The sequence below is a fragment of the Paramisgurnus dabryanus genome, chromosome 20 (assembly GCF_030506205.2).
Source record: "Paramisgurnus dabryanus chromosome 20, PD_genome_1.1, whole genome shotgun sequence".
NCBI classification, from domain to species: Eukaryota; Metazoa; Chordata; class Actinopteri; order Cypriniformes; family Cobitidae; genus Paramisgurnus; species Paramisgurnus dabryanus.
The window spans coordinates 10,277,489-10,421,667 of record NC_133356.1 but is presented as its reverse complement, the minus strand read 5'-3'; the positions used below and the strand labels follow the sequence as shown (position 1 = coordinate 10,421,667).

At 38.1% G+C, this 144,179-nt stretch overlaps 7 protein-coding genes and 1 long non-coding RNA gene across 15 annotated transcripts; all 8 read right to left on the bottom strand.

Moving 5' to 3' along the window:
* Window positions 1-4,403: 4,403 nt before the first annotated feature.
* Window positions 4,404-7,221, bottom strand: cox16 (cytochrome c oxidase assembly factor COX16). The gene is made up of 4 exons (XM_065296363.2): window positions 7,062-7,221; window positions 6,450-6,527; window positions 6,233-6,301; window positions 4,404-5,350 (listed from the first exon to the last, which is right to left on the bottom strand). Exons 1-4 carry the CDS (start codon window positions 7,122-7,124, stop codon window positions 5,237-5,239), a joined length of 324 nt encoding a protein of 107 aa, XP_065152435.1. The 5' UTR covers window positions 7,125-7,221; the 3' UTR covers window positions 4,404-5,236.
* A 1,898-nt stretch (window positions 7,222-9,119) lies between these two features.
* actn1 (actinin, alpha 1) lies at window positions 9,120-49,873 on the bottom strand. 4 transcript variants are annotated; one of them, XM_065296356.1, is made up of 22 exons: window positions 49,442-49,873; window positions 31,019-31,133; window positions 30,392-30,511; window positions 28,388-28,474; window positions 23,999-24,086; window positions 23,820-23,898; window positions 23,487-23,568; window positions 21,899-21,984; window positions 17,935-18,027; window positions 17,363-17,593; window positions 17,086-17,233; window positions 16,824-16,974; window positions 16,608-16,716; window positions 16,346-16,486; window positions 14,939-15,121; window positions 14,653-14,787; window positions 14,392-14,571; window positions 14,150-14,296; window positions 12,446-12,526; window positions 12,149-12,214; window positions 10,065-10,223; window positions 9,120-9,970 (listed from the first exon to the last, which is right to left on the bottom strand). In XM_065296356.1, the coding sequence occupies exons 1-22, from the start codon at window positions 49,574-49,576 to the stop codon at window positions 9,812-9,814; spliced, it is 2,775 nt and encodes a 924-aa protein (XP_065152428.1). In that variant the 5' UTR covers window positions 49,577-49,873; the 3' UTR covers window positions 9,120-9,811. The 4 variants fall into 4 exon arrangements, with proteins under 4 accessions (XP_065152428.1, XP_065152429.1, XP_065152430.1 ...); XM_065296357.1 differs by lacking the exon at window positions 12,149-12,214; XM_065296358.1 differs by lacking the exon at window positions 12,446-12,526.
* Window positions 49,874-54,272: 4,399 nt separating this feature from the next.
* LOC135787551 (uncharacterized) lies at window positions 54,273-55,700 on the bottom strand. The gene is made up of 3 exons (XR_010547097.2): window positions 55,135-55,700; window positions 54,681-54,796; window positions 54,273-54,412 (listed from the first exon to the last, which is right to left on the bottom strand). It is a non-coding gene; the product is annotated as an uncharacterized lncRNA (long non-coding RNA).
* A 2,580-nt stretch (window positions 55,701-58,280) lies between these two features.
* Window positions 58,281-71,839, bottom strand: dcaf5 (ddb1 and cul4 associated factor 5). The gene is made up of 8 exons (XM_065296360.1): window positions 71,410-71,839; window positions 70,747-70,890; window positions 70,478-70,654; window positions 69,473-69,602; window positions 67,565-67,778; window positions 63,481-63,547; window positions 63,228-63,355; window positions 58,281-59,993 (listed from the first exon to the last, which is right to left on the bottom strand). Exons 1-8 carry the CDS (start codon window positions 71,618-71,620, stop codon window positions 58,689-58,691), a joined length of 2,376 nt encoding a protein of 791 aa, XP_065152432.1. The 5' UTR covers window positions 71,621-71,839; the 3' UTR covers window positions 58,281-58,688.
* Window positions 71,840-72,832: 993 nt separating this feature from the next.
* On the bottom strand, window positions 72,833-119,515 carry pacs2 (phosphofurin acidic cluster sorting protein 2). Of its 3 annotated transcripts, none has more exons than XM_065296354.2 (25): window positions 119,085-119,515; window positions 99,432-99,519; window positions 99,273-99,362; window positions 98,759-98,884; window positions 98,513-98,672; window positions 95,337-95,410; window positions 95,146-95,226; window positions 94,971-95,030; window positions 86,395-86,546; window positions 86,200-86,290; window positions 84,635-84,706; window positions 84,336-84,463; window positions 84,101-84,233; window positions 83,893-83,997; window positions 83,427-83,533; window positions 83,163-83,317; window positions 82,964-83,074; window positions 82,528-82,636; window positions 82,066-82,098; window positions 78,388-78,430; window positions 78,235-78,277; window positions 77,861-77,987; window positions 77,526-77,752; window positions 76,548-76,661; window positions 72,833-74,933 (listed from the first exon to the last, which is right to left on the bottom strand). In XM_065296354.2, exons 1-25 carry the CDS (start codon window positions 119,201-119,203, stop codon window positions 74,815-74,817), a joined length of 2,667 nt encoding a protein of 888 aa, XP_065152426.1. In that variant the 5' UTR covers window positions 119,204-119,515; the 3' UTR covers window positions 72,833-74,814. The 3 variants fall into 3 exon arrangements, with proteins under 3 accessions (XP_065152426.1, XP_073668923.1, XP_065152427.1); XM_073812822.1 differs by having other exon boundaries at window positions 94,971-95,027; XM_065296355.2 differs by lacking the exon at window positions 82,066-82,098 and having other exon boundaries at window positions 119,085-119,514.
* Window positions 119,516-124,658: 5,143 nt separating this feature from the next.
* Window positions 124,659-128,808, bottom strand: srsf5a (serine and arginine rich splicing factor 5a). 2 transcript variants are annotated; one of them, XM_065296348.1, is made up of 8 exons: window positions 128,718-128,808; window positions 127,937-128,082; window positions 127,776-127,846; window positions 127,554-127,670; window positions 127,396-127,465; window positions 125,531-125,604; window positions 125,339-125,449; window positions 124,659-125,268 (listed from the first exon to the last, which is right to left on the bottom strand). In XM_065296348.1, the coding sequence occupies exons 2-8, from the start codon at window positions 128,060-128,062 to the stop codon at window positions 125,037-125,039; spliced, it is 801 nt and encodes a 266-aa protein (XP_065152420.1). In that variant the 5' UTR covers window positions 128,063-128,082; window positions 128,718-128,808; the 3' UTR covers window positions 124,659-125,036. The 2 variants fall into 2 exon arrangements, with proteins under 2 accessions (XP_065152420.1, XP_065152421.1); XM_065296349.1 differs by having other exon boundaries at window positions 124,659-125,265.
* A 386-nt stretch (window positions 128,809-129,194) lies between these two features.
* LOC135786780 (deubiquitinase DESI2) lies at window positions 129,195-135,633 on the bottom strand. Its single transcript, XM_065296350.1, has 5 exons — window positions 134,589-135,633; window positions 132,510-132,582; window positions 131,530-131,623; window positions 131,314-131,455; window positions 129,195-131,206 (listed from the first exon to the last, which is right to left on the bottom strand). The coding sequence occupies exons 1-5, from the start codon at window positions 134,625-134,627 to the stop codon at window positions 130,964-130,966; spliced, it is 591 nt and encodes a 196-aa protein (XP_065152422.1). The 5' UTR covers window positions 134,628-135,633; the 3' UTR covers window positions 129,195-130,963.
* A 2,339-nt stretch (window positions 135,634-137,972) lies between these two features.
* synj2bp (synaptojanin 2 binding protein) lies at window positions 137,973-143,527 on the bottom strand. 2 transcript variants are annotated; one of them, XM_065296361.1, is made up of 5 exons: window positions 143,370-143,504; window positions 142,802-142,825; window positions 142,318-142,454; window positions 141,248-141,343; window positions 137,973-139,162 (listed from the first exon to the last, which is right to left on the bottom strand). In XM_065296361.1, the coding sequence occupies exons 1-5, from the start codon at window positions 143,431-143,433 to the stop codon at window positions 139,001-139,003; spliced, it is 483 nt and encodes a 160-aa protein (XP_065152433.1). In that variant the 5' UTR covers window positions 143,434-143,504; the 3' UTR covers window positions 137,973-139,000. The 2 variants fall into 2 exon arrangements, with proteins under 2 accessions (XP_065152433.1, XP_065152434.1); XM_065296362.2 differs by lacking the exon at window positions 142,802-142,825 and having other exon boundaries at window positions 143,370-143,527.
* Between the last annotated feature and the right edge of the window lie 652 nt (window positions 143,528-144,179).

The window sequence follows — 144,179 nt, the reverse complement described above, 5'->3', positions numbered from 1 at the left end:
AAAAAATGACTTCAGATGGGTTTGATATATTTGGTCAAAAGCTTTGTATATTTTAAAACAATGGAAGTCAATGAAACGTCCTCATAATGATAATGTAGTAAGTGAAGTATCCTTGTGTGTAACAGCAGGCAGATACTGATGTCATCCTACTGTGAGTGGCAAAGTGGTTTAGAGTTTGGAGGTGTGTACGTCACGTTAATTGCATACTACAATCTTTTAAAGATAATTACAATACTACGCACTCATGTGGGTGGTGTGTGATTTTGGAACGGGGGAGGCATTTTTCCCTTTGTGTAATGTACATGCACACCTTACTTTTCTGTCTGCCATGTGATTTGCTGGCTCAGGAAATGTGTGGTAAATATTGAATTTGATTTCTTCTTTTCTTAGTGCTGCATTTAATTATTGATGCAGCTTTCTTGCAGTTTGATGAAAAATTGAGGCACACGTGAGGGAGTTTGATACCCTTAGGTTCTGAAGGCATACCCGTGCACATGTACTAAATGCTTAAATATACACTCCACATGCATACAGTATGTGCCACAAATAGGCAAGCTGACTTGCTGGAGGCAATCAATTAGTAGTTACAGTTCTGGTAAGGCAGAATTGTTTTAATTGTCCTAAACTTCAAACCTTAATTTTAAAACTTAACGAACAGCTTATACAAACACTATTAATTATATTTCTTTTTTTTTTTGCATATATTTCTGGCTTTTATGACCTTTTATGACCAAGCATTGATATATTATTATTATTATTATTATATATAATATAATAATATAATATGATATAATATAATAATATTATTAAATATTATTTAATAATGACTAAGGCCATGTCAAAGACTGAAATTGATGGTTAAAATCAAACTTCGATGCTTCTAATCTCATGTTAAGATGATGCTGGCTGTCACAGACAGGGTCACATTTGTAGGTGCAATGTTTAACTTTAAAGGGACATTTTATCAGCTCCTCTAGAGTTAAACATTTGGATTTTTGCGGTTTTGAAATCCATTTAGCCGATCTCTTGGTCTGGCAGTACCACTTTTAGCATAGCTTAGCACAATCCATTGAATCTGATTAGTTCATTAGCATCGCATCGCGCTCAAAAATAACCAAAGAGTTTTGATATTTTTCCTATTTAAAACTTGACTCTTCTGTAGTTACATTGTGTACTAAGGCCGACGGAAAATTAAAAGTTGCAATTTCAAGGACTTTACTGCCGTAACATGGCTGCAGGAGGCGCAATGATATTATGCAGCAGCCGAAAATAGTCCTCTTAGTAACTTTCAATAGCAGGGGACTATTTTTGGGCACTTGCCACTTTTAGTTTGCTGTCGATCTTAGACCCGGAAATCGGCTGAATGCATTCCAAAACGGTAAAAATCAAATATTTAACTTTAGGAGAGCTGGAAAATTAAAATATTTTCTAAAAAAGTGGAGTGTTCTTTTAAGTAGGATTTCTTGACAGAAATGCAATATAAAAAACTAACTATATTATTAGTGGTGTATAAAGACCTATGATGAACTATATTGTTTTTATTACCTCAGAATGAGCAGTTTTAACTACATACACCGCGGTTTCCCTTACGTCATGTTTTTACAGTAGCCCTAAACCAGGGATGGGCAACTTCGGTCCTGGAGGGCCGGTGTCCTGCAGAGTTTAAAACTCTGCAGGACACCGGCCCTCCAGGACCTAAGTTGCCCATCCCTGCCCTAAATGGACAAACTGCTCTATAGAGCGCGTTTTGACTCAGACGATGACATTTTTGTCCAGTGGCAAATATCACAGCTTCACTATGCATTTCGAAAAAGGAGGGATGAGATGTGGATTGATCCATTGGTTGCAATTTAGTCTCTCACTGCTAGATGCCGCTAAAAGTCCCACATGGCACCTTTAAGATTAATATTTTAAATTTTCCATTGACTTGATTGAGAATTTACAGGTATCTGTACACAGTAGCACAGTGACGGTGTTCATTACACACAATCGACAAATCAAGATGTGTGCATTGTCTCATGGCAACAGCAAAGCAGTCCTGATGCAGCCTTTACCCTGAACTAAAAACCTGGGCCCGTATTCATGAAAATTCTTAATGCAAAGAGCAGCTCCTAGTGCCAAAATTCCAAGAGAATTCTTACAAATGTAGGTGTTTCCTCTTGGTATTAACTCTTTCCCCACCATTTATGAGTTATCTTATCAATTAAGAAAAAATCTTTCCCTGCCAATGACGCTTCCATGACGAGTTTTTACGGTAATCTATAATTCCGCTATTATCCACTAGGTGGCCCTCTTACACAATTTATAAAAAATTGCAGCATCAACTAATTCAACAACATTGTAAACTCTGTGTATGTTTTGATCATTGTTCTGAATCTGATCTCTAACGGTACGTTCACACAGGGCGTACGCGTTAATGCTTCCCTTTCACTTTAATAGGTGACGTCATGTGTTGCCGAACTGAATTGTGGATCCATCGGCGCCCCATCACTGCCGTTGCTCGCGGCAGAAGTTTGACATTTCTCAGCCAATCAGATCGCCTTATGCAAATAACCTAGCCAAGGTCAGCCAATTATGTTTATAAAAGACTGTGGCTGTTGGTCACGCTTCAGACAAGCCTTCCATCAAGCGTTAAAGCTTGGGTCCCGTGTGAAAGTACCGTAACAAAAGTCCCTTACAAAAATATTATATTATTTCAGCTTTTTGCTCAAAATGTGGTATTTTTTAAGAAACCTATTTCAGAAGTTATAAAACGAGAACAAATGAAGGGTGAAACTTTTTTCCCCGTTTTGTTTGTTTAAAAGCAGGGGGTCTATTCTTTCATTTGATATGTTTATATATTTAAAAAAGAATTTTTTTCTGGAAGGTATTTTGTAAAAATCACAAAAATGGTGGCGGGCAACTTAAAAAAAAAAAGGCTGGCGGGGAATGAGTTAAAGAGAAAATTCTAGTAAAGATAAAATGATTCACAAAGAATCCTCAAAAAGTGTTCGGTGTAGGGAGGAAGATTTAAGAGATTTAAGAGAGTTAGCAAATCTTAGCAAAATGGTGATTTGATTAGAGACACTAACATCTCCGAAAATGAAAGTGCCAGAAATTAAAGTAATAATTTCATTATAATATCCAAAATATCAGTAGCACAGTCATTATATATATATATATATATATATATATATATATATATATATATATATATATATATATATATATATATATATCTTTACATTTTCTTTTTTTACATTTGGGACGGACATTTGCAATGGAGGTGAAGATGGCAACTTTAATCATTCAATCCTCTTCACATCATACAGCCTTTAGCTGTATTCAATTTCACATGGTGCTGCAAGAACCACAGGCTAATGACATCAAAGTACCATGAAAGTGATTCGAGGTACTTTCATGTCATCTGCCTGTCGGTTTCTCGTGGCACTGCATGAAGTTGAACATGACTTATGTCTTTGTGACTTCTAGACTAGCAGCGAAAACTACATATTGTGCCTTTATGTTTAAGTTGCAAGCACAAGATCATAAAATTGCTAGACAAAGTAGCAGTGAACAAAATAATTTTTTTAAATCACAATCTATTTTTATTTTCAATTTATAAACACATAACATCAAATTATTGTTAAATTAAAAATAAATACTTTCTGCCAGGCAACTAGGGACAAGTCACAACACTTGATAAGTATTTTACTTCAATATTTTTCACAGACCAGCCACTTCAACTATTCACGGCTTTCCCGTCACATATGTTTTGATTTAAACTGGACACGCGAGTGGCTTTTACGCCCCGGAGGATTTCTGAACTCCTGAAGACCAATTTGTTCACGTGTCCCCTTTCCCCCTGGGGGTCATTCCCATATGAGCAATTAAAGTAAAGGTATACATGATATGACAATGTTGGAATTTCCAGCAGGATAGTGATGAAGGAAAGGAGGGTCAACAGGGGCTTGTTAAAATGCGCCTCAGAACAAGGCATCACATCACACATGAGTTAATGTTGGCGTTAACATTTGCCTGAGAGCAGCAGTGTGTATCCGGATCCTGACAGGAATACACATGCTCTCCAGGATTGAAAAAAGCCCATCTGCAGTTGCACAGTTGGAGGCAAAGTATCCCAGAGACATCAAACCCTCGAAATCACCCTACTACAGGTGTTATATTGATTAAAAGAGCAGTAGGGGATGAGTTGGTGACTCAGTGGTTTTGCATCATGCCTTTTACACTGCATCCATAAGCAGCACGTAACTGGCATTGCAGCATAACTGCAATAGGAGCGTGCTTTCACATGAATGAACTGTGGTTATTATAACCTGAAAATAGTATTATGGGTCACACCGCTCAAGTAAGTGCACAACAGAGCAAGATTTTTTACTTTATAAAAGACAACATACTGTGTTAACTTGAAGTTAAGAGAAAGTATTTAATATGAAAAAATATTACACACGTTCAAATTACATTTCGATTATACGGCATTTAAAGCATATTCATACAGTACTTTAGGGCATTCATAATTGGTGGAAGATTACCAATTTTTTACCCTAAACTATATAACTAGGTTTATGTTTGCCAATGAGATCTACACAAAATCACTTAAATCAATGAACAATATCTGCTCAAAACACACACCTGTATGAAGATTAAATGTGCATTATCCACTAACAAAGATGTCAGTAGATTTTTGAAGTGTTACATGAGCAAAACCCCATTTCTTTGAGCCGGCCAAGTGCGCAAACTAAAAATAGCCTAATATTGACTGATTCATCAGCCTGGCCCACATATTGGCTCATAACTGTTCGTAATGATCTATGATATGCACACATCATACTGTCTGTCTGCTATACAGTTTCTGTAATAAAACCTCAAATAGCCAAGTATAACAAAAGCCAAAACGTTGTTTTTTTGTGGCATTTTCAGGGCCAATTTGAAGTGTCGTCCTTTACTGTAAATGTAAACTAACTAAAATGTTGCAGCTGCACAGGAGTCACCAAAATAAAAAAGATGCCACACATACAAAATCTGTATTATGAAGTTCATTTTCAAACTTAGAAAACAACATAATATGGTTAATTGTGGCAGCCAATAACAGAGAGAATCTAACAGAGTTTCTGGTCAGATATAATATTTTATAGTGCTAATTTATCATAAAGCGCACAGATGCACGACACAGGCATACTCCACAGGTTTCATGAACGTATTACACTTCCACGCCAGTAGTTGGAGACATTTTGTGGTTTTATGTGCCTTTACCGAGTTGTGCTCGCTGCTGTTCCTGGTACTCTTTAGAATCTTCCCAGGGTCGTGGGCCACGGATGTTCTTCCATCCCTCCAAATCCAATTCCTTCAGTTTCTGAAGAAGCAAAGGAAATGACATAACATTGTGATTTCTTACAATAACATGCACAAATCATGCTTAATCAATGCAAATCAAAAATCTTCATAAAGCTGTTTCAAGATGTAAAAAAACCCAGCAGTGTATCTTGTGGAAATTATTTTGTATCGCTTCAGTAAAGCTGAAATAGACTGAACTAATTATAAGTATTATTTTTATGATGCTTTTTGCATTTATGCAATGACAACGACTAACTATTACTAGATAAAGCAGCCTTCACTTTTTATTAAGCTACATCTCAAAAGCTAAATCTATAAATCTACAGAAATTGCAAATCTCATTGTTAATTCTTATCGTAAATATCATAATGAACAAGGTGAAAAAATGGCTATGGATTGAATTGTCCTGGTTCCACTAGAAGGTGCTCTTGTACTACTTGTCTGAAAGTACAAGGTAAAATTGAATACACTGTTTACTAAAAAAGTTAAAGAAGTGCTCCTGAATAGCTCAGCCTCAGTTGTAGACCATGCGATAGGCACGCAAAACATCATGGGTTTAAACCCAAAAAACACATACTGATAAGAAATTTTTATCTTGAAATGCAATATAAGTCGCTTTGAATAAAAGCATCTGCCAGATGCCTACATGTATATGTAAAGCACTGTACAACAACGCCCCTGATAATGGCTCTGAAACTAAAAACAAGGTTTTTAAAGGCACCACCGTAGTATATGACAGTATGATGCTGCCTGGTTTAAAAAAAAGAGCGACTAAAAAGTTAGTTGGTACTTGGAAACTTCTCATCTAAAATTGACTTGTATCACTAATTGCTGGGTTGAAAGTCTCCCTGGTTTTAAGATAAATATGAAATCTTCTTTCCATCTATTTCTCTTTTATTACCTCATACTCTTCCTGAAGTATGACGCTCTGCTTTTGAGGGTTTATTCGTGCTTCCAGTGCAGGGTCCAGCTAGAACACACACACACACACACACACACACACACACACACACACACACACACACACACACACAATATAAAAACAAAATGTAAACAACTAGAAAGCATAATACAAAAATCACTGTTGTCTAACTTAAGAAAATTATTGTTTTGTGTACCTTCTTTCGCATCTTCTGTGCATCATAACGAATCTGTGTGAATTCTCTTAATCCAAACGACCCTCCTACGACCAGCAGCTTTAGACAAACATTATACATACAGAAATACGCATATGGACCTTTAAAACTTCGATTTATTTCAAAAACATTTTTACCAAATCATAAATGTTTTACATATCAATTATTTGTTTTCCGCTAGCATTCATGTCAGAGATGTAGCTCAAATTGTGGCGCATTAAGTTAGCAGCGCAAAGGTCAAGGGATCGATTTCCAGGGAATACACATAACAATAAAAATATATTTCTGAATGTCTGAATGCAGTCGCTTTGGACAAAAAAGTAAAAGTCTGCTACTTTAAATGGATTTAATGTGAATTTACTTCGTAACAAAGCGGTCTTTTGTGGAGGTCACAGCATATTTTAACACATATTTTTTTTTTAATTTTTAAAGAAATATAAATGAACACACATTTCAAAAATCTGTAGAGAAAAGGCGTGTTTTTTTACATTAACTTACATTATAGAAAACGCAACACGCCGAATATTCTTATTTAACAGTTGACAGTCAATGAATAAACACATATAAACGTTACTGTAACGTTAATGCACTTACCAGCATTGGGATACCATATTTCGCCGTTCTGTTCTTTTGCAGTTTACGTATTTGATTCCACATGTTTAGTTAAGTTACACCAAAGGCTGTTGTATGTAATTCAACATGACTCCACAGGGCGCTGCCATGTAAACTACCCACAATTCTCTGCGACGGCTTCTTCTTCTTCTTCTTCTTTGAGCTTATTGGCGGCTCGCATTCTTAAAAGAGCATTACCGCCATCTACTGTGGGTATTGGATCAGAGACACTATAATCCTTCCCCCAGACCACTCAGGACTCAAGCTTTCGATGTTGCTGCGTGTTCCAGCTCCTCCATCTACAGCTCAAGTCCGTCACAGTCCAGAGAGGATTAATAATAATAATAATAATAATAATAATAATAATACCTATATTCTATTTATTAAATTAGTACTATTTAAGAATTTAATTAATAAACTATCCCCTACCTCTAGATCCAGAAGCTTCTTTAATGTTAGTTGTTGTACACCTTTCTTCCTAAATTCTTCTATTAGTTTAGTCCTTTCCTCTATGTATCTATTGCAATTAATAAGCACATAATCCACTGTTTCTCTAACTCCACACCACTCACACAATCCTGTAGGATGTTTCCCTATTACATGCATTGTCGAGTTAAGACCTGAATGTCCAAGTCTTAATCTTGATATAATAGTGTCTTCCTTTCTTCTCCCCCTCGAACTCCTTCCTCTTCCTACAATTGGTTGTATTGAATATAAATGTCTTCCTTTTTGTTCATTATCCCAATAAGATTGCCAGTTTATATTTATCTCTCTTTTTATTATTGACTTGAGTTCTGCTTTACTATACATTACTTCCATATCAATTCTTTCATTTGTCCTAACTTGTTTTGCTAATTTGTCTGCTGCTTCATTACCTAATATTCCAGCATGGGCCGGGACCCACAAGAATTGAACTATATTATTTGTCCGTTGCATCATATACATTGTCTGCAATATCTTACTTTTTCCGTGTAAAACAAACACACATGTAGTTCCGTTATCACCACTTTGACCCATAATGTCTATGACTTTGACGTATAAACCAAAAATTTTTTTGTTTAATTAACATTACTTTATTATTTTTAACATATAACAATACTTTTTAACTTACTATTTCATACCTTGGGTCTTTTGTGACCCTAAACTATTTTTACCTAAAATTACTATTTTTTGTTTTTTTTTCTGTTGTTAAATGTTGATAAGACATAAGAGAAATACTGAAGCTGGAGATCTAACTTTAAAAAATGAACGAGGAGGTTAGTGAATGACGCCCTGGTCACCTACCCTACTGATAAATCCAGCTATGACAGCATAAGCTGGTGAGCTTGGTTTAAACTGGATTTGCTGGTGTAGCAAGCTGGTCTAACTGTGTTTTGGTCACTTTTTAAGCTGGACTTAGCTGGTCAGGCTGGAAGACCAGCTTGACCAACTGACCCACCAGCTAGGCTGGGAGGACCACCTTAAACCAGATACTGCCACCCTAAACCAGCTAAAACCAGCTATCATCTTATGATGGTCTTAGCTGGATTTTTCAGCAGGGTAAATAGCTATTAGTCATACAGAGATAAAAATGTATATATACACATACATAGGACAAAACTACGAAGGAGGATTGGGCCAAGCTAAAATAAATTATACAAAAAAAAAAACATCTCGAGATTAAAGTCATAATGCAAGATTGAACTAGTTTTTCGAGAAAAGTCAAACATATGTACAATTAGAGGAATAAAGTGGTAATATTTCAAAAATAATGTCAATATAACGAGAATAAAGTGGTAATATTTTGAGAATAAAGTCAACACTATGAGAATAAAGCCATGAGGTTTCAGGAATAAAGGTATTAAATTTGGGAATAATGTCATATATTTACGTGTTTTGAGTGATTTAAACAAGCAGATACCACATACCTGTCTTATTAATAAAAAAAACCTGGTGTTGTTTTCATTTTTTTTGTATGTTAAAAAATATTTGACACCAATTTACTGTAAAGGTATTACTGTTAGTAAAAAAGACAAGCCATTAAAACACAAACACACACAATTGTGATTGTTTCTTTATTTTAAAATTTCTTACTTTTTTAAAGTTTTTTCATCAGGTGAAGAAAAATACTTTTTCTGTTCAGTATAATAAAATATGTTAACTTTATTCCTTTATGAAGAGGAAAAACAAACAAAATGAAATAAAAAGTAAAAATACAGAAAACATTCCTCCCAGGGAAAGTTTTCAATGTTGTGCCTGGAAGCAGAAAAGGAAAGGTCTGTTCATGAAATCTGAATTGCCTTCATGAACTACAAGCATTTCTAAGAAAAAAAGCTTATCAATCAGAACCATATGGTCATGCTGTTTCACAGGGGTCAGAGGTCAAAGCTCTTTAAATGAATCTTTGTGACTCAAGCACTGACAGTGAGACTTAACCTTTCTGGATTAACAATCCTCAATATAGACAAAACACACTTTATAAACGTGGCTGAAGAAAGCAGGAAGTTGTATATGACAAATAGGAAAGGGCTGGGCTGAATATAAAATGACAAAGTTGAGCATTACTGATGGAAGATGCTCTGATTGGCTGATCTGGGACCTGTTCTGCTTCTCTTCTTGGTGCTAGATCAGCACTAAAGAACCATTTCTATTCTCATTGTGTGCGAGCAATGTTTGTGTATGAATATGCATGTTTTTTATTTTTCTGTGTTTGTATCAGAAGGCAGCTTGATCCCACATTCAAAGGTCATAATTCAGAGGTCACTCTCCCCATACAGGGCGGTGGAGAAGGACATATAGTCGAGAGCTCCCGGGACGGCGTCGGGGCCGGTGTAAGGCGACATGCGGGCGATGCAGTATTCAGCCTGGTCAGGGGGGAGTTCACGCCTCAGCTCGTCTGCCAGAATATAGTTCTATAAAGAGAGGGTTGAGATTCGGTCATATTAATGTAACAATGTAACAAATTTTAACCTAGCAAAAAATATAAATGTCTTTTAGATGTTGTACCTTGTCTCCAGCAAGGACTTTAAATGATGCCATGACCTGATCAGCAGTGTCTGTGTCGGCAGTTTCACGAGACATAAAGTCTATGAAAGCCTGGAATGTGACCACTCCCAGTCTGTTAGGATCCACGATGCTCATAATGCGAGCAAACTCCGCCTCTCCCTATAATCAAATTTAATTAAATAAAAATTAAACAAAATTAATAATAATTCATAGAATATTAAAAAAGTAGTTATATTATATTTAAAAACATTTTAACAAATGAAAAGCTCAGATGCAAAACCCTCTAAGTGCATCTGACAAGGTTTCTTGTAAATGAGCATTTTTTATAAGGCTCTTATGTTTAGGATTTAGTAATTAAACTTTAATGTATGTAATTAGTATTAATGTAATGTAATTAGTATTTATCAGATTTGACACTGTTTCATGGCAAAACCCTCTTAAGTACATGAGAAATCTCTCCTAAAAATGTTCACTGCCCTTTGTAAATAAATGTAAAAGGATCATATTAGGATATATTCGGGAACCTTCTTAACTGGTTAAAAAAAATCTCCTCCACCTTGACGTATACATGCTGCTATTCATCCAACTTTTTATCAGTGCACTTAAGAGGCATTTGCTAAAAAAAATTGCTAAACAAACCATTATTTCTAAATGGCCTGGACGAAAATAAGCAGATTTGAAGTGAAAGTATTTGATTAACATAAAATACATTATGAGACATCATTATCATTATATCTTATTTTGCATATGAGCTCTTCAAATTTAAACAGCATTCAAACATGAATATTTTACAGACGTTCTTACCTAAGTTGTCATAATTTACAAATAGCTAATTTAGAGTATATAACAAAAAATAACTAAAAGAGTTAAGGAAATCCTAGACAATTATTTTTAACTAAATAAAAATCCAAAATCATTTTGTTAGATTATAATCCACAAATATTATAATTCCAATACCAGGGCCAGTGGTTCAAAAGTAATACATCTGGATTTCTGCTATCAGATTAGATCAAAATTTCAAAATTAGTTGTTAAAAAAAAAATGGATCACAAAATTCAATCTAGTTTTTGATCTGGATCAAATCGTCACTTTGTGTTGTTCAGAACTTTTTAGTAAGTAGTACGATTGGGATTTGTTTGATACCAAAATTTAGGATTATTCTGATCCCAGCAGAAGAGTGAATTTTAGGAACAAAAATGTAAAAAAATCTTTACTAAAACTTATAAACCTACAGTTACTCTACAACATTTTTATCATGTAATATTAATAAATTAATTTTTTGTTGAAATGTAGTTCAATTCTAATGATAAAGTATTCAAAGTATAACATTGGGCTACCATTTAAACATTCCAGTCAATTAAGAAAGAAAAAAGTCAATATAAATCCCTCATACAGCAGTCAATAGCAATAAAAAAAACATTTAATTTTAACAAAAGTCATCTTAACGTTTACTGTCATTTGGCACTGTACAGTATATTCATTACAATCACAATCTTCAGAGACCAAACAGTCAAAAATAGTTTTAACAACTGGCATCTCTACAAATGATAATAACTAGATATTTAGCCCTTTATGATGATATTTAGCCCATAAAATGCATGTTCCAATGTGTTTGTGCATAATCTACATTTGTTTGGTTTTTTGGTGGGCCAGAGGAACAGACTGCATGTTGAATTGAAATAGTAACCCATACTGACTAAACTACCTGCTGTTTTTTACATAGCCAATAGTCAACATTGACATGTGATCCCATTTAGAACACTAGTAATCCGGATTTGCTAATCTGAAAAGATGTGTATCTGGATCAGGTTGATCCAATCCAATTTTGCCTTGAAAAACCAGGACAAAAGTGAAATGGTTTACCTGATCCTAAATAGCAAAACATGGGTTTTGAACAACTGGCCCCAGATTACACATATAGATTAAAACGCTCATTCTTACCAGATTACAACTCATAGAATCTAAAACACTCTAGTTACCCAGATTATAACCCATGGAGTAAATAACTCTGTTTATATGGATTACGACACATGAAGATGATCTCATTTTAACCTGATTACAAGATTTTTAACTCTCTGCTTTACCATATTATAACCCATGGAGATGAGGCAGGCTCGGAAGTCTTCTGCATCCATCATGCCTGTTCTCTTCTACGGGAACCCACAAGCGACAAACAGAACCAAGTAGTACGAGAAAGACAAAGAGGAAAAGGATAGGAAAAGCACAGAGGAGTTGTAAGAAGTAAAAGAGTAAGATTTTACAAACAACGTTTGGAAAGAGGGAAAAAGTGAGAGAGAAGGAATAAAGAAAAAGAGAATAGGAAAAAACAAAAGACTGTGGTTAATTCCAGGACTCCCTGACTGGTGTTGGTGTGTGTGTACCTGTGCGTCGTTCCCGATATCGAAGCCCAGACTGATAAGGCAGGCTTTGAATTCCTCAGCGCCCAGCGTGCCAGAGTGATCCTGGGCGTCGGGGTCAGAGGTCAGCAGCGTGGACATGCAGCACACACGTGTGGGGAGGGAGTGGGGAATGTCATGCAGACATGTGGAGGGGTGGAATAGGGTTTTCATCCATGCAGTGACAAAGTGACAAACGAGAAGACAAAAAAGTGCACAACCGTTAGAACAAACTGTGCTGTATTGAGCTGTGAGTGAGGATGAGGGGACGAGTAACTGTCTGTGAGAGCAGATCTGAGCTGCACTGTCTTATTGTGCACTGTTAACTTTGTTGTGTCATTGTGTAACAATGTTAAGACGTCACAATGTTGTCTGTGTGGGTTTAGTGCAACGTTAGGGTTCAGAATGGCAGCCTTTAATAGGAGACATATGCCACAAATGCCACAATTCCAATCTGTTCATAAGTCAATTATACAAAACCACCACTGTGTAAACTCAGGAGACTTGCAAAACTGTTCAAAAGTTTTAGAACAAAAGTAAACTCATCATAACTATGCCATAACACCCTTATATCTACAGGAATTATGTAAGTACTAAATCGTCCAAAATAAATCTGTTAGGGTTCTGTGTGTGTGTGTGTTTGACATGCTCATGACTTTTATTTTGAAGTCGTTTTGTCATTTGTAGTTCCATGTTCATGGTCTTTGTAGTCCCGCCCTAAATGTCTCCAGCTACGTCTTGTTTAATGTTAATATGTTAATATGTTGACACAAATATATTTTTCTCTACAAAAGTTTAAGCATTCCCCTTCACGCATAAAAAATTAAGATTGTGAGAAACATTTCAGCGAAGTGTCTAAAACTTTTGAACAGTACTGTACATTGAAGTTAATGCATTTGGTTGACACTTTTATCCAAAGAGACTTACAGTAAATTCAATATTAGTGGCGGCCGGTGACTTCTCTTCCGCAAATTCAAAATATGTGTTCAGAAAGAGTGTCATGTGTGTTGCTCCTCATGTCAAAATATGTGTTCGATGCGTCATGTGAACCATGTGTGCATCATGCGTCTTGTCAAAATACATGCCTGCTGCACGCCCGTCGAAAGGGTTTATGATAAAAGAGACACAAAATACTCACAAGACACTCACTTAACACTAAACTCTGATTACACATGAGATTAAGCAAGTATTGAGTTTCTTGTTTATCATAAACCCCTTCGAAGCGTCTGCAGCAGGCACGTACTTTGAAATCACACGTGATGCATACAAGTTTACATGACATGCCGAACTCATATTTTGAAATGAAGAGCCACACACATGATGGCGACATACATGTTGTGATGAGCTTCGCATTGTGCGCCCTCGAAAAAAAGTCACCGGCCGCCACTGTTCAATATATACATTTATTTAGCAATATGTGTGTTCCCTAGGATCAAAGCCATGACTTTTGTATTAGCAATGCTAATGCAAGGCGACATAAATTGATCTACAGACTCAAAATGTCATAATCATAACTATATCACATACATGATTAAAACCTTTTAAGGTAAATAATAATGTCATGCAATTATTATTTCCATGATCTATCATCTCAGCTGTACCATCTGTCCTGCGTTTTTCTTTCATTCTTCTGTGTGAAATTTTAACTACACTGCTGTGTTGTATTGGACTGTGTAGTGTGATACTGACTCTGTCGAAGTGGTTGAATGAGGCTCTGAACTCATTCATTTGATCCTGGCTGATGCCTTTGGCATCACGGGTCAGAATCTGGTTCTCGATCTCATTAATGGTCCGAGCAATGGTGGTGAGAAGCTGCTCCCAACCAACGCGGATGTGCTACAGAGACATCAGAAACATACAGATTGTATAGTGTTAGTACTATGCAAGTTATCACATTCTTTGTAGAAGTATTTGAGTTTGTGTCCCAATACCTCCATGGTATAGTTTGTGTGTTTGTTGTCGAAAATAAGTGCTTCCTGTATTTGTTGGTGGTCTCCCTCCAGCTGGTCGATCTTTGGTTTGTAGTTTACGATGCTCTTCTCGTACTGCCGCAGGTGAGTCAGCTGATCCTCCAGGGTGCCGTGCATTTCGATCGAGATCCGGCCGATTTCCTAAACGTGGTGAATACAAACACATTTCTTCCTCGATCTCTGAATGTGTTATAATTTAAGTCAGTAAAGATCATGTCACACCTCCATTTTGGTCTGAATCCAGGGCCCGATGATGTTGGCCTGATTAGCAAACTGTCTACGCAGTCTCTCATTATTCTGCTGACGGGCATGTTCCTCTATCAGGGCCTGATCCCTCTGGGGTACTAACTGCCTCACCTGAAAAAGAAAAAGCAGTGGAGAAGTGAATTAAGCATCTTTATGAAACATCTTACATGTATATAAAACATTTTGTCTGAAAACTCACTGTTGCTTTCTTACATGAAAAAAGTCTTACATGAGGACTTTTAAACTGAAATTGAGTTCAAACCTTTTCCCATTTGGTGTTGATCTCCTGGGGGTCAATAGTGGTGTAAGGGTTGGTGCCAGCCATGTTGACGTGGTATGTCTGTACAATTTTAGCAATTTCATTTTGGATGCCGAGGATGGACAGTCTTTCCTTATCCGCCTCAGGCAGCGTGGCTTTAAACTGCTCGTGGGCCGTGCTGAGACCCTTTATTCACACAAACGAAAAAAAAGTTTGCACATTTCCATCTTTCACTTCTAAACTTTCAAAAGAACACCTTGTCACACTTTGCATGAGCTTTAAAGATGGCAGGTGGATGAACTAGTTTCAATTCAAATCAAATTTAATGTTATGGTGCTTTTCACCATTTTTGCATTGTTGCACAGCAGCTATACCGTTTATATTAGTACAGGTAAATAAGAGATAAATGCATAACCCCTTTCACACAGCGGGTTGATCCGAAAAATTGGCATTTAATAGCCAGCGTGAGTGCTTTCTGTGTGAATACAAACAGTGTGTAGTGAGGATGCACATATCATCGCAATGACACAGTTATCGGCTAACTTATTGACCAGGGGTATTCTTACTTTCTTTATTCATTCTTTACGCAATTCCATTATCTATGGCTATATTCATGGTGGGATGCTGATCAAAAAAAAAATACACACAAGAATTTTCCAAGAGAGAGAAATTACAGATCATAAGTCAATTTAAACCCATACAGCAAAAAATTATTTTCTTTGGCCAAAAATATATTTTACATTTAAATAAATACATTTTGTGGAAAGTAAAGCTTAATTTTACCCTTCACATATCAATATAGATTTCAAAATGTATTTTAGGGGCAACAAATACAATTCTAATTTTACAACCCATATGGCAAAAAATATATATTTCCTGGCCAAAATATGAAAATGTATAGGCTAAAATATGTATAAAAATTACAATTTTATAAAGTATATTTTTGATGTTGAAAATATATTTATTTTTAACCTTTTCAAACCTGTTATGCCACGTAAATATAAATGCTTTAAAATATTAGAAAAAATAAAAAATATATAGGTGAACAATAAATTTTTGTAAACATATTTCAAAATATATTGAAAAATATTGTGTTGCCGTATGCGGAAAAATTGCACAATTAATGCACAATTAGAATAACATTACATGTACGTGTCTATACACTATACAGATGAATAGGTGTATGAACCAAAATCAAATGTGCGAATGAACCAAAATCAAAGAGTCCTGGAACAAGTCCTAGGACACCACATCATTGTATTTTACAGAAATCTCTGTCTGAAAAGGGAATGGAATGATAAACGATTCGATGGATTGAGAAAATAAGTAATGTATGCATAGACAAATGATTCACCGTATGAATAATTAAGTGAATAAATGAATGAATGAGGATTGATGAATGTGCAATACCTGTATCTCCTCAATTGTGTGAACAATAAAAGTGTCCTGCAGGTCTTCCATGGCTCCCTCCATCCAGTTGTTAAAGGGCGCCGCCCTTTTGGCAAACTCCAGGTACAGCTGATCAATTGTTTCCAGCAGTTTCTCAGTCCTCTGAAAAAAGAGACAGATAGCTAATGGGCAGTTGGGCACCAGCAACCAAATCACAACACTTCCTGCAGCTGAGCAGCCATGTTTTTGTTTGTCGACGAGGTGTGGTTTAAAAACGTTTTACCTGCAAGGACTCGCTGCGTTTCTGAGTCAAAACTCCCAATAAATCCCACTGATCACAGATCCGTTGACAGCGCGCATTTACACTGGGAGAGTCATAGTACTCCAACTCACTACACACACACACAGAGAGGGAGAGAGAAAGTAAAAAAAGAGAAAAGTGCCTCATGATGCATTTGTATATAACATATATACATATATATTTGCTGTGTTTACTGACTTGAGCTCCTGTGCGATGGCAGCGATCTGCTCCACTCTGTCCTGATGAGCCGCGAGATCGCTCTCAAATGCTTCATGCTTTTTCAGCAGAGCTTTGATCTCAGACAAGGTTGCCGTCTCAAAATCTTTCTGCTGCAACATCTCCTCCTTGCCTACAGGGGGCAGCAACGATTAGGCACATTAGGGTCTAGTGCCAAAGATAATAATGTGTTTATGTTTGTGCTGGTTGGTTGATGTATTCTGTGGCTTGTGTGTAAAGATACCATCAGTCCAGGCCTCATGGATGGCAGCTTTCTGGCGAAATTTCTCTGCGAGATGGTCAAGTCTCTCAAGTCTGCGTATCTCATTTAGTAGCCATTCTTCATAACCTTTTTCTGCTCCCTCCAAACCCCCCCAAGCATTGGAGATGTCCTATAAACATAGATGATTACAGACCAAAGTTACAAATCCAATTAAAACTTCAAAACAGTCTGATGTACTGTATCAGGCCTTGTGTGCAGGCAAACCACAGTGGATACCGGGTGGGTGTTGGTTGCTCACCGAAACCATCTTTCCCTCTGAGGGCATGAATGCAGGCCGATTGCTGAGGCGTAGTTTGGTTTGAAGTGTGTTAAAGTTGATCTCCAGCTGACATTTCTCTTGAACTTTTGGGGGTTTGTGAAGACGGCGATAGTCCCGGAAATCTTCCAATTTCTGCTGCATGGCCTGCATGGTGTTCTCAGGAGCCCGGTTCTCCAGCCACGGGATGGTTCTGCGAATCCACTCCAAGAGCTGAAGAGAGCAGGTGAGACAGACGGAAACAATGGAAGGATTGGGAAAAATTGGGAAAATACAAAATGAGAAACATACATTTAAGGTAAACAGGTAAAAAAAAAAAAGAGAGCGATAATTAGATTGCGTTGCAAACTGATGTTTTCATAATTATGAATTAGTTCCTAAACCTTTTATATATTTTTTTCGTGACTCCTTTAGTCATTCCTGAATATTTTAAGGTTTTCTGCAGTGTTTATTAAATAATCAAACTGAGCACAAAGTCAGACAAAGGGAGAGGAGAAATGAACAGAAATAATGAACAGGAGTGATCAGGAGAGGACATGAATAAATGTGCTCACATCACTGGCTAGTTTCTCATAGTCCTCCATCAGCTGCTCGTTTTCTTGATTGACAGCCAACACTTTGCAGATCCGATTGGCTGCTGTCTCGGCCTGAGGGGGAAAGGACAGAGTGAATCTGCATCTGTTTCTGGGGAAACCGCATCAGAGATGAGATGTTGATGTCTCTTAAGCTACCAAACAGACGCTACTGTGCATATCATATAACCCTGCATTTATTATATTTATATGTATTTTTGGATAAGAATAAATGGATAGGAAGTGATTTGCAAGTCTAAAAGCCAGAAAGGAAGAGGGTAAAGCAATGATAAGCTCAATGGAGCAATGCCAGTGACAGACAGTTCCGATGGAACTTTATGTACTGTATTTCGTCTATGTAAAGTAAAGAAAAAACTTTGGGCCATCCCTAACTGTTGCTTATGTAATACCGATCAAAACGGTTTTCATGTATGTAATCTAATTATGAGATGTGGAGTATCAAAGTTTTACTATAATTTCAATCTTTCACATGACCTTATTAATTCAATATTTAACATATCAAGCTTATATTTCCACAGAATGTTCTTAACATTGTGTAGGATGATTTAAAAATGAGTAAATTAAATGTAAAAAAATTACTTTAGCTGGGTTTTCAGCCAGGGTCCCATAATTTATATGAAAATATCTACGGTTATGTTTTTTGTTTACATAGAATTGCTGTATTTGCTTTACTGTTGTAAAATCTATGTAAATATGAACTTTACACATTCCTTATGTATTCAGTATGTTAAATAATAAAAAAGATAATTTACAGGCTTAAAATTTTTATTAACTTTTAAAACGCCTATATTGGTATACGTTCTGTGTTGCACTATACTTATGGCTATTAAGAATTTCAAAAAATAAATGAAATTAAACTTCGAAAAAATACTAAAGAAATAAATACGAATATGTCATCTGCATTCACCTACTTAAACACCAAAGGAATGTAAAGCTGCATGCACACAACCACTAACTAGCAACAGCAGAGCGACGCAATCTTGTTTATTTCAATGGAGGCTTGGCGACTTACAGCAACACGAGCGACAGTGACCATTGGCGACAAAAATTGGACATCCAGCTCCGCGACAAAACTGAGTAAAGTTCAAATTTATGGAAATGATGAGTGACTTTCGGGAGGAACTACCAATGAGCAGCTTCATCTTTCATCAGCTACAGAGAGGACGTTAGGGGCCGATCACACCAAACGCATTTATGGCAGTTGCAGGCGCCTTTTTTAAATGATTCTCTATGGGCAGTGAGCGTTATGCGTGCTGTTTATGCACACCGAACGGCTTGAGTTTTTTGCCGCCGGCCGCAGCAGCGCTTTTGAAGGAGCGCTGGGAGCGGAAAAGCTAAGGTAATCTACTAGTTATTTATTTTGCTTGTTATCACAGTGGTTTTCAAACTGGGGGCCGCGAGATGGCTCCCCAGTTTTATGACATTTTATAAAATACATTCATTTATCATGAATTCTGTGTAATTAAACCTAAAAAATAATAAGCCAACTAATCAACAGCACTACTAGGTATAATTTTATATGTTTTGTTTAACTAAAATATTACATTTTAAAACTGTTTTTGTCCTAAATTTTCTTTCGGGGGGCCGCGAAAAAATGCACTGTACACAAGGGGGGCCGCACGCTGAAAAAGTTTGGGAACCACTGTGTTATCAGAAACAAACTACTCTAAAAGGACTTGTTATTGATTCTTTGTGGAAGTTTACCAGAAGTTACGTTTGTTCCTAGAAAGTCGTTTGTTTATGCTGTTACTGCTGAAACTGTCTATAGTTGTTACTAGGACACCAGAATTAGGAATTTCGTCCAAACGACCTTATTGAATAAGACGGGTGACACCAAAGTCATTTTAAAGCTGCAGTGTGTAGATTTTAGCGGCATCTAGCAGTGAGATTGTGAACTGCAACCAACGGCTCAGGACAAACATGTTGTTGTCCAAGACAAAATAACGTAGTGATAAAACGCGCTCTGTACAGCAGTTTGTCCATTTACGTTGTTACTGCTGACACTGTCTATATTTGTTACTAGGACACCAGCATTAGGAATTGCCTCCAAACGACTTTATTGAAAAAGACGGGTGACACCAAAGTCATTTTAAAGCTGCAGTGTGTAGATTTTAGCGTCATCTAACAGTGAGATTGTGAACTGCAACCAACAGCTCAGGACAAACATGTTGTTGTCTAAGACAAAATAATGTAGTGATAAAACGCGGTCTGTACAGCAGTTTGTCCATTTACGTTGTTACTGCTGACACTGTCTATATTTGTTACTAGGACACCAGCATTAGGAATTGCCTCCAAACGACTTTATTGAAAAAGACGGGTGACACCAAAGTCATTTTAAAGCTGCAGTGTGTAGATTTTAGCAGCATCTAGCAGTGAGATTGTGAACTGCAGCCAACGGCTCAGAACACACATGTTGTTGTCTAAGACAAAATACAGTAGTGATAAAACGCGCTCTGTACAGCAGTTTGTTCATTTAGGGCTACTGTAGAAACATGGCGGCCTAAAATGGCGACTTCCATGTAAGGGGACCCGCGGTGTTTGTAGATAAAAATGGCTCATTCCAAAGTATTAAACATATAACAGTTCATTATGTAAGGTCTTTATACACCACTGATAACACAGTTATGTATATTTGATAGTTTTATAGTTTTGTATATTATAGTTACACACTGCACCTTTAAGGAAGTTGCGTTACTGCGCACAGATCCAGGTCTAGTTACAGCAAGATCTGTTATATACTGCATGCTCAAAGTCTCTCCGCCAGAGGATATCATTCTATAACGGCTGACAATTGGCTCTCTTTACTGTAAGGCGAGACTAGAGAGGTCATATTGACCGTTTTTTTGGTGTGCCCGCAGCTTTACTGTTGCAACACAAAAGTAGTTAATTTGACTTAGTTTAATTTATTGTGTGCAATAAATAAAATTAAGCAACCCTGAAGTGTTTCTTCTAATGTATTTCAGATGCGAAACATAGTATTGTGCTTCAAAGATGCCAAAACCTTACACAGACTCTATTATCTTTGCGAATGTGTGTGTGACAGAATGCAGTGACGGCTGAGTTTATAGTAATACCACACACTCAAGTTAATGCACCCATATAAGAGCAGCAAGATCTGAGTGTGCAGAGATTTATATTAAAACATAAACAGAACACCCTGTAGAAAAGTTTACAGGGAGATGTTAGTCATTGGCTCAGAAACACTCACACAGAGCTGAGGAAACCCAGCTGGATGTGATGATTCAGCACTGTCAGTGAGAAGCACGCACACACACTGAATTCAAATCCATTCATCTGTCTGAACTTACAGTACTCACACAAACACTGATTTCAAAATTATAAGCCTTTCAAACAGGTAATTTTGTTATGAGATATGAATGAAAACATTTGATTGGCTGACCAAGTTGGGAAATGGAAGTTCAGCCTGCGCTCACCTTCTGTTTGCCTGAGAAAGCGTGGTAGTAACATGACACGTATGTCATGACGGCCTTTTCGTCGGGACGTAACGTACTAACAATATCTGTCCAGGGAAAGAGGGAGCAGGAAAAGGGAGAAGGTGGAAAGGAAGGGAGAGAAGAAAGCACAGAGTAAAAGACTGCATAGACACCAAGGTAAATGGGTTCCAAAGAAATGATAAAAGGCACGAAATGTTCTCCAGGCATTTGAGAGCTCTAAAAGTGTTTATTTTTTTGGAGACTGGAGACACGCTCGTGCCTTTATCATAAGACTTATTTTCCTTCATGCACAGGTGGAAAGACTCATGCGACCGTGAGAGGGGCGGAGCTTAGCACTGCAAAGAGTCTGTAAAGAGAGTATACAACATCCAGTAATCACTAAAACTGGTTAAGTTAAAAACCAGTGGGCGGAAACAGAAAGGAGGGTGTAAAAGATCAGGACACTGGGAGGGGGCGGTGCCCTGTGATACCTTCTGCGCCCCAGAGAAGGCATGGTAGAAGCTAGAAACGTAGGTCATGATGGCCTTCTCATCGGGACGAGCCGTACCAACAATATCTGCAGAGAAAAAGGGGTGATATTAAAGTAACAAGAGAAATAATAAACAATCATCAGAGCACTTGACACATCTGAGATGACCTCCTGTGTAAGGAAAGATTGAGTTATAATGTTAAAGGGGGCATTTCACAAGACTTTTTATGATGTAAAATAAATCTTTGGTGTCCCCAGAGTACATAAAGTGTAAAGTTTTAGCTCAAAATATGACATAGATAATTCATTATAGCATGTTAAAATTGTCACTTTGTAGGTGTGAGCAAAAATGTGCTGTTTTAGGTGTGTTCTTTAACATGCAAATTAGCTGATGTGTGCACTAAATGGCAGTGCTGTGGTTAAATAGTGCAGATTAAGTGGTGGCATTATCCCCTTCTGACATCACAAGGGGAGCCAAATTTAAATAACCAATTTTTTCACATGAATGGTTTTACCAAAACTAAGCTACTGGGTTGATCTTTGTCACATTTTCTAGGTTGACAGAAGCACTGGGGACCCATTTGTAACACTTAAACATGGAAAAAGTCTGATTTTCATGATATGTCCCCTTTAACTCTTTCACCGCCATTGACGAGATATCTCGTCAATTAAGAGAAAACGCTTCCCCGCCAATGGCGAGATTTTCCGTCTTTCCGCAATACCGCTATTATCCACTAGGTGGCCCTTCCGCAACTTTTTAAACCCGGAAGTATTGCCCGATGGCAAGCGGCTGCATGTCCGTCTCTGTCGGATCTGAATGGGATTTTTATGAAAGTCCGTCACAAAAATGGAATTATCTCTGCTTTTTGCTCAAAATGTGGTGTTTTTGCAGAAACCTACCCATATTCAAAAGCTGATTACAAAAGAACCACTGAAGGAAGGATGAAACGGGTTTTTTTTTGTTTGAAAGCAGATGGTCTGTTCTTTCATTTGGTATATTGTATGTTTATATATTTAAAGAAGAACATTTTCTGGAAGGCATTAAACTTTTGGGAAAATCATGAAAAACGCTGGCGCTGGCTGGCAACTTTTTAAAAAAACGCTGGCGGTGAAAGAGTTAAAAGAGACAAAAAACCATCATGATCATATAGGTTGCCAACAATACAGACCTGAAATGAAATATAGTAAAAAACTTTATTATACATTTGCATTTGGACATCGATGCTTATAAGGCAGCAAAAGTATATTTTTAGATAAAATTGCATTGGAGCCACTTCACACTTTTAACAAAATGTCTTTGCAGTGTTAAAGCTACATTACGCTTAAAAAGAAGGTCAAAACCAGAAATATCCATATGGTGCTGCCCTCCAAGGACTGTAACAAACACATCATAAAAAATTACAACCTATAATTTAGCAACAAAAAAAAAATCCTCCAAACAGGCCACGTTAAGGAAACATCCACAGTCATGGCTGCTATAATTCAATCTCCACAAACATACTGTACCTGCACGACTCCTACAGCTCTATATTTAGAGGTCTAACCTAGTTTCACAAGGATGCAGAATATATTGTCTCTCCATGTCTTACCTTCTGCATCCAACATCTTAGGGATGTCCAGGTATTTCTCAGCGACATCAAAGGCAGTGTTCAAGTTAGTCATTGGATCGTCCTGAGGAGGGAGAACAGAACAAAGCATTCGTCATTCTCTTTTAAATTTCTGATAGACGGATAGACGAATAGACAGGCAGACGGACAGACGGATAGACAGATAGACGGATAGACAGATAGACAGATAGACGGATAGACGGATAGACGGATAGATAGATAGATAGATAGATAGATAGATAGATAGATAGATAGATAGATAGATAGATAGATAGATAGATAGATAGATAGATAGATAGATAGATAAGATCTCACCTTGCGCAGTTTACCATAATCAATGAGCTCTGGGCGATGTCTGTGAATGAGTGCACAAAATCCCAATCCATCCTTCCAGCTGATAGAAAGAGAGAGAGATGATGCATGACAATTGTTAATTTTGCACGATCCCATCAATCACTCTGTTTGTTCCTGGTGCTCGTTTCCTGTCTGCTCACCTTATGTGGAAATTCTGAATGTTGACATTTTTGTATGGAGCTGTTTTCCTCTGGCACCACAGCAAAAGACCTTCTTTAGCTGACGTCTCTGTGCACACACAATCAAATTAAATGAAATCCCATCTTAGCAGTTGAAAGATAAATTGTAGTTGTCATTTAAATGACATTGGGCTCTATCTTACACCCGGCGCAATGCAGCGCAATGCGCGACGCAAGTGTCTTTCGCTAGTTTCCACCCTAATTTTCACGTTTAAAGCTCCACTGTGTAAGATCTACTCCCATCTAGCGGTGAAAGTCTATATGACAAGCAACTGAATAATACTTTCTAGCCCCCCCCCCATTCGGAACGCGTTTTAACTCGTACGGTGGCCCGGCCGTGTCATGCCAAGGTTAACATGGCTTCCAGTAGCTACAAAGCAAAAGCAATGAGAAAAAAAATGAACAATTTGCAATGTCCTTTGCCTGTGATCCATCAAAGCACACAGATTTATGTTTAACTAGGCCTGTCACGATAACAAATTTTGCTAGGCGATAAATTGCCTCGGAATTTATCGCGATAGGCGATAACATTGATGCTCCGGGACCATTATAATAATGCAGATACACCTTTTCAAAGATCTATAAACTTTTATTTCTAAACAATAAGTAATACTGGAACTGGAAGACATTTTAAATATCCACAAGAAATGAACAAAATAACAGGATGATTGCGTTTTAGGTGCATATGCATGTTTGTCGTGTTGCCACTTTTAAGTGCTACGTTATTACCACAAATGCGACATAACGGCTCGTTCAGGTTTAGTGGTTCACCTCGGTCATTAGGTTTAAATCCAAAGTATCCCACACTGCAGCTGTAGCGTTTGGTTTTGAAACTTGGCTGTTTACACTTGGTATCAAGATGTGTTTTTGATCAGATCACAAGTGGACGAGAGAGACATATCACATTTACACCTGGTATTTAAATCCGTCTCTTTTGTCCACTTTCGACCGCTTCTGTGCTGAATACTGTGAGGGGACCGTCCGTGAGACGGTGGGCGAGTCTCTCCGCTGTCATTTGAACGCCAGCGGGAGTAATTATGAGTTTATATGGACGCAAACTAATATTATGTCGGAGTCCGCTGCTTGTTTAGCAAGTATACATGCTGCACAGTATTTTGTACGTTTATATGTTAGAGCTTTCTCTGAATTTTCAGCGCAATTGATGAAATAAGATCGCGCAACTTTCACACGCTTGCAAAATGAAACTGCGGAGATCACCCGCTTTAGTTTATCAATGAAAGGCTAAAATATCACTGTTCACCTTGTGTCAGAAAAGTCAGAAAAGACGTAAAACATTGTGATCCGATCGATAAAAACGCATTTTAATGACAAGTGTAAACAGCCTCTAGTAAATCCATCTTTATCTCCAACTCTCGTCTTAACTAGTGTTTTCTCCTGCTACACTTCTCACGCGGCGCTCATCCTCCTCAGTACTCCTACTGTGATAGGCTACGCCAGGAGTCCCCCCTCCCCACACAGATCATGCGACTGACAAATGACTGACGAGGGTTCACTCCTTGTCACTCGTTGCACGGAGCGGTCATCCAGTCTCTTTGGTAGAGAGAGAGAGAGAGACAAGGAAAACAAACAAGCATGCAAATGTGAATTATCGCGGCCTAAAAAAATGATCGAGCTCATTTTATTTACCGTGCGATTAATCGATTTATCGTTTATCGCGACAGGCCTATGTTTAACATGAAAAAAGTCTGATTGTCATGATATGTCCGCTTAAAATCACATACAAAAAGCAACCATGACGGGTTTAAATGGACGCGAATTAATATTATGTCAAAGTACAATGCTTATGTTTTAAGTAAACGTTACATGTCCGTGTATATGTAAGAGCTTTCTCTCATATTGGTGAAAAAAGATCGCGCAACTTTCACACGCTTGTAAAATGAAACGAAATACGCGCAGATCAGACGCTTTTATCAGAGTATTATGTCAGACATTATGTCAGAGTACAATGCTTATGTTTTAAGTAAACGTTACATGTCCGTGTATATGTAAGAGCTTTCTCTCATATTGGTGAAAAAAGATCGCGCAACTTTCACACGCTTGTAAAATGAAACGAAAGACGCGCAGAGCAGACGCTTTTATCAATGAAAGGCTAAAAATAGCGCTGTCACAGTGTGTTTGTGCTAGAGGTCAGAAAAGATGAAAAACATTTATCTCAGTACCTCAGATTACATAAATGGGCGGAGAGACGGCGTGTGTCTGTTTGAACACATTAAACCACATGCATGTTTACACTAACAAGTGTTATGCATAATCATGCTAAAGTTAGCCAAGGAACTATAAAACTTCAAGTTTACAACATGGACTGTATAGATGTAAACGAATATGCTGAATTACCTGTGGAGAATATAGAAAGTGCAACTTCAGTGTCCCTTGAGCCCCCTCTTGGAAAACTAACTCCAATAGTGACTTTGGTCTTGATGTTTTTCCTGTCACGTTGTCGTTTAAAATCCCCGTTTCGCATCCTTGGCGATTTGTTTTAATGTCCTCGAGAATATGTCTTCAACAGATTTTCAAATCAAAGCATTAGATCGCAGGTTCATCACGGTGTGCGGTTGTTGTAAAATCCGAAGGATTCAGCTACGCAACGCAGGTCACAGGCTGGATACGTCATCAAGCCTGGTTTATTTAAATCAACTGAGTATTACATTCGCAAGTCATACGCATATTACATCAATTTACAATTAACTAAGAATAATTGTCAGCTTTATAATTGTTAATATTCTGAAATAAGACTGTCTTGATGACGTATACCGCCTACACATGCAACCTCCGAAGGCTTCAGCTATCGGACAGCATGAGTGTAGAGTGAAAGCGCGAAAGGCGGAGCTTGAATTTCAGGAATGTCCCTCGTCGGCGAATGTATTTCAAAGATGGAGGCACAACATGGATTCAGCCAGAGAGCGCTTCGACGGTATGCATTTTAAATAGCAGATTCTACACTTACGAGAATACTTTCATTAGTGGGTGGGAAGTAATTACACATGAATGAGCACATACTTTTGAAAGAAAACATGGGTTTTTGTTAAGAATTAACTCAATAAAGTACACAGTAGAGCTTTAACGCCGCGTTGTTTAAATAGCAAATGCATTTGCGCCCCCTTTTGCGCCCATGGGCGTTCTGGTCTGAAAACGAGGTGTGTTCAGGCGCATTGTTGGCGCGTTGCTATTTTGAGGCAACTAAAATAGACTACGCCATTGACCAACAAAAACCACAATGTGCAAAAAAAGCGCAATGTGTTTTATGTTATTTAAAGAGCGCATAAGTAAAATGCGCCTATACACGGGAGGACAACGCGGGTTTGCTTATCACAAGGTACATGAATGCGCAGCAGCACAAAAATGCTTTTAAATATGAAAGATTAAAGGATTGAATGTAAAAGATTATTACTGAGTCTCTTGGACATAAATGAGGACAGATTATGAGACGTTAGAAGGCACAAAGAGCTGCTTCACCTGCAGCCTGGTAAGTAAATAAATGCTTTGCTTTGAACAAATGCGTCTGTTTTTAAATGTTTTTTTATGCTACCTCACGGATTTATTGTATATGATTACTCTGTACCTGTGGATATGGTGAGATGAGAAACATTTTTAAGTAACGCTTAAAAAAACTCTTTGCTAAAAAACCGCTGTCCAAAGTGCTGAAATGTGAGGAGAGCCGTTTGTAAATTCTTTATCTCCTGTTTGTTACAAATAAAGTATTTTTAGAGTACAAACCTTATCTTACATACTTGTAAATTATTTTTGGATAGCCATACATTTAAAGCAATTACAAGCCTGCTTTTTACTTCCATGACTAAAAGAAAACGGGTTTTAAAGGTTTTAATAAAAAAATAACAATTTCAATACAAGTGGAAAAACAACACAATTATTTAACATTAATCTTAAACTGGGGATCTTCTTCCTCTGCTTAGTTTTTCAGTTTACAAAGTCCGTCATCTAAATAGGGATTAGACATAGCGCCAGAGCAACTGGCTTTTAAAGGGGATGAGAGCTGTGACTCTCATTGGTTTACTGCACGTTACGCCCAAAATACTCCCATTACAATAGGACCTACCCTTTTCGACCATGCGCTCGGCGCAAAAACCATTTTTCCCGTCGTTAAATTAGCAAAAGTGGATTCGGACACGCCCATTTAGACGTTGCGCTGTGCGCTTTAGACAATGCGCTTAGATCGCGTTAAAATAGGGCCCATTGTGTTCTTATTTTACAGTGAATACGTTAAAATCCAAGTGAGGCAAAAAAATGTATGATGTTTTATATACACTAGTGATTTATTCTCAAGATCTTATGCACTACTTACAAACTAAAAAGCATATGTGTGTTGTATACCTTCCACTGAGATGTCCTGGATGGCGAAGCGGAGGATGATGGTCCAGATCATTCCCAGAGTCATCTTAGCATTTCCATCAACAATCTCTGAGGAGAAAAATACACACCAGCAGCACAATTAACAGATGTCATCTAATAGACATAGATAGAACTAATTCTATTAAATCCGAATCAGAAAGCAGTTTAAATAGCCGTTTGTGTTCCTGTGGCTCAATGGGTAAAGTATTATGGTGCATGCAATCTATAATTTTTTTGCATCTCTAAGTCACTCTTGATAAAAGTGAATGCCAAATGCATTAATGTAATCAAGAGGATAATTCATAATCGGTTTTGACACGTGTGCAGCAGGCACTTATTTTGACAAAACACGTGAATGCACACGGTTCACATGATGAAACAAACACATATTTTGAAAACACTAGCAACACACATGACACTCCGAACACTTATTTTGAATTTTGTGCCCCTCGGATGAGCAGTCACGAGCCACCACTGCACAGTACACACACACATAATGTTAACAAAATCTTTTACTCTGCAAACGATTAGTTGTTATGCAGCCCTACTAACAAGCTTGTGCCATTAACGAAATGCTATTATTTATTCTAAAAGGAGGAGGGTCTTCTCGATAGTTCCACACTGACTTCCTGTTTCAGGTAAAATTATGTATACACATCAAATATGTTGCACGTTTCAAAGCATTTTAATGGGAAGTCCCCATTTAGATATCCAAGTAAACGCGTGTTTGCCTCCTCTTAACACTAATCCCTTAACACACTCCACACACATTTCAGTATGTCTCTGTGTGTACAGTATGTCTATCTAATCTAATCTAGACAAATGCATACACACGCAGAAACAGCTCAATCCTTATATACACACAAACTGAAAACAGTACGAGGCCAAGTGTTTTGTAGAAGGCTAATCTGTCTGGAATGCCGCTCTGGATTAGAGAGAGACGGGGGGGGGGAGACAGAGAGAGAGAGAGGGAGCAGGTAACAGGAATAATACACATATATGGTCTAATATACACTGCAAAAAAAAAAAAAAACTTTCTTACTTAGTATTTTTGTCTTGTTTTCAGTACAAATATCCAAAAATTCTTAAAGGGATAGTTCACCCAAAAAAAAATAATAATGTCAGTAATGACCCTCATGTCGTTCCAAACTCGTAAGACCTCAACGTTCATCTTCGGAACACAGTTTAAGATGTTTTATATTTAGTCCGAGAGCTTGTTGACCCTTCATTGAAAATCTATGTATGGTATACTGTTCATGTCCAGAAAGGTAATAGAAACATCATAAAAGTAGTTCATGTGACATCAGTGGGTCAGTTAGAATGTGTTGAAGCATTGAAAATACATTTCGGTCAAAAAATAACAAAAATTATGACTTTATTCAGCATTGTCTTCTCTTCCGGGTCTGTTGTGAAGCGCATGCGCAAGACTAAAGTCACGTGACTGGAGTGATGTATTTAAACTGACCCACTGATGTCACATGGACTACTTTGATGATGTTTTTATTACCTTTCTGGACAGTATACCGTACATAGATTTTTAATTATGGGTCAACAAGCTCTCAGACTAAATATAAAACATCTTAAACTGTGTTCTTAAACTTTTAAAGTCTTAAAAGTTTGGAACGACATGAGGTTGAGTCATTAATGACATTATTTATGAAAATAAATCTAGTTTTTAGACAAAAGAAGATACAATTTAAGTGAATTTGTACTTAAAACAAGCAAAAAATCTGCCAATGGGGTAAGAATTTTTTTCTGGATTTAAGTGTTTAAGATTTTTTTCCTTACCCCATTATTTGACTGTAATTCTAATGAAAGAAGAGGGGCTAAACATGACATGAGCCAGAAGCATATATTACACACAGACAGACCGTCTGATAATCATTATTTCCAAATGAGCCATTGATCCCATATGCTGGAACACTGAACTCATGACCCTGGAAGCCTACAGGATATAGGTCACTGCTGAGTGGTGGGGTGACCTACCCTCTGCTCCAATAGAAACCAGTTTCACTCCTTTGCTGGTAATGAAGCTCAGAGCTTTGTTCACATTGGAGATCTTATGGACTCTCATTTTCCCTCTCTCTGGTTTCGCCAAGCGCTCTCCTGTAGTGAGAAGAAACTGTCAGGCTTCATAATATAATTTTTCTTAAAAAAATGTGGTATGCAAATTTTATTTAATTACAGTTGTATCCCACAATGCAACACTCTCAACTTAATCAGCCATTTTTATGTAATGAATAAAGCAGATGTCAATCCACAATCCATCTTTTCTTGGATTCTTAATACAAATCTGCACATTATTGAGATGATTATGGACATCATGTGACAGTAACTATCCTATATTCAGTGTATTCTGTCCAGTATACAGTGGGCTAGTAAAGCATCTGCACTAACTGCAAGACTACAGCTCAATTTTTTTCCATTTGATAACTACAAAAGCTGTAGCCTCCGAAATTTCCATTGCTTCACAAATAACAACTCTACCAAACAAACATGGACATCTCTATTGACCATATGTGATGAATATTGTCAGTGATAGCTTTAAGTTAACAAAAGTGATAGTAACAGGAACTTGGGTTCAAGGTGGGACTGGGTTGTGAGGTCACTGACCTGAGATGACCTCTAGGAGCAGCATGAGTTTTAAGCCGTCTCTAAAGTCTTCCTCAATGTTTTCGATCTGCGTTCCTGCCTTTCGTAAGTGAGAATTACACCATGCGGTAAAGGTCTGAAAGAGAGATTTATAACATGAGAATAAATGGATAAAATGCATAACATTTTGAAAATAGAAATGGTGAAATGGAGAAATACTTATTAATATACATGGAAATACAAAATAATTACTTTAAAAACCCACATTTATCTTAAAATGCATTTTTAACCTCAGTAAAATAGATGAATTAAAATTATGTTTGGAAAAGGTCGCACTTTGCATATATCAACTAATTAAGTGCCTTGAAAGATTTGTTTGATATGTTAATATAATTTCCACTGAAACAGGAAGTTAGGGGCGGGGCATATATAGTGCTCCCTCTTCTTAAATAGCCAATAGCGTTTAGTTTACCACACAGCCTCAATTCTGATAAAGCTGAAGTGCAGAATGATGTCACAAATATAACTGATCTATATTGGCAAAAGTGAGAGACACATTTTGAATGCTTACATCTTCTAAATTGTAAACATTTTAAAGCACACTAGTTTATAGATATCCTTAGGGCAAACATATTTAAACTAAAATCCCAAAAACTTCCATTTTGATTTAACGTATACATGTCATGCATACCATAGCCCAAAAGACATAACATGCATTCATAACAATCTTAAAGGGACAATCCACTTTTTTGAAAATATGCAAATTTTTCAGCTGCCCTAGAGTTAAACATTTGATTCTTACCATTTTGGAATCCATTAAGTTGATCTCCAGGTCTGGCGCTAGCACTTTTAGCATAGCTTAGCACAATCCATTGAATCTGATTAGACCATTAGCATCGCGCTAAAAAATAACCAAAGAGTTTCGATATTTTTCCTGCTTAAAACTTGACTCTTCTGGCTGCAGAAGGCGTAGTGATATTACGCAGCACCTGAAAATAGTCCACTTGGTTACTTTCAATAGCAGGGGACTACTTTCGTGCACTGCGTCATATCACTACGCCTGCTGCCCCCATGTTACAGCAGCAAAGTCCTTGATTATTACGCCAGTTTGAGAGTATAGTTCCTAGCCGTACATGCCTAGAAAATTGCAACTTTTAATTTTCCGTCAGTCTTAGTACACGATGTAACTACAGAAGAGTCAAGTTTTAAATAGTTTTAAAATATCGAGACTATGGTCTAATTAGATTCAATGGATTGTGCTAAGCTATACTAAAAGTGCTAACGCCAGACCCGGAGATCAGCTGAATAGATTCCAAAACGGTAAGAAGTTTTATAAGTAAGAGCTCCACCTGGTGGATAGCAGCGAGAATACGGATTGCCGGAAAAACTCATGGAAGCGTTTTCTCTTAATTGACAAGTTAACGTGTCAATGGTGGGGAAAGAGTTAAGGATTCCCGCATAAGTGCACTTACAATATTAGTACGCCGTTGTTTGTTCCAAAAAGCATCCGATTTTGTTACTTTTGTTTGCTATTTCCATATAACCATGTCTTAACCAGGCATAATGCGGTTAAACATATGGTAAAAGCTCTTCTATTATAATCTGAGAGTTCACAGCATGTCACATTTTGTTGCGTGGATAGACAAATTGCTTGTCAGTGTAATCACATTGTGTCTCGTTAGGACATAGTGTTACAATTAAAGTTGCCTTTAGGACTTTTACAGTATGTAAATGCCTCCTCTCGTGTGTAATGAGCATGACAGGAAGGGAACAAGGTTTGGTAGACTTTCCCACATTTACTTTTATAATTAGTTCCTCTGGAGTTTAAAATTAATAGAACCCACACCACTTCCTCCTTATTATCTCACTGTGCTGTCCAGACCAGGTTTCTGAACGCTAAAAAAAAGAGTTCATGTGTAAATGTAGATGGTTGTGTGGCTCTGTGTTCATCTTTTTAACGTCAAATTATGGATGAAGCCTTTATGGCAAATAATTTTCAGTATGTTTTAAGTTCTGACAATTATAGTGTCCACAGTACAATGACTTATTCAGATATTAAAAAATGATATTATCCCTGACTTTATTTTACACACCTGTGATATGCATATATTTCATGCTTTGGTAATACTGTAATTATTTACAATCATGCCATGACTCTGACAGAGAGAGAGAGAGAGAGAGAGAGCGAGGGGTTCTCTATGGGTCGTCATGGCAGTGCTAAGTATCTGTGGCTTCAGGATTCTTCGGTATGTTAGCAAGCTGATGAGAAACAGATGTGGAGCAGAACAGGAGCTAAACACACAGACCAATACGATTGATATGCCATTTAATGGAATCAAAGACGAATCTGTTTATGTACGTACAAGGACAACGTGGATTGTGTTTAGACATTTGTTCCAACTTTAAGAGGAAAGAGAGAGCATTCTAGATTCGAACAGAAAACGATAGATGGCTGCTACATGACAGGATACAGCCGACCCCGTTTGGGTGGTCTGGGGTGAGCAGTTTAATGATAAATTACGAGCAACAAGGGGCAGGCTAGGTGAGAAACAGCATGGAATCTGGCTGCTATACTAACAGGAAATGCTGTAACATGGAAATGTCTGGATGTAAATGCGAGTCAAGCGGCGTTGTAGATTCATTTAAGAGGCAGTTAACAGATGCTGTTAAAAACTGTGCACACATACATACAGAAGCCATGATGACTTGTGCTACAGTAATACAGCTATATACAATATACACAGAAGATATACACAATATGTTGATCAAAGAAATTGAATATATAACAAGATGTGGCACTACTAATATGAACAGAGGACAATGCAATGCTCAACTAGATAGTAAAGTTTGAAGACAAACTTTATGTTGGCTTGAGAAAGCGTAGCCTGAACGTTTAAAACGGTTTGACATAAGTTTAGTTTAGTAGGCTATCTGGCTGTTAGTATGTTTAAGTATGAAGGTAGCATGATTTACCATGAAGCTAGCATGATGTTAGCATGATTAGCATGATGTTAGCATGATTAGCATGATGTTAGCATGATTAGCATGAAGCTAGCTTGATGCTAGCATGATTCGCATGAAGCTAGCATGATTAGCATGAAGCTAGCATGATGTTAGCATGATTAGCATGAAGCTAGCATGATGCTAGCATGATTAACATGAAGTTAGCATGATTAGCATGAAGCTAGCATGATGCTAGCATGATTAGCATGAAGCTAGCATGATGCTAGCATGATTTGCATGAAGCTAGCATGATGCTAGCATGATTTGCATGAAGCTAGCATGATACTAACATGATTAGCATGAAGCTAACATGATGTTAGCATGATTAACATGAAGCTAGCATGATGCTAACATGATTAGCATGAAGCTAGCAAGATGCTAGCATGATTAGCATGAAGCTAGCATGATGCTAACATGATTAGCATGAAGCTAGCATGATGCTAGCATGATTAGCATGAAGCTAGCATTATGTTAGCATGATTAGCATGAAGCTAGCATGATGTTAGCATGATTAGCATGAAGCTAGCATGATGTTAGCATGATTAGCATGAAGCTAGCATGATGCTAGCATGATTAGCATTAAGCTAGCATGATGTTAGCATGATTAGAATGAAGCTAGCATGAAGCTAGCATGATTAGCATGAAGTTAGCATGAAGCTAGCATGATGCTAGCATGATTAGCATGAAGCTAGCATGATGCTAGCATGATTAGCATGAAGCTAGCATGATGCTAGCATGATTTGCATGAAGCTAGCATGATGCTAGCATGATTAGCATGAAGCTAGCATGATGTTCGCATGATTAGCATGAAGCTAGCATGATGCTAACATGATTAGCATGAAGCTAGCATGATGCTAACATGATTAGCATGAAGCTAGCAATATGCTAGCATGATTAGCATGAAGCTAGCATGATGGTAGCATGATTAGCATGAAGCTAGCATGATGCTAGCATGATTAGCATGGAGCTAGCATGATGTTAGCATGATTAACATGAAGCTAGCATGATGCTAGCATGATTAGCATGAAGCTAGCATGATTTTAGCATGATTAGCATAAAGCTAGCATGATGCTAGCATGATTAGCATGAAGCTAGCATGATGCTAGCATGATTAGCATGAAGCTAGCATGATGCTAGCATGATTAGCATGAAGCTAGCATGATGCTAGCATGATTAGCATGAAGCTAGCATGATGCTAACATGATTAGCATGAAGCTAGCATGAAGCTAGCATGATTAGCATGAAGTTAGCATGAAGCTAGCATGATGCTAGCATGATTAGCATGAAGTTAGCATGATTAGCATGAAGCTAGCATGAAGTTAGCATGATTAGCATGAAGCTAGCATGAAGTTAGCATGATTATATAAGGCTTTGTTTATTCCGTTGCTAGGGTACTAAGTTTGGTTGCTAGGGAGAACATTGGCATCCCATAATGATTACACTTCAAGCCACAAGTAAAACGGTCCAACCCCTGTGTCTCTACGATGTTCAGATCCAGAGATATAAGGCTTTGTTTATTATGTTGCTAGGGTCTTCATATTTTGTTGCTAGGGGCGTGGCTTAATACCTCAATAAGAATCCTAAGAGACTGATTGGATGCCTGAGTAAAATGAGCCCACCCCTATGTCTCTATGACACTCTGGTGCAAAGATATCCATCTGGGCTTTTTATAATGGTAGTCTATGGGAGATGTTGCTAGGGTACCCAAAATTGTTGCTAGGGGCGTGGCTTAATAGCTCTGGGGTGATCCTAAGAGACTGATTGGATGCTTGAGTAAAATGAGCCCACCCCCATGTCTCTAAGACACTCTAAAGTGAAGATATTCCATCTGGGACGCTTTTATTCCCTTTTATGGGCATGTTTCCTGCCCCATTATAAGTCAATGGGAAATTTTGGGGGCCTCTTACACCCCAGGGGTACAGCTTACACCCCATTGTGAAGTATGTTCTTACACAGCCTGTCAGCCTCCTTAAATGTGGTAAGCCACAAGTTTCTACAAGTTTCTCACTCGCAGCTATGACCCGTCAAAGTTTGTCTCAATGTTAAGTCAATGGAAATTTTGGGGTGTTTCAGCGCCCCGTTTAGGAATTCGGAAGGTCCCATCAGTTAGAAAAGATATAGCACACCTCGTCAGATCAGACCGAAAGTCTGTCCAAAGTTTGATGGCTGTAGCTTGAAAGCTCTAGGACGAGTTAGAGTTAGAAATTTTAGTCTCAGAAGAAAAAGAATAATAATAATAACTAGATAGAAAAGTTTGAAGACAAACTTTATGTTGGCTTGACAAAGCCTAGCCTGAACGTTTAAAACAGATTGAGAGAAATTTAAAACAAGTTTAGTTTAGTAATATAACTTTCCGTAAACATGATACCAAAAGTTACCATGTTAGCATGTTTAGCACTAAGTTAGCATGATGTTAACATAAATTTGCATGAAGCTAGCATGATGTTAACATGAATTAGCATGAAGCTAGTATGATGCTAACATGAATTAGCATGAAGCTAACATGATGCTAACATGAATTAGCATGAAGCTAACATGAATTAGCATGAAGCTAGCATGATGCTAACATGAATTAGCATGAAGCTAACATGAATTAGCATGAAGCTAACATGATGCTAACATGAATTAGCATGAAGCTAGCATGATGCTAACATGAATTAACATGAAGCTAGCATGATGCTAACATTAATTAGCATGAAGCTAGCATGATGCTAACTTGAATTAGCATGAAGCTAACATGAATTAGCATGAAGCTAGCATGATGCTAACATGAATTAGCATGAAGCTAGCATGATGCTAACATGAATTAGCATGAAGCTAGCATGATGCTAACATGAATTAGCATGAAGCTAACATGATGCTAACATGAATTAGCATGAAGCTAGCATGATGCTAACATGAATTAACATGAAGCTAGCATGATGCTAACATGAATTAGCATGAAGCTAGCATGATGCTAACATGAATTAGCATGAAGCTAGTATGATGTTAACATGAATTAGCATGAAGCTAGCATGATGCTAACATGAATAAGCATGAAGCTAGCATGATGCTAACATGAATTAGCATGAAGCTAGCATGATGCTAACATGAATTAGCATGAAGTTAGCATGATGCTAACATGAATTAACATGAAGCTAGCATGATGCTAACATGAATTAGCATGAAGCTAGCATGATGCTAACATGAATTGGCATGAAGCTAGCATGATGCTAGCATGATTAGCAGGAAGCTAGCATGATGTTAGCATGATTAGCATTAAGCTAACATGAATTAGCATGAAGCTAGCACGATGCTAACATGAATTAGCATGAAGCTAGCACGAAGTTAACATGAATTAGCATGAAGCTAGCACGATGCTAACATGAATTAGCATGAAGCTAGCACGATGCTAACATGAATTAGCATGAAGCTAGCACGATGCTAACATGAATTAGCATGAAGCTAGCACGATGCTAACATGAATTAGCATGAAGCTAGCACGATGCTAACATGAATTAGCATGAAGCTAGCACGATGCTAACATGAATTAGCATGAAGCTAGCACGATGCTAACATGAATTAGCATGAAGCTAGCACGATGCTAACATGAATTAGCATGAAGTTAGCATGATGCTAACATGAATTAGTATGAAGCTAGCATGATGCTAACATGATTAGCATGAAGTTAGCAAGATTTATTATGAAATTAGCATAAAGCTAGCACGAAACTAGCATGAAGCTAGTATGACTTAGCATGGAGCTAGCATAAGGCTAACATGACCAAAAGACCCAACCCCCATGTCTCTATGATGTTCGGATCCAGAGATATAAGGCTTTGTTTATTATGTTGCTAGGGTGCTCATATTTGGTTGCTAGGGGCGTGGCTTAATACCTCAATAAGAATCCTCCGAGACTGATTGGATGCCTGAGCAAAATGAGCCCACCCCCATGTCTCTGTGACACTGTGCTGCAAAGATATCCATCTGGGCATTTTATAATGGCAGTCTATGGGATATGTTGCTAGGGTGCCCAAAAATGGTTGCTAGGGGCGTGGCTTAATAGTAATGGGGCGATCCTGAGAGACTGATTGGATGCCTGACTAAATTGAGCCCACCCCCATGTCTCTACGACACTCTAAAGTGAAGATATTCCATCTGGGACGCTTTTATTCCCTTATATGGGCATGTTCCCTGCCCCATTATAAGTCAATGGGGAAATTTGGGTGCCCCTTACACCCCAAGGGTGAAACTTACACCCCAATGTGATGTATGTTCTTACAGAGCCTGCCAGCCTCTTCAAATGTGGTAACCCACAAGTTTCTAAAAATTTCTCGCTTGCAGCTATGACCCGTCAAAGTTTGTCGCAATGTTAAGTCAATGGAAAATTTGGGGTGTTTGAGCGCCCCGTTTAGGAATTCGGTAGGTCCCATCAGTTAGAAAAGTCATAGCACCAATCTACGTACCAGTCTTAAAAGTTTTGTAAAGTTTTGTGGGTGTAGCTTGAAAGCTCTAGGAGGAGTTACTGTGAGAAAAAGTGTGGACCAGAAGAATAATAATAATAATAACTAGATAGAAAAGTTTGAAGACAAACTTTATGTTGGCTTGACAAAGCCTAGCCTGAACGTTTAAAACAGATTGAGAGAAATTTAAAACAAGTTTAGTTTAGTATTATAACTTTCCGTAAACATGATACCAAAAGTTACCATGTTAGCATGTTTAGCACTAAGTTAGCATGATGCTAACATGAATTTGCATAAAGCTAGCATGATGTTAACATGAATTAGCATGAAGCTAACATGAATTAGCATGAAGCTAACATGATGCTAACATGAATTAGCATGATGCTAACATGAATTAGCATGAAGCTAACATGAATTAGCATGAAGCTAACATGAATTAGCATGAAGCTAACATGAATTAGCATGAAGCTAGCATGATGCTAACTTGAATTAGCATGAAGCTAACATGAATTAGCATGAAGCTAGCATGATGCTAACATGAATTAGCATGAAGTTAGCATGATGCTAACATGAATTAGCATGAAGCTAGCATGATGCTAACATGAATTAGCATGAAGTTAGCATGATGCTAACATGAATTAGCATGAAGCTAGCATGATGCTAACATGAATTAGCATGAAGCTAACATGATGCTAACATGAATTAGCATGAAGCTAGCATGATGCTAACATGAATTAGCATGAAGCTAGCATGATGCTAACATGAATAAGCATGAAGCTAGCATGATGTTAACATGAATAAGCATGAAGCTAGCATGATGCTAACATGAATTAGCATGAAGCTAGCATGATGCTAACATGAATTAGCATGAAGCTAGCATGATGCTAACATGAATTAGCATGAAGCTAGCATGATGCTAACATGAATTAGCATGAAGCTAGCATGATGCTAACATGAATTAGCATGAAGCTAGCATGATGCTAGCATGATTAGCAGGAAGCTAGCATGATGCTAGCATGATTAGCACGAAGCTAACATGAATTAGCATGAAGCTAGCACGACGCTAACATGAATTAGCATGAAGCTAGCACGACGCTAACATGAATTAGCATGAAGCTAGCACGATGCTAACATGAATTAGCATGAAGCTAGCACGAAGCTAACATGAATTAGCATGAAGCTAGCACGATGCTAACATGAATTAGCATGAAGTTAGCATGATGCTAACCTGAATTAGTATGAAGCTAGCATGATGCTAACATGATTAGCATGAAGATAGCAAGATTTATTATGAAATTAGCATAAAGCTAGCACGAAACTAGCATGAAGCTAGTATGACTTAGCATGGAACTAGCATAAGGCTAACATGACCAAAAGACCCAACCCCCATGTCTCTATGATGTTCGGATCCAGAGATATAAGGCTTTGTTTATTATGTTGCTAGGGTGCTCATATTTGGTTGCTAGGGGCGTGGCTTAATACCTCAATAAGAATCCTCCGAGACTGATTGGATGCCTGAGTAAAATGAGCCCACCCCCATGTCTCTGTGACACTGTGCTGCAAAGATATCCATCTGGGCATTTTATAATGGCAGTCTATGGGATATGTTGCTAGGGTGCCCAAAAATGGTTGCTAGGGGCGTGGCTTAATAGCTATGGGGCGATCCCGAGAGACTGATTGGATGCCTGACTAAATTGAGCCCACCCCCATGTCTCTACGACACTCTAAAGTGAAGATATTCCATCTGGGACGCTTTTATTCCCTTATATGGGCATGTTCCCTGCCCCATTATAAGTCAATGGGGAAATTTGGGTGCCCCTTACACCCCAGGGGTGAAACTTACACCCCAATGTGATGTATGTTCTTACAGAGCCTGCCAGCCTCTTCAAATGTGGTAACCCACAAGTTTCTACAAATTTCTCGCTTGTAGCTATGACCCGTCAAAGTTTGTCGCAATGTTAAGTCAATGGAAAATTTGGGGTGTTTGAGCGCCCCGTTTAGGAATTCGGTAGGTCCCATCAGTTAGAAAAGTCATAGCAACAATCTACGTACCAGTCTTAAAAGTTTTGTAAAGTTTTGTGGGTGTAGCTTGAAAGCTCTAGGAGGAGTTACTGTGAGAAAAAGTTTGTACCAGAAGAATAATAATAATAATAATAATAAGCTTAGATCGAAGAACAGTATGTTGGCTTTGTCAAGCCAACATAATAATAAGCTTAGATCGAAGAACAGTATGTTGGCTTTGTCAAGCCAACATAATAATAATAATAATAAGTTTAAGTGCAACAACAGTATGTTGGCTTTCTCAAGCCAACATAATAAGTCCTGCCTTACATTTTAAAGAACCAATCATTAAACAATAAAGATTGATGCTGCTCTGGGGTGCGTTTCCCGAAAGCATCGTTAGCCAACTACGGTCGCAAGTTCCATCGTTTCAGCATAGTTCACCGATGCAGGTGTTTCCCGAAACCATCCTTCCAGCGGACATTCGCAAATGTCACATTGCAAAGTTGTGTCGTTGAAACGAAACTCTTCACCTGTTGTTAGAAGCATCGTTCCTTGTTATTATAATATGTAGACTTACATGAACAAAATAACCAAAAAACATGAAGTACATTCTATATCCATCATTCTAAATATATAAAAAAATATATTTTACGTCTTTAAGTTTGTAAACAGAATTAAAGCGCTGCATCTGAAAACTGCGCATGTGCGCAGCCCTACGATCTTTAAGACCCTGGGGAATCCCTGGGAGGAGTCACATAAGAGAAAACTTGCACATAAATTAAATATCTTGAAAATAAACAACAGATACCTTAATTCTAATAACAAAATCTTCCAATGCAAAATAGGTTCTTTACAGCAGTAATCTGACATTAAACCTGAAAACATAGTAACTTTGTCGCACATTCGTCGTTCTTACGTCACTCCACCCAGGGATTCCCCAAGGTCTTAAAGCTCGTATATTCGCGCACATGCGCAGTTTTCAAATGCAGCACTTTAATTCTGTTCACAAGCTTAAATGCATAAAATAATTTTTTTATATATTTAGAATGATGGATATAGGATGTACTATGTTTTTTGCTTATTTTATTCAAAAGCATGATCAACGTCTACAGTCTACATATTACAATAACTAGGAACTATGCTTCTAACTAGGGGTGTAATGATTAACCGTGCAAATGCGCGTTTTCTCAATGAATGAATTTGAATGAATTACGGTGAAATCCAGGCACATCCGAACACCAGGGGGCGCTCCCGTGCAGAAACTCCCTTTGTGCCACAGGAGAAGTAGCATTACAAATGCTATTCCAGGAAATGTCTACAGGAATATTTATATCACTGTTCTTCAAATTGTTTCAGGTATTTTCATGATAATAAAGAATATTTTAAATGATTTTGTTTAACGAGTGTTGCTTTTTTAAATGCACGTTATAAACGACTCCGACTCGTAATGATTTTAGATTGAAAAGGACCTACTGACCAAATGCCGTAGTACACGCACAAGCTGTGCATGAAACAAAGAATCGCAGCCTTACGATTCAGAATCGATTTCAGACAGGCATTTTTAATGGGACACACAGTTGAATCGTTACATCCCTACTTCTAACCACAGGTTAAGAGCTGTCATTCAAACCACACAAGTTTGCGATGCAGCTTGCGAATGTTCGTTGTAACTATAGTTTCGGGAAACACCAAATTTGTTGACCTTGGTCAGTAATGACAAAACGTACAACACTAGTTGTCTAACGATGGTTTTGGGAAACGCACCCCTGTATAGAGTAGTGTGAGGGGCTTGCCAACCTGTGCACATGCGCAGTAGCTGAAACAACATCAAAATGTGTTTTTTAGCACAATTTGAGCTAAAGAAACAAAAGTTTTGGTACAGTTGATGCCATGTTTAATAGTCGGTAGGAAATACTGTATGTTGTTTAATTGTAGAGATATCTGTCTTTCCCCATTCAAGTGCATAGGACTTGCATGACTGTCATAGCTGCCAGGAGGCATCACAAACACCCTTAGGGACTTGGGTATATATTAATTGTGTATATCTAGCTTATAATGTCTATTGTACTGTCTGGAGCAGGCAACGAAGATTCACTCATTATCCCACAAGTGCTACTGGTGATGTAAAAACAAGTGCTTTGATTTGACTACAGTAATGTCAATCACAATGTAAAAGACAAAAAAAAACTATATATACTAATAAACTAGGCTAACAGTTTATAAGAAGCCCAATAAGGCACACCACCTAACACAAGACCATAAATGTGTGTTTTGCACAATAAGTACATGTTAGCACACACAGACAAAACAAAATTCCACAAAAAAGACACTTTCGAAAAGGCACGAAAAAGATGCGCCAAGGCATGCAAATACATCCATACATGCAAATACAAATGCATGTAAATATGGTCAGAAAAAGTGCAGATCTCCGCTCTCAGCAGGAATGCTGCTAGATTTCCTCACACCTACACAACACAACTCTTCATTACCACTGAAGGGGGAGTCACTCTGTTTTTCTTTTAACCCTCAATTTCCATCTATAACTCTCCTTCTTTTCTTTATCTGCTCTCTTTCTTGCCTCGGTGTGAAATACAGCACAACTCGGCTCCTCTAGGTGGTGTTGCTATAGCAACTACAAATGCCCGAACAGTCAGTAGGTCCAAAAACACACACATGCACACAAACTTCTCTCATATGCCAAGAAATAGTCGTGTGAATTGACAGCTGTAGTGAAAACATTGCTGCTAACATCCACCCACAACATCCCTCATGCACAAAGTGGTCCTAAAACGTATATTGGTGTTTTAAAATATGCATTATGTAATTGCATTAGCAGCTTTTTTTAATTAAAGGGTCGACCGATATGGGATTTTTTTTTTATTGCCGATATTAAGAAAGCTGTATGGCTTATTAGCCGATATAACACAAATGTTATTACAGTAAATATGGACAAACAAAAAATTTAACCAAAAACATTAGTTACGCATAACATTTATAAATACCCTTTTAAAGTTTTTACATATTTACAAGACATAATTAATGTGGATCTCACATCTTATGGTACTGTTTGAATAAGTGTGTTAAACTAGTTTGGTGCTGTGTGTTTGTTACACATCATAACGTCATGTTAGACAGTAAAATGACCAATCATTATTCACTTTTTATCAGACTTTGGCTTTACATTGAACGACACTGAGTGTCTTTTCATTACAAACATCAAATTTAAGTAATAGAGAAATTAACTGGCCAATTGAATAGATTTATCGATGCCGATAATAAAAATAATCCAAACATCGGCCGATATATCAGCCTCTGTCCTATCACAAATTTTTACTCAATGTATGATAGATGTATGAAGTCAAAGTGGTCCCCTGGTATAAAGTAGAGTAACCACAAACAAAGTTAATCTTAATTAATGTTATATTTAAAGTTTAAAATTTGACTCTTATGTATTTACATCGTGTACTAAGACTGACAGAAAATTAAAGTTGGGATTTTCTAGGCAGATATGAGTAGGAACTATACTCTCATTCTGTCGTAATAATCAAGGATTTTGCAGCCGTAACATGGCTGCAGAAGGCATAACGATATTACGCAATGCCCGAAAATAGTCCCCCTGGTTACTTTCAATAGCAAGGGACTATTTTCGGGCAGTGCGTGATATCACTACACCTGCTGTAGCCATGTTACAGCAGCAAAGTCCTTGATTATTACACCAGTTTGAAAGTATAGTTCCTAACCATATCTGGCAAAAAAAAAAATCGCAACTTTTAATTTTCCGTCGGTCTTAGTACACGATATAACTACAGAAGAGTCAAGTTTTAAATAGGAACAATATCGAAACACTTTGGTTATTTTTTTGCGCGATGCTAATGGTCTAATCAGATTCAATGGATTATGCTAAGCTATGCTAAAAGTGCTAGTGCCAGACCTGGAGATCAGCTGAATGGATTCCAAAACAGTAAAAATGAAATGTTTAACTCTCGGAGAGCAGGAACATGAGCATATTTTCAAAAAAGTGAAATGTCCCTTTTAACAAATTACCATTTACAAAATATCCAGTATCATTTGTGCAATAAAATGTACAGTCTGAGGAGAAACCTGCTTTTTTTCTTAGTGTTCTAACGTGATAATATGTGAAAAATAATGAATAATGTAAAAATCTAGTTTTGTTTCTGTCTATCTTTTTCCGTTTCTTTCTGTTTGTGGGCTGTTTGTTGATGTCTGTTGGCTGTCTCCTCCAGACAGGAAGTGCTGATCAGCCCATGAGACAGGCGCCCCTACGGCTGTTTCAGTTTCACACACATTACACATTATCCAGCACACACCAGGCCCTCCTAAGGTAAGCCTGTCTATTACATTAACATTTACAGATGGATGGTTCAATGGCACATTAATAATCTTAGCAACGTTCAGGATCCAGGAGCTTTCGATTAAAGCCAAATGCTGACTCGTTCTGATCGCTGCTTTTACATTAATTAAACTTTCTGGGTAAAGGTAAAGGTTTTTATGAGATAAAATATGAAGCCTGGCACAAGTCTAAGTTAAGATGATCATCCGTTTAGAAACAGCACATGGGAAACTATTTGCATGAAGAGCTTTCACTAAAAGAGAAAGGCTGAATTGACATATTTGGCTGTTCAAAATGCAAAGCCTCAGGTGAAAGCTTTTAGACACGGATTGTACGCTAGACACAGACACACATCTGACACAAACTGCTTCCCACAGCATCTTCATCTGGCACGGGTACACAGGCACACACATTCTCAGTTAAATGAGGTGGCAGCATTTCCTACACTATTGTAAATGTACTCAGACTGTTCTTTCATTGGATGAAAGAGCACAGTGAGGGAGTACTTCATCACATCCTAAACTCAAACTCAAGGGCAGGACACGTTAAACCTCTTTATAAAATATGCTTGTATTGCATATGTGTCATACCCACATCACCCACCATATTTGCTTAATAGATATTTTGACTAATGCTTATACCAATAACAGTGTAGTATTCACGGTTTCATTTTACACTAAAAGAAAGAAGTCCCAATTAAGTAGAAATGTAAAAACGTCTGTAGATTCTGTCTGTCTGAGCCAAGCTGACAAGTAGAAACACATTGTTGCATGTCAATGTCTCCACAGAGAGTTGTAAACCCATCTCGACTGTTATCAGAAAACTTACCGCAGGCCAACTAAAACACAGCCACTGTATCTCCTGAGACACTCAACTTACTCTCTCTTAAACAGATTGTGAACAAGTGAGAGAGACAAAGAGAGAAATATAATTAATTTTGGGAAAGCAGAATATATTTAAATTGAAAAAACACAGCGGTTTAGCACTCCTGGCATAAACCCTTAGTATCCTAATAAAACAATGTAGAGAGCTGACTGTCTGACAAAGAGTAAGATCTGACAGATTCAATATAGCTGACCTATTTTTTTTTTTTTTTTTTTTGAACGCCAACATCTTTTCCACCAAACCAGTTGGGAACTGCAAGCAAAGCCAATTTTAAATCAGCCCGAGACTGAACTACTGCAGGACTGAAACAATAGCTCACTAGTACTGCAAGGTACCTCAAGATGGATTTTCCCATTTCAGAATATAACCAAATTTCAGACAAAAAATGTAAGTGCTTGCTCATGCATGACCGTGAGTGGACATTGCTATATGGTTGCTAGGATGTTGTAGAGTTCGAGGTTGATGCTAGGGCATAGGGTGCATTTCCATGGCACAAAGAGTGCAGAATGAGTTATGCTTTAAAGGGGACATTTCACAAGGCTTTTTCAGGTGTGAAATAATCTGGTGTCCCCAGAGTAAATATGTGAAGTTCTAGCTCAAAATAAACCATATAGATAATTTATTATAACATATTAAAATTGCCACTTTGTAGGTGTGAGCAAAAATGTGCCGTTTAGGGTGTGTCCTTTAAAATGCAAATGAGCTGATCTCTGCACTAAATTGAAGTGCTGTGGTTAGATAGTGAAGATTAAGGGGTGGTATAATCCCCTTTTGACATCACAGGGGGAGGCAAATTTCAGTGACCTATTTTTTCACATGCTTGCAGAGAATGGTTTACCAAAACTAAGTTACTGGGTTTTTCTTCTTCACATTTTCTAGGGGACCCAATTATAGCACTTAAACATGGAAAAATTCTGATTTTCATGATATGTCCCCTTTAAGGTTTAAAACTTACGGGTTGAAGGTTACATTAAAGGGTTGACGGTAACGTTAAGACATTAAGCAAGCATTAGAAATTTAAAGCACCTTATATAAGTCCTTAAAAGTCCTCACTAAAATATAGTTTTCTGGCAAACGTTTGGAGAAAGCGACAACGTATTTTCCGTAAGCTCATATTATCACAAGAAAATGTGTTTCATTAAAACTTGGGGAAAGTGGTTCATTTTTGTGCCAAGCAAAATTGCAATGTGATTAAATTAGCGGACCGACCAGGCAGGCTATAACAACACCAGATCAGCACATGGCATAAATTTGGGGCAGGAATGTCTGTTTAATGAACAACGAAGATTAGGGATTCAAAAAGTACTCGTTCGTTTGTCATGCGTGGATATTTTTTCATTTCTCTCTCACGCTCACGGTGCATCCCAATTCGAAAGCTTAAAGGTTCTTGATTTTACTTTTATAAGTTATTTTTTCATTATGTGAATTAATATTATTGCTGTAATATTGTGCATGTTTTGTTTTAATTTTGTATATTTATGAGGTTGTTAAATTTTATATGTTGTTCCAGATCGATTCGATTTCGATTCACAAGCTATTACATCGATTCGATTCCGATTCTCGATTAAATTTTCGATTCCGGTTCTCGGGTAGGTTTTTATACTCGATTCTCGATTCAACTCAATGAATTTAGATTTAATACACATACTATATTAATAAAAAAGAACAGTGAACAGCAGTTTACAAGTGGGTAATTAATAAAAAGAAATTAAAAGCCACAACACGTCTTCCTTGCGAAATCTAAAATGCTTACATTCCTCCATTCAATGTTTGCGAAAATAAATATGAAAAAATTATATTCTGCTCTTTGAGAATCGATTTTTAATCGACCACGTTTAAAAAAAAACGATTAATCGAAAAAAAAAAAAAAAACGGTATATACCGCTATACCTCCCAGCCCTATCTGGTGCCATTTATCTGTTGGAGAAGTAAACAGCAAAATTAAGGTAACCATTCCTCACTGACTGTCTATAAAATCAAGGTGGAGCACTTGACCTCATATGAGGACAGAGAAAAATACTTTAAAAAAGACAGAAGTGGTCTCACTTCTGTTTCATTATGAATAACGTCACACCTGTGTTGCCTGAAGGGATTTTCCTCATTATGCACATGAACTTTCAGGCCTACAAAGATGGTAATACACGAAAAAATGTGTTTTACTGATTCTTCTGGTCCAGTTTGAACTTGCTGAAATACTTTCATGCATAAACAGAAACTGCAGCCAGTCAGATGCTTTCACACACACACACTTTCTCCACTGAAATTCACTACAGATTCAGCCCATATGTTTCTAACTCTGACATTTTTGTGAGATGGAGATCAGGTCTGACCTGTAATGTGTGTGTTTTTGTGTTTGCAAAATAGACTTCTGCTTCACTACTGACCTTTCAGTCTTGTCAGAATGCAGAACAATAACCAATTTGTCTGACACACACATACACATACCCACGCACCATTAAAGTCACAGAGGGTGTTTAATGGGCAGCACATTGCCTGTGTTTAAAGTTGTATAGGGCTGACATGTGTATGCGTGCGTGTGTGTGTGGTTGTCGTTAATGAACAGTGTTAAAAATTATGGTAATGTGCAACACAATGTAGTGCTTGTATCACACGATGGGGAAACACTGCAGGGCCTAGTTGTGTGTTAATGTGTTTGTATGTCATTAACATTGACCCACAACACAGACACACATAAACACATATTGACATGTCACACTTATGAACTAACGTTACTGGTGTTTCTTATAGGGTTTAATTTTCGCTCTTAACACTCAGTGAGTATGAACAGGTGTGGCGAGATGATGATTTTGCCATTTGTTTATAGCAGCGTGAGCTGCCCAAAAGAACTCGTGCCCGTGCATACCTGAGCATGAGTCTTTCCCGCCGGTAGCTGATGACATCATTCAGGAGTCTACAAGCTGTCGAGGAAGGAAAAAAAGGGAACGGGGGAAAGTTTTCCAGCAGCAGTGTACGGGGTCTGTTATTACCATTTTTGGGCACACTCGCTCCCTGACAAGCCCAGCCCAAACCGCAGCAGATTCCAGTACTCTTTTTCCTCCCCCTGTTTTCCAAAGGGGAGGAAAAAGAGTGTGGGAGCAACAAATGTTTCACTCATATTTCAAATACTTTTTAGACGTGCATGTAAAAACTGACATCCGGTATTAGGGAGATGTTATACACCCTCCATCCCAACCAACGATCTAACGGTCTACCGGAATGCGTAAACGGAACTGCCAGTTAAAAAGTCAGACAGCGTCTGCGCGCCGTGACCGTAAATACAGCAAGCTCGTGCATTCAACGTGCGCGCGCAGCGGAACATATGAGACGCGGCTAGAAAGCGAGGCTGCCGTTGACATCTGTTGCGCGCGGTGAGAGGAATAGGTGGGCGCACGGTGTCCGGTGATCGGGATCTGGATCGTCTGACTGGGGCCGGGCCCGTTCAAATGAATGGACAGACGGATGGGAAGAATAGAACATGCGCAAATTCTGCAACAGATGTTCCTTAAGTTTCCTATGATAAAAGCCGATGCTTTATAAATAGCGTGCCATACAGCCTATAACCCTTTGGGTGCTGTACTTCTAAACACACTTGACGTACATGGATGACCAAATTAAATAAACAAAAAGCACAGAAATGCAACCATAAATATTTCACCAGCAACCACACGTCTCTGCCGCACCGGTCAGTGAAATCCCTGTGGTATGCACATTTCCACACGTTTTACCGCACCTCCGTTAAGTGAACAGATTGGTACCGTACCTTTCGCTGCTGTTTCTCCCAAGCGGGGTCGAGCAGCAGATCCCGGTCCCAGTCATCTTCCTGCTGCCTGTAGTCGTTCTCTCCCCCATCGTAGTGCTGCTGTTGATGATGCTGCTGTTGATGATGGTAATCCATGCTGAACTGCCGTTCACCCGGTCCTCCGGTGTCTCTCTCTCTCTCTCTCTCCTACAGAGCGCTGCCGCGGCGCAGTAAACACTCCCGTGCGCACTTAAGACGATGTGCGCGAAACTAACGGCCCGGTAAGCTCGCTGCCTTTTGATGCCTCGTTCTCCCGGCCCCGTTCACTCGCTCAAAAGTCCGTGCCTCCTTGTCTTCCCGTTTTATCCGTTTTACACGGCGGCTATCCAGAGAGGCGAGTAGGCAGAACCTCCAGCACGAGCATCGGCAGCAAAACTTCACGGTAACAGAAAAAAATAAAAAGAAACACGATGGAGGGCGTCTGATTGGCTACTGCGTAAAGAGGTTGAACCCGCTCATTAGCAAATACTCGATGCGGATTGGCTAATATTACTGTCAATTATTAGATTTGGTGTAGGTTTTCTGCATTGACATAGGTTAAAAGCTTATAGGTACGTTTTTGATATTAACATTAATTGCGCCGTGAATTATTATGGTCTAGTGCTACCTATTTTTTTTTAACGTGTAAATAATGACCCAAGTAGTACACTAATTCTGGCTATTATAAATGTATAAATGATTTCCTTCCTACCTTTCAGGTGACCACACCCTTGCGCGTGTTTTATCTCACCGTGTCTCAGGTAACAGCGATCTGGTTCCTCTTTTTGTGGGGGAAAAGTGGTGGGGCGACAGCTCAAGCATTATAACGCAATACATTAGTATTTCCTCACCAGTAATGCGCCCATGAAACTTTCATGCCGTGGGAATAGATAGAATAGATGGAAACAGATAAATAAGTGAAAGTCGAAGCTGCCACTGCTCAGATATTTCACAGATTAAGGCCATCTGTGGTCAGACCTTTTCCAGATGCCTGGCCTAACGTGGCAGCTAGGGATATCCCTCGTATTCACACATTAAAGGCTGTGAAGTTTAATCTAATAAGGTGATGATTTCACCCCGAGTCTTCGCGAAGGCTTTTTTTGGAACAGAATTGAAATGATTAATTTTGTTTATTGAAGGCATATTTGAACGAGCGTTGTGCCCTCTGACGCACGCAGAAAACATGTTCGCCTAATAAAGACTTGTGTGACAATTAAATCGTTTGACGTTCTGCACTGAACAGACGTCCACAGTAAATCACACAACCTGCCTTAATGTATTCACTGTAAATCACACTGTATCTTTATTTTACTCTAAATGTCAACGTGCATACTGCAATAAATTACTCTAGTTTGATCCTTTTATGTTTACGTTAAATGTTTGTCAGAGTTTTCAAACTGCACACCGCTACTTCACATAATATAATGTATATGGCATTTGTTCAAAGTCCACATCCTTTCTTCATGCTTCCTGAACTCCGAAGAAGGTCGTTTGCTTGTGAAGACCCGCGGCACGTCGTTTTTCTTCTGGGAACGAATGCCTCTGCCATTTAGGGTAAAGCCCCCTTCAGGTGGGGACAACCACTACGTCCAGGGCTGGCTGTAATAATGTTTATTATTAATTATTAATTAATTTATATATTTATAATGTATTTGATTGTTTGAGGAACCCGTAATGGTTTACTTTGTGTACATTTTCTGTAATTAAAAGTCTGGCTAGGTCAAAAAACGGGCACGCGCACGGGCACTCTGGAACTGGAGCGCTCTTCCTTATATGGACAAACGTCCAAGAGACGAATGTTTGGGAAAGTGACGTCACACGTTAAGTGCACAGACAGTGAGGAAAAGATCTCATTCTGCTTCATCACGGTAGTCCGACAGATGTCTCGTGATTTTTTTTTTAACATAAAGAAGTTTTTGTTCAACTTAGCACTGTCCACTACGTTTTTTCAGATGTGAAGTTTTCCATTCGGTTAGTCACAGGGCTTAAATATGAAAATGTCAATAGAAAAAAATAAGACAATCCTTAAAAAGGTGTCAAGAAGAAAACAATAACCAGACTTATATCAGAGTTATAGGTCTGGACTAGATCTTAAACCTGGTCAGACGAATTGAAACAGCACCAAGTTGACAATTCAGTTAGCAAAATGTAAACCACCAAACCTAAGAACCTCTGGCCAAAGACTATGTAAACAGGAAACAGTGCCCTCTTGAAGCAGTTTAAAGGAACAGATCATTGAGAAAAACAATAATCTGAAAGTTCTAAGAGTCGGCACAAAGCAGTGTGGCACCATTTCAGTATGTCTTCATTTTATAATGCTCATTTTGTGAATGAAACTTATGTTTCAGAGAAATGCACTTACAGAAAGAGTATTTAACATGTTGTCTCACTTTTGTCAGAATATTTTTTTTCCTGTATAAGTTTTGTAAGGCAGTGATGGAGTATGTAAAGGCTAATATGGTTTTCTGGTTGATTCCCCTGGGATGTGCATCTGGTCTAAAGGGATAGTGAGCAATTATGAGCCCCATTCACTTCTATTGTAGGAAAAAATAATATTATGGAAGTGAATCATGAAAAAAGCTTCCTTTGTGTTCATCAAAACAAAGAAATTCTGCAGGTTTGTAACAACATGAGGGTGAGTAAATGAAGGGAGACTTTTTTTGGGTGAACTATCCCTTTAAGAGTGCTGCATTCCTGGTCTCACTGTTCATTTCTCCCAAAGGACACTGGACAGTAGCACTTTCATTCAAAACATCAAGATGAAAAGCTACAACTACACAAAAAATAGTTGAGTGAATGGGATGAGTTCATATGTAAATCCCCCATGACTTATAAGTGCCCAGATGGCCCAGATTAGCATTTAATCACAATTTGTCGTACTGCTAAATTCTTTTAACCTGACCTAATGAACCTGCTTTCTATCATGCTGAATGACATTGAAATTGATAAGAGAAATATGGTCATACACCATTTGTGCCAAAGTCAACCTTAATATCTATTCAGAATATTAAGGGTGTGGAGAATTTAAAGGTCCGGTTCTTTCTAGGTTTTTGAACCTTTGATTGTGTTTACACATGTGTTCATGTTTTACGTGTAAAAAAAGCGGGGTATTTTTCACACAATTTACTTATCTGTATAGCGCTGTTTTCACTGTCCTCAAAACGGGCTGATGTCTTCCTTGGTCTATGAAGTCCCTCCTTCAGAAATACGTATCGAGTTCTGATTGTGTAGTTTGTTTAGTGTGTTGTGATAGCAGCTTAGCTTGCTCTTAGCTTAGCTGGCGACTGACGTATTCATGTGGGCGGAGTTTAATCAAAAAACTGTTCTAGTGATGTCATTAAAGCAGGAAGTAGAGGGCTGTAGTCCAAACCAGCCGCCCTGAAAGGTGAATTCTGTTAAAGAACATAAATCACCTGGCAGTAAACTTTGAGCTTTATCATTTTACAGGTATTATTAATGCTATTATAACAACATTACACACTAACTAGGGTTTAAAAAATGGGACGTTTAAGATATTATTATGAAAAGTGGAGATTTTTAGAGGGTTTTGCAGTCAAAGAGAGTCCGATTACCAATGAACTGACAATGACATTTGTTAAAATAAAGCATTTCAATTACTGAGTAATAACCTTTTACTATTAATTACTGTAATTACTGAACTTAAACATAAGAGTCTGATAAAAAAAAACTCATTCACAAGAAAACATGTCAGATACACTCAGAGGGTATTGAATCTGAGGTCTTCATTTTCTCTCTGTCAGAAAATTAATCTCATTTTATTAAAACTAAAGAAGGACAAATGCAAACAAATTGTATATAATTTAACCCAAACACACAGACACACACACACATGGTAAATATTTTAAAACAGAATGTCCCAGACTTCCTTTCACCCACTCATAAAAGATACGAAAAAAATTCACATTCTCAGTTTTTCTTATTTTCCTCATTGCCTCTTTGTGTGAAACATTGATATAACGCAACAGGTAGGCCTTGGCGTTGTAAATGACGCTTGGACATAACTGGACCCTGGACCAAACTTCAGCTCTTGAGTCATTTCACAGTGTCATACTGAGATTTGCCCCAAAGAATGTAGTCTTTCCTTTCATTGGAATGCTGTGCAGGTAATAATTGTTGTAACACGTAGCAATACTAAACAGTGTTATCAAAGTAAAAAAAAATTACTCAAATATACATAGTCTTATTTGTACATTTGAATTACAAGCTCTTTTACGTATATGTTTCTATTACTTTTTTATATTTGTCTTTCTAGGCTCTATCTTGCCGCAATGCATTTCAATGAGAATGCAAACCGTGAACAGGCAATGACCTTAGAGGGCACAGTAGTGTACAAGATGGTGTTTCCTAAAGCAAAGAAGGGGCAGCCTACAGTGAAGGCAGTGAAAACTGAGCCCACATTTGGTATGTTCAGAAATGTGGCATTTATTATAAATGCTTATCAAATAAGTACAATAATTACACACATTTATAAATGTTTTTTTCTGGCTGAAGTTACATAGATAAATATTATAAACAGTCAACAAATTGAAATATAAAAGTTGTTGCACAATTGTAAAAGCATCAAGCTTCTTCAAAAATTTTGCTATGAAGTTTTTTATTTTTTGTGCCAGGATACGTCAGTGACCTGATGAGATTGCTGTTCACGGAGGTATTTGACAACCCTGACACCTATGTTGAGGATCTGCGGAAAGTTCCTGTTCCAGAGGACCTATCAGCACAGTTTGAGAGGCCAGCAAAGGAGGATCTTATTGCCCGACATGTCTCCAGGTTCAATCCAGCGGTGGCCGGAAGCCAGTGTAGTTCCCTCCAGCATCAGGAAACTCCTGACGAATCCGCAGGACAACACATGCAGGAATGACCACGCGCACATGTCTGCCAAGATATCCCCAGCACCAGCTAACAAAACTGCGATAGGCAAGATACCTAAAACGCCTGGCAAAAAATGGAAAAATTAGTAAATGTTCTCATTAATGCATAATCTTATCTTGTTTTGTGGTTAATATATGCACATGTGTATAAATACACTAAAATATTATGTCTTTGTAAAAATAACAGAGAAAATAACAAATATTTTGGATATATACAATGTTAATATTGGTGTGAAATAAACATATTTCTACAAATGGTTTTGGTTTGATGATAAACACAATATCTATTATTTAACAGTAAAATGTTTGTAACTATTATCTTGAATACTCACTCCTCCTCTGTTCTCCTCCTAAGTGGTCCATAGTCTGCTCTGTAAATGTTGTTTATGTTTTGAAGTGTATAAACATTCAGGCAGTTGGCCTCCAGTCCTGGATGTTCTGTCATACACTGTAAAGAGGTTGGTGCTTGAATTAGTCGTCTCCTTACCTTTATAAGTATATAAAAACAAATCATGTCAGATATGTAATTTACAGTAACAAATCTATACAATTTAAGTGTTCTTTGCAACGTTACTTTTTATAGAATGAGGTAAGTACTATGCAGGCACTTAATTTCATCATCTCTGGTTGGATAATGCCCACAATTTTTATTGTAATATTTGAAATAACATATAAACATGTTATTAAAATAATAACAGTTTTTAAGGAAAACTACAATTAATTTAAAAGAAATACAATGTCATATTAACTCAAATATTTTTTAAGCTATAGTAAAAACACTTTTACCTGTTGTATTTCTTGGCAGCAAACATTTTCTGCCTCAGTTGGCATTGTACTGCACCTATGACATTTACACCTTTTAAACAGACAAATGCAGAAAAAACATCAAGTTTTACGTCGTATTAAAAACAAACAAACAAACAGCGGGTAAACAAACAATGACTAATTACCAGATAGAAACGTCCTGTTGTAATCGTTGCTGCTGTTGTTCCTGTTGGTCATTTACTGTCTCTGCATCCGATTCTGGATCATAAATGTAAGGCTGTATCTGACTATAAGCCATAGTTATTTAACAAGTTCAAGTTTGATTTCGCACGATCTCACAGCTGTCGGATTACAATCCAAAGGCTGCGCGTGCTCGTAACTCTTTAGCTCCGCCCACCGCACGCCCTCAAGTGTCCACCGCACGCCCTCAAGTGTTCGTGTTTTCCCGACAAAAATCGGAAATGCTGTTTTTTCTTTTATAAATATGACAACACAAAATACTTTTTGGACATATGAAGAATGAAATACTTCTCTACAGGTAACCAAGATAAACATTAGATTGGCAGAAAAGACGTGTGTTATGTGAGCTTTAAAACAATCTGGCTATATTCTGGCCCAAGCTAGCACTACACCCCCCTCTCCTGTGAGCGTGAAATTCAGCAGTATCTAAAGCTGTCGACAGAATGTTCCTGATAAGATGCTGCGAAATATTATCTCAAGTTTTTTGAGTAGCCTGTTTGATTTAAACGTATAAGAACTAGTCTCCCACTTACAAAATCACAAGGACTTTAAGAAGGCGTCAGCAGACAATAGTCATTCATTTCCTGTTGATAACAGGGTCTGTTACAGCTGATTCAGACACACTGAGAAGATTATTAATGTTACAGGATAGAGAAACTACAACTAAGCAACACAATAAGCCACTGACAGCTGAGAAGATAAATCATCATCTTTCTGTCAGATGAAACCTCCCACACAGCAGAGGGTTTACACATCCGACCATTGAGTTAAAGTAATAGGATTTTATTCTTTGTATTCAATTCAATCATATAATAGCTTCAGTTTTAATATACATTTTTAGTGATTTGTCTCACACAAGAAGATATTCTTAATATTTTTAAGGCCAAGTAAGAAGAAGCTGTTACTCTGCTTGAATATGATGACACCATATCCTTGGGAACCTGTGAGGATGTGTCTCAATAACTGTACTCGAAACTGACATCACCCAAATAACTGTCAATCAATTTTATGAGTACTGCTCTTACTGTTGGGTGGAGTTTCCTTATCATGAACATGCAACAGAGAGAGACGAGTCCATTTATGGCTGCTTCGAACTGCTCGTCGGAGCAAGAGAGTCTCCGCCTGTGTGTGTGTGAAGTGGAAAAATTAGGCTACAGTTGAGGAGAGCTGTTCCTGACCCCCAAACTTCAATAAAACAAATACTACTAGACATAAGGTAAATGTGCATTTACCTAATGTCGTGAGCTACCTGACATCAGCACCAAAACTTAAAAAAACGTTTACATTAGCTACATTACAAGGCACACTAAACTACAATTAGCCTATAAGAGTAGATTTTACACAAATTGTTTGAATGATCTATAATAATATCCAGAGAAACTTACCCATTCACCAAGATTAGGGGGTGAATAACGTCTTTATTAGGTATTATATTAAATATATTAGGCCTATTATTTAAATCATTATTGAAAATCATATTGTATTATTTTATCAAGAGCTAACTATTTAACTATGATGTTTAAAAGGGAAAAAAGTACTCTCCTAATAGTTATGTAATCCTTTGTCATGATAACATGTTACCGTAATAGTTGTGGTGTACACTTTATGTACACAGCTGCCAAGTAACCACTCCTGAAATGAATTACAAACATGTTGTATTTAAAAAAAAAAGATTTGCCGCCTTATAATTTTAAGTTAATTAGTTAACTAATATTTTTTCAGTTGAATTAACTCAAATTTTTAAGGGACAGTCAAACAAATTAGATTTTTACAGTTTTGGAATCCATTCAGCCGATCTCCGTGTCTGGCTGTACCACTTTTAGCATAGCTTAGCATAATCCATTAAATCTGATTAGACCATTAGCATCACGCTCAAAAATGACTTAAGAGTTTGGGTATTTTTTTCTATTTAAAACTTGACTCTTCTGTAGTTACATTGTGTACTAAGAACGACAGAAAATTAAAAGTTGTGATTTTCTAGGCTGGTATGGCTAGGATCTATACTCTCATTTCGGCGTATTAATCAATGATATTACACAGCGCCTGAAAATAGTCCCCTTGGTTACTTTCAATAGCAGGGGACTATTTTCGGGCACTGCGTAATATCATTGAGCCTCCTGCAGCTATGGTACAGCAGCAAAGTCCTTGACTATTATGCCAGAATGTAACTACAAAAGAGTCAAGATTTAAATGGAAAAAATATCGAAACTCTGGTTATTTTTCAGCGCGATGCTAATGTTCTAATCAGATTCAATGGATTATGCTAAGCTATGCTAAAAGTGGTACTGCCAGACCCAGAGATCGCCTGAATGGATTCCATAATGGTAAAAATCAAATATTTAACTCTAGGGGAGCTGGAAAATTAGCTTATTTTCAAATAAAGTGAGTGTCACTTTAAGGGCAGCACAAACTTTTACTTTTTTTAAGTTGAAACAACAAATCTTTTTTCACAGTGTTGTGTCTTGTTTATTCAAACCATATGATCAACTTTGAATGGAAAGCAACAACTGCTGGGTAAACTTTCCCATCCTGATTCTGTGATGTGACCTATTGATCGATGGACAAATCTATACTGTTGCTTATACGACTGAGCACACATAAACAACATCCAGTCTGAAGTCCCACTTTGATGTTTTAACACCCAACATTCAATTTACTGTAATACCCAATGCTAAAGATGTATTTACCTATACATTTGTAATCATATCAAGCTTTCATTTGGCCCTAAAGCAACTAAAGGCTCTCCAGCTGACAGATGGAGATCAGATACTGATGCATCGCCATGGTGACAATTCTCACATCAGAATATCTTACTGTAATACTAGAAAACTCATCCAGAAATTACAGTGAGCTACTTCCTGTTTGATGATGATGATGATGATGATGATCATAATAGCATATGAGGAGGAAGAAAAGACAGCAGACTGTTTCTATGGAAACACTGGAACAGAACTTTAATGCACAACTCAAACAGCTGCTGTTCAATGAGGTTACCATGGAAACACTGTTTCTTGCTCCACCCCTACCCTACAGTCCCACTGAAACAGACTCACAAAAGGCATTCTTACAGAAATGCTCACTTTTTTTTTTCGCAGTCCCAAAACAAACCAAAACCCAACGTAAGGTTAAAGGTTCTATGAAACTAAAATATTATGAAACCAAAAGCAGTGCATGTATTATTTTTCCATACCATAGTAATACCACTAACATTTTTTTTTTTAGTGTCATCATTGTGGTATGACCCCAGAATGCATGACATCAGAAAGAAAGGAAGAGGGAAGAGGTTTAAAATTCAAAAAACAAAACGCGTAGAGTTAGTTTGTGATGTGACATCACTATGTTTTAGCCTTTTTCTCCGACGGAGACCCCTCTTCGTCTCCCGAGTCCGAACAAGTCCGTTTTGCAGCAACACTTGCTGAATCCCTGCTAGAGGGATCTACCTGGCTCTTGGAGCCTCCCAAGTCCCCCCTAGAGGATTCTTGGTGAACCGAGTCTGCACGGCTCACACTCGCCACATCTGTGTGTGAATGTCCATTTAAACTAGTGCTTGCATTGGTGTGACTGTTGAGTGTTACATTTCTTTCCTCCCCAGCATTGTGTGTTGCACTTAAATCTTCCCCACTAGTTCTCCCTCTCTCTAGTTCCTCCCCAGACTCTACACACCAGCCAACGCGTGATTTTGCTCTGTCGACACGAGCATCACCGCCCGAGCGATGTGACGAAGTGATGCGACGTCTAAATCTGGACTGTGATTGTGCATGTCTTTCAGATAAACGTTGGGGACTTGAGACGTGTCCACTTGCCTTTTCTTTCCCATGATTCCTTAACGGTCTACTTTCATCACCTGAGGATGAGGAGGGCGATGACGCATCACGGATGGATATACTGGGGTAGTTACTGTGATCTGTAGCAGCATGTAGACTGGTGGCAGAATCTCTGTCAGCAAGGCTGATATGGCGCCTCCACCTGGCAGCATTGCGTTGCCGCATCCTGCTCCTACGCAGTTCCTCATCAATTCCATCACTGCTGGAGGAGGAGCTAGAAGAACTGGGGGAGGAGCTAGAACTAGACACCACACCCACTGATGAGGCATGGCTAGAGAGACTCGAGTTCTCACGCGGGCTCGGGGATCTGGGACGCGGCATTGGGTCTAACCAGAATCCACTGGAATCAGAGTCCTCGTTTACCATGTCCAGCAGGAATGCAGATGCACGAGGTCCCGCTTGGCTCCTGTCCTGATCAGTCCGCTCACTTCCCGACGCATCCAGCCCAGCCAATGACGATGAAGAGGAGTGGTCAGAGTCACTCTGAGGAGCAGCTAATACATTAGCAGTAGATTGTGGTGTGGATCGCGCAGAACGACGAGCTCTGGCGCGCAGCTGCAGAATAGCGCCCTCGCTCAAATCGCTGTCCGAATCCGAGCTCCAGCCTTCGATCTCACGTCGGACCAGCGAGTCAAAGAATGCCATCATCCGGGGGTCCTCCTGCACTGATTGGCTGACGTAATCGTGCGATAAACCATTACCGCTGTTGAGGACCAGGTTTATGTATTCCTCATGGGTGTAGAGAGAGCGAGACTTATCCTCCACCAAACCATCCAGATCACCAATACTATCTGGCTGCTGATATGGACTCCATACCTGTCGAGATAAAGTCACAGTCAGATTTAAACTTCCGTACAGTGGGTTAGGGTTTGCATCTCAGAACAGAACAGAAAAACTGAACAGAAACCAAAAAGCTGAAACACAAAATGAATGTCTGGGAATCTACAGTGTTATAATATCATTAAACAAATGTAAAGCTAGGTACACACCAAGCCACCCATCTGCTGTTGGGCAGGTTTCTTGCCGCTTACGGATAAAGTAAGTCAGCTAAAATAAGTCATTGTTGCCTTTTTTACAATTCAGCATGTCGAATCAGCGGTGGCACTTGTCTAAGAGTTGAATCATTTTGATTGGTTTAGCATAGCAAACCAATGCACAAGAAAAAAAACAAAATGACAAAGCGAGCAAATGAACAAGGTCTAAAGGGAATGCACAATAACACTCGTCTCATTTTTAATAGATGGATATATTTTATAAGACGGATATATCATGAATCCACTCATCTGTGGTGTGTGATATTGTTTATGTTTTGTGTTCCTGCAATACTGACTACTGCCACCTGCTGGTACGGAAAGTTATCTCATCTCACACAGTGGCGGAACAGACGTACTACTTGGCCGCCATCCATCTCCTGTGTCAGGGCAACTTTGGACCCAGACAAAGCCAAAATGTGGGCAATCTGAGCGACCTCACAGTTTGGCGCCAACTTTATCGGTTTGGTGTGTCGCTAACCTTAGCAAAATCGTGAAAGTGACCATACGACACTCACGGTACATTCACACGGGGCGAAAGCGTTAATGCTTGACAGAAGGCTTGTCTGAAACGTGGCCAACAGCCAATCACAGTGGCCGCAACCTATGCTCCGGTCTTCCATAAACGTAATTGACTTGCTATGCCTAGGTTATTTGCATAAGGTGATCTGATTGGGTAACGCACGCGTTGCCGCTTCAAAAGTTGAGAAATGTTCAACTTCTGCCGCGAGCAACGACAGTGACACGGCGTCGACGGATCCACAATTCAGTTCGGCAACACATGACGTCACCCATTAAAAGTCAATGGGAAGCTTTAACGCTTACGCCCTGTGTGAATGTACTGTCAGATTTGCCTCCTTCCACTAAAGCACAAAATGCTGTTTGAAACGTTTAGATAACTTTTTGTACTGGTTTTGTACAAACTTGTACATACCAAAGTCTGTGATGTAATTCATGCTAATTTTAAAATATATTTTTCCTCTAAAGTGTTATGCCGTAATTACAATCTATAAAAAATTGAATTACGAAAATGCTAAATAGAAGCAATGTCATTAACGGTCTCATAATTTTGGACCCCACTATATAATCAAAGGTTCTTGTGAATAGATGTAAACATGATCATCTGTAAAAACACAGCAGACAGCAGAATGTGTCACAATCAAAATCTTACATTTTAGCAATAGAGAGGACAATGTGCAAGTGTTACCCAACATCTCCTCTCCTTGCCAAACAAGATTTCACAAGAACCACCAGAAAAAAAATTACTATAGGCTCACTCTTAACTAAAACATACTTAAACAATGCGAAACAGTTGTTCAAATGGCAAAGCAGCTATGAAAACCACACACTAAAAAATTAAGCCCTTGTTGTCTTTATGACAACCAATATGAGGATTAATATTTGATGTGCTCCAATTACTTGATATTTTTCAGCTATAAAGTTCTAACACTTAGACTTAATTTGATTTCAGCAGTTGGCAAATAACCAGATCAAAGAGTAAGACACCAGATTCTGTGTCTTCAGGGTTTCCTAAACCAGTGACAGCAGAAATTCATTTAAGTCTAAACCAAGGCCAGACACAAGTTCAAGCATGTTTTCTTTCCAGACATCCAGAAATGAATTTCTTTGTTATGCTTATCGACAGGTTGTTCCAAACCCATAAGACTAAGTCTGTTGAGCTCCAAAAATGACAAAAATGTACCATGAAAGAATAAAATAATGGCTTGTGTTATACTCCAAGTCTTTTAAAGCCACAAAATATGTTAATGCGAGGAGCAGACTGAAAACTGAAGACATTATTGGAGATCCAAACTAAAGGCCAAAGTATAGTCAATTTTTTACGTGTACGTGAGGGTCTGCAAACAGTGCGCATGACACAATATCAGCATCAGAAGAGTGCGCACCGCCAAATTTTTTAAACCCTGGCCTGCATACATTTTACACGTAGTTCGTCGAGCATGCGCCTACAGGAGAATGTAGTATGCAGCCAAGATGGACTGCATTGTGACGATGCAATGCGCATGCGTCGAACATCTGTGTACATGTACGAGTCAAATAAATGATACTTTACTAAGCTGTGCATTCGACTGTGCGCATATGTTCATGTACATGTAAAAAACAGACTAGTTGCACTCCTGTAGGTGTCTGGGAACCAAAGAGGGGGGCAGAGAATAAAATGTCTCCAATGTTTTGAATTTTGACTGCGATACCGCAAAGTTTAGCCACTAGATGTTAATGTTACATCCAGCTCATTTAAAGGGACACTGCACTTTTTTAAAAAATAGGCTCATTTTCCAGCTCCCCTAGAATTAAACATTTGATTTTTACCATTTTTGAATCCATTTAGTGGATCTCCGGGTCTGGCTGTACCACTTTTAGCATAGCTTAGCACAATCCTTTGAATCTGATTAGACCATTAGCATCACGCTCAAAAATAACCAAAGAGATATTGATATTTTTCCTATTTTAAACTTGACTCTTCTGTAGTTACATCGTGTACTAAGACCAACGGAAAATTAAAAGTTGCAATTTTCTAGGCTGAAATAGCTAGGATCTATACTCTCATTCTGGCGTAATAATCAAGGACTTTGCTGCTGTACCATCGCAACAGCAGGCGCAATGATATTACGCACTGCCTGAAAATATTCCCCTGCAATTGAAAGTAACCAAGGAAACTATTTTCGGCCTAGAAAATCACAACTTTTAACTTCAAGTCAAGTTTTAAATAGAAAAAATATTGAAACTCTTTAGTTATTTTTGAGCGCGATGCTAATGGTCTAATCAGATTCAATGGATTAAGCTAAGCTAGGCTAAAAGTGGTACTGCCAGACCCGGAGATCGGCTGAATGGATTCCAAAACGGTAAAAATCAAATGTTTAACTCTAGGGGAGCTGGAAAATGAGCCTATTTTCAAAAAAAGTGGAGTGTCCCTTTAAGAACCCAATAAAACTTATTAGTATGTATAAATACTATTTTACCATGATGTTGTTCACACATTATTATAAAAGATCCAACTGACCTTAATGACCTTCTCCACACCGGAAGAGCAGATCATGTACGTGTGTGGATTAAAGCGAACCTGATTCACAATAGACCGATGACCCTTCAAAACCATAAAGGCCCCGTTCACCACTCGACCCGCACCTCCTGCAAAGACATAAAGCGCATCTGTCTAAAGATCGACATATACTACAGGGTATACATATGAACATGAGCTATCAAAGAGAGTACAAAAACATTAGATATGGTTGACCTGAATGTGTTCTGATTACCTGCTTCAGGGTCAGTGGGGATTCTCCACATGTAAAGGTTAAAATCATCCGAGCCAGAAAGGATGTACTGAAAACACAGAAACACACATTACTGCACCACACAAACCGATTATATCACGGGGTTCTTGTGTAATATGATTTGACACTATGAAAAGCTTCAGAAAAGTTATGTTCACACACAACAAGTTTAGGATCGTACATACAAAGCTGTTTATCCGACTCTCTATGGAGGCGCATATATAAGTCTGATTCAGAGAGGAGGAACACAGTTTGTGGAGGGGAGAGACAGCTGGACAAATATACACAACAGCCAAACACAAACCAAACAGACCAGCACACACACACAAACACATGCACGCGCATACACAAAGTCCAGCATCTGCTCCGCTTTAGATTCACCAATGATAAAACATGCAACTACAAGCCTTAACACAACATTCCACCACTGAACATACCTCAACACTCTCTCACAAACATGTACACACACACAACTCAACTGCGCAATACTGATCATCCACACGCAGACATATTATTCATTACCAGACACACACATTAACAGGATCGGCTAATTATTAAATCCTATCTAAGCAACACATTTGTAACAAATTCACCTCCTTGAATTTGAAAAACAATCATTGGCAGACTTTACATTTCTTACTGTGAGCGACATTCACAGTACATTGTATAGTCTAGGCACTAGGATAGCTTTCGCAATAACAAAGGTTTGTCAAGAGTCGTACTTTAAAAGTGCATTGTGTAACTTTGAGAAGGATCTCTTGTGACAGAAATCCAATGCAATATAATATAAATAACTACATTATTGGTGGTGTTTACAGACCTTGCAAAATGAACTGTATTGTTTTTAATACCTTAGAATGAGCCGTTTTTATCTACATTCACCACGCCTCCTCTTAAATGGAAATTGCCATTTTGCGCTGCCATGTTTCTACAGTAGCCCTACATGGACAAACTGTTCTATAGAGTGTGTTTTGTTACTTTGTTGTCTCCGATGATGACATGTTTGTCCTGTGGCGGCTATCAGAACTTCTCCATGCGTTTTGAAATCGAGGGGTGAGCTGTGTAAGGAGCTGTTGGTTGCAGTTCACAATCTAACAAGTGCACTTTAAGATGCTGAGAGTTTTTTTGACAAAGACAAAGACCAGAGATTGAGTGGCAAGTCTAAAGGTGCTTTTCCATTGCATAGTACCCCACGGTTTGGGTCAGGTCAGCTTACTTTTGTGAGCTTTTCCACTTGGTGCAGTACGTAGTACCCGATACTTTTTTAGTAACACCTCGGTTGGGGTTCCAAGCGAGCTGAGCTGATACTAAAACGTGACATGAAAACACTGTAGATCACTGATTGGTCTGAGAGAGTCGTCACTACCAGCGTCATCGCTATAATGCAAGATTAGCTTTACCTTCGTGCGTGCGCTGTCAAGCAAGCCTGTTGTCATCTGTGCTTTGTTGTAAGTTTCCAAACTCCCTTTTAGCCGTGAAAAACCTCCACAGGCTGAGAATAAGGAGCACCATACCAGTGTTTGTGGCGGCACATTCGCAACACGCAGGTTGGCATGCACGTTTATTTTGCAACTTAGCAGTGTGCGTCGACTTACACCATGGGTGTTTGTACAAAAACTGTCATGTGATACAGAGGTAGTGATAAACCCAATGTGCAAACATCTATTTGTGGTGGTCAATTTTGATTTTGTGGAGGACTGAGAAATAAATTAATGTATGGGGATGTATTGCATTCCAACGACGCTTTCACATGTATGATGTCAGAGCAGTAGGCAGCGCAAATATAACAACACGCCTATAATCCCTCCTACTCTGAAGAGGTACTAAATAGGGCTGGGACAACGCGTCGACGTAATCGACTACGTCGACGCAAAAAATACGTCGACGCAAAATATGCGCGTCGATTCGTCAGACCCAAAAAGGCGGCGCAGTAGTAGCAACGCAATTGGCTTCAGTCCACGCCGGTTTCACACAGCAAGGGTGAGGAGTGCCTGCGGCCGCGCGGCGCGTGGTTTTTTCATCGCCCATGTTAACAAGCATGCACCCCGCCGCATGAGCAGCGCGAGCTCGCGGCTCGAAACGGATATAAACGGAGGTCGGAGCCAGCTGCAAATACTTGGGCGGTGCTGTAGCAACAGTGCTGCAATCGTTTCTGCGTGGTTCTGCTGCGCTGCTCACGCTCAATTAAAGTGAAAGTGCTTTGTTTATGGTTTAAATGCTCGTGGATTTACGCGAAAAAGTGTCATTTTACCATAAAATCATGAATGTGATGCCAAGTGTGTTTTAAACAGTCATTTGAGCAATTTAACAGAAAGCAATGAAATATGTCACTGTTGCCAGAAGACTGCGCTTTCATTCACTCTCTGTACAGCAGTAAATGAGTCCTAATCTATCTTAACAAACTTAAGAGAAAGAGATTTAATAATATATGTGCTTCTTAAGTCTATAATTGTGTTTATATCTGTCATTAAATGGACTAGAACAGCACGAAAACAATGTGGATTAAACAAATCTAGTTATAAAAATTACACAGACCATCAAAAGGCACATTGAAGAGGTTTTGCTCATAAATGCATGTAAAATAAAGTAATTTGAACTTGAGATTTTTATACTGTTACTGAACTGCAAAGTATGTGCTGCAAACGCTTTATTGAATGCTACCTCTGTCTAAGAATGCATTATTTTGCACTTGTATAGTCTTTTTTATTTTGAAATTTTAAGAGCAATAAAGATATATTGAAATGTTTACATTCAGAAATGTAAATCAACATGTATAACTTTCTATTAGTTAATTAATGGGGAGATAATCGAGAATCGAATCGAATCGAAGTCTAATCGGACTGACAAAATGAATCGTTAGATTAATCGATGCATCGAAAAAATAATCGCTAGATTAATCGTTAAAAAAATAATCGTTTATCCCAGCCCTAGTACTAAACTTAATGGAAAAGCTAACCATGTTTCTTTATGTTTTTTTTTTATTAGAATACAACCACACAATACAAGAAATTAGTATGCAAAATAAAAAAATGAATAAAATTCTAAGCTAAATTGTTAAGTATTTAGTGTGACCTCCCTTTACACTTTAGCATAACAAAGGAACCTGCATTCTCTCTTTAACCTAAACAAACAAAACCCTCATTTACAAATCTTTAATCTTTTGACTCTATGACCTCAAAAGACTCCTCAAAAGAGTTCAAGGTCACATTAAACACCAGTGGCGGCCGGTGACTTCTTTTTTTGACGGTGCTCCATGCGAAGTTTGTCACAACATGTATGTAGCCCTTCACGTGTGTGGTTCCTTTTTTTTTTAATATGTGTTCTGCGCTTCGAGAGGTCCTGTGAGCGTCACGCGTCTTGTCAAAATAAGTGCCTGCTGCAGGCGTGTCTAAAGGGTTTATGATAAAAGAGACGCTTGTGTTTGCCAGATACTCGCATAATCTCATCAGAGTTTAGTGTTAAACTCTTGCGTGTATTTTGTGAATGTGAGCGTCTCTTTTATCATAAACGGTTTTGACGCGTGTGCAGCAGGCACTTATTTTGACAAAACACGTGATGCACATGGTTTACATGACGCAACAAACACATATTTTGAAAATGAGCAACACACAACACTCCGAACACTTATTTTAATTTAGCGCCCCTCGAACAGAAAAAGCCATTTTGTTCTGAAAATTGTGGATAAGTAGATATTTACTGTATTTTCTGTTTGTATCTTAATCAAGAGAGCAAAAAATTATTATGAATGCTTATTAAAACTTTGTTAAAACAACAAAGCTGGCGGTGGCCTAAGACTGTGTCATATTTAATCTGAGTAGTTATATACCCCCTTAGTATTTGATATTTTTTGATGTTTTGTGGGTTCCAGGTAGAGCAGTGTGTCGGCAACCCAAATGTCATGTGTTAGATTTCCAGGAAAAACACATACTGAGACAAATGTCCCTTGAGGTCAATGATATAACCATCTGCCAAATGCATAAACGTGAATGGCGTATACACCACTGATAATATAGTTAAGTAAATTATAAAAAATTACACAATGCACCTATAATGGTGTTTATCTAACCTGATCCCTGTCTCCGGCGAAGCAGCAGCTCTTCATTGTGCAGGAGTTGAAGTAGCCCTGGTTATCAAACTGGAAGCTGGGTAGACGAGAGTGCAGCTCATACAAGACAGGAGGCAGACGTCTGCGCAGAGCCAGCAGCTGCGTTCCCATGCTGTTAAAGCGCACGCTCATGGCACTCTGAAGAGACAAACTCCCTCCATATCTCAACAGAGAACTAGAGAAAGAGGAAAGTAATATGAAGGATTACCATGTGAATGTGTTGAATAAAATTTTTAGATTCTGCAACAAGACAAATATGAGAACATCTTTACAAAAACACACACTGTGCTGTCCTCTGCTGGTCTGGGGAAGTACAGCAGACAGCTATATTAAAGGATTAGTACATTTCCAAATAATTTACTCACCACCATGTCATCCAAAATGTTGATGTCTTTTTTTGTTCAGTCGAGAAGAAATTATGTTTTTTTGAGGAAAACATTCCAGGATTTTTCTCATTTTAATGGATTTTAATGGAACTCAACACAACACTTTTTTTTTAAACGAAGTAACAAAGGACTCTAAACTATCCCAAACGAGGCATAAGGGTCTTATCTAGCGAAACGATTGTCATTTTTGACAAGAAAAATAATAATATGCACTTTTAACACGACTTCTCGTCTATCTCCGGTCCTCTGACGTGCCAGCGCGACCTCACGCAATACGTCATCACGTCAAGAGGTCACAGATGACGTTTGTGAAACTACACCCCAGTGTTTACAAGTGTGGAGAACGAGGACCGTTCCGACGTTGTTGTATGTCAACTGATACTAATTAATGTCTTTGTGTCAGTTTAGTGTATAAAATGGTTCGCAAATGTGCGTTTCATATATGTAATGACTTTTCTATGTCACTACGCAATTATGTGAGGTCGCGCTGGATCGTCACACAGCCGGTAGAAGAAGAGAAGTTGTTGTTTAAAAGCGCATATTTTTTATTTTTTTTTTGTCAAAAATGACAATCGTTTTGCTAGATAAGACCCTTATGCCTCGTTTGGGATCTTTTGGAGTCCTTTGAAACTCCGTTGAAAAAAACTTTTAAGTGTTGAGATAAGTGTTACGCCGGTGTCACACCGCAAACGTGAGCAGCACGTAAGCGGCGCGTGTTTTTCGGTGCCCATGTTAACAAATTAAAGCATGCACACTGCAATGAAATGTTTAAACACACTGTTGCCAGAAGACTGCCCTGTCTGTCATTCACTCTGCCCAACAAATGAGTCCTCATCTATCTTAATAATCTTCAGAGAAACAGATACATCTAAATCTAAATCTTATGCTTAAACACGATCGACTGCTTCATGCTGTCAATCACTGAGTGAATTTTTTTAATTTTTGTGAAAGCACAATGGCCACGCGCAGCACACGCTCTCCTCACTCGCTGCTCACGCAAACCATACGCGCTGCTCACGCTTGCGGTGTGAAACCGCCGTTAAGTGTTGGGTTCCATTAAAGTCCATTAAAATGACAAAAAATCCTGGAATGTTTTCCTCAAAAAACATAATTTCTTCTCGACTGAACAAAGAAAGACATCAACATTTTGGATGACATGGTGGTGAGTAAATTATCTTTTTTTTTTTTTATTGACTAATCCTTTACCAGACCAGTTCTAATAGTACTAAACAGACCATATTTTTACTGATTTAGATGAAATTGTGGGTCTAAAACAGGGGGTCCACGGCCCCTTGGGGTCTGTGGTGATATTACACAATGTGACAAATCTAAATATTGTTTGAATTCAAGAAAAATTAAATTAGGTACAGTATCAAACATAAATGCATTAGTAGGCTAATAAGAGAATACGGTAGGGGAACGTAGGGGAAGAGCACTTCAATAGATAGAGAGTAGGCGTGTATGCGTTTGATCTCCATCTCACCTGCGAGGTTTGCGGATGTCCCACAGTCCCACCCCCTCTTTAGAGTTTGCGGTGGCCAGCAGACGGGGTTCAACGGGGTTAAACATCACACTGTGAAATGCTGAGGGGTAGTTGGCCAAACAGAAGGGTTCTGCAATACACAACAAACTCAAGGATTAAGACAGATATCCTTTATCTGTTATGAATAAATGCCACTAAACCTACAGTAAAACTTTAAACATAACCAGGAGAAAGCTGATTGAGAGTCATGCCACTTTTGAAGCAACAAACAAAAGCGTTCAGTAACTGAAGTCAGGTGCAGTGTGGTGTAATCCTGTTAAATTACCATCTGCTAATAATCCACTTAACTTTGACAAGCAGAGTACACAAGGCACGTGTGTATGGTGTTTACATGGTTTGTAGATGTTGCATGAATGTACCAAGTGTTTGTGTGCCTGTAAACTCAAGAATGTGGGCAAAATGTCTCTTGTAGGATACAGTGGTGTCTAAATGTCTAATGCGTGCACATAATATTTGTCTAGAGCAGTGGTTCCCAAACCTTTTCAGCGTGCGGCCCCCCTTGTGTACAGTGCATTTTTTCGTGGCCCCCCGAAAGAAAATTTATGACAAAAATAGTTTTAAAATGTAATATTTTAATTAAACAAAACATATAAAATTATACCTAGTAGTGCTGTTGGTTAGTTGGCTTATTATTTTTTAGGTTTAATTACACAGAATTCATGATCACCATCTTGCGGCCCCCAGTTTAAAAACCACTGGTTTAGAGCATTGTGAATGTGTTAGCATTTTGCCTAGCCCCATTCATTCCTTAGAATCCAAACAGGGATGAATTTAGAAGTCACCAAACACTTCCATATTTTATAGAAAATGGTACAAGAGGATGAAGATATCTCTGGAGTCAGAAAGTAAAGCAAACTGGAAAAATTGGATTCAAACATGCCTTACTGCCTTCCTGCCTTGGAATGCTGCATCCTATATATAGTGTGTGTGTATGTATGTTTGTACCTCCATGTGGTGGCTCTCGTGTGTCCCATATGAGAACTCTGCCATCATCAGAGGAGCTGGCGAAGACGTTATCATTAACAGGACTAACGGACAGACCGTAGACGGCATCATCATGCAGGAACACATTGAGCGTCTCGCCACGTTCTACATCATGCAGAATCACCTGCTCATCATTTCCTGTGGCAACAGATTCAGAAACATCAGAAACTAGACACGCCCCCTCTGTGCCACCCATAGATTAAGCATTGTGATTGGATTGTATGTTTTACCTCCAGAGAAAACACGTTTGTTAGTGCTGTCAAATGCCAGGCAGAAGATGTTGGACAAGTGCTCCCCCTTTAACTTGATTGGTTTGGCTCGTGAGTGTATGGCTTTCTCCATGTGCCAAAGTAACACTCTGCGGTCATCACCACCTATAGCAAAATATGGGGAATGCAAGCATTTCAGTGTTCACAAAGTTCAGTTTAATGGAGTACAAGTCTTTGGATGTCATCTCAAGAAGTGGAAAACAATAAACTCAAAACACTTTTGTGATCAATTTTGCGCTATAAGTAAAAGTGACTGAAAATATAACCTAAGAAATTGCAAAAACCAACACACATATTTTTTACAAATATACGTGCCTAATGTATAGAATAAAAATGTGCAAAAACATTCATAACACAAAAATTAAGATTTTAGTTGGAATTAAGGTATGAGGCAAAAATAAATAAATAAATGAACAGGAAGATATTACTGAAAAGAAACTAATAAGCAGAGTTGAGTATTAATGTTTATAACTCGTTGCTGACACCTGTCATGCCCTAGTAAAAAAAACCTGTATAAAGTCGCTTGAAGTCTTATCCCTAACTCCGTTAGAGACTTTTTTCGGCCTGTCTCTAATGCTGACCTACATCTAAAAAAAATCACCGTGCACAACCGGAGGATCTTACCGGACACCAGCCACTGTCCTCCATTGTTGGAAAACTCGATGGCGTTGACGCAGCCGAAGTGGCCGAGCATGTCCTTCTTGTAGAGGCTGGAGCAGCCGGCCATCCTCCGCCGCTGGAACTCTCCCTTCAGCTGCGACTCCCCACGGATCGCCCTACGGGTAAGGAACCCGACGGCACTCCGCATGCCGCAGCAGCCCAGTGACTCCTTCATCTCGCCTCCGTTAAATCAGTCTCGACACCGCCGTTAGACCGACATGGGATTGAGCATAGGCTGTGGTTCGGTGGTTAACGTTAGTTTGTTTGGTTACGGTATGTAGTATAACATGTTTGTCCGTTTAAGCGCGATACTGCGCAGCAGAAATAGAGGATTGTTTTGCGTTGTTTATAGTACCACCGGCACTTCCTGCTCCGGAGCAAACGTAATGACGTCATAGGACCGGATCACGCACTCAGAACCGGAACCCGTGCAGTCTCGACGACAAATGGGTTGTTAAAAATCTTATTTTTTTTGAGAATTTTACAACATGACAGTTGCCCACATAACGTTACTCCCGGGAGTATGTGAGCAACTGTCATGTTGTTTATTGCACTAGTAATAAAATTCTATATATTTTTTTAACTTTAAAAAATCTCTTTTTTATTGTGAATTCCAATTAAAATCAAACTGCAATTGTTTTTTTTTTATTTAAGCCTTCATAATTAAAAGAAATACAGCTAAGTAACACAATAAAACACAATAAACACATAACATAACATAATTATAAACATGTTTTGACAAAAAATAAAATTAAAAACAGATTTATCTCATTTTGGAACCAAACTCTGCATATTTTATAGAAATATAAAATATAATAAAAGTCTCTGTGATATTTCGTATCTCGCCTCTTTTGGTTTCAGGTCACAAGACACATTACATTTGTTTTAATGAACAACACTATTTTTAGTTACATTTAGTCAAATTAAAATAATATAATTAAAATGTACTTTTTATTCAAATAAATGTTAATAATTTTTTATAAAGCCTATAAAAGATCATGACAAAATATGTAAGCTTAACAAATAGTGATATTCTGCAGTTTAACGTTTAGATTATAGTATACTTTAAATGTTCTATTAAATGTTTACTTATTTTTAACTATTTAATTTTGACCTTAAGATTTTTATTTGACTGCGAAATTTGATTTTTTTTTAAAAATTAAATGTATGTTATAATTGTACAAACTGAACCCTTTAAATGCTCAGTATGTTTTCAACTAAATCTAGTGAAATGAATTTATTTTGCTTTTATACGTTTTACATCGTATAAATATGCATTTACATATACACATGAAATACATATAAATGTAGCAAATATATAGCTATATATCCAATAAATGTAATAAAATATGTATTTTATTATTCAGCCAGAAGTAAAAAAAAAAAACAGGAACCAGAATTTTAGTATGTGTAGTTTTATTAAATTCCAGTTAAGGAATTACAGTGGTAGTATTTTTTTTCAACAATATTTCTTACAAATACACATGTATCCAAGAAATGCCCCTCAATTGGAGCAGGATATTTAAATTAAAAAGCTAAAATATCTTTAAATTATATTTTTAATAATAAAAAAACTAATACTAGTGGCAGGTATAATTTTTAACGGCAAAGAGACAGTCCTTTAGCACATCTTGAACTATAAGCTGACATATTAGCACAACTCCTTACATATTATGATAAATTATGACCCTTTTACAGTCTGGGCAAGCACAAGATATTTTCATTAAACTCTACCAAACTTCTAATGGCCAAAAACACTAGTTACCTATAACAAGCATAACAAGTGTGTGTCAGAGAGCTGAATATTGGGATAGTTCCCTCATAGGGATGGCATTCTAAGGAGCAAGTGAGGCACAATAAAATTTGAGTTACAAATGAGTAATGAGGAATAAACAAATCAAACGATAACCCTGCAAGAAAGAGACTGTCAGATGGGTTAGAGCCTCAATTAAAGGCCTTAAGAAAACTGTATTTCTAATCCCTTCATAACACTGAGACTTTAATAGCTACATGTTCTCATGACACCTGCAGGTGGCAAATGCACACATTAATTCTTATGCTACATTTAGTGAGATTAATGTCATATTTATGTGGCTTTTTGTAAATATTTAATATTACACAAAAACATGTCCATGTCACATTTCAACCCTAAAATCACAAATGTTTTGCTTTGAGCTTTTTATTCTTTTTACTTAAATATGTCTCAATGTGCTGTAATTAGATTACTTTTGTGGATTACAGTAAAAATATACTGTATAATTTAGAGTTAGGGTTTTTAAGCATTATGTTGTGTGAATAACAGGCTTGTCTTTAATCGAAAATATTACTTCAAGTTTACTTTATTTTTTATTTTGGGGTGGAACATGACCCAGACATGCTCTTGACATGTTTGTTAAGATTCTCTCTTTCAAAGCCGCAGCCAGTTTTTAGGCACACTTTTCTAAATCTAATACAGAACACACAGCTGAAGGAAACATTGGATATCTAACAAGAATCATCCCCCAAGCCCAAAAACAAAACAAAACAAAACATACATCAAATTCTAAAAAATGGTTACATAAAAAATACGTTTTTAAAGAGTGCAGGTGTGACAACGGCCTGTCTAATGTAGACACGATCACAGACACTCAGCTCAGATGCTGTCAGATTCTGCAGAGTTCCCACAAGGCTTTGCTGCAGTTTTTAGCTGGAGTGAACAATAAGCATTATAACAAAAACACAATCTAGTAATGTTTAAAAAGTGCTTTAGCATTCAGTACCTTCAGTGAATACACTCACATACACATACGCACAAATAAAACAAACCCACATAAAACCCTTCAAATTCTGCAGCACACAAATAATCGTGTTACTGGATAGAAAGAGTCAGTATGGTGCAAAAAAGAACAATGGAGGACGAAGGGAGAACATCAGGTTCTCTTCATCAACCGTCTGTACAATCTGGAGTCGTCTGGGTTCACACAGGAACTCCAAATAGAAAATTAATCCTAAACAAATTCGATTCAGATTCTGTCATTTGTTGCGTGACAGAGGCACCGTGTTGTCTTTTGTTGGTTTGCTCTTTCACGAGTGTGCTGATGTTGAGATGTGTTGAAACGGCTTCACAGAATGAAATAAAACTCACTAGTTATGGAGTTAAATCAGTTTAAAGAATCAGTTCATTAGTCTTCATTTTACTATAAACACCGGTGGGTTCTAAAAGCTCGACAGAGTCAAAAATATGCCCTCTTGCTTTCATAAAAGAAAAATCAATGTCTCAAAATAAAAAACAGATGTGAACCGTGAAAAGCAGATTTGAAATAAAACCTCAGGCAGCACTGAGTGTAAAGGCAGCCGTAGCATAGAGGAGTGAATACAGGTGGGTATTTATCAGTAAGGCCCTTTGGAGGGTCCGAAAATGGCAAGGGGAAAATGTTTCACGTGAGACGACCACTGAGCGGCCAGCTGAAAAAACTTCACATCGTTCCATTCCACTCCATCTATCAACACTGGGAAGAAAAAACAGAAACACCATCTTTAATCTTCAGTCATGTTCTCTTTGTTATTCTACATGTATTAACTTATCAGATGCTTTTATTCAGTTATACCTGTACATCAACAGATAACACATTCACCTAAAGGATTATTAGGAACACCATACTAATACTGTGTTTGACGCCCTTTTGCCTTTAGAACTGCCTTAATTCTACGTAGCATTGATTCAACAAGGTGCTGAAAGCATTCTTCAGAAATGTTGGCACATATTGATAGGATAGCATCTTGCAGTTGATGGAGATTTGTGGGATGCACATCCAGGGCACAAAGCTCCCGTATTGGATTGAGATCTGGTGACTGTGGGGGCCATTTTAGTACAGTGAACTCATTGTCATGTTCAAGAAACCAATTTGAAATGATTCAAGCTTTGTGACATGGTCCATTATCCTTCTGAAAGTAGCCATCAGAGGATAGGTACATGGTGGTCATAAAGGGATGGACATGGTCAGAAACAATGCTCAGGTAGGCCGTGGCATTTAAACAATGCCCAATTGGTACTAAGGGGCCTAAAGGGTGCCAAGAAAACATCCCCCACACCATTACACCACCACCACCAGCCTGCACAGTGGTTACAAGTCATGATGGATCCATGTTCTAATTCTGTTCACGCCAAATTCTGACTCTACCATCTGAATGTCTCAACAGAAATCGAGACTCATCAGACCAGGCAAAATTTTTCCAGTCTTCAACTGTCCAATTTTGGTGAGCTCTTGCAAATTGGGGTGGGGTCTTCTGCTGTTGTAGCCCATGCGCCAAGTTTGTGCGTGTTGTGGCTTCACAAATGCTTTGCTTCATACCTCGGTTGTAACGAGTGGTTATTTCAGTCAATGTTGCTATTTTATCAGCTTGAATCAGTCGGCCCATTCTCCTCTGACCTCTAGCATTAACAAAGCATTTTCGCCCACAGGACTGCTGCTTACTGGATGTTTTTCCTTTTTCACATCATTCTTTGTAAACCCTAGAATTGTTTGTGTGTGAAAATCTCAGTAACTGAGCAGAATGTGAAATACTCAGACCGGCCCATCTGGCACCAACAACCATGCCACGCTCGAAATTGCTTAAATCACCTTTCTTTCCCATTCTGACATTCAGTTTGGAGTTCAGGAGATTGTCTTGACCAGGACCCCTAAATGCATTGAAGCAACTGCCATGTGATTGGTTGATTAGATAATTGCATTAATGAGAAATTGAACAGGTGTTCCTAATAATCCTTACGATGAGTGTATTATAGACGGTTTCAGCAGTAACAACAGAAACAACGGCTTTTGTGGAAAACACATAACTTCCAGTAAAAAAATCAGTTTAAAGTAGTTTATTTATATAACAAGCAAAATAAACAACACTTAGATTTCATAGGAAACCAAACATTTGTTATTTTTGACAAGGTATTTGTTTAAAACTTCAGTTGCAGCAACTAGTCAGACCATTGAACAAACAGAAACCGGAAGTAAATTTGGACCAGACGCGTATTCGCGTCACAGCACAAGCAAACGGTCTACATCATACATTTAATTAATTATTCATTATTATTTATTTGAAATATTGAATGAATTTGATTGGCTGATCACCTTTCAGCATGGTCTGCTGTTGTTTGGCTGTACAGATGAGTCGACTGATACTCTCGATCACCTGACTCTTAGACTCTGACTCCTTATCCTTGGTCTTTTTAGGCAGAAACATCACTGAACACAGAAACAATCAGTGTTTAAAAAAAAAACAATACAGCAATACAATACACTTAAAGGGATAGTTCGGCCAAAAATGATATTAAACCCATGATCTACTCACCCCCAAGCTGTCCGAGATGCATATGTCCATCATTTTCAGATGAACACATTTTCAGTTATTTTAGAAAATGTTTTAGATCTTTTAGTTTATCAAATGCAAAGGTTACGGGGTCCATGTCCTTAAAGTCCAAAAAATGTGCATCCATCCTTCACAAAATAAATCCAAACGGCTCCAGGATGATAAACAAAGGCCTTCTGAGGGTAATCCGCGCGTTGTTGTTGTAGAAATATCCATATTTAAAACTTAATTAACTAGCTTCCGGTAACGCCACCATCTTAGTCGCATCCGCATTCAAGATGAAAGCGTATGCAGTTTATGGAGGGTTCTGTGCTGCTGCTCTGTGCCCCCGCCCTCCGAATTTGTTATATGTCACTAAGAAAAGTGCGTACATGCTGATACTCTCTCCTGAATACAGAGGAGTCTAAGATGGTGGAGTAACCGGAAGCTAGTTATTTTCGTTTGTAAAGTTTTAAATATGGATATTTCTACAACAACAACGCGGGTGTTACCCTTTATCATCGTTTGGATTTATTTTGTGAAGGATGGATGCACATTTCTTTGACTTGAAGGAGTGGACCCTGTAACTTAAGTATGTGAAAATGTGTTCATGAAAAATTATAAACATATGCATCTAGGACAGCTTGTGGGTGAATAAATCGTGGGTTTAATATCATTTTTGGCCAAACAATCACTTTAATACATTTATTACTTACTAAATTTACTATTGTGTAAATACACAAAAAGGTGAACCGTCTTACCCTTCTTGTTCTTCTCTTTGGTGACGACGGTCATGGACATGGTTGGCTGATGCGTCATCTCTGCTCCACTCAGTGGGAGGCGGCTAACCTGCAGGGAACGGAAGGTGCATTTGAGTGTGTTTTTGGCAGAGGAGTCTTTCTTCTCCAGTTCCCTTTTTCTTTCTGATGGAGCAATCCAGTAATCGACTTGAAGTCCCATCAGCTCCCCTTGGCCACCTCCAAGTGAACTACAGCCACAAACACAAAATAATACAGAATGAAAAGACTGAGATCTAAAACACAGAGCAGGTATGTCATGATTATAGTAACAGCAGTGTACGTTTGTGGGTGTGTACCTGGACATGTGTACAGAAGGAGAAGAGGGAGGTGTTGGAGATGCTTCTTTTAGTAATGGGGAGATCTGTGCAGGAGGGGTAGAGGAGAGATGAGCAGACCCCACAGTGGCAGCGTCATCTGAATCGCCTTTAAACACAAACAGACAGGCATGATCAGTCGAAATCCAGGCTAAAGTCTTATAATCTATTAAAAATATTAAGGTTATATTTTCAAAGAATTTACATCATGTTGGATGATTTTATGTAGAAAACAGTAATTCACAAAAATAATGTTAGCTGGTTTTTCACAGACAGGGTCACAAAATATTGCTTTTGATATATTTGAGGTTCAATATAAACTATATTTAATATATAATCGATTCAACTCAACTTACCAGACGTGGCAGACGTATGTTCAACAATTCCCACTTTTACCATCTGCAGGCAAGACACAGAGTCAAAAAAAGTAACTAAAATATATATGAACAATACCCAACTTTAAGACCTGCATATTAATAAAAGCCAAAGATGGGGTCTGGATGACATACCCCAATAAAAGGAATGAACTTCTGACATGAATCTTCATCAGGGCTGTGAGAGAAAGGAGAAATGTAAATCTGATTAAATGCTAACTGGCTACACATTCACCTATTATCATCGCAATAGGCTTTATGCCCAGCTGCACTACTTCCTGAACTTCATCCAGCTCCTTGTTTCCTGTCCTCCGTTATTGGACAAACTGATTAATCCAGGTGTTCCTGACCTCAGTAGTTACAACAACAATAATCAGACACACCTGGATTAATCAGTTTGTCCAATAATGGCAGACAGGAAACAAGGAGCTGGCTGAAGTTCAGGAAGAAGTGCAGCTGGGCATAAAGCCTATTATAGGATACATACTAAGTATAGAGAAGATTTTAAAATCGAGTGATCTGATGATAATTTCGACAATCATTTCTTTAATTTGCCAAATAAAATGCATTAAAGGCACAATATGTAGGATTTCACCACTAGAAGTCACTTTTTTAAAACAATAACATTGAATTGGCTAATCACGGTTACGGATGAGGTAATGAATTCATTTTTATTATTATTTAATGCCATCATAATGAATTACGACTTCTGCATTTGTCCACTCGTGATGCCATAGTTTCTACAAGCGGAAACCGAGGATAGCGGGAATATTTATATATTAATAGTCGACAATGACAAGGAACAAGCCAATATATAAATCTCTCTGGATTTACATATCATTGGTAAACGTTTGGGATAATGCAAGTACACAATGAAATATATCACACTGTGCAAGTGGATTTTGGCTATTTTATTACAAAACTCGTACATATTGTGGCTTTAATGAGTCTTTAAATCATTACTTTTTGTAGCGATAAAATCACTGCAGAGGGCCCTCCCAACCATTAAATACAATAGATTAACTCAATATCGAGTGAAGGCCATCTGACACATGCTGCAAAGAAAGACATGCCAGCATTCATCCAATCAACTGCCACCATAATGCCAGTGCCCCCCCCACAGCAAAAAGCTACCACAAAGAAAAACTGAAACAAAGCATTTTCAGCCAATCAGCGCTCAGAATTGGGGTACTTAAACCAGAGATGGTGTTATTCATTTATTATAAATCTATCATTCATAGTATTATGGTAAAAAAGATGATGGAAAATGTATATATACATTTTAAAATATCATAATATATTTTTTAATTCATGAACAAATAATGAAATTGCAGATTTGCGTACAATTTCTAGAGAAGAGCAATGTTTTGGCACTGATCAATTTGGCTAGAAACCAAATGGGTGTAATTAACACCCCAGATGCTTGCAAATTTTTGACATTCAGACTGCAATCCAACGAATAACAACCATCTCTGATCTCTAAACAGAGCAAAACAGAAGCAAATGAGTGAAGAACAATGAACCACCCCAAAGCCAACACGACACAAGCCCAAATACATAGAGAGGCACAGAGTTTAAGCAACTGCTCAGAAACGTTTTTTTAAAAAGTCAATGAAAATGAAAGGTGTATTTATTGCTTTGCACCCCAGAGAAGAGACACCGAAACAGCCAATAGACATCAGACAATATCAGCAGCAATAAATGAAACAGGTTGTGCGTTGTTTATGTTGTTTATTCGGACTGAGGAGAGACAGATCACTAAAGGAGAGAAAACTAAAATGAACCCAAGAAACCTAAGAAAAAATAATCGATTTGACCACCATCATAAAGTCTGTTCACCTCATCTGCCTTCTTATAAACCTTTCATTCTGGTATTAAATGGCACTAAGTTGTGAATATTTTGTTGAGAATATTTTATATGGAACTAAAAAGGTGCTCAGAGGATGACGGTGGTCATGTTTATATCCCAGAACAGCAGAGAACCAATAAAACCATCAGATTCTTTCCACACCACAGACTTTATTGCACAGTTTAAAGGGACAGAACACTCAAAAATAAAAATAGCCTTGAATAACACACGCTCATGTCGTTTCAAACCTGTCTGGTTTTTCTCCATCAAACACAAAAGGAGAAGCTGAAGAATGTTTTCTGTCATACAATAAGTGTGAACGATGACCAGGTGGTGCCAAAAAGCAAAAACACTATAAAACATCCTAAAGTATCTTATAATAATATATATATATATATATATATATATATATATATATATATATATATATATATATATATATATATATATATATATATATATATATATATATATATATATATATATATAACACACACATATGCGTGTGTTATAATGCAAGTGTTTCTGATATATAATGCAAGTTATTCACTGAAAATCCTGCTTGCCAGCTTTGGTCACAATTTCACTTTATTGTATGAAAAAAGTGACTTAAAGGGGACATATCACAAGACTTTTTTAAGATGTCAAATAAATCTTTGGTGTCCCCAGAGTACGTATGTAAAGTTTTAGCTCAAAATACTCCAAAGATAATTATTTTAACATGTTAAAATTGCCACTTTGTAGGTGTGAGCAAAATTGTGGCATTTTTGGGTGTCCTTTTAAATGCAAATGAGTTGATCTCTGCACTAAATTGCAGTGTTGTGGTTGGATAGTGCAAATTAAGGGTGCGGTATTATCCCCTTCTGACATCACAAGGGAAGCCAAATTTCAATTACCTGTTTTTTCAAATGGTTGCAGAGAATTGTTTACCAAAACTAAGTTACTGGGTTGATCTTTATCACATTTTCTAGGTTCATAGAAGCACTGGGGACCCAATTATAGCACTTAAACATTGAACAAGTCAGATTTTCATGATATGTCCCCTTTAAACATTCTGCAACACTCTGAAGTCATATGGGCATTCAATGGACATGATGATGAGTAACTCATATTTATTTTTGGGTGAACTATCCCTTTAAGGGTTAAACTCGGAGATAGAATAAAGAAGAAACAACCCACTTGAAGAACAATGAACTGGAGAAATCACAATACTCAGTATAGGGGCTGCAAAAAAGAAGTCCTGCTTTTAGTCTAATTTAATATGAAGAACTTTAACCTATAATTTAGACATTTTATTGACAAAAACCTACAATCCATTTTGCCTTTCTATAACCATCTATGTTTAAAAAATAAAACTCACTTTAAAAGGTCACTTTACATACATTTACATACAAAAAACAACTTACATTTCCTGCAAATGTAAGCTGGTATTACAGCTTACTATTGTGATCCAGGTTAAGGAGATTTTAAAGGAGTTTTAAACATTGACCGTTTAAAAATTGACCTTTAGAGCCATACATTTTGGATGTTTTACTTGAAACATAACTTCTGTAATTATTAGAAATTTACATTAAATTATTTAGTTTGGGATGTTTAGAATTCACCATGCAGCTGCTTCACAAAAAGTTATAAAAGTTTTCAAAACTTCAATGTAAAATCTATTAATCGACAAGAATAATTGCAATTACAATATAATTAGCAATTATGTTTTTTTGTCATAATCGTACAGCCCTTTAGCGTAAATAGTAGTTTGTAGATAGTAAAAAAGCTGCCTGGGGACAGTGCCAATTAAGAGGATACTGAATTGCCTTTAAGAAAAAATGTGTGTGGATAGAATCTCAGTTTCAACATCATTTTTTTTTGTATTCTAGATTCTCCTAAATAATACAGGAGAAGACAAAGAAGAGATGAATAAGTGCATCTGATTGGCTATGATATTAGCATAGGCAGGAAGACCACAATACCTTACTGCAAAATCAAAATGAAAACTCTTTTTCCTTCAGAGAGAGCAAGGAAAAGAAACAATAAACAGATATAGGTATGTAAATTACAGACAGAGATGATAAACTGTGACATACGCATGCTTTCTGTCCAAACATAACTTTAGGATGACGATGCTCATTATAAAAATGCAAATATTTGCATAAACAAATATTTACATATTTAAAGCATCTGATAATGAACCCAACCTCTAATAACACATATTCAAAGCCCTTTTTTTATCATATCAATAAATTATTGATATTACTTTAATTGTATTTTGACAAATACAATTGAGTGACACTCATAATCTTTGAATGTGTTTTATTATGGGAATGTTTTATAATGGTAAAGGGGCACCATGTTAAAATTAACTGTGTAAATGTTGCCGTCTCTGAAAGGTTTATTTTTTGGAATAAACATAAATTAGGGTGTGTGCGTTTTACCTCTTCTGCTTGTATGTGAGCATTGCCTCCGCTATGGGTAGCTGATGAGCTCCATTTGCTCCCAGCATATACTGCGTTACCCTAGAAACAACATCAGGACTGTCCTGAACTGTTAAAAGAAGAGAAACAAAGATTGTATTGTCAGATTTTTGCATATAAAGTCATATGTAAAATCATAACAATATACTACATTAATTAATAATTAATATTAATGGCATTAGGGTCAAGTGCATGTGCAGAATAACCTGACTTTAACTTGAAAAAAGAAAGAAAGAAAGAAAGAAAGAAAGAAAGAAAGAAAGAAAGAAAGAAAGAAAGAAAGAAAGAAAGAAAGAAAGAAAGAAAGAAAGAAAGAAAGAAAGAAAGAAAGAAAGAAAGAAAGAAAGAAAGAAAGAAAGAAAGAAAGAGAGAAAGAAGTATATGACAGACAGTGTACCTGAATTTGGAGCTTCTGGTTTGTGGAAAAGATCTCTCCATGCCGTGTCCTGAAACAGGCTGTTGTATCTGTAGTCTATACTTCCCAGATATTTAGCCACTGGATGAACTCCTAAACACACACACACATTTGTTTAGCACCTACGGTACTGTTTAACCGGTCAGTGCTTATCATTCACTAATTTTAACCCTGCACTTACCGAGAGGGATGATGAGGAATCGCAGGTATCCGAGCCAGTCGGGAGTTTTATGGGTCAGGTGATCCACAAACAAACGCAGAACAACAGACAGGTAATGCTGCGGTCCGACCACTCCAATCCGCACAGGAGACGGAGTCACGGAGTTACTATTACAGCTGGAGAGAGACAAAGACAATCGTATTACAATTCATGGTATTTTTAGAAACTGGAACAGCAAGCAGACGTGATGTGTATGTTTGTGCTTCACTATGTTTTGTGACTTACAATCTCTGTATGCGTGAGATGATTGTGCTGAAAGCAGCATTTACATCGGCCGTGGTGCACGTACACACTACAGGAAGTCCGTGATTTTGTAACGCCTCCGATACATACTGGTAGAGAGAGGGAGAGATGGAAAAAGAGAGAGAAGATAAGCAAACTTATATTTTATTTTTTTAGTTTGTATTTATCAGTTTCTAAATTTTAAGTAAAGAATAATTAAAGTGTTATAAGTTTCAGGCGGTTGTATCTCGGAATAACAAATCTTGGAATGTCACTACTGGCCAATCAGAATCAAGCATTTTAGAGTGCTGTTTATGAAATAACTTTTAATAATGCACTCTATTGTTAAAAAATGTCTCATGGTTTCACTCACTATTGTAAGTTGCTTTGGATAAAACCATCAGTTATATGCCTAAATGTAAATGTGATAAATGTAAAGGAGAGAGAAAGTGGCAGCTGTCAATCACACCTGGCCCTGCCAGTCAGAGGTGTTGATGAGGATGATGCTGTCAGGAAGATGGGTGTCTGACACCAGGATGTGGTTCAGCTGGTCATAAACCGTTTTGCGTGGAATCTAACCAGGACAGAGACTAAAATGAGTGCACTGAAAATTGTTTTAAAAAAATAATATAGACTATTAATTTATTGTTGTTCAGTAATGGAGAGTGTTAAATGACCTGTAGATGGCAGCGTGTGTCCATCGAGCGCTCGTTGTCTAGACTGTTGGCTCTCTCATTGGGCGGTCGACTTGTGTGTCTCTCTTTAAGAGATGTGCTCCGTCCCCGTCGCCCTGCCAACTTTGGCTCAACCCTTCAGATGAAGAAAAAAGGCGTTCACGTTACAGTAAAAATCACATACGCCACCAGCAGTGGGAGCCCGCCCGGTTGTTAAAGTGGGTTTGCGAGTCCTCACCGGTTGGATGGAATGATAAGTGATTCTGTTTTGGTCATCCTGCCAGTAGGGGGCAACCTTTCCAAGAAATAATCCATGTTGTCCATCATCTCCAACTCTGTCGTTGGGGTCACGACCTCAGGATGACCCTGACAGCCCAAAGACACACAATAAACCTTGCACTAAAGCTGATAGTTAACATACATCTCACTATTTGCATATTTGCTCTGAAATTTTGACCTTTACCTCTGCAGCCAAGTAGTTTTTACATCATCTAATATATTATGTGTGTATGTGTGTATGTTAGTAGCAGGTCTTACCAGTGAAACTTTATCAGACTCATTATCCATCTGAAACTTCCCACTCGAAGTCCTCATTTTATCAGGATCCATCTGAACAGAGAGAGAAAGACAGAAAGAGTGTTAGCTAAGCTTACACTTGTCAAACCAAAATATTATTTCCTTAATTTATGAGATAATTTTACACTTAGTTACTACAGAGGCCATTTTTAATTATAAGCATATAAAAAATGTAAGGATGTGAGAAATGTAAGGATAGTGATCCAGTCTGTTAAAGGGATAGTTCACCCAAAAATGAAAATAATGTCATAATGTCATTAACTCTTTCCCCGCCATTGACGAGATATCTCGTCAATTAAGAGAAAACGCTTCCCCGCCAATGACGAGATTTTCAGTCTTTCCGCAATACCGCTATTATCCACCAGGTGGCGCCCTTCCGCAACTTTTTAAAACCGGAAGTATTGCCCTATGGCAAGCTGCTGCATGTCCGTGTCTGTTTTAAAGATCGCTCTGGATAAGATCTCTATGAAAAGTCAGTCACAAAAATTGAATTATTTTTGCTTTTTGCTCAAAATATGGTGTTTTTGCAAAAACCTACCCATATTCAAAAGCTGATTACAAAAGAACCACTAAAGGTAGGATGAAACGTTTTTTTTTGTTTGAAAGCAGAGGGTCTGTTCTTTCATTTGGTATATTGTATGTTTATTTATTTAAAGAAAAACAATTTCTGGAAGGCATTAAACTTTGGTGAAAATCATGAAAAACCCTGGCGCTGGCTGGCAACTTTTTTTTTAAACGCTGGCGGTGAAAGAGTTAATGAATCTTCGTCATTAATCGTTCCAAACTTGTAAGACCTCCGTTCATCTTCGGAACGCAGTTTTAGATGTTTTAGATTTAGCGAGACTTAAGTCATGTGACTGCGGCAAACGTACGATGCGGCTGACGTGTTATCTGGTGCGCCCCAGCTGTTTTTTTTTTTTTAGCTCCCAGGCTTTGTTTACAGTCTGAGGGAGACGCACGCTGTAAGTTTGAAAAAAAAAACTTCGCAGATAACACTTCATCTGCGTCACTGCAGTCACATGATTTTAGTCTCGCGCATGCGCTTCACAAAAGACGTGGAAGAGAAGACAATGCTGAATAAAGTCGTAATTTTTGTTATTTTTTAACCAAAATGTATTTTTGATGCTTCAACACATTCTAACTGACCCACTGATGTCACATGGACTACTTTGAAGATGTTTTTTATTACCTTTCTGGACATGGACAGTATACCGTGCATAGATTTTCAATGGAGGGTCAACAAGCTCTCGGACTAAATATAAAACATCTTAAACTGTGTTCCGAAGATAAACGGAGGTCTTATGAGTTTGGAACGACATGAGGGTTAGTCATTAATGACATTATTTCCATTTTTGGGTGAACTATCCCTTTAAAGCACATGTTTTTTGTCCATGGAAAGTTTCTGGAAGGACTTAACATTAAACAGCCCTGTTTACATTCGCATTGAATTATAAGTGCCGGTCTACAGAAGTATATGTATGTGTCCTTGTGATATGATCTCTACTTAAAAGAGTTTTTGTTTTTACCGGGCTGGGAGGCTCCCTGTGACTGCGGACGCTGTGAATACTGCCGATCTCTGTCTGAGAACTTGAGAGAGAAATCCCTTCGAAATATGGCCTAACCAAACACATACACAAAATAAACAAAATAATATAAAAAAGTTTTTAACATATCTTAACATTAATTTGGATTTGTAGTAAACACACTGAGCACTCTCATACTTGAGTTGTGGTTTTGGTGTGCTTAGTACACTTTCATCATCATCCAGGTCTGGTCCACTGTCACTTGGATTCTCAAACTCCAAACTCTCCAGATCCAGATCTTCCTCAACTTCTGGAGGTGGCTCAGCTGGGTCCTGCTCAGAGTCCAGCACCTACAAGCACAAAGAACTTGACATTACATTACGTTGATGGGTCGGGCAGTAAGGCGAGGAGAAATCAACATTTCATGTTCTGAATATTGTCAATGAGAGAGGAAATCAATCAAGAACTTTTTCATCCAACAATGCAATACTGCAATTTAAAATGCATGGAATACATGGATGATGTGTATTTTATTTCCAGTCTAATGTACTAACTAACCACAGTTAAAGGGATAGTTCACCCAAAAATGCATATATGTGTCATTTACACTGGGGACGCTGGGGACATGTCCCCACCACTTTTTGAAATGGCTGATTTTGTCCCCACCACTTTTTGAAAGCATTTGGGTAAAATGTTTTGAAAATCAAGCAATACCTGTGCGACTTACAGTGCAAAAATGACTTTCTTACTTATTATTTTTGTCTTGTTTTCAGTAGAAATATCTAAAAAATCTTAAATCAAGATTCTTTTTCTTGATGAGCAAAATGAAAATAAGTCTAGTTTTTAGACAAAAAAATACAATTTAAGTGAATTTGTGATAAAAACAAGCAAAAATATCTGCCAATGGAGTGAGAAAAAAATCTTAAAATAAGATTTCTTTTTTCTTAACTTGTTTAACTCTGTGGACCCTGTAACGAGTCCAGAATTATCTTATTTTGACTTAATATAAAATATTCCTTTAACCCTCAAGAGTTCCTTTAAACACTTAATTTAAGCAAAAATTTCACACCCCATTGGCAGATAATTTTGCTTGTTTTAAAACTTATTATCATTTTGCTCATCAAGAAAATACATCTTGATTTAAGAATTTTTAGATATTTCTACTGAAAACAAGGCAAAAATAATTAGTAAGAAAGTCAAGATTTTCAAGAAAAAAAATTCTTAGTATTTTGTTAATATCTAAAAATTCTTAAATTAAGATAAATTAAGTTTAGTTTTTAGACCAGAATATCAAATTTAAGTGATTTTGAGCATAAAACAAGCATAACAATTCAAGATTTTTTGCTTACCCCATTGGCAGATTTTTTTTGTTTGTTTAAATCACAAAATCACTTAAATCTGATATTTTTGGTCTAAAAACTAGACTTATTCTCTTAGGTCATTTTGCTCATCAAGAAAAAGCATCTTAATTTAAGAATTTTTAAATATTTCTACTAAAAACAAGGCAAACATTTGAAAAAAAATTTGTGCTTATAGTGTGTTTTCTTTTACTGGTATGTTGGTAAACACACAGCTGATTGTAACCATAACTGACTTCCATAATGGTAGAAAAAGCAAATATGATGGATTTCAATGGGGTAACGTAAACTGTGTTTAACATCATTTATCAAAATATCTTCATCATTTATCACAATCCTTCCATAATATTTGTTTTCCTAAAAAAACGAATTATTCGCTGAACAAAATATCACTCAAGTTGTAAAAGTGTAATGTCCGATATTAAATTATTATTTACCACTGACTGTTACAACTCAAAATGATTCAATGATTTCTTTTAAGGAAATATTTATGAAACACTCCGGTCAGGCTGCAGATGATTCCCTAAGAACAAAAAGAATCAGTGCCTGTCAGAGCAGGAAGTAACCTGAGCCCTTATGGTGATCATGAGAATCATATTTCTGTTCTGCTGAACATCACTATAGCTTTTGACGCAGCACATCCTGCCCTTGAGAACAGTACTGATCTCTGAACCTGAAATGGCACATTTATCATGCTGTTTTAACAGCTGTGTTTGGGGTACTTTAAGGTTACCACACCTTTTAACCAATGATTTTCTTTGACATCTTCCATGAAGACATTTGTAATCAATGAATATTTGAAAACTGAGCATAACTATAACAAAGTTTATATTTATGGACTATAAATTTAAGCTATGTACTTCCCCAAAAAATACTGTATATATATGGATCATTTTAGTAACACTTTATAAAAAGGCTGAGTTTTTTAAAGGCGCATTGTGTAACTATATGAAGGATCTCTTAACAGAAATGTAATATAATATACATAACTATATTATCAGTGTTGTATGAAGACATTACAAAATTAACAGTTTAGCAGTTTATATCTACATACACCACAGGTGCCCTTACATGGAAATCACCAATTCGCACTGCCATGTTTCTTCAGAGGTGGCGCTCTTACTAACTTATAAATCCGGAAGTATCCCCTTAAGGCAAACTGTTCAAACTTTGTGTATGTTTTGATCATCGTTCTGAATCTGATCTACATCAAAAGTCCTTCATAAAAACCCAATTATCTTTGCTTTAAATTTGGTATTTTTGAAAAAACCCTACCCATATTTGAAAGGTGATACAAAGAGAACCAATAAAGAATGAAAGTTCTTTTCTTTCCTTTGATATATTTTATGTTTCTATATTTAAAGAAGAACATTTTCTGGAAGGCATTAAGCTTTTGTGAAAATAATAAAAATGCTGGCGCTGGCTGGCAACTTTTTTTTTAAACGCTGGCGAAGAAAGAGTTAAAGGTAGTAAATGCTGAAATTTACATGAACTAAAAATAATAAATGCTGTAGAAATATTGTTGATTGTAAGTTCATGTTATCTCATGCATTACCTAATGTTATACCACAGGGCTCTTTAATGCTTTATTTTGATTGGTTGAGAAATGTTACATGGGTATGCATTATTTTTTGTCATCAATTATTCCTTACATAAATACTACCTAGATGTAAATTGTTACCAATACTTTATACAAATGACACTGTGCTATGTTATTGTCATATATGACCTCGCTAGATTAGTCAATGCAATGCAGTGTGTGGTGTGCAGTTCGGGTCATTTGTTACTTTGAAATTTGAAATTATTGCATGGTGGGATAAAATTGCATGTTATACATGTTCTATTGAAATAGGGTTGGGGCGATCCGATATTCAGTATCAATATTAGTCCGATATTGGCGGAAATGGCCGGACCTAATATTGTAGAAGTCGGGGAGTACGGTCCGTGTAACGCTTTTCAGTTCTTTTTTCAATTTGCACCATCAAAATGAATCAAATGAAAAATGGGTTTCCAACTTTCATTTTTCAATTTTCATGAGTACCATACAAACGGAAAATTGTTTCTCGGTTTAATTTTCAATTCTACGTGTTTAGGTTGTTGCTTTAGAATTTCAGGTTTTGGAACAAACAGAAAAATGACGACTTATTCTAATTTTCCATTTCTGTGTTTGCGTTTGCGGCTGGAACGTACCATTATCGCCGGGGGTGGAGTGTAGTCTACAGCCGGTCACAGACCCACAGCGCTATCGCGTTAAATCTCACCATATTTATCTCCTCTATGTATATTACACATTTATTAAATATATATTGAATAACAATAATGCCTGTAAACATTTATCTATCGGGCCTCGGTGCCGTTTTGGTTTTTATCAGTAGATGGCGATGTAACGACCTGGCAGTAAGTGCATGCACTCGAGAGGTGATGGATAAACTTGTATCTGCCGCAGTTCAGCCTGCATAATGGCTCGAAAAGTTTAATCATGTGTTATCCCGAGATATTACGAGGTAGCGACTCAGGTTGTCATCTGAAAATTGCCGTTTCGAGTCTCACGGGCGGCCCCTTGTGCAAGGCACCTTCCATTGCTCCCCGGGCGCTGGGTGCCCACGACTCCGGGTGTGTGTTCATAACTGGCAGTGCGTGTGTTGCTTACTTACTGGATGCATTCCATACTTTAAACCATGTCACTTTTGTTTTCCTTTTTTAAAAACTTTATTAGGGTATGAGCCACGAATGCCCACCCGTGACGCCTGCCCTGTTATATTGGCTCATTTACTAGCCATATTAATATTTGAGATATCCACAGTGTATCCATTCCCAGCTCTTCTACCAGCCAACAGATCACACCTACAGTGGTGTTAAAAACATGGTACTAATAAAAGCGAATGAATTGCAAAAAAATTATAAATTGAGATTATTTCTTTATTTTAAATGTATTGAAAACATTACACATTTAATTCCAAAACAAAGCATTAACAACTTAGAAGTGGTTTCGCGGACAGGGCTTATCCTAGTCCCAGACTAAAATGCATATTTGAGCTGCCTTAATTTAAAACAGTATTCACAGTTCCTGTCAATTTTTAGGTTTGTGTCAGAAACTGCATTTGTAATGTCACCCCACAAGTTTTTAATGGTGCAGCGAGATCAGAGGATTGAGTTGGCCACTTTATAATCTTAATCCTTTTTGTCTGGAACCAGATTTTGCCCTCTTGCTTTTGTGTTTGGGGTTGTTGTCTTGTTGACACCCATTTAGGGGCATTTCCTCTTCGGCAAAGGGCAACATAATCTCTTCAAGTATTCTACTGTAGTCAAACTGATCCATGTTCCCTTGTATTTGATAAATAGTCCCAACACGGCAGTATGAAAAACATCCCAATCCCATGACTTTTACACCGCCATGCTTAACTGTCTTTACACTGTACTGTGGCTTGAATTCAGTACCCGGGGGTTGCCTGAGGTTCTGTAAAGACCCCAAAAAGAAAGATTTTAATCTTATCAGGCCACAAAATGTTACACTATTTTTCTTTGGGCCAGCTGATGTATTGATGTAATTCTATAGATGTCTTTTTTCAACAGTGGTGCTTTACTGGGGCTTCTTGCATCAGTGACAAGTGTCACAAGATCATCATCTTTTATCTTTCTAAACGTTTTCAACTTTTTAATCAAATTGCTCTGTTCCTCTGAGCAATGTTTGAAAAGACCCATTTTATTTAGAAATTCAGCAGCATATTATATATTTTATAACAATGGGCAAAACATTTGCCTTCTCTCTTTCTTAATAAAGGACAGAAAGAAGCTGTTTTCACAGGTTGAACTCATTTTAAACTTCATACGGCTATTATTTTGATCACGCCACTTTCAATAAATGAATCTATAACTCAGAGCAAGTAATGTGGATATCATTACCAATGGCTCTATTTTTTTCTTTAAATAATTTCCAGAAATATTACTACTACTACTAATAACAATAGTGATTTATCAGGTTACTGATGTTGCACTGCTATTTTTTAACACCACTGTTTATGATCATGCAGCATAAAATTAAAAAATGTTTGCAATTTATTTACCTTTATTAGTACACTACCATGTTTTTAACACCACTGTAGGTGTGATCCGTTAGCTGGTAGAAGAGCTGGGAATGGATACACTGTGGATATCTCAAATATTAATATGGCTAGTAAATGAGCCAATATAACAGGGCAGGCGTCACGGGGTGGGCATTCGCGGCTAATAAAGTTTTTTAAAAAGGAAAACAAAAGTGAAAGTGACACGGTTTTCAAGTAAGGAATGCATCCAGTAAGTAGTCAACACACGCACTGCCAGTCATGACACCCGGAGCAGTGGGCACCCAGCGCCCGGGAAGCAATGCAGTGTTTCCCATACATAGGCTCTACTTGGGCGCTGCGCCCAGGTAAATTGCGACCCGCCCAAGTAAAAAAAATCACTTTACGAATTTCCGTATTTCTGAACTCGACTGGATGATCCGTGTTTTGGAGAGAGAGAGAGAGAGAGAGAGAGAGAGAGAGAGAGAGAGAGAGAGAGAGAGAGAGAGAGCGCGAGAGAGAGGTGGGGGTCGGGTGACCGTGAAGATGATGCACGCGTCATAAACTCATCATCCAGCGCGGCAAACTGGATCAACTGCAGCAGCACATACGGAGCAGCCAGGGAACACACTGCGACCAAAACGGTCGCATATGCTTATGTGCATATGTGTTTATAGCATCTAAGTTGGCTTCATTTTGCGTGCAAGCACGTTGTGTCTCTCCGGTTGAGTGTCCGTTCACGTGCTCTCTGTTTCTCAATGAATTGGGCGCGAAGCAACCTCAGTGTCACGTTGTATCCTTTCATGTTTCTGAACTTGAGCAGAGTTTTACCATTAGAGGTCTTTCTTCACTGAGGACGCGGGACCCGTACGGTTCCGGGTTTATATTTTAAATGGTCAGATGGGTCCGGGTCGGTCCTAGTTCATTACTTCGGGTCCCAAGTCTGATTAATATTGTGTGTAAAACCCGAGTCGATCGGAGAACGGCCGTGAGCGCTACCGCGCTAAAGCTCGAGTGCTGTTTTAGCGTGCCTCCGGTTTCTATGGCGATAGCAACTGGCTCTTGTCACGACCACGCGCCGCTTCATTTTCTTTATCCCATTTTTTAATAGTCTTACTATTAATAGACAATATCTTTACTAAAATCTAAACAGTTTGCACAGAGATTGTAGCAAAAAGCAGTGCTAATACTGAATGAGCAAAGCTCTAGCTGACTCAGGATATAAAAACGCAAAGCTGTAATGTAAAGTCTGTCATCGGGACAGCAAGTAGACTTTTAAATCTGAAATAATTAGTGGATTAAGCTTTTTAATTCGGCAAAAGAGCAATAGAAAGCAGTAAAAGTGCCTATCTTATAGAAGTTATTACCATTATAACATCAGTCACATTTATAATCTATAGACCTGCACTGTCTATATAGGCTATAGTATACATAGTATTGTATATAATTGAGTTTGATAAAAGGGGTCATCAAATTGCTTCATATATCAGTGCAAAAACATCAAGTTTTTTCGTGGTGCTTTGACAAACAGTGTCAGCTTTGTTTATGGCAAAAAAAGTTTGGGGTGGTTAGATTAATGAACTATAATGTGAAATTAATATGAATGTTTTATAAATCAAAGTATTGTGTTGTGTCACACATTATTAGTTCTTTGTTACATGTATAGTAGACCATTTTTTGTCGGTGGATAATAATGATTGCCCTTTTCACCACCACAAGTAAATTTCAGATCTGTGGGAAACACTGCAATGGGTAAGGTGCCTTGCTCAAGGGCACGTCACAAGCGGCCGCCCGTGAGACTCGAAACGGCAACTTTCAGGTGACAAACCTGACTCGCTACCTCGTAATATCTCGGGATAACACATGATTAAAATGTTCGAGCCATGCAGGCTGAACTGCGGCAGATACAAGTTTATCCATCACCTCTCGAGTGCATGCACTTTACTGCCGTTACATCGCCATCTACTGATAAAAACCAAAACGGCAACCGAGGTCCGATAGATAAATGTTTACAGGCATTATTGTTATTCAAAATATATTTAATAAATGTGTAATATACATAGAGGAGATAAATGTGGTGAGATTTAACGCGATAGCGCTGTGGGTCCGTGACCGGCTGCAGCAGACTACACTCCACCCCCGGCGATAATGGTACGTTCCAGCCGCAAACGCAAACACAGAAATGGAAAATTAGAATAAGTCGTCATTTTTCTGTTTGTTCCAAAACCTGAAATTCTAAAGCAACAACCTAAACACGTAGAATTGAAAATTAAACCGAGAAACAATTTTCCGTTTGTATGGTACTCATGAAAATTGAAAAATGAAAGTTTGAAACCAATTTTTCATTTGATTCATTTTGATGGTGTAAATTGAAAAAAGAACTGAAAAGCGTTACACGGACCGAGTACAATCCGATTCCGATACCAACACAGACCTTGTCATGGCAACTTGGCGTAAAGCGCGACTTGCTGAGCAACATGAATTTGCACAAAGTTACACCTTAAATTTCATTTTGAATTTTTGTGCTGACAAATTAAAAATGTTGCTACTAGTCTGTTTGAAACATTTAAATAAAAATGAAGCAGCATTATTGCACAATGTTTCATTGAGTCTTGAATTTGCACAGTCATTTGTTGCAAAGTAAATCTTTTGAGTTCTGTAGCTCTGTATAAGCTTTTTGTAGAGCTAACAAATGTGATATTTGCAGCTTAATTGATTAAAAGGGTGCTAGAGATGGTATTGGATCGGTATCGACAGATAATTAAGGCTGTAGTAACGGCATTTTTTTTAGACATAAAAAAGTGGTATCGGCCCAGCTCTAGTTGAAAACTGCACATTTGGTCATCCAGGTATTCCATGCATATATAAAAGATGCATACCATCCACAGTATGCATGCTATACACTGCAGAAATAATTAGAATAGTATGCTAGTATTTTGTAGCCGATGTCCTTGTTCCACCCCTGCTCTCATCAGCGCAAGATTATCATCTAACAAGGATACAGTTTCTCCAGGAATGCTGATCATGCACAGCTAAATAAATCTGTGGAGCCAGGCAGGGAACGGCCTTTGTGTGCCCTGATTCACAGACCGTTAAAAATCATATATAACCATAAATGAAAGGCATCTTCCTACAACTATACAGTGAATAAAAGTTTTACAGCATTAATAGAAGGTGAAATATTAAACTGACTATGACGGCAGAGGTCAAAAGCTTAAGTCCTTAAATCTAAAGTACATTAGGTAAACCAAAACTAAATCAAACACATTGAGAAGAAAAGAAGGTTTCCGCATGTTATAACGGTGTACGAATCTTTTCAATGAACCACAAATATCACACAATCTGAAGTACATTTATATACGGTATACTCACTCACCTCATCAGAAACTCTGAACCGTTTCAGTAATGCTACAACACGCTGCTTAAAGTTCTGCTGCTAATGGAGAGAGACAGAAAAACAAACACACTTAAATGAAAAGCTCATTTAATACACCCATCATTAATGAGGGTGTCAATCACTGAAGTCTTACTGTTCCTTCTGACGTTCTTACCCTGGTAATCGATGTTGTCCGGACTATGGACCTCCTTTGCTTTTTGGGTTTCCTTATCTCATACTCATCATCCTCTAGATCCTAAGAAACACATATGCGCTGGTGATATGGAAGTGATATGGCTAGTACTATGCTGTACCAACTGAGCTACTGAGATACATAAATGATGTATGTGTGTGTTTGATAATCACCTGTCCTTGTGCTGCATCATCACTGGCCTCCTGCTCAGATGAGAAGCTTTCATACTCTTCTTCAGAGTAGTTATCTATCAGATCAAAGAAAGCATTAAAAACACAAAGCATTATAACTCCAGTCCTCAATAATGATTTGACAATACATGCTAAAATACCATATATCAAATTGCAATACGCGGGTGACTCTCACGAAACCATTGAAACACCACGGCACTAATGGTTTTAGCTATAAAATGTAATAGTAATATTAAAAAGCATCAGAATTAACACAATACTGTGTTCTACCTTGCACAATGTGTGATTTCAACATAAGAATTTATAATTTGTCAATTTTATCTCATTTTCTGCTGAAATTCTCATTACCGCAATGTGTCCGGCTGTGTTTGAACATGCGTTATGTTGTAATTTAATCAAATTAACACACAAATATTTAGAAAAAAAAAATGGATGTTTTGCTAGACTACTTTAGATGACAGAAAAAAATATTTACTGAATATTCATGTATAATAATAATGAAGAAAAATTAGGAAAATTATTTGTCCATGCCTGATGTTCTCATCCTCCGCAACACTTTTTGAGAACAGTTTAAGCACACATACAGAATTTTAATAAAGTTTGATTTTGAGTGACCAAGCACCTGGACCAGTTACTTCAAGATGGCTACCAGGTAAGATCATTTTTTTACAGTTAATTTGAAATATTGTCTTGTCAGAATGTTTACACGACATTTTGATTATCATTACCGCAACATATGCTTATTAAATGTTAATTTAATTTAATTAATTATATTAATAATAGAAGCATAATACTTTGATTTTAAATGCATGTGCAGAATCTCCAAATTATGTTCTTTCAGGTTTGTCATGTCATTTTGAAAATATGTCAGTGTTGATGTTTTCTGACTGTTGCGGTAATGAGATTTTTTAGGACTAATTTTTAAAATTATGTTACAAAAAGTGTTAAATGATAAGTAAAAGTGTTTAAATTAATGTTCTCATTTACTCCAGACTTTGTTTTTCAATGTCTGGTGGGAAAAAAAGTAAATTTAAGCAATGTTTACATTTTCATGCTTGACATTTTTAAAACCAAGTTTTCGTGAGAATCACCCACTTGATCACCCTATTGAACATGCTCTGTTATTGTTAATACTACTGTATATATCAAACTATTTAGAGACTGTGCCGAGAGGACCCAGATTTATAACATTTTATAAAATACATTCATTTATCACTAATTCTGTGTAATCAAATCTGAGAAAAATATAGCTACCAACCAACAGTCATACATTGTATCATTTCATATGATTGAGTTTTTAAGTTTGAGAAAGTTTTTTGTCATTCATTCTTATTGAAATTTTTATTCTGGGGGCACTTTACACAAAAGGGGGCACACTCTAAAAATTTTAGACCATCGATATAGTCATTAATCAGCTGGGTCATTAATCACTGTTGGGTGTAATTAGTTACTGTAATTTAATAACCCTTTCCTTAAAGTAAAGTAAGGGATTACTCTTATTAAGAATAATGGTAACACTCTAGTGTAGTTTCCAATCAGTGACGGCTGGTGACTTCTTTTTTTGAAGCGCACGATGCGAAGTTCGTCACAACATGTATGTAGCTTGTCATGTGTGTGGTTCGTCATTTCAAAATATGTGTTCTGCGCTTTAAGAGATCGTGTGTGCATCACGTGTCATGCCAAAATAAGTGCCTGCTGCCTTGAACTTGAAAAGAGACGCTCGCGTTTGCCAGATACTCGCATAATCTCATGCGTACTGTTAAGGGAGTGTCTTGCGTGTATTTAGGGAACGTGAGCGTCTCTTTTATCATAAACAGTTTTGACGCGTCTGCAGCAGGCACTTATTTTGACAAAACACGTGATGCACACAGGATCTCTCCACACGCATGACACATATTTTGGAAAAGGGAACCACACAGGTGACAATCCGAACACTTATTTTGAATTAGCGCATCCTCGGAAGAGCAGTCACTAGCTGCCACTGTTTCCAATATTCACTATTTACTGGTTGGTTATTTTTATATAATTTTACTGAGATATTGGCTGTTTATTATTAAAACATTTTAAAACTTTACCCACTTAAAAATCACATATTAATGCCTGATTCTGCAAAACCTTATTCTACACCCTTAATCCTACCAAATTCCTACCGATACTTAAAACTAACAACTACTTCACTAAGTATAAGCAGTAATTAGTAGTGTATTAAGGCAAAAGTTGGTAATAGTTAATTGGACCTTAAAACGTGTGAGCAGAATAATTATGTACTTAAGCCTAAAGTAGGCGTTGCCTGCCATCGCCATTTTGTCAGCGCGTCACCGCGCATTACTCAGGGATATGATAATGGGTAAAGAGGCGGGACACGGGGTGAAGCTGAGGTGGCTGGTTGCTGAAACCATGCCCACCTAGCTCAATAGGCTTTATGCCCAGCTGCACTACTTCCTGAACTTCAGCCAGCTCCTTGTTTCCTGTCTGCCATTATTGGACAAACTGATTAATCCAGGTGTGCCTGACCTCAGTAGTCACAACAACAATAATCAGACACACCTGGATTAATCAGTTTGTCCAATAATGGCAGACAGGAAACAAGGAGCTGGCTGAAGTTCAGTGCAGCTGGGCATAAAGCCAATTCTAGTGACAGCAGTGGCAGTTCACCCCTCACTCAGATGAGTTACAAAAAAATCCCCCCCCCCCCATAAAGGGCAAAAAAACAAACACTTTTTGTACCAGGATGTAAACATATTGTTTTCTACTGTAAAGTTAAGACATTTTAAAATGGGGGTCTATGGGATTTGACTACCTTTTGGAGCCAGCCTCAAGCGGCCAGTCGATAAAACTGCAGTTTAAGTCACTTTCGTATTGGCTTCATCAGAGAGATTGGAAGGTTGCCCCTCGAGTATGACAACCAAAGTATACTCAAAGCACAAGGCTGAAAATAGGGGGACTTAGGGGGATGGAGTCCAGTAAGTGAATTTCAAGCATGGATAGAGTTCCAGTTTAAAACGTAAATCTAAACCTTTTATTCCTGACTCCAAACATTATTTAATTTATACATAAATACAGTGGGATTTTTTGCACCTGTGGTTTGTAAAATAAGACCCCCATTAGAGTCCCGCCAACCATTTGCACAGCTGCCAATGCATGAGAACGGTATTTACCAGAACATTTCATTTTCTGTCCCAAAATGGCTGCTTCTTCATGGTCTATTGGCTGACTGGACAGGGAATAGATCCAAATCTCTGCAACTTTACCCAGAAACTCTTTCTGGTTACTGCACAGAGCCAAGACCTGCCCACCTTCTGCAGGATGCTGCATTACCTACACACAAACACATCAATGACAGATCAGTTTGTGTGTGTTAAACTATGCTTGTTAAACTATAAAAAGTGAGAAATCATACGTACCTCGGCCATGTCTATCGAACCAGCAGCCAATGTCTTGTAACCCAAAATTGTTCGGTTTTTGTACCTCTTCCTCCTCTGAAGCAGGATTTGTAACTTATTTCCTTCTCTTTTTAGAAAATGAGGGTACTACACACATGAAAAAACATGCACACGCAGGTTATACAGAGAGAGATCAGATCGATATCAATTACATTCAATAAGCTCTACAACAGACAGATGATAGCATCCTAAAAGGGATATTGGCTTTGTTCCAAAACCAGTTAGCTGCCTACGTAGAGAACATCAGATACACCCCCAATATAAGGATTGTTCAATGATCATTTTTGGGACCAATTCCAAGAAAGCATTTTAAGTATTCTTCATGGGAAATGCAATCCCATAATGCTTTGCAGCAAGCTCATTGAGTTGCTACCAGCATAATATTCAAAATTATGAGATTCAATTCTAGACGCAAGCAGAACACATAGCAAGGTGTTTGTGTCTCAGTGTATTTGCATTTTTAGGGTATGGTTACCTGAAGTGAGAATGTAAGTGCAAGATCAGTCTCCACCCCACCAGCAGGGGGAAGCACTATCTCATGAGAACGCAGGATTCTCTTTGAACCCTAGAAAGACGCGAAATGTCATTTACCCATAAACACTGCAGCTTAAATACGGTATACACCACTACTTACCTGGATCTTAACCGCAATGACGACAGAAATCAGCTCTTTGTCAAGTTCCTTCATCACAACTAGCTTCTTCAACGTCAGACTGCACAACCTACAAACAAAAGCGGCTTTAGTCACGTAATTTATATAACAGTTGGTCAATCACACTTTTATTACTGTAATAAAGTATGTAGTGAACAAGTGGAGCTTCAACCTTTGCCGTCTCACTCGCCGTACTACCTAACATTTGTTGGTGGTATGCAAAATATTTTAAGGGTTTACAGTCCAGTGAATGGTAGTGACATGTGAGCAAGGCCAAAATGGGAAAAACTGAAAACGCAGTTACTATTAATTTTGCATTAATGGATGTTTTTTGTGCCCTTTGGTGCTAAAAATCACATTTAAAAAAAGAAACATATGGGTGTGCAACAACATAAGGGTGAGTAAACTGTGACAGACTTCGCATCTATTTCATCCTCTATTGGTCAGGGACAGTCAAGTCCTTAGTCCTTATCTGTAAATCTTTGGAAATTTGATCTATATGTTTATGTGACAGAGTTGTTTTCAAACAGTTTTCTGTTCAAGTTTCCTATCAGTAAATAATGGCTATTAGTAATGGGGTCACAGACGTCTAATGTCACTTTTGATTCTACTAAACTAAACCAAACTCCAGATTACTCAAGCACGCATTTTGACACAGATATGCAGCTTGAAGTTTTTAAATTCTTCAGCTTAGGTCGATTCAGATCTGATTAAGTCAAATACAGCAGTGGTTCTCAAACTGGGGTCCGGGGCCCCCAGGGGGGCCGCGAGATGATGCCAGGGGGCCCCAGTTTTTTGACATTTTATAAAATAAATTCATTTATCATGAATTCTGTGTAATTAAACCTAATAAAAATAAGGCTACTAACAAACAGCACTACTTTGTATAACTTAATATGTTTTGTTTAATTAAAAAATAAATTTTAGAACAGTTTCTGTCATAAATTTTCTTTGGGGGGCCGCGAAGGAATGCACCGTACACAAGGGGGGCCCCACGCGTTTGAGAACCACTGAAATACAGGACCAACCAGCTGGAACTGATGAGTCCAGAACACAGCTGGGACTCGTAGGGTTACAGAGAGTTTCGAAACGTGTACACAAACTATTTCCCAAACAGCAAAAACTGACCTCATTTTACTAAAACCCTTCAATGTGCTTTCACGCACCCTTTCCAAATAAACAAACACACCTTTAGTTCGAAGCCGCTTTAAACATAATTAATGTCAATCTAGATAATCTCTTTGTGACACCTCGCTGCTGTTGACTGGAAAAAATGACCATTCTGTCAACATTTACTAACCCTCATGTCATCCTAAACCTTTATTTTCCTTTTCTGTGAAACAAAAGGAAAGGTTTAGCCGATGATGATGCTTTTTCCATAAAATTTAAGTAAATGGTGATAACCATGGGCTTTCAAGGTCCAATAACAAAGTTAAAAGCATTATAAAAGTTCACATGACTTATGTTTCATCTGTCATCTCTTTTAAATCTATAATACAGGTTTTAAAGAGGAAAAGATTACTGTTATTGTACTTTTATGGTGTTTTGGTTTGTCATTTCTGGAGCTTGACTGTCAGTCATCACCATCCACTTCCATTGTATGTAATAGAACGGCATAAATATTTAGCCAAACATCTATTTTATGGTCTTCGGAAGACAGAAAATCATGGTTTATGCTGAGTCACCCCAAACGCGAATAGAGGGTGTCTGGCGCAAATTTTTCCAATGTTAAGTAAAGACGTGTTTACGCACGAATGAGGCGTTTAGCGCGGCAGCCCGTGTCCAGTTTGCGTGAATGGAGCAAATGACGTGAATTGCCATCTGACACCCAAGTTGAAATTTTTTTACTTTGGTGTCAATTTGTGCCACGTAAACCAATCAGAAGCTAGCTTACTGCTGTGGTGGCAGACCCGCCTGGAGTCACTCCTTGCCCCTCCCACAAGAAGCGGATTTTTCCTCAGACACGTGTCAATTTCGCTTTAAAAGCTTGCTTTTTACTCGCGTCTATTTCGCTTTAGATCCGCAAATGCATTCAAAATGTTCAAATGGCAAACTAGACGCGACTCGAATTTGGCGTTCTAATCGCGTTTGGTGTGAACCCAGCATTAAAAACAGGATGGTTGGAAAATGGCAGACTTTTGATTTTAAAGGGACAGTTTTGTTGACACAAAAGAAGATATTTTGATAAATTATGGTTACCACACAGTTGACAGCAAGGGCGCTACTAGCAATTTTGGGCCATATGAAGGAATGTGAGGCTGGGCCCCCTACCACACTCATTTCGCACCAGACATACAAGCAAACCTAGCTATCCAAAATCTTTGTTTGTAATTTAATAATACAAATTTCTTTTGCTATTGCGTATTATCAGTTTTTAGTCAGAGACCTACAATGTCTGTAGCTATAAGATGATTTATTGTGCAAATTTAAAACAGGAGAATGTACACATTTAAGATCTATATCTCGACAAAAATTACATTGTTCTCTTTTGCAGTGGTGACTGCAAAACGATAAGAATCAAATGTTTAACTCTAGGCGAGCTGGAAAATGAGCATATTTTCAAAAAAAGTGGACTGTTCCTTTAACTCAAACTGCAACATTAGTCGCTGTTTATTTACTTCCATCACTGCTGGTCATCTCAATACATACACAACAAGCTGCTGTTTCTTCTTCGCTTGTGTGTTAAACTTGCTTCACTGACGGTTGCGCTGCTACTGTGGTCACGTGTGTTTGCTCATCGACGTGAACGACGACACAAAAGTATAAATGAAAACCGACGCGCAACCAAACTAATGGCTTGTTTTTTGTTTAACAGAAGAAAGAAGTCCATACAGATTTAGAACAACATGAATGTGAGTAAATGATCGCAGAATAATATTTTTTTGGTGAACTATCACTTTAAGCACAGACTTTGAAGGGGGGGTTTTCAGAAAGAAGCAGGGAATTTTAGAAATGCAGGGAAAAAGCCGTATTGTTAGGAATGTGGCAGTGGGAAGTGATCAGGGGACCAGAGAGGCCCCAAAAGGCCCCAGGCATCACAGAGACACAACCAAATGCAAAAAGATCACTCACATCCACCTAATAAAATATTCATGAGAAATGCTTTATATATTCAAATCACATAGCAGGTACTCAGAAGACAAGGAAGAGACAGTGTGTGTGTGTGTGTGTGTGTGTGTGTGTGTGTGTGTGTGTGTGTGTGTGTGTGTGTGTGCGTGTGTGTGTGGTACAATCACTCTGCGCTCTCTCAGTGATCTAAAGGCTGGTATTGTTCACACATCATTCTCTTTTTGACACGCATACACACAAACAAAAGCCATTCTTCTCCGCTGAGGGATCAGCATGCAAACTCTGACCACAACAAAGGAACACACACTGTTGGTCTCAGTAGACTTTACACACAAGCACACAACATTTTTAATCTGAAACACACAAATTTTGGTTAAAAGCTGGTTATATGGCACTTTAATGATTTGTTGCTGTGACTGCAGTTGATGGCCACAGAAATCCTCCTTTGAAAATTCCTCAGTGAAAATCAGTCAGAAAAATATTGTTTCACAATACATACACATTACACAATACTGTTTCACAATCACAAGGTATTGGGAACAAGGTTTATGTGCCTAATTATGATTAATAATTCATACATAATAGAAGTAACATTACCCTTCATTTATTTGTGTATATGACATTCTTCTTTCAACCAAACAGAGTTATATTTGGGGAATTTGGTATAATACAATGTGTTTGCTTGGTTTATGGTTTAAAAACACATTATTTTCCAGGGACTTCTGGCTCCCCAGGTTGGGTTCCCACAATGCAAGAAAACCCACAAACCACGAGAATACACTACAAAAAACAATATCCACACACAACGTTTCTATTCTGTTTTTTTTCAGTACAAAGCCTCATTATTTCAGCTGCTGTGGTGTGAGGTGTGTATGAGAAAGATGTGTCTCTCACAACACACACACACACATACGTGTCAATCAAACCCCTCGAATAACAACTTATAACCTCTTATAAATAGCCTACATAACAGTCTTAAATAAGCTATTACGCAAAAATAGAGACATACTCTTTTTCTAAGAAGTTAAAGATAAACATTTCAGTCTCATTTCACTCACTGGCATAACTCAATCACAGCTCCATTACACACGCTTTGCTACGGACACCGTGTGCATCTCCTTCGAGCCTTTGGAAGCACAAAGGATATTAAACCAAAGTCAATTTTATCAATTTCTCATTAGCAAACTTTTCCCATCATTCCTGACTCAAGTTACATACGTACACACAGTTATGCCAGTACTCTCTGTTATGCTAAAAGGTGAATGCTAAGGGGTTGAATGGTGCTTGGATTACTACCCGGACAGAATGCTGGCATTAAAGGGATAGTTTAGCAAAAATGGAAAATTCTTTGATCATTTACTCACCCTCACATTGTTTCAAAACTGTATACATTTCTTATTTCTGCTGAACACATATGAAGATATTTTGAAAAATGCTTTAAATAAAAATAGCTCTGGGGCACCATTCACTTCCATGGTAATATTTTTTTCTACTATGGAAGTCAATGGTGCCCCAGATCTGCCTGGTTATAAACATTCTTCAAAATTCTTCAGCAGAACAAAGAAATTTATACAAATTTGGAACAACGTGAGGGTAAGTCTAGGGGTGTGTGATATGATGATATTTCATTGTGAACGATTAAAATGTCTCCACAATCCACTTTTTCAGGAACATCGTTGTATTCGTGCCTTCAATCAAGTACGCGACAAGGGGCGCACTACATGAAGTAAGGGATAATGTAGAGGCAGCCGGTAGTTATCGGGAAATAAGCCCCGACAGTGTGATCAGGACCCGACGCGAAGCGGACATAAGAAAAAAAACGGACATGAATATGAATTTGAAACATTTTATTGGCATATTTGTTTTAAATGAACATTTTTATCCTTCTGCGAAACTTTGCACAGATGCATAAAATGATCGTAATACCTTATTAAGATCCTCTGCTTCATACTTGTCTGTCTCCATTTTTTCTCTTTTAGCCAGTCTTTGAGAAGTTTTAATGCCCATTCTGTATTTTTTTGTGTGTTGGCTTCGTAGCTGTCATGCTCTATTTTGTCAAGTTCAGTCTCAGTAAGCTGTCTGTGTCTTGTCGTGGTTGTCCAGTGTTTGTCACAAGATGGCGCCAAACAGTAATCTTTATTGATCTTTATTGGCGCGGAGCGATTTTACTCGTAAAAGTAGTACCGGCTATGCGTTATAATTTTGGAGCGGTTATTATTTGAAAAGAACGAACCTGCAAATGTCTCAACTGACCAATCAGAATCAAGCATTCCAGAGAGCCGTGTTATAAGGCGAGGTAAGGGCCGCGTTTACCTTGTTTCCGCGTCTGTGTTCGGCTCGCACGCGCGGCGCATTCAAAGTATACTGCAGATGGCAATGCTCCGACACGTACGCAATACAAATGATTTCTTATTCAAATGATTTCTCTACCAGGCCATCAGGCATTACTGATTTGCAACATTTACAGTACGTTAAAAAATGTAGGATAAGTGAAGAAAAGTAACCGGTCCACCATTGCAAACAAAGTTTAGAACAAACATCAAGAAAACAAAAAACTGGAATCAAACATTATGGTGCCGAAAATGCTCCACAGCTTTCTTAAAATAAAAGAAGAAGTGAAAATAAAAGAAGAGAAAACGATAGTGTTTGTGCAAATGCTGTCCATTTCTTTTGTGTAATTGTTTGTAGAGTGTCCGGTCTCAATATTTTCTTGTGCATGCGTACTGTCCATGCACTTTCCGTGCATATATTTGTTACCTTGTAGGACTGCATTTTTAAATGGGGTCATTAGTATGGCTTAGGGGTGGCACGGTCCATGAAAAAAATCCGAACCGTTCGGTTCGCTTGTCTCGGTTCGGAGCGCGTGTGTACCGCACGGTTCAACGGTTCATGGCATGCGCAATGTAGTCTCATGCCCTGTATGTGACCTCAGATAGCGTGTTTCCCTTTCGCGCGAAAGAAGAGGTGACTGGTTTGGAGTATAAGTACTGCAGGTTATGTTACGTATAGAAATGGCAAGTGGGAGAGAAAAGGAAGTCTGCCCGCAGTTGGAGGATGCGCCAGCGTCGTATAAGTTTGGTGTGTGGAAACATATTTTTATTTCATGTTACCTATGATGACAGCGGAAATAAAACAATAGATTGAACTGCAGTCTATGGGTTGAATGTGCTGGAACAGCCACAGGAGACCGCCTTCTCTCCGACCATTTATCAAATCTGAGGTACTGTTTTACGTCTTTAGCGCTATTTTTAGCCTTTCATTGATAAAATTAAAGCGGCTGATTTCCGCGTAGTTTCATTTTGCTAGCGTGTGAAAGTTGCGCGATCTTATTTCATAAATTGCCCCTCAAAGTAATCAGGACAGAAGTGGTCAAAAGTGGACAAAAGAGACGGATTTAAATATTACAAGTGTAAAGGTTATGTTTCTCTCTCGTCCACATATACTCTCAGTAAAGCAGCCTCTCAGTGATAAATCTAAGAGCTAAACTGAAGTTGGCATTTTAATAAATGCAAGTTATCTTTGTGTGCTAAAAATGCACGTAAAGTTTATGTAGATGGCAATACACATTCTCTTTTTTGCCAAATAAATGAAAAGCATGTTGAAATCATCAATGTCTTCCCTCTTGCGGTTTCAAAATCTCACCTGGCTTTCCTCAGGGATGGTCCCAATAATGTGCTTAAAGTCAAATTCAGTTTGTGCATGATTACATGATATAACTTTTTTTTTTAATACTGTATCCTAAATTATGGATAATTAATACATTAATAAGATAATACATTTCTGGAGTGTTAAAAATTTAAAGAAAAAATAACAACAAGAACCGTACTGAACCGAGAACCGTGACCATAGAACCGTGATACGAACCGAACCGAGGGTTTTGTGAACCGTGCCACCCCTAGTTGTAATAAGGCTCAGTGATGGTAAAAATAAAAAAAACAACATGAAAAAGAACTGTGACAAAATCGTGAATTTTGCATAAACCAATCGTGATATGATATTCCCCCCATATCGCCCACCCCTAGGTAAGTCAATTAAATTTTTGGTTGAACAATCCCTTTAAGTGGTGCATTAGGTATTATATGAGCTTACAACATCATTTAATAACCCTAACAGAGACACTGAATGCAGATTTAGGCCTTTAATCCTGAAATATCTGCAGCACTCACATCAATGTATATCACATTAGAAAACACGTGACAACTAAGTGGCCCCGAAATAAATCATAAACTCATTTAGGTGGATGGGAAGACTTTTTAACTTGTTTGACAAAACAGTTTTACCAATGGCAGTTATTGATGCAAATGGCACAGAAAAACAAGCTACACCTTAATATAAAACACGTGTTTGTGTGCCTTCCAGAGTAGGTGAGGTTTTAAAGGACCTTTCCCATGCTGGAACCATGTGTGTGTGTGTGTGATCTCATCAAAATGATGCGTTTCAAATATTGGCTACGAGTCTGAATGCAAGTAAAACCCTAGAGAGCTGACCTACATTCACTTCTGAAGGCAAAGAACATACACAGATTTTTCTTCTAATATACTTCTTCTAATAAGGTCAGTATATTATAATTAACTCCGTGTCCCACACACACACACACAGTCTACAAGTACACATTACTATATTAATACCACATGTCTTGCTGAGTACAGGCAGTTTTAAAGTCTCAGACCTAAAAAAAAATTCTTTGGAAATAATGAACCCTACAAAAGTTAAAGGATTTAGGAAAAATGTAGGGAAAAACACTGACCATGTTGACATCTTTATAGTATAAAACCATAATTCACACACAATTCCCTTGGGAACATGTTCAAAATCAAAAGTACAGTTTATGTCAGCCATTAAAATAAAAGCACATTCACAATGCAAATAAATAATAAAAGTAATGTTATTGTTAAGTAATAATTTAGTATTTATTTAGAAAATATGTAAAATAGCTGGACCAAGATTTTGGTAGTAATAGACCTGCCAAGAAAATTGCACACACTTGACATTACCACTTATCCTATTTTACCACTTATCCTATTTATTTGAATAATGTGTTTAAGAATCCAAGAACTACAGGAATGTAGCAGACGGTCAAGATGATCTACACTGTTAAACTGATGCAAAAACTGTGCATGCAAAAATTGTGCATGTGTGCAAGAGATTAATATGAACAGCAACAATTTATTAGATTAGATTCTTTTGTAGATTAATTACAGTAGATTTGAATTCATTTTGCATTGGTCAGATTACAGGAATCCTTGACCTACACATGACAGACCGAACAAACTCTCCCTAATCCTCTTAACATAGACAGATAGAAAAGATCCAGTTATCCTGAGCCTTTAATACAGATAGGAGGAAATAAATCGATGCAAAGTATCCCTCTGTATTTCACTGGACTGGAGTACAAGCAGAAATTCATCTGCATATACTTGGCCTACCCAATTTGACTCATTAGTCACGGTTGTGAGTGTAAATATCCATAAACTGACTTACGCATGCTAAAAACATTCACACGATCTCTTTCTTTCCAAAAAACAGTGACCTACATTTTTTACTTTCTTATTGGATTACCAAATAAACATACAAATGAGAGTCATAATCACAAGCATTGGGTTGCATCTACTGCCAAAATCCCTTTTTTTATAATTGTGTGCTTGAATGTTGTACAAAAAAAAAAAAATTTATTAAATAAGATATCAAACCAAGCATTGTTATTTTAAAATCATTAAAACAAGTTTGTTAAGTTTGAAATTGTAAATCGATATCAAAACTAGGATTTGGCTGAAGACTATCTTCTATAATGCAATGAAGTACATTTGGTTACTCTGCACCTGTGTTCACCTGTCCACATCTTTGCATTTGGGGTGGTTTTGCACTTGAATATATGCTGTAAAGTATAACTTTGCCTTAAGGGCAAATACTTCATACTCCCCGACACAAACATTCCCATGCTTTACAGAAGAGAAAAAAGTAATGATGACAAAAAGCAGAACAGAAAACAGTGCAGCTTAACTTCAAAATTGTGAACCGAAATCTGTGCATGCTATATATTTAAATCATCAATATCATACACAGATACAGTGTAGGGATGCACCGATAGGATTTTTTGGGCCGATACCGATTTAAACAGACAACTTCTGTCCGATACCGATATAAAACACTTTTATACAATACTATACAGTTGGTCTATTAGCTAGTTTATTTCTGCATCAAATTATTTTTAACTGAACATGGATTGGATCTAATTAACATTCAACTGACCAACATAATAATAGAGGCACAAATTAAGCTAAAAAAAAATAATAAGATAGCATGACAAACTTCAAAGTTGGTTTTTGCTATTCAGCATTTATTTTATTAACGACATTAACTAATTTTTTACATATAATGGATTTCTTTATGCAGTTAATTAATAAACAATCGGTATCGGCCTTTATCGTGCTATTGCTGATATGCCGATGGTTTCAAATCCATCAAAAATCGGCCGATAAATATTTGCGGCCGATACATCGGTGCAGCACTAATACAGTGTGTTACCTCCTGTCTTAAAGGGATAGTTCACCAAAAAATTTAAATTATGTTATCATTTAATCTTACGTTGTTACAGCCCTGTGTTAAAGCAACACTATGTAGTTTTTTTACCTTTGAATAATGTCTCTAAAATTATTTCAGTGATAGAACAACTTTTAACTTGACAAATTGTACTGTTGCTGCAACCTGAGCAGCCTCCTAGCTGCTACAAGCACACTCTGAAAGTGGCGGTGGAGGGTAGAGCACACAGCCCCGCCCCTCCCCCTGCCTGCAGAAGAGTTTCTGATACCAGGCACTGTTGCACTTTTCAACCACATGGGGGAACTGTAAGTCATTTTTACATGGAAACTACATAGTGTTGCTTTAATGTATTGTTTCTGCTGAACACAAAGAAAAATATTTGTAATCAGGTTGAAAACAGAAGCAACATTGACTTTCATAGTAGGAAAAATACAACTATGGAAGTCAATGGTGCTCAAAAATAGTTTGGTTACAAAAATATCTTCTTTTGTGTTCAGCCAAACAAAGAAATTGGTGTGTAGGGTGAGGGTGAAAAAATGACGACATAATTTCATTTTTAGTTGAACTATCCCTTTAACAAAAAGACACACTTGTACCTGTCTAGTGCAAGGGATTTTTAGGTTTGCTGTGCTATTTAAGAAAAAAGGGAAAGCCGACGGCCCCTGTTGCCATGTGATCACGCACATTTGATCTGAATGCAGATGCTGGTTTTACATTCTTGATAACCATAATTCAAAGACCTACTGCTGCTGGCACACACAGGGGCTTTAGGAAAAGAGCAGGTTACAGTCAATAAACCAGCTATTTCTGTCTCTGATGTGTAGACCCTAGGAGTCCCCAGGGTGCGAGGCATCTGTTTGCTGGGGTGTGCTCAGATGCCAGTTTGATCTGGAATCTTCTGAATCTTTGGACCTCGCAGTGATGTAGCAAGCAGAAGTTGTGATCACTCTTCAGTAGTCAAGAAATAAAAATACTTCAAAGCATACACGTCAACGCAAATGTAGGCAACATGGATTAGTAAATTGAAACTATGTTGCACAATGCACATGAATGATCTATAGGTTAGGTTACGCAAGTAGAAATTTGTGTCCGACTACTTCCATAACAGTGGAGGTTGTAACATATAAAAAGGTGATTATAATCAATGCGAATGTAGATTTTTTTAAACAAACTATGAAACCTTTTCCACTACAAAGAAGCGTTTATGCAACCGACAGAAATCTGTGGATGTTAAAGGTTCTTTATTAAACCATACAGCCTGACAAAAAAAAATTATGAACCTTTATTGTATTTAGTTAATGCTTCAGTCTAGGGCTGGGATAAACGATTATTTTTTTAACGATTAATCTAGCGATTATTTTTTCGATGCATCGATTAATCTAACGATTCATTTTGTCAGTCCGATTCGACTTCGATTCGATTCGATTCTCGATTATCTCCCCATTAATTAACTGATAGCAAGTTATACATGTTGATTTACATATCTGAATGTTAACATTTCAATATATCTTTATTGCTCTTAAAATTTCAAAATAAAAAAAGACTATACAAGTGCAAAATAATGCATTCTTAGACAGAGGTAGCATTCAATAAAGCATTTGTACTGTACATACTGTGCAGTTAAGTAACCGTATAAAAATCTCAAGTTCAAATTACTTTATTTTACATGCATTTATGAGCAAAACCTCTTCAATGTGCCTTTTGATGGTCTGTGTAATTTTTATAACTAGATTTGTTTAATCCACATTGTTTTCGTGCTGTTCTAGTCCATTTAATGACAGATATAACTTAAGATAGACTTATTATAGACTTAAGAAGCACATATATTATTAAATCTCTTTCTCTTAAGTTTGTTAAGATAGATTAGGACTCATTTACTGCTGGACAGAGAGTGAATGAAAGCGCAGTCTTCTGGCAACAGTGACATATTTCATTGCTTTCTGTTAAATTGCTCAAATGACTGTTTAAAACACACTTGGCATCACATTCATGATTTTATGGTAAAATGACACTTTTTCGCGTAAATCCACGAGCATTTAAACCATAAACAAAGCACTTTCACTTTAATTGAGCGTGAGCAGCGCAGCAGAACCACGCAGAAACGATTGCAGCACTGTTGCTACAGAGCCGCCCAAGTATAGACGGGTTGCACGGCGACGTCACTAACTGGTTGCGCGCGCAACCGAGGGGCAGAAAGAAGAGACGTGCATTGTGTTGTATGCTAGTAGCGGTGTCTGTAAGTCAAAATGCCAAGGAATTTTTGCGTGGAAAATAGTACCAACAGAGTCAGTGCTGGGTGCCTGATGTTAACATACCAGTAGATGCGACTATTACGTTACTAGCATTATAATTATAAAATTATAATTCATACATGTATCACAGTAACACTGCAAAAATAAAGACAGAAAAACAGATACAACTAAAATCAAGTCTTATTTATGTACAAACATTAAAGAACGCTTCAATAATTAAGGTTGTTGCAGTAGCAGATCAGCTCACCAATCGGTCTTTCTGCCCCTTGGTTGCGCGCGCACCCTGCAATGTTTGTAAACTTGCAACCCCTCTATTTGCAGCTGGCTCCGACCTCCGTTTATATCCGTTTCGAGCCGCGAGCTCGCGCTGCTCATGCGGCGGGGTGCATGCTTGTTAACATGGGCGCTGAAAAAAACCACACGCCGCGCGGCCGCAGGCACTGCTCACCCTTGCTGTGTGAAACCGGCGTGGACTGAAGCCACTCGCGTTGCTACTACTGCGCCGCCTTTTTGGGTCTGACGAATCGACGCGCATATTTTGCGTCGACGTATTTTTTGCGTCGACGTCGTCGATTACGTCGACGCGTTGTCCCAGCCCTACTTCAGTCCCTTCAGAAAAACGCGATTATGCGATCACATGATTCCATGCATAATCAGCCACAATATTTATGCGGGGGCCGCATTTTTTCAAATACGCCGCACTTTCGCAGCATAAATTGTAGATTTTCCCGCGCAAAATATGGCGGCTTGCATTATTTCACAATCCCTGCATTTTGATAGTAAAAAGTCACATTAGCAGAAAGTTGAAAAATGTTGCATGTACTTCACACAAGCGCAGCCATGCCCCCTGTTGCCATGGGAACGTTATGAAGTGATGTAATTACGCGATGTGAACATCATTAAATGAGAACGGGGTTTGGGGAATCATCTCTTTTTCATCCAACTGCAGTCTTTGCAAGTTCCCGCAATTTTTGCAAGTTCCCGCAATTTCATTGCTTGAAATTACATAAATATCCTGCATATTCCATCGCATTTTTATGAAAACGTGCCGCAAGATCAAGGATTTTTGCCCGCAACAATCACAAAAAAAGCTGCGTTTTTCTGGAAGGACTGTCTTATCTTATGATGTGATGGTAACACAACAGGAAAACTGACTTTATTTTGGGTCACATGCAAATAATTAACAAATTCAGACAGCAGCACAGCTCTGCTAACCAACATCAAAATCTGACTTTACCTGCATTCGCCTCTGCAATGACAGAAAAATCGTACATGCCTTTGCTATTGTCCTTGCTGATAATAAAAAGCTATTGTTTGGACAGACTACAAAGAGGATTCCTCCATTCACAATTCCTAAATGCAGAACATGATGAGACATTCAAGGTGTCCAGTAAAACAAAGTCTTACAGGCAGGTTAAAGCACAAAACTTTGAGATTTGTAACGTATGTTACGGCCTGTATGACAAGCTTTTGAATAGGTGTGTGTTCATGGCTCAGTGTCTTTTGATAACCTTCAAAGTTGCCCCACATCATGGAAGCCGTAAGTAGAAAAACCAAGCACAAACAGAGAAAAAAACAAACATATTTGTCCTTCGGCCTACATTAGTTGCTGAGTAAGCAAATAACAATGCAATGAAGTGTGTGAAGTAGGGCTGCACGAGTATGACACAAATCATAATTGTTGATTTTTCACCTTGATGTGTGAAAAAATCGTTAATGTCATATTCACAGAAAATCAGGTACAATTGGATTTAAAATATGTATCTAAAATAATTAAAATAATAAAGAGGACATTTCATAAGACTTTTTCAAGATGTCATGTCAAATATATCTTTGGTGTCCCCTGAGTACGTATGTGAAGTTCTAGCTCAAAAAACCATGTGGATAATTTATTAAAGCATGTAAAATTGCCACTTTGTAGGTGTGAGCAAAAATGTGCTGTTTTGGGTGTGTCATTTTAAATGCAAATGAGCTGATCTCTGCACTAAATGGCAGTGCTGTGGTTTGATAGTGCAGATTAAGGGCCGGTATTATCCCCTTCTGACATCACAAGGGGAGCCAAATTGCAAACCTATTTTTTTTCACACGCTTGCAAAGAATGGTTTACCAAAACTAAGTAACTAGGTTGATATTTTTTGCATTTTCTAGGTGGATACAAACCCTGGGGGGATGCAATTATAGCACTAAAACAAAGGCCCTGTTTACATCTGGTATTAAAAAGCATGTTGGTCAATCGGATCACAATGGGACAACACTAAATACAGGTGTAAAGCCCCTCGTTTACAGCTCGTCCATTTTCAGAGGTAGTCAAATACGCATTCGACTGGATTGCTTTTGTGGTGTAGACGCTCATTTGTTACAGCAGCCACAACAGACCACCTTCTCATCGCCGCATAATGCGTAATGTACGGAGCAGGAGCACAATTTTTTCAATCGGTCCTGACTTCTAGCATGAACCTAACTTGTATGGCCCGGTCTTTAGTCTCTCATTGATAAAGGAAAGCTAATGCTTAGCACCTCTTTCATTTTTGTTTCATATTGCGAGCGCGTAAAAGTTGTGTGGACTCACCCACAGACCATCCCCTCGTAGTAATCAGGACTGGACAAAAAGAGACCGATTAAAACACCAGGTGTCCAATTTTGATCTGATCAACCAGAACGCATCTTAAAGGCAAGGTCCATGATCCCTGAAAGCCAATGTTAACATTTAAAATCACCCAAACAAACACACCCCTACCCCAACAGAATCTGGACCTTCTTTTGATAGACCCGCCCCACACATACCCAACACAGGCAACGATGATGTTTAGTAGACACACACCTTACTGCTGATCGGCCCGAAATCGTGCACTCCGCCTTAAATACAAGGTGGTAACGGGGCCAGAGAGAGTATAAGCAACAACACAAATATGTACAATAAAATGTGCACAATAAAAACTACTGCATCGTATTAAAGACATTTAGAGTCAGAGCATCTGCTATCAATCCAAATCAAGCACACGCACACAACACATTACTAACCAGAGCAAAACAGCTCTTTTCCATATAAACAATATAGCAGTCTATTCTGCTCCTGTCAGTGTGTGTGTAAGAATGGCGGTGGGTGTGTTAAAACAAAGGCTGTTTCTTCCCTCAGGGTGAGAACGCAGCACACACTCCACCAACACACACAAATATGACCAGCTAGCACAGTCTGTACAATCACAGGGAAAAAGGGAGAGAGAGGGAGAGAGCGAGAAAGAGAGAGAGAGACTATTGTTTGATTGAAATGATGCCCACTTGAGAACACAAAGCACCATAAGGGGGTCGAGCATGCACACACACAGCTGCATAGAGTCACTATAAAGGCCAATAGTGAATTTAACTTCTGGTGGTGAATTTTCCCTAAGGTACACTTAGACTTACTTTTTGCACCAAAAATGGGCACAATTTAGTTATAGTTTAAGACCAATCTTCTAGTGTACACGCCCTCTTTCCTTGCCAAAAACACCACTTTGCACACACAGGCTGCAGGTTAACCGCCAGCTCCAGAACTGGTTTATATCTCCCCCATCCATCAACACTATCTTTACAAAATCTGCATTACACACTAAAACACGCAAGATAAATTGTCAAGATGCTCAAGGTTTTGAGGCACACATTTTACTGCTTTCATTAGACCTGTTTATTAACATTAGATACTATCATACTTTCTCAATATCAGCCAAGCATAACAGGCACAGTTGACGCAAATAAAATTGGGTTTCTCATGACAGAAATGCGCCGTTTTTGCAGCTCAGTATCAATGTATGGCCTTTTTGGCCAGGAGAAGCAGTTCTGAGTTTGACATTTCCCTTCAAACAATAAATTTCCATTTTAAATATGAGGTTTCTCACGACATGACCCCATTAAACAACTTCTTATGTCAACATTTATATAGAACGCCTCATTTAAATCTCATATTAGACAAACAAAGTTTGACATGCACTTAAAACTATTTGCACTTCATATTTATGGGCTGGACTGAGAACTGTATAAATGAATAACATATATAAGTAAACCAGCTTTTCGACTTAAGCTTTGTATATTTGTCTGCTGTAAAGTTAAACGATATTGACAGAAAATGCAACGACTTGCTAAACAATACTATAAATGATATGTGATACAGAAAATAGGACTGCAAAACGATTAATCGTGATTAATCGTTTGCAGAATAAAAGTTTTGGTTTATATAATATATGTTTGTGTACCGTGTATAATATATATATATATATATATATATATATAGCACCTCTGTCTCTATGTTTCATATTGCGAGCGCGTAAAAAAAAAAAATATATATATATATATTTATATATATATAGGGTCGCGCACTTGTGCGTTTTTGTGCATGCGCTTCAGAACTCAGCGTCAGGAAGATCACTTTTGACTCTCTTTATCTCTCGTAATAATTATTTTAACATCAAGCAAGTCCTGCAGTCTATTTTCTATAAGTTTTGAATGCTTTAAAGGTGGAAAAGAGGATGTTTGTTTAATACATTTTTGCAATATTACTTGAAACTGTCTTTACTAAATGATAAAAGACTATTTATTAGCTGCAATGAAAGTAATATTATTAATATACGTCATCTGTGCACAAGATAGGGCCTTAAAAACATCAGCCAATTGCTCATGCGGTCATCGCATAAGCGATTGGCCCTCTGGCTTGTCAATCACTGCCATTACGATCCTTGTGAGAAACGTGCGCGCTCCAGTAACTAAACACAGGCGACGCATGCGCATAGCGCGTGAAACTCCGTCTTAAGTTTCCTTTTGTTTTCATTGTCGATCCTGCTTTCCTCCTCGAATTTGCACCACGGTAGAGAAGAAACTCGAAGGAGGACGCAAAAGAAAGAGAGTCGTTATTGGAGAAACATTTCAACGCTGGAGAGCAATGAAGGAACAGAGAGGTGTCAAGACAGACGCGCAGTTTGCAAAATTCTTCTCGACAGGTAAGAGTGATTATTCTCTCTTTGGGGAATAATTATTGTTTTACTGTTATTCAAGTATATTGACGTTGTTCTTGTACTGTAGTTGTAAGGCAGTGACCAGTCTGCTACATGCTAGTTGAAATGGGAGTAGCGTAGACTGATCTAACGTTTTAACGTCTTATTTGTTTATTATCATCATTTCACATAATGAGGACGATACACCTCTAAGGAAATGTACAGATAAAGATCATTTTAGATGTTTAATAACCATTTAGAACATTGGATTCGCTAGACGAGAGCTTAATGTTCTTATTTTTATGAAAACCTCTGACTCATCTAGACAGCGCGGGTCACTTGCTGCGTCTCAATTCATCAAGCTGTGGGCTAGAAGAATATATAATTATTATACAGTACACAAACATATATGATGAAAACAAAAACTTTTATTCTGCTAAACGATTAATCGCGATTAATTGTTATGCAGCCCTAACAGGAAAGCTTTCATTTTGTAAAAAATAAACGAACTTGCGATAAAATATATTTAATACAAACATACATTTTATGTTGTTAGCTGAATATACATAACTTTTTGAAATATTACAATTATTCAGTAATCACAAACCATTGTGTTATGCACTTTTGTGATATTCTCTGTGATTTCTAAATATCTGCAGCCCTAGTGTCCTGTTTATATGACTCTTGACTGACTTCAGCGAGACTTGATCGGTTGGTATCTGTCACTTCTGACAGCTAAATTGAATGTGAGATTAACTGCAGCTACAGTGATCTAATATTAAGGTCTCTTAAATCTATCAAACTCCATCACACACAACCGCCACGTGGGCATCTGACAGCCAGCATGTGTGTCTGTGACCTATTTTGCTGGTAGTGAATCTGATGTGTCTGCTTGATAAAAACTACAGCTGTTCAATCTAGGCATGGGCCGGTATAAGATTCTGGCGGTATGATAACCTTTAGCAAAAATACCACGGTTTCACGGTGTTGCGGTATTGCCATTGCAACACTAAAATGTGTTATTTTCAAATGCCAGGTACAATTAAGCCATTAAATTATAATATGCTTTCAAAACATATATAATATTTTCGTAATATATATTAAATGTAAACATCAAATCAATCACATGACTTCATGATTTAATGAATTTTGTATAAACACAGCTCATACCTTGAAGACGGTATCAAAGAACATTTTAGTGGTTTTGAAACCTTGACTGTTTTAAACCTCGGTATACCTTGAAACCGGTAATCGGCCCATGCCTAGTTCAATCATGCTTTTATAGAAATACTCAACAATATACAACTGATTCCAGATCTGTGTTGCAGAAGAACCCAACACAACATGACATCAGATCTCAGTAATAACTAATAACTGATCGCAGGCCGCAACATTCAAAGATCATGAATTTAATTGTGATTGTGGAATGCACAGGTATACACTAAACACACATTCAACACAAGTGTGTATCAAACTGCAGGTTCCTTTTTTTATCTCAACCCACAGAATGTTTTAAATAGATTATTATAATTCTGTCACAAAAATAGCCAGCCAATCAAACGGTACTTCCAGAGGAGGCCACTCCCACTGCACACCCACCAAGGGAAAACCATCAGATGACTCATTAATAATTTCATGTTGTGACAGACGTATGTGTGTCACTGTCTACTCTCAATTTCACTATTTGAACACACTAAACTATAATATAATTACAGTTTGTAAACTATGTATGGGGTAGACTAAAAATTCAGTGGATGACAACGACTAAAGGGTCACACCTCTCTCGTTTATCTCTCCGTCTGCTCTTGTTTAGACTTGCTTTGAAGGTCATTCTCAACGTGCGGACACAACCCCCAGATCATAATCATAACTGTTAAATAGGACTAACAACCTGCATGCCAGCACACTTACGATGCCTGTTAAGCTTGTTTTATTAGAAGCCGCTCTGTTCCAGGAAGGAAGCTTTGATCAAATCTGTGGCTGGTAAAAAATTGAGAAATAGTGACAAAGAGAAACAGAAAGAAAGCGGGAAGGCTTATGCTCTCTGATGACTCATGATAGACAATAAGTGAGCCTATATGAGTTTTTCTGAGTCAGAACATCTGCATCTAGTGCATCTATTGCAGTGTCTCTCAACAGGGGGTCCGGGCCCACTAGGAAGCCTCAAGGGGGCCTTTAAGATTACCTTAAATTATGATAAAAACAGAAATAAAGCACTTTTTAACAAATAAATCCAAAAAATGTGTTTTATGCTAAATTTCAGATGTTGGTATAAATAATGGGGGCCTTGAAGTGAAAAAGGTTGGGATCAATTGATTTAGTAGATCCGTCGGGTTTACCGGCCCGCCCCTGCCTGCTGAACCAGTCCGTGATGCAGGACCTCTCCACCAAAACCTATTCATAACAAACCTCGCGTGCCATCCAACCCGACATTGCAATGGTCAAATAGTATGTGGTCGCAGGAAATTGACACCCCCCCTCGCGCCAACAGAACAGCGTGAAATAAACACCCATATGCAAAACGTAAAGACTCTGTACCACTGATCAAAGCGCGACCGTGTCAAATTTGTAAAATTTTAATGGTGAGTGAGATTGACAGGCGTAAAAATCTGCAGAACACTAGGTCGGATTTGTGCCACCGTGATCCGACGCTGACATCGATCCAATCGATGGATCGGTGCACTACAAAGAAAGTCAAACTACTTCACACACCCTTTCTCTGTCTGACACGCGCACCACTCCCCGCCGCCTTGCACCTGTCTACCCGCCAATAACAACCCGCCAGGGGTCCGATGTCGCACGACTCTCACCTGGGGATGCAGTTAGGAGAGGAGCCGTCAATCTCCCAAGTAGCGAAAAGGTTCATAGGCACGGGTCTGTTCAGGGCCCCGCTCCCGGGAAAGCTCAACCGGCCACTTCTCTCCGCCATGCTCGCTGCTGGTGTCCCGTTCACCTCCACTCGACACAGTAAGCAAACTTCTCCCTCAGAATCGAGCTCGTTTTAAATCCCCCAGCGAGGAAGCTGGTAATCCACTGGTTTGCGCCGACGGGTTATCATTCACACTGGGCGCAGCGATTCACGTGCCGTTTTTAGAGTGCAGCTAAATGCCTCCGTGGTTCGGTTCATGACGGAATTTCCACACCGCGCACCGAGCGCTCCCGACCAGAAACTGCAGCACCACTCTGTGTCGCCGCAGGAAGTCACGTGACCCGCGTTATTCCAGACAACTTACGCATCTGCGCGCTAGTACGCTCACCCCCGGGCTCGGGATCATGCTCGGAATGGTGGGCAGATAACGGGACGTCACATTTGTTTCAGTCATTGTCCCACAAGCCTCTGCAAATCCGTGTATGTTTGACTAAATTAAAATAATTAAGAAAAACATTTTAAATGTAAATGTAAACTAATAAAACTTACGTCATGCTTTGGCTGTACTGTGGCAAACTACATGGAAATACTGTATATATTTTAGTATTTACACGGTATTCTGTAGTGAATTTAGTGAATTGATAAAGTGTAGTTAGTTAATATGGTAGTATTATTTAATATTTACCATGGTTGTAGGAGTCAAACGTATACAACAGTATTTTTCATCTGGGAATACTGCAGCAGGTGAAGTTGTAGTTTTGAAATTTGGTTAGCTTCTTGTTGTGTTGTTTTTGTAAACTTAGATTTTATTTTAGAAATTCAGGATAAAAGTTTTAAAAAACCTTCTTGTAATTTATTTTAACGATTAATATGGTACCGACGACACATGTGTGTCCTGAATTGCAATTGGTCTTCTTGCTTGTATTTATTTGCATATTACATTATGATTGGCCTTGATTTGTTTGCGTGTTTAATAATTAATCATTCCAATTTACGTTGCAGAGGAAGAAATTTTTATTGTGTCCAGATTCATCATTAAAAACCATTTTAAAAACACCCAAATTAAAGGGCTAAAATATTTGCTAAATATTTTCAGATTTTTTTAATGTCTAGAACAGGGGTGTCAAACTCAAGGCCCGCGGGCCAAATCCGGCCCGCCCCCTCATTTCATCTGGCCCGCGAGAGTTTACAAATTATGTTAATTAAGTGGCCCGCGAGAGTTTACAGATTATTTTATTGTTATTATAATTTTTATTTTTGCAGGTTATTTCCTATATAGATTTTTTTAGCAGCCACAAAAACTAATTTTTGCCCCGCCAAAGTCTTTTTGTAATGTAATTATAGTGATAATGTTGATGATTGCATGAGAGAGAATGAGCAGTGCCCCGCACGCGCGCACTACTAGAATGGGCGTGTCTGAATGCGAACGCTGCAGCCTCCGGAGCTCGCATTTCCAGGCTGCATACGTCATCAGGACTGTCTTGTTTCAGAATATTAACAATTATAAAGTTAAATATTATTCTTTGTTTATATTAAAAGTTGTAATATGCGTATGACTTGCGAATGTAATGGTCAGTTAACTTAAATAAACCAGGCTTGATGACGCTGCCTATACTACCTCCGCATATGGAAACGGACAGTATCTGCTCGTTCTTTCTCTCCCTCCCTCGCGCCCGCTCACGCGCATCCAGCGAGAAAATGTTTTCCGACTCGTGTACAGAAATGTTTCGCGATGTCCAGCTGGGATTAGTTTACAACGCGTCTATTTCCGCTGAATACGCGAACTAATGACCCATCTGACTCATTAATAAACGATTGAATCTATTGATCTGTAGCCTACAACAATGAACTCATGAGACGTCAGTCAAACAGTCAGACACTCAAAGCCAGGTAAAAAAAAATCACAGCTTTTTTGTAAAGAGGGCAAGAAATGACAAGCAAGGGTAGATGTGTTTAATAAATGCCTAATTTTGTGGTGGAGATGGTAAAACTCTTTATTAGTATCTAAAATGCCTCTCATTTTCTGACCTGCACAATGAAGGACATAACATTTTGAGTGTACTGTACTCACATACAACATGTGTTTTTGTCACCACAATTATTTTAAAAATAATCTGTAGAATAGTTGTACTCTACACACTTTGTCATTATTTGCCTGGGCTTCTACTTTTAAAGCTAGGTATTAATTGAGTTATTAACAAAACCAATAGGGATTGTTAATGTACGTCGACGCAGTGTTGCATTATGGGACGTGGGCGCCATGTTTAGAGGCACCGCCGACCGCTATGCCATTTAATTGTGGGTGTGTTAAGCTAAAACTATGTAAACTTGAAGAAGAACCGAAGAAATTTAGGAGTTTGAAAGAAAAAGAGAAGGGACCCTATCAGGAGAAACTAAGTGCTACTGCCAAAAAACTTTATTTGGACAAATAAACAACAGATCCATATGATTTAGCAGCCCATGACTGGATTACGGATCCAGACGCACTACCTCCGCTCACATATCTGTTATTATTACCTTGTTTTTGGATTGAGTGCATACACTTTGCAGGAGTTTAAGAGCTATAAATCCCTTCAAGCTCATAGTAAGATGACATTCTTCTTTCGGAGTTTTATGACGGTTGGCAAACCAGCTAAAAGATATATGCCATTTACTTACAATGTATACGTATCTTAATGAATCTATAAAAAAAAAATCCGTTTTATTCTGTGCAATGAATCAACACATGTTCATAAGATGGCACTTCTGTTCTTGGCCAAGTTATTAAAACAAACAAAATGCTAAATATTCAGCTAACGTTATGTTATTTCAAAGTCACAAGCAGTGGGTTTGAGCAGTTGCATTTAATAAAAAATATTTGTTATAATCGTCAAAATTGTCTAAAGATTTATTTTTATAACTCTTGTGGTTATGTTGATCAGAAATGAATGAATAACGTTACATAATTTACATTTACAAGTTAGTTTGACAGTGTTAGCATAAAAACAAGACAATTTAAGTGGTTCTGCTTTTATTAATCACAAATTACTGAATGACTGAAAATGCAGCAAACACACTCTCGCTGATGCAGGGATTTTTTTGAAAAGTAAAAGTTTTTTCTCCTGATTGCGGCAGGCAAACCACGCGATCCGGCGTCTTTTCATCAGCTCCTCCACCGGCTTCCCCCAAATAAAAGCTGAAAAAACGTATTCCGTTGTTTAGTTTCCTCCCTGAACGATCGTGTGACCTGCTGTGGCAGTTCTTAATCGAGCAGTACTGACCAAACATATCGAAGTTTATTAAAATCTCGACAGAAAATACAAAAACAACCTCCAACACACTAACTCAAATACAGCGGGATAGGAGGCGATCCTGCAAATATGGCGGATTACTCATAATGCCAAACGGCGTGACGTCAACTCCACATTCCCTATAGTAAGCAAATGCAGAGAAAATTATGCAATATACAGTAATAAAAGAGTTGATAGATTCATACAGTCATTCAAATACAACCGGCCCTTTGAGATTAACCGTAATGCTGATGTGGCCCGGGATGAAATTGAGTTTGACACCCCTGGTCTAGAATATTTGTTTCTCAACCAGGACCGAAGCCCACAAGGGGGCCTCAACAAACTTCCAAAATGACTTAAAAATGATTTAAAATAAGACAAAACAAGAAATCAAGAAAATGTAAATTAAAAACACTGCAAGTTGTTACAAATGAAATGTAAACGATCTTTCTAGATAAGTAAGTTCAGTAGTAGGAGTTCTAATATTGTTGTGGACAGCGTGTGGGGGGCTTGAATTAAAAAACGGTTTATCTAAATTTTATTTTGCCAAAGGCAGAATAACTTTTTCATTTGACAAATCTTTATTTAGAGGGCAGTAATTAACCTGTCTGCACTGTTTGTGTTTCCAAACGATATCACAATGGCTGTATTATTCTCGTCCGAAGAGCACAGTTCTTATTTGATCTCAGTGCAGCACTTGTTTGTTTAAAGTTTGATTTAATCGGTTTGCCCTTGAGGACGAACGCATTGCAGTGTGCTAAAGCCAGCTTTAACGAGCAAAAGAGAAAAACAGACAGAGGGCGGCTTTTGTCCTTGGATACTGCGGAGTATATGCAATTTCTCCTATACCTGCTCAGCATGTGATTACCAGGATCGTCATAGCAACCGTGATATTTAAAATACAGATTTCAAACCTACATCTCTTCTTTGCAGCGAAATAGATATTGACTGGATCAATAATGCTTGTCTCCCAGTGTGCTTGCGTCTCCGGGTACAGTATTGAGTTTCAATCAGGCAGCTATTGTTTGAATGACAAGGTAGGCAGGCACATAGTCTCTAGGCTTTTCTTTCCGAAGAAAACAGCACCGCCTAGTGGACGGTGTTCAAAATAGCAGACGCAGCGAGATTTATGCTGCGTCCGAAACCGCCTACTACATACTATATAGTACGCGAAAAGCAGTAGGCGAGGCGAGTAGTATGTCCGAATACATAGTATTCGAAAAACAGTATGCGAAAAGTACCCGGATGACCTACTACTTCCGGTTAGATTTTGCAGTGTGCATACGATGGACCATAGATATGTATATAAAGGCTAGATGGCTCAAGGCGGAGTCAGCTGTGTCGTCACTTGGCGGCCATCTTAGGTCAGTGCTGCCATAGTGCTGCTCCCTGCTGCTGTGGACGGAAGGTGAGTGACATACGCCAACTAAAATGCTCGTAACTTGCTGAATTCTTAACGGATTTACAAACGGTTTGGTTTTTTACAAACGTTATTAACGTGGCTATAATTCTGGATGCTTTAACATGTTTCATGAATTTTTTATTTATTTTTAGTATACGTATTCAGTGTCATAGGTACATCTTTGACGTTTATAACAAACCAATCCGTTTGAAAATCGGTAAAAAATTAAGCAAGTTATGGTCATTTAAAAGTACCTGCATCATTAAAACTCAATGCTACGAGTGAGCGAGCGCCCTGTCCTAAGATGGCCGCCAAAATGCGGACGTTCCACTCAATTGGCCATCAGCGCGGACGAGCCATCTAGCCTTTATATACATATCTATGCGATGGACGCTTCACTATCCCATGATGCCCCGGACGAGGAGATATCCAACGAAGAAGAAGAGGCACGCGGCTGTTTTCGCGCTGAAATGACATGACGTGATGACGACGTATGTCACGTGATGTAGCAAGATGGCGGATGTAGTACGTCCGAATCTCATTCATACTACCAGGATTCATACTATACAGTACCTACTGTTTTAACGGCAAGTAAGTAGGTACTTCATCTAATTCAGTACCTACTATACAGTATGCGGTTTCGGACGCAGCCTTAGATTAGAAAATTCTAGAAAGTGGTTTTGGTTTGAAGAAACTTCCATTTATAAATCTGTAGATCAAACGCCATTACGCACATATTTTTACTAACCTCCAAACTGGCAGCAAAATCAAATTCAGCATGCACACTTGACTCGACACAGATCACACACAGTATTGAAACTAACGACACAATTTATGAAAAAAGTATTTTTTCCAAATACCAATATACTTTATTTCAGAGTGTATATACAGGTATGACCTTCTAAACAAACTAGCTGAAAAACAAGACATACAGATCTCTACAGAATTCCTCCAGGATTATAAAAAACAAAATTAAACATGACCATGTGAAAATTGTATCAATAAGCTTAGTCCATTTAGTTAACTAAACCCACATAACTCTTTAGCATTAAGAAAAAAACAAAAATATCATACAGTCATTCAGTCGACAATTTACACTAAAGTAGCACGGTAATTTACACTAAAGTAGCACAATTCAATATATGCCACAAGGTGGGGAAGGGGTGGCAGGGAGTTCATCCAATGTTTCACGCGCACACATACACACAAAAACAAACAAATTTCAGTGCTGACTCTCTGCAGAGGCAGACCGGGATCTGCTCCTGCTCTGATTTCTTGGAGCGGGAGAGGGTGAACGCGAGCGGGAGGGTGAACGGTTGTTGGACTTCTTTTCTGGAGTGCGACTGGGCGAGCGGCTGTGGGAGCGTTTGCTTCCACGCTCTGCGCTGCGACTCCGACTGCGAGAACGAGAGCGTGAGCTGCTTCTGCTGCGAGAACGACTTCTGCTCCGACTGCTGAAAACGTTAAGAATTAGTAAATGTACAGTAATAAAAGACAGGCCATGTGCAGTTGCGTGCTACGTACCCTCCTCTCTTGCGATCCTCGAACAGCTTGATCTTGCGACCGTTAAGTTCCGTCCCGTCCAGCTTTTCAATGGCGCTCTTCATGTCACTGTGAGAAGCAAACTCAACCACCCTATAAAACACAGCAAGTACACGTTAGAAAATGCTGACTGATCTTCACAATCTACACAAATACTTCGCAAGGCAAACTTACCCCTCATTCTTTTTGCTCCTGTGTGCATCCACAAAAGTCACTTCTCCGACTTTCCTCATCAAGTCCTTCAGATCCTGCAGGAAAAGAATGCCTTTAATACCACACGCTCACAAATGCCAACCAATGACCCACACACTGCAGCTTTAGCATCCACACGTTAAAATACACACCGCATTCTGCAGCATCTGCTCAGAAAGCGCCACACATACACAGCTAAAGTGTGCGGCGGTGCTGTGGTGTGCACCTGTAGAAAGCTCCCTCAACAGATGATGTCCCCTTACCAGTGGGTGTTTCAAAGCGACATTTTTCCCTGTCATAAAACTACCAGAACAGCAGGAAGCAAAGGCCTTTGTGGAGGAGACGCACCTGGGGCTTGACTTAATCTAGTTCTGCGAACAGGTTCTCCTTTTGTGAGGTAGATTTTTGCATGTTCCCAAACTACTGGCTGGAACCCATCGGCAATCTGTGGAATCTATTTACATCTAAACCCAGATTTGAATATAACCCTTTTCCACTGGCGCTCAGTGACAGACCCTTCTTTACCATGTAACTATCCAGTGTAATGAGCTACTTACCGTTCCAAACCACAGAAGGTATTAGCAAAGAGCCACTTGTCCAAATAGCAAACGGAAGCAATGAAGCGTGTTAAAACGACCTCGGACCCGAGCCATCCGGCCTCCGTAAGTACGGACCCCACCAGAGAGAGGATGGGGAGGGGTCAAAACCCTGCACCCCTCCCCGCTTCAGGACCAACAGAATAAGACCCAAACCAGCAGAGCGGGGGATGGAGCAGATCTGACATCACAGACCCTCCAGAGAGCGGCTACCCAGTTCCTCTAAGGCTATCCTGTGCTACGGCTCTTTCTGGCGCTACGGACCCAGCCAAGACTTAGACCAGCAGATACTGCGTGTCGGGTGAGGCACCAGAGGGACACTATTCAGAACACAACCACGGGAGGGCGCTATGCACCTCGCAGGCTGTGCATGCAACTCCAATTAAAGAATACCAGAGCACAGCTGTTAAAGAAAAGGTTTGAAAAACATGGGTCTGGGTTAGAGAACCTTTCAACATTAAATAGAAATCATTTCACTTAAGCAACGTTTGGCTGTGGTGAAGAAAGTTTATGTCCAGGTTACTGACATTGAACGCACTGTAAAAAGTTATTTGTAGGGCTGGGCAAATATTAATTGATTTTTCAATTAGTCGCGTTTTTTTTTTTTTTTACGTGGTCCATTCAAAATCGATTTTCAAAGACCATAAACGATAGTTTTCCCCCCATACTTATTACCGCAAACATTGAATGCAAGATTTACGTTAATATAATTACTAGTCTTCTTCACTAGAGGTCACCCTCTTTTTTGCCTTGCGTGAGGTAACCAAGGAGCGAGAGGCGAGCCTGTCATTCATTCAGTGCTTAAAATGGCAGTTTCAGGTGCTTCATCGACATTGATGTAGAGTATAAAATTGAATCGATGGCTTGTGAATCGAATCTGGAACATCTGAATCGACACCCAGCCCTAGTTATTTGCTGCCTTAATCTTTTTAGTTTAATCAACTCAAGTCATTTTCACTTTCTACTATTTATAATGACTAGCGACAAGTTATCGCTCATAAAATGTAGTAGAAATGTGTCAACTTCATTTTATACTTGTAGCAACTCATCTCTTAAGATACAAATAAGTTGAAATGACTTGTAAATCTGGGCTGATTAAACATAAGGATTTTTTTTACAGTGTGGGCGTTTAAAAGTAAAGTTTGGCGTTGTATTGCTGGTCAAAAGACAAAAGAAACGAAGGGTTGATGAGACAACAACAGCAGCAGGCTTGTGCCCTGCTCCTTTCTGCTACCGCACATGGTTGCTCACCTGCCAACTGATTCGTGATGACAGATTCTCCACAATGATTCGGTGTTCAGTGCGCACTGGTGGGCCATACCTAGAATAAAAATTTTAAGAATTACTTATTTAAATCATGCAAATAAACAAAGCGCTCACGTACAGTATACACAACACCACTGACATACCTGGAACCCCCACTGCGAGACTGGCGATAGCCTCCGAAGCGTGGAGAGAAGCGTCCACCTCCCATTCCTGGGCCACCACCTCTTCCGCGACGAGAGCGGGCGTGCTCAATTGTCACTCTGGAATTAAAGGCAATACCGTTAAAAACCAAACCAGGCAAATAAAACAAATCTCCTACTTATCTAAAAAAGGTGTAGATGTTATAAACTGGTATTTTGTCTTACCTCTCACTGCACAGTTCTTTTCCATTTAGCTCATAAACTGCATCATCTGCATCTCTGTGGTCATCAAACTCCTAAGAAAAAAACAAGCAGAGCCAGTTAGACACATAACAGACGTTACAACTTTATAAAATAAACATAGCCAAAATAGTGTCTATTCTTACCACAAAGCCAAAGCCGTTCTTCAGGTTTATCTCCCGGATGCGTCCATAGCCCTTAAAGAACTTCTCCACGTCTCTTTCACGCGCATGGGGGCTCAGACGGCCGATGAAAACGCGACATCCACTCATGATGAAAGGTTTGTATAAATCTGTGAATAAAATAGTAAAGCTCTGTGAATAAAATAGTCAAGAGTCATCAAAAAGTCTGTGGCGGGGAACTTTGACCTGGAGAAAACGTCACAGCGCCGCCCTGCTGGTACCAAACGGCAATTCTACAAAGATTAACCCGATTAATGCTTAAACAGCTCACGTTAATCATTAAAATGCTTCCAAGAAATTTGATCACGAGAGACTACTCGTATAACGTAAATAGATCGCTTTGAAAACACTTTGTTTTTTTAGATAATTTCGAGAATCCTAAACGCATTGCGGGCCGTTTGTTTGCGCAACAAGATATTTACATTTAAGTTACACAAATTAAATAGCGTTAACTTTAGAGTAACAAAAGCAGAGTTGCAGTAAAATAATAAGTAACATTTTAACTTCAAAATTTAACGAAAATTAACCGAATAAAGCACCCGATTGTTAATCTCACGACACGCGGTAGGGCAAACAGGCCTCGTTTGCATGCGCAGAAACATTTAAACGATCAAAACAGCAAACAAGACGAATATAACCTTAAAATGAGAAAGCCATTCGACATACAAAACATTAATACGTGGGAAAACGAACTATTTTACTAAAAAAATTAAATATTTCCAAACATTCTGCTTCGTACTCTCACCTTTTAGCTCAGCACAAAATGGCGTTGGTCTCGAACTGGCAAGTGAAGACGTGTGCACGAGTATTTATATGTGCGTGTCGCGCGCACAGGGGGAGGGTAAGAAGACAGAAGAGGCTCGTGCATGCTTGAATAAACATGTTGAAACCAAATTGTTTCTGTTTGTTTTACAACTTCTGTATACGATTGTGCCAGATATATCGTTTAAAGAATATTCAAAGCATGGTAGATATTTTTGGATTTTATATTCTTTATTATTTTGCATGTTTTGCCAGCTGTTACTGTTAAGCTCGAACTGGTTTGATCCGGTCTGAAACTGTACCGGAAACCGAAACCCATCACGTGATTTTTCTGTGTTATGTTAAACGTATCAACGAGTCAAATAGGCACAGTGAATATCTTGTACTGAATTTATGGTGTGTGTTATACACTTTAATCAATGTTTAAAGGCTTTTCAGGGTTTAAGCAAACCAAAGTCGATCCCATCTCATTCTTTATTCTCTATTCATCAGTAAATATTTGCAATTGTCCACATTAATACAAGAAATACTAATTGAAGCAAAAAGGCATCAGTGGAGTATGCCTACAAAATACTTTTAAAAGTATAAATAAATAAAAAGTCCCATAGGAATTCTAGGTTTTATAAGTTGTACTTTGTCAAAAGAATAGTAAATAATTGTTTATTATAATTTACAAACTGTAACCTTTTTAGCCATTAATACATGTTTTAATCTATATACTTCTAAAAAATAAAGGCGCTACAAAGGTTCTTCACATTGATGCCATGAAATAATCATTTTTGGTTCCCCAAAGAACCATTCAGTCAAAGGTTCTTAAAATAATGTCTTTTTTATCTTTGTATAGTCTAAAGAACCTTTTGTGAACACATACAAGTTCTTCAGATGATGAACCCATACAGTCAAAAATGGTTCTTCTATTTCTGGTTCTAATGTTCAAATTACAGTAGTAAAATATGTTGCAAAGGGTTTCAATTTGACTTGAAAATTTGAAGAAGCAGTGGAACAGGTTAGTGAGGTGTAGATGGCTCATATAACCAACAGCACATTGTCTGTTCAGTCAATCGTGAAACAAAAAACTGCAGTCAAAAGAAACAACCATTTATCCACTAAACCTTTTAACACGTCTCCCTTCTCTCTTAATCACTTATAGGCATTGCATTTAATCATTACAGTACAAATACCAATCTTATGTCCAGACCACACCCACACTTTCGCACCCACCCCCAGCATCCCCCTACAATTGCCCCTTTTGTGTTCTTGACGACCAAACAACAGAGGCTTTTGTTTCGTATGAGTGCAGCATATCAATGGCTAGTAAGGCTGAAGTTTCCAATGACTGTAAATGTCATCTGCCCTGATTAGCATAAATCCATCAATGTAATTACCCTATACACTATACTATATGTTGGTTGTTAAAGTTGAACAAAGCAATCTAAATTAAAATAATATGACATTTTAACCAAAACATCTGAGATTCAAAAATATGTGGTATTAAAAGTTTGACATCATATAATAAATTCAAAGGTTATTACCCAAAAATGATGTCATTATTTACTCAAACATGTTGTTCCAAAAAAGCAACATCAACATTCCTTTAGATAGATATACGTTTGAAACGACACAAGGATGAGTAAATGATGACAGTTTATTTTGGCGCAAACCTTTAAATCTGCATTGTGTTAAAAAGAAGGAAATAAAAAAAAGAAATTGAGAACAAATTGTAAAGGTTCCTTTGTAGTTCACCAGAGAACAACTAGTAACAACCATCAGTAAATACTGTCTCATTCCACAACAGCATACAAAATAATTGAATACACAGCAAACTCGGCTAGATCTGGAGAACATCCAGACAGGTTATTAAAAGTCTAAAGGACCAATAAAAAATGGATACATTATACTGAAAGTTCAGTATTGTAGAGGAAGGTGCCTGTAGTGCTGAAACACCAGCAGAAGGCAGTCGATCCATCTTGATCCCCCATCACTTAGCTCGTCCCATGTTCAGAAGAAATAGCTTACACGACTATATGTTTTTCTTAAAATCAGATAAAAAATTAAATAATTCTAAACCTTTTTTAATCCCTGGTGGCTCCAAGAAAAATGACTTTGACTTCCCCTTAAGGTGATGAGGTCTAGCTTCTAGTTTATCCAATCCTGTAGCAGCAGGATCAACAGTTGTCAGTGTATGTGCAGTTATATTAGTGTTATATTAGCTTAAATGTGTATGCAGGATCACACACGAGTGTGTCTGCAGCCGTGTGACGTTCCAGGCTGTCCGGCTGCCGCCTCTGAGGTCTCGTCGTCGCTGGACTCGTGTAAATGTGAATTCTCCTTTCGAAGGCCCATGCTGATATGACTCTGAAGCGCAGCAGGTGTGAGCCACTCTTTGGGGAGACAACTCTGCAGGAATGGTATACAGGAGCTGAAATATGCCAACCGATTCACCCAGCGTGGGATCTCTTTGCCACACAGCAACTACAACGAGGGACAAGGAATAAAATAGAAATTAGGAAGAAAACAGTGGGTTACTGCTGTTGCTTTTGAAAGACAAACAGCAAACATTGTAGTTGAAAAACACTGACTTCAGAGAGCGAGGAAGAAAAGTGGTTGCAGTTTTTATGCATCAGGTGGTAGGCGTTTCCTTTGAACTCCCTCCCCAACTCCTCCATTATCTTATCAATGTCCTCCTCTGCAAAGTCTGTCGTACCCAGAGCTATAGACTCTCTGGAGAGGAAACAGGACACGTGAGTGATTGTTTTAATAGGCCATATGTGTCTATTTGCATGTGTAAAACTCACTTGAATTTAAAAGTCTCGCCCAGTTCAGAGGCAGTTCCAGGATTGATCTCGAAAATGCCACTGAAAGGGTACGGATGGCCCCCATATGCAAACTCTTAATGAAACAAATCAGCAGGCATTAAAATACAATTTAGTCACTCATTGTTAATATATATACCATGTCTGTATCATTCTTACAATTCATTTAAGCTTTCTATTTTATTTTTGGTGTTTCTCAGTTATGTCAATTAGCAATTGTTTTTATTAATTGCAAAATAATTGTAAAGACAGATTTTAAATTTGGGGACCTTAAATGACATTGTCAAGTATTTTCATTCTCGAAATGTGACCTCTGCATTTAACCCATGGTAAAGGTGCCTTTGTTAAACTGCTGGCTGTAAGACTTGAACCGACGACCTTTGGTTTACAACCCCAGCTCTCTAATCATTAAAAATTTGTTAACTATTCATCTTTCATCTCCCCTATCAAGGTTTAAAGATCACAAAAGTTTTATTTATATTTCAAATTCATACTAAAGAAACTAAACTCTGTATTAATGATAATAAAAAAATGCTCAGTCTATAGAAATTCTCACAAGTAGTCTGTAAAACAGAAACAGGGCTTTGCATGTGTGTTATTTGTCACTTTTGACTCAGCTTAGGACCCCCCCCCCCCCAGATTTAGCTGAACTGTCTTTGTTCCACTACTGTACAGACATGCACACTACTGCCCCCCATAGGTCACTCACATAATATCACCATTTATGGTTTAATATTAAAACTGTGAAGAGTAAATAATGTTACTGATAAAACCAGTAAAATAACCATCATTGCATAAAATCATACCACAAATAACTATGTATTTGTACTGTTCTATTTAATTTTGTTTGTTGATGACACAACTTAATATTTTTTAGTACTGTAATTGTATCAGTAATGATAATAAATTCATTGCAAACAACATAAGTGTGCATTTAATGTAGGAAACTATGGTCACTGTACCTCTGCCATAGATCTCAATTCCTGAGTGGAAGACCCCAATACCCAGAGTAGAGGTGTATTCATTTATCCAGTACTGATAAAGCAAAAAAAAGAAACATTTAATCAAAGAAATGTTTTAAAGAATTTCATTCAGAGTTATTATTTGCATTACACAAATACGACAGAGCAAACACTAGGTGATGTGTCTGGTATTTATTATTTTGTACAGATTTGTTATGATTATGCAGGTACTTTTATTTGGCAAATCGTTTTTAGATGTGTGTATGTGTAGTTAAAGACACAAAACATTTACAGCATGATAGAGAGTAAAAGAATAAGGTGGGTATTAAAACATTACATAATGATTCAGCTTTCTAAGTAGGCTATGTAACTGGACATGAATTGATGTGGGTAGTTTTGTTTATGGCTCAAAAGTAATGCAATTTTTGGCATAGAACTGATTTATTCACTGTAGACTAAACCTAAAATGGCATTCGACACACACTTTAGCTCTTAAGGGGGGGGGGGGGGTGAAATATAGAGAGAATTGTGTGTCTGTGTGAGGCCAAAAGGTGCACCAGCTGCCCTTCATGAATAAAATAACATGATTTAATGTGCAAAGACTAATCTATCCACACCCTTTTATATATCAGTGTTATATGTGGTTTAAGGTGGGTGTAAAACAGTTAAGAAACTGTTTTTAACATATTGCAAATGTAATAACAAGGTTTTTATGTTTTACTAAAAGTGAAGATTATTTCACACAGTATTTAAATTCTCTAAAGAGTAGATTTTTGTTTCCTTTCCCCGTTATAGCACTCTCTCTATAACCATCTATTGCAGCATGGTATCACGGGACATTAACCAGAAACAGCTGTTCCCTTGGTCCTCTGGGAGTTCTCAGCACACACCTGCTATTACCACACATGCTATGTGTGCAATTTTTTTGTGTATATGAAGACAATTTAGTGTTGTGAGGTTGGACACAGAAGCAACAACGTGCCCAAACAATTCCCTGCTGAAAAAACCAGCATTGACCAGCATAATTCCTATGCTGGTTTGGTGCTGGTTTAGCTTGTGGTCACCAGCAAACCAGCACCCAAACACAACATATGCTGGTCTTGTTGTTTTTTCCAGCAGGGTTGGCTGCCGCATTGTCCATTGAATCAATAGCACTGCTATATTGGACCGGGCAAGACTGCCTGTAAACACGGAGGGGGGGGGGTTGTGTATATAGGGCAGTCTTAAAGGAATAGTTCACCCAAAAATGAAAATTCTTTCATCATTTTCTCACTCATGTATGCAAACCTGTATAAACTACCATGGGCTCCATTCACTTCCATAGTAGGAAAAGGAATACTATGGAAGTGAATAGGGCTCATGAATTTTGTTTTGGATTTTTACTGTAGTTAAACCATGGTTAATTTTTGTTAAGATGGTTTCTACTGAGATTTCAGATGGACACGGCAGCTGCCATATTTAGACATTTTCAAGTGTAAGCGATATAAGTAGCTTTACAAGATATTTATTCTTAATAGTAAAACTGTTTTTGCATTTAACAATGAGGTTATTTTGAGAACATTATTTTGCTGTTGTACAATTAATAATTGTGAAAAGCGCTATATAATTTTTTTTTATTGAATCGAATAAAACACACGGGTCACGTGATACTGAAAACATGCCTGATTTGATGTGTCCGTAATGTGAGCAAAACGTTAAGCATAAGCATAAACATGCAGATGTTTAACTTTTGATGAAACGTACTGTTAAAAGTAGGTCCTATCTGTTACAGTACGCGCTGGTGTTTTGTGTGAGGCGTAGATGAGGCGACAGCGCCTCCTGCTGCATGGGAGGAACAACACATGCGCTCACATCACAGCCTATGCTGCTTGCAAGGTGTCAAAAGTAGTCCTGTGGTTTTCAATGAAACCTTTGAGTAAACATCCCCAATCACACGGCTATAATTACGCAACCATTGTTTTCATATTGCATTATCTCCGCATTACTTTTAATTACATGCCATTTTATTAGAGCCATGAGAAGGAGTAAGAAAAGGAAGCAGAGTTGAAAACTGAAAGGAAAACGATAGAAGAGTCTTACCATGTCATACACGTTAAGGATAACAGGTTCATTTGCCATCCTGCGGTCCTGAGAAATCCCCTAAATGAAGCGCGTAATCCCTTAAAATAACGGGCGTTTTTTCTCACGCGCACCCTAGCACCAAATGCGCGCAATGGGACTTTCCAATTCAGAAAATGATGGAATAACGCTACACATAATTATCATTGTTTTTTTTAATCCATCAAAGTTTCATTTTCTGAGGTGTTTGGTCTGGCTTGAGGGCCTAGTTCGGTCACTAGAGGAGAAACGAGGGTTGAAGAGGTAGACACGGACGAGAAAAGGCAACAGGGCATCAGTTCCCATCAATGGTCAGTCTAGTAGGAGAAAACAGGCACTTATGGCCTCCGGACTTGAAGTGCTCAGAGTCTCCGGTAAGGGCAATAAATTGACTGAATTTACAATAAACCACTGACTGTTTTTGGCGTTTCTCGGGGGTAGACACGGTAACGGCAAGAGTCCTCTCGGGTGCTGATGCTCCTGGCTGTCATTCAAATCCACACTGTTTCTAGGAGTACTAATTCCCGTTATTCCACACAGAGAGTCGCCGTAATGACGCGCGCGGTCGCGTGTGCCTCGGTTCCATGGGTCTCACCGCTAGGCTTGCAGCTGTCGGAGCTTGGTGCAATCCCGACCGCAACAGCCATCTGCGCCGCAGTCCTGAGATGCGTCTACATGGAGGCGCGCTGGGGAACGATCGATAGGCAACTCGGATGGTCTCTAGTATTTCCGCGCGGGATTAAAATTCCTTTACGATAGAGATATTAGCATCACCGTATCCGTGTCGTGATTCGCGCGAGGATTGTGCGCTGCGCTGCTAGAATGACTTTATGACATCATCATCATCATGACCATTACGCAGCGCGCGTGTCCATCATCCCGCTCTATCAGTACTGAGCGTTAAAGCCTCGGGGCGGGGGTGATGCGTTATTCCGATGTGGGCAATGTGATCAACACAACATCTCTGCTCTCTCTATACCGAGTGATAACTTGCTGATACTGAACAGACATCATTTCATGCTCAAGGAGGACCACCTATCACTTAGGACGATAGGATTGGAACGATAGGATTGGAATCAATTGTTGGGTCATATATGAACCTAGAAAATTAACCAAGACACTGTCCATATTTAACCCATTTATGGGAACCCAGCATAGGTTAATTTAACCCAATAACCCTTGGGTTTGTCCATATTTTACCCATGCACCATGGGTTTACAACCTGACATTTTGTGGCAACTGTAAGTTTCTTTTAGTCAAAATGTAACTAAATTACATAATTTTAAGCACCAATTGTCTGAGGTTCTGCATTACTCTTTATGGTTGGGACTGCATGAGGTAGATAGATAGAGGAATCTATCCATAAAATGATGAGACTGTCTTGCTCTTCTTCAGGTTACTTATCGCAGTGTATTGATTGTGTGGAAAATAGCAGTTAGATGAATGACTGCATCTTTAATCCTCTTCCTGTTGCTTATACATTAGGGATATTCAAAAACTCCCAGTAGCAAGGATGCAACCATCCTTGCTGCTTCTAGCTCACCATGCGAGTTGTGCAATAATAAATGATTTCATGATACAGGAAGTGCATTATCTGCATTATCTCTCTCTTCCCCCTCTGCTCATCTTAAGTGCAATCACTGCTGCGTTGAGTGTATTGATTTCAGATGATGAGGTTGAACACACACTAAAGTACACACAATAACATACACACTTAAACATGCACATACCAGTACACATTTGCACTTCCGAATGGAGAGATATAGCAGTCTGTACATTTAGATAGACCGCTGTTGTCTTTCTATCTACGGACTGAAAGCCTGCTGTTCTGACCAATCTGATTTAAATAAATTCAATTTCAGATTAATATTTGGAAATAAGCTTGAAATGTGTACAAAAAGTCATCAGTCACATAAGACATAACAGAACAGATTTTTGAAATTATAATGGACAGCTGCCAGCTGTGCTTTTGGCCAGATATCATATTTTAAATCTAAAAAGCTGTTGGCTGAGGTACCAAAAGGTAAATACCAAAAGCAGTACATTTTTGCAGTATTTGTTTTGCACAATGACTGTACGGTTATGTTCCTAACCTTCAAGAATGGTATATTAATCTTGTAGAGGACAGTTTTACAGATCCTTTGGGTCAGGGTAGTGATGTATCGTCTGAGCATCAGTAATTTTTGCCTAAAGATCAATGTGTGTCTATATAAAGCTGCAGTTACTTTAAGAAAAATCCAGTTCACACTGAAAAATTATATTATAACAACATATTTTTTTTATGTTACTTGAACTTAACAAATTAAGTTAAACAATTATATTCATCAGGGTTCCCACACCGTAGTTAACTTCAAATTCAGGGACATTTTAAGGACTTTCCAGGTCCAATAACCTCAAATATAAGGACTAAATGTGGGGGAACTCGAACGCCTTTCGAGGGAACTTACTCTGCGTCACTTTGGTGACACTTTGGGGACGCCTCCAGGAGTAAGTGCGTCTGCATGTGTATATCAAATTCAACCAATGGTATGGTTTAATGACAAAGACAGGGTGACGCAAGAGCCAGGAAGTATATCGCTATCTGAAATATTGCCAAAGACAGCGTTACAGGGACGCAGGAAGTATGGCAAGGGAGACGCAGCATCTTGTTCCCTTCTCAAGGAACAACAGTTACATAAGTAACCAGAGACGTTTTGATGTGTCAAACACAACTATGGAAAAAAGCATTTTGGTATGAATCAACATTCACATACGGAAGATATAAGCATTTAAAGCGAACAGTTTAGCATGTGTGCTTAAAAAGTCTAGAATTTTATGATATTATCCTACACTACACAGTAAATAATATGGATTTTTTCCAGAAAACCTCTTGCATAAATAGATTCAAGAACCTTCAATGACCTGTATCCATGCATGTATATTTTCAAAAACTTCCCAGGGCCTTGCATTTTATCCCTCAGATTGACAAACTTTCAAAGGATATCAAGGACCCGTGGGCACCCTGATTCATAAACCCTTTCAAGTTTAGAATAAAGCTCAATCCAACAGATCATGTACGTTTTAACAAATTTTTTTTTGCCAGGATTACAAACATTTTCTTTCATGGAGGAAAACGGCATCAAAAACTAAATCGGCTTCTAATTAATTGTATAAAACATTATACAACACATCAGGCACAAACTGGGGACTTTGCAAGGGTGTACCCGTCCTCCAGGCCAGCAGGGGGAGTAGTGGGCTTCTCATAATTACTTATGTTCAAGTGCACGGTTTAACTTCTAAAAATTGTACACATGAAAATTACTGTATTCCTTACATAATTAAAGAGTTAAATACAAACAGAAAAATGCCAAGATAACATAAGCTTGATTGATTTTCTTAAACTGATTTTTATTTAAGGCATGATGAATGTGAATCTAACATTATTTCAAGTTAACTTTGTGAATGAGAATTTCATGTTTTTCATTCACACAGATTTGCAGAAGGACTGGCATGAGGACACAAATACATACACGTGTCAGTTAATGAATAGATCCTACAGACAAAAAGCACAGAGCTAAAGCCCCTAACAATTACCTGCATACAGGGGGCAGCACTGAGACCAGCAGCTCAACGTAGCAAGGCACGAACATGAGTGGTTCAAATTATAGCTCCAAAAACGTTAGTGTATGTGTACAATATCAACATTTTCATTTTGATTGTGAATTCTAACAAGTGCCACCTTTAGATATTCCCCTGAGGGAGGAACGTTAAGGACACACAGCACATTCAGGGCCAAGCAACTCATGCCACCTCCCTGCAGTCACACAACACATCCTACATGTTGAAACGTGGATGGGCGAGTGAGAAACTATCAAGTCAACCCACATCATGTATCCAACTTTATACTTTCATAATCTTGCACAAGCTGGTACCTCAGAAGACCTTTAATAGTCTAATAGTACACCTCAGGCTCATTCCAGTCTATGGGAGCAGCTGGATGTATAAAATAAAACAAAAACTCATCTGTGGTCCTTTCTTTTCCCAAACACAGCTCCACTTTGGTCTCAATCTTCTTCCTCTCTTTGGTCTCTTTTCAGCCCAGATTATGAAGATGCGGTTGAACCCAACGCCATGCTCATACCTGTTCCTTCAAATAATGATCTCACTCCACCATGCAATGTCTTCAGTAAGATACATAATGGCTGATAATCCAGGTAAATGATTATCATCGAACCAAACAAAAACACGTACAGCTACTTCGGTCATCATAACAATGGCACAAATAATTAAAGAAAATCTGCATGTGTACTTCTGCTTTCATTAACCGGGTTTCTATTTCCTCTCCCCATTAATGTTTGGGCCTTCAGCAGAAGGTTCAAAAAAAGCTGTCTGTAAAGTCTGTAAAACGTGATGGGTTAAAAGGGGCTCCGGGGCGCCCGGAGACTCCACCGTTTGTACATGATGAAACCCGTTGCTATTACTGCTACTAGGGCGGCGACAGTGATGATTGTGTTGAGAGATGATGAAGAATCACCATCACTATGAGACCCCAAGGGGCCGTTCTGCTGGGAGAGACACTGCAAACAAAGTGGATATGGGTCAGTGGATCTCCTGAATACAGAGGAGTCAAAGGCCATGTTTACATTAGAGCATTTGCGTTTTAAAACGGCATTTTAAAATGAAAACGATCCTCGTTTATACTGGCATTTTAAAAAGAATCTTCATCCACACTATACACCACCATAAACGCATGAAACATGACCAATCACATAACTGGGCGTGCGCATAAAAGTGTAAAATAACTTATGACTCTAATAATAGCTTACCTTTGCGCGTTTGCAGCCTAGGGGTGTGCGATATTGACAAAAAGTCATACATGGGTCCTTTGCTGGCAACTATAACAGACACTATTTTTTTACCTATAAAAATGTGTTTGGGAAAGTCTTATACTGTTCTATCTCCCCCCTACAACATATTAATATGATTAATAGGTTAATTTTGATTTTATAACTAAACAGAAAGTTCTTTATGATTTAAAAAGAAAGCATTCAAGTGAACAGTCCTAAACAAACTTGAAGCAAAAATAAATTTTAGCAAATGCAAACTTCAATCAAACATAGTAAGAGGTGAAGTATTAATTTAGCCTACCAGAAATGCTTATTGCATTAATTTTTAAAAGTCTGCGAGGTCCGTGCACGTCCTCCGCTAGCAACACAGAAATAGCTAAAAGCAAGCGCCTAAGAGCATTATATATTAATGACTTTGAGTTTATTGTTTTTATTAATATATATTCACAAAACTTATCAACAAAACATCGATTCAAATTAAGAGACAAATTATCTGAAACGAAATTCATTTTAAAGTAGCAAACAAAACTTACATTAAACTGGAAAATAATGTCTGACCCATTACAATTCTCCCTTCATATTGGCATTTGCAACGCCTATATGGCGTTTAAAATTACAGTCCATCTTTCGTAAGCTAACTAAATTTAAACAAAACATAAACACATTAAACCCAACAACACTCAAACATTCATATAAAACAGACATTATCTATAAGGATACATGTTAAACCAATCCGATATAGCGTTTATAATAGCTGGTTGGTAGATGTTTACTATTTTTGGCAAAACCTCCGTAACAAACCAACATTTATATGAATAAAATAATTTTTACTTTGAAAATGCGCTGTCACGTTAACATCAGCTGTTCGTTTACATAAGACTCCGTCTACGTTCATTTACACTCAGAGCAACGTGTGAGTTCTCAAACTAAAACAGGGTCTGCAGCGTTTGCGAACGAATCCGTTTATGAGGGTCGAAAACGGTGATGTAGTGTAGATGAAAGGCGTAAACGTAGCAAAAGTAACGCGTTTTAAAGGATAAACGCATTAATGTAAACATAGCCTAATTCATTCATTGAGATGATTTACTAAATGACTATTACAATGGATTCGTTTTTAAAGGGGTGGTTTCCCAGACAGGGATTTCCTTAACCCAAAAATTAAATATAACAAACATGCCTTACTAAAAACATTACTTGTGTGCATTTTGAGGCAAAATAAAGGGCACTGATGTATGTTAAGATATGTCAGTACAATGCGTTTTTAAATGAAGGCAGCAAAAATGCTATTTAGTCTAGGACTAGGATAAGCCCTGTCCGGGAATCTGCCCTATAGTGTAAAACATAATCTACGTTCTACGGTGGCTGAGAAGTGCGAAACAAAACAACAAATCTAAAATCAAAACAATAAATTAAAAACAAAATACCAAGTAAAAAAAGTGATAAAATACCCAATCAGAAAACAAAACAACAATCAGGAAACAACAACAAATATACAAACCAGAAAAGGTAGGTATATTGCGCAAATGGAATGGTAACTGCTGATTGGACGACATCTCTATCAATCAAGATACACCGAAAGTACAGTACAGCTGGTAGCACAGTGTGCACGTGTAAATTCAAATTTGGCCATCATTCTGCAGTTCAAATATTTTTCTTGTTTTCTGACTTGTTATTTTGTCACTGAATTTGTTGTAGTGTTTTTTTTGGCATTTTGTTTTTAGATTTGCATTTGTGTTTTTAATTTGGATTTGTTGTGTTATTTTGCACTTCTCAGCGACGGTATCATTCGGATCAAATTTTTTCGCAAACACTTACTCGCTGCTGTACACGGAGCTGCACATCCTCTCCTGCAGTCCGAAACAGATCCACTGCTGCACCATGAGACAAATTCTCCAACTTTCGCCCATTTATCTAAACAAAACAAGCATAACCACGTCACTCATGTAGAAAGATCATATCACTAAACCACCACTTGATTTTAGTAGATAAATGAAATCAAACTTCCTACCCATTGCAATAAAGATAATAGCATTTATTAAAAAAGTGAAAGAAAGTGATATAACCCACACTCGAAATGTGACCTCTGCATTTAACCTATCCCAGTGAGAAGTCACACACACACGGAGCAGTGGGCAACGATCATTGCGGCACTGCCAAGCAATTGGGGGAAACGTGCAAGGGCACCTCGCAGTTGGCCATGAGACTCAACCCAGTGACCTTCAGATTAAGAGCATTTAGTTTGCAGCACTTCGACCTTGGCACGCAGTAACATCATCACTCCTGACTACTCGCCCTCTCGCTCAAACTTCATCAATTTTACTGCACCCAAGGTCGAAGTGCTGCAAACAAAGTCTTCTTCCGCCATACAATAAAGATCTTGTTTTATCCGTAAAAAAAATGCCATGTTTTATTTTGTGCCACCATACTTAATTTGTGTAACTACTCATGTAACAGTCTTAAAATAAGAAAAAAATTGAAGTGTTTGGTGGCTTCTAAATTCATCCCTGTTTGGATCCTAAGGAATGAAATGGGCTAGGCTTAATGCTAACAAATTCACAACGCGCTGTACAAAGATAAAGTGCACGCATTGAAAAAAGATAGGCATGTATTCATTTGTCGAAGTTGAGGTAAGAACAGTAAATATTGAAAAATGTTGGTGGTGTTGTCCTTTAAGATGTTGGGTCAGCTCAGCTGGTCTCCCAGCTTGACCATCTAAAAAGTGGCCAAAACCCCTCTTAAACCAGCCTGCTACACCATCATATCCAACTAAAACCTGCCTGGGAGAACAGCTTAAACTAGCCTAAGCTGGTTAACCGTTTTTAGCTGGTCTTTTTAGTAGGGCAAGCATTAGTCTTAGTTAACTTTATAAAGTACTGGTGTTTTACCGCAATAATTTTGTCTCCTTCCTGTAGACGTCCATCCAATGCAGCCGCTCCGTTTTCTTTGATTTTTGCCACGTAGATTCCACTGTCATTCATTATATACTGCTGGTCCACTCCACCCACTATATTAAACCCCAGACCTGACAGAGAGGATATTACACACTTTACATTAGATTACCTCTACTTACATGATTAAATGGAGACATACAGAGAAATCCTGATGCACTTTATTGTTGTTTGAATTCTATCTGTAAAACACTTGAAGTGCCATTTCACTTTAAAGGAGATAAACCAGAAACATTTTCTTTCTAAATTACAATGTCATTGTTGGAAGGATTCCTGTATCAGCATGCATGACTGACCCTGTTTAATATATCCTATAATAATTACTAGATTTGCCTGTACTAGTCTGTATTTAGTGTAAAGCTGCTATGCTACAATGCAACATTGTAAATAGAAATCTGAATTGAATTAAATGCAGTCTGACCTATAAGTGTTCTTGACGTCCCTGCTGATAGAAACAATACAAAAAATATTATTTTACTTTTATATTACAGTAGCTTTAATTATAGCTCAAAGTCCACGCGGGAATAGTTGCATCTAAACAGCTCAGTCATATCCTCGAGCAGAGGTCACACACACAGACATTATATAACTGTTCAACAAAAGTCAACAGTCCGCTTGGTCTGTCATCTTTACATCTTAATAATGAATCGGAACCAAGGCAGCATTTTAATAACAGCCTAACAAAGCGTATTTGGGGTCGTTTGTTAATGTGACTTTCATAACCCGGTTATGCATGTCGGTCCATACTAGTGTTGGTTCCGATGTGCAATGAACTTTCTCTTTCGAAACGTCTATTGTATTTAACGTTAACGATTTTATTTTGATCTAATCTGCTAAACATACAGAGGCCCGGGGCATTTTTTCGGCTCCAGGTATCAGTTAAATCAGTTTGTGTCGCAGAACCCGGTTGACGCGGGCCAAAGCAACAGCACAGAACCGCCTTTCTAAACTTCGTTTCAACATTGCTGAAGAACTGTAAATAAACTTACCAGCAGGGCCTCTTTTGAGATTAATATCTACAACCTCAGGTTCGCTGTGTGCTGATCCGTTCATGGTGTCTGAAAAACTTTCACTTTTATTCTTGTGGAGAAACGAAGGTGTGCGGAACTCCGCCTGCTTCCTCTAATGCGGCAGGGATTCACAAACCCGCCGCCACCGCCCTCTAGCGGACACCACCGGAACATGCGCAGCTATAAACGTAGGGCTGCATTGTGTCTTTCCTACCTATTAAAACACGTCGTTTATAGATACATAAATATTATGTAGATTTGTTAATAGATATCATGCTTAATAATAATAATAACAACAACTTTAAAATGAATAATATTAAGTTGTTTTCGAAAGCATTTTTTTTTTTAAAGCCATGTCTTAATTCACATACTTGTACTACATTTAGGTTTCTATATGTACTTCACAGTACATACTTGTGAGTATAATCATAATAATATAGTAAACTAATTTCCCGAAGCATTTTTAGAAGCTGGGGTTTAATTTACATAATTCTACTACACATTAAACAGTATGTACTTAAAAAAAAAATCATAACTTGATGTTTGGACAGCATGCCAGGAGTTTCATTTCTAGTTATAATTTTTAAACTTCTTTAGTGTTAAAATGTATGTAGGTTTCCCAAATCAATAAAATTTTAATTTTACAATTTGCCAACCATTTATACAATTGGCCAACACTTGCTTGTGTTGAGGTAGGTGAATAGTGCACAAAAAGGGTCTACACACTGTAAAAAGTTAAAATAACTTGGTTTAGCAAGTCAATTTGACATACTATTTTAAGTGTTGGCT

Excerpts from the sequence above, each read along its gene's own strand:
- cox16 (XM_065296363.2), bottom strand. The coding sequence starts at position 7,124 with ATGTGGAATCAAATACGTAAACTGCAAAAGAACAGAACGGCGAAATAT. Across the intron at positions 6,528-7,061 it reads AATATGGTATCCCAATGCTG|CTGCTGGTCGTAGGAGGGTC; the intron begins GTAAGTGCATTA and ends GTTTGTCTAAAG. Across the intron at positions 5,351-6,232 it reads TACTTCAGGAAGAGTATGAG|AAACTGAAGGAATTGGATTT; the intron begins GTAATAAAAGAG and ends TTGCTTCTTCAG.
- actn1 (XM_065296356.1), bottom strand. The coding sequence starts at position 49,576 with ATGGATTACCATCATCAACAGCAGCATCATCAACAGCAGCACTACGAT. Across the intron at positions 28,475-30,391 it reads GGTTTCTATTGGAGCAGAGG|AGATTGTTGATGGAAATGCT; the intron begins GTAGGTCACCCC and ends TTTTCTCCTCAG. Across the intron at positions 14,297-14,391 it reads ACACAAACTATACCATGGAG|CACATCCGCGTTGGTTGGGA; the intron begins GTATTGGGACAC and ends ATGTCTCTGTAG.
- dcaf5 (XM_065296360.1), bottom strand. The coding sequence starts at position 71,620 with ATGAAGGAGTCACTGGGCTGCTGCGGCATGCGGAGTGCCGTCGGGTTC. Across the intron at positions 70,891-71,409 it reads AGGACAGTGGCTGGTGTCCG|GTGGTGATGACCGCAGAGTG; the intron begins GTAAGATCCTCC and ends ATTTTGCTATAG. Across the intron at positions 63,356-63,480 it reads CCCCACTGACCCTGAAGCAG|GAGGTGCGGGTCGAGTGGTG; the intron begins GTAATCAGAACA and ends ATGTCTTTGCAG.
- pacs2 (XM_065296354.2), bottom strand. The coding sequence starts at position 119,203 with ATGGCGGAGAGAAGTGGCCGGTTGAGCTTTCCCGGGAGCGGGGCCCTG. Across the intron at positions 95,227-95,336 it reads ATGATGCAGCACAAGGACAG|GATCTAGAGGATGATGAGTA; the intron begins GTGATTATCAAA and ends TGTGTTTCTTAG. Across the intron at positions 84,464-84,634 it reads AGTCTGATAAAGTTTCACTG|GGTCATCCTGAGGTCGTGAC; the intron begins GTAAGACCTGCT and ends TTGGGCTGTCAG.
- srsf5a (XM_065296348.1), bottom strand. The coding sequence starts at position 128,062 with ATGAGTGGATGTCGCGTTTTCATCGGCCGTCTGAGCCCCCATGCGCGT. Across the intron at positions 127,847-127,936 it reads AGAACGGCTTTGGCTTTGTG|GAGTTTGATGACCACAGAGA; the intron begins GTAAGAATAGAC and ends TTTTTTTCTTAG. Across the intron at positions 125,605-127,395 it reads CATCACGAATCAGTTGGCAG|GATCTGAAGGACTTGATGAG; the intron begins GTGAGCAACCAT and ends CTTTTCCTGCAG.
- LOC135786780 (XM_065296350.1), bottom strand. The coding sequence starts at position 134,627 with ATGGCAAATGAACCTGTTATCCTTAACGTGTATGACATG. Across the intron at positions 131,456-131,529 it reads GGCGAGACTTTTAAATTCAA|AGAGTCTATAGCTCTGGGTA; the intron begins GTGAGTTTTACA and ends TTTCCTCTCCAG. Across the intron at positions 131,207-131,313 it reads TTTCTTCCTCGCTCTCTGAA|TTGCTGTGTGGCAAAGAGAT; the intron begins GTCAGTGTTTTT and ends CCCTCGTTGTAG.
- synj2bp (XM_065296361.1), bottom strand. The coding sequence starts at position 143,433 with ATGAACGGATCAGCACACAGCGAACCTGAGGTTGTAGATATTAATCTC. Across the intron at positions 142,826-143,369 it reads TCTCAAAAGAGGCCCTGCTG|CAGGGACGTCAAGAACACTT; the intron begins GTAAGTTTATTT and ends TGTTTCTATCAG. Across the intron at positions 141,344-142,317 it reads AAGGAGACAAAATTATTGCG|ATAAATGGGCGAAAGTTGGA; the intron begins GTAAAACACCAG and ends TGTTTTGTTTAG.